General features: G+C 31.9%; 13 protein-coding genes and 1 pseudogene across 16 annotated transcripts; 7 read left to right on the top strand and 7 right to left on the bottom strand.

Annotated features, from left to right (window-relative positions):
• Positions 1-10,135: 10,135 nt before the first annotated feature.
• Positions 10,136-12,903, top strand: LOC114731381 (transcription factor bHLH130). 3 transcript variants are annotated; one of them, XM_028918537.1, is made up of 7 exons: positions 10,136-10,243; positions 10,386-10,471; positions 10,612-11,150; positions 11,420-11,778; positions 11,900-12,121; positions 12,224-12,292; positions 12,429-12,903. In XM_028918537.1, exons 3-7 carry the CDS (start codon positions 10,616-10,618, stop codon positions 12,498-12,500), a joined length of 1,257 nt encoding a protein of 418 aa, XP_028774370.1. In that variant the 5' UTR covers positions 10,136-10,243; positions 10,386-10,471; positions 10,612-10,615; the 3' UTR covers positions 12,501-12,903. The 3 variants fall into 3 exon arrangements, with proteins under 3 accessions (XP_028774370.1, XP_028774368.1, XP_028774369.1); XM_028918535.1 differs by having other exon boundaries at positions 10,137-10,243; positions 11,879-12,121; XM_028918536.1 differs by having other exon boundaries at positions 10,140-10,236; positions 11,879-12,121.
• A 741-nt stretch (positions 12,904-13,644) lies between these two features.
• On the top strand, positions 13,645-17,283 carry LOC114731356 (ras-related protein RABA4c). Of its 2 annotated transcripts, none has more exons than XM_028918499.1 (3): positions 13,645-14,233; positions 15,624-16,132; positions 17,215-17,283. In XM_028918499.1, the coding sequence occupies exons 1-2, from the start codon at positions 14,007-14,009 to the stop codon at positions 16,084-16,086; spliced, it is 690 nt and encodes a 229-aa protein (XP_028774332.1). In that variant the 5' UTR covers positions 13,645-14,006; the 3' UTR covers positions 16,087-16,132; positions 17,215-17,283. The 2 variants fall into 2 exon arrangements, with proteins under 2 accessions (XP_028774332.1, XP_028774331.1); XM_028918498.1 differs by lacking the exon at positions 17,215-17,283 and adding an exon at positions 16,360-16,774.
• LOC114731338 (thaumatin-like protein) lies at positions 17,208-18,017 on the bottom strand. Its single transcript, XM_028918480.1, has 2 exons — positions 17,969-18,017; positions 17,208-17,869 (listed from the first exon to the last, which is right to left on the bottom strand). Exons 1-2 carry the CDS (start codon positions 18,015-18,017, stop codon positions 17,208-17,210), a joined length of 711 nt encoding a protein of 236 aa, XP_028774313.1.
• A 2,289-nt stretch (positions 18,018-20,306) lies between these two features.
• LOC114731365 (uncharacterized) lies at positions 20,307-23,477 on the top strand. The gene is made up of 7 exons (XM_028918510.1): positions 20,307-20,546; positions 21,229-21,402; positions 21,486-21,578; positions 21,663-21,731; positions 22,446-22,652; positions 22,937-23,062; positions 23,172-23,477. The coding sequence occupies exons 1-7, from the start codon at positions 20,307-20,309 to the stop codon at positions 23,316-23,318; spliced, it is 1,056 nt and encodes a 351-aa protein (XP_028774343.1). The 3' UTR covers positions 23,319-23,477.
• A 114-nt stretch (positions 23,478-23,591) lies between these two features.
• On the top strand, positions 23,592-25,453 carry LOC114731367 (uncharacterized). The gene is made up of 2 exons (XM_028918511.1): positions 23,592-24,379; positions 25,249-25,453. Exons 1-2 carry the CDS (start codon positions 24,064-24,066, stop codon positions 25,263-25,265), a joined length of 333 nt encoding a protein of 110 aa, XP_028774344.1. The 5' UTR covers positions 23,592-24,063; the 3' UTR covers positions 25,266-25,453.
• Positions 25,454-27,040: 1,587 nt separating this feature from the next.
• LOC114731380 (FT-interacting protein 1-like) lies at positions 27,041-29,636 on the top strand. The gene has a single exon (XM_028918534.1). The coding sequence runs from the start codon at positions 27,177-27,179 to the stop codon at positions 29,634-29,636; it is 2,460 nt and encodes an 819-aa protein (XP_028774367.1). The 5' UTR covers positions 27,041-27,176.
• Positions 29,637-31,957: 2,321 nt separating this feature from the next.
• On the bottom strand, positions 31,958-33,679 carry LOC114731376 (60S ribosomal protein L6). The gene is made up of 4 exons (XM_028918530.1): positions 33,397-33,679; positions 32,951-33,057; positions 32,422-32,603; positions 31,958-32,329 (listed from the first exon to the last, which is right to left on the bottom strand). The coding sequence occupies exons 1-4, from the start codon at positions 33,645-33,647 to the stop codon at positions 32,174-32,176; spliced, it is 696 nt and encodes a 231-aa protein (XP_028774363.1). The 5' UTR covers positions 33,648-33,679; the 3' UTR covers positions 31,958-32,173.
• A 2,771-nt stretch (positions 33,680-36,450) lies between these two features.
• On the top strand, positions 36,451-40,042 carry LOC114731370 (30S ribosomal protein 2, chloroplastic). The gene is made up of 4 exons (XM_028918515.1): positions 36,451-36,877; positions 38,249-38,350; positions 38,453-38,752; positions 39,575-40,042. Exons 1-4 carry the CDS (start codon positions 36,551-36,553, stop codon positions 39,611-39,613), a joined length of 768 nt encoding a protein of 255 aa, XP_028774348.1. The 5' UTR covers positions 36,451-36,550; the 3' UTR covers positions 39,614-40,042.
• A 2,647-nt stretch (positions 40,043-42,689) lies between these two features.
• On the top strand, positions 42,690-49,314 carry LOC114731379 (sister chromatid cohesion 1 protein 3). The gene is made up of 14 exons (XM_028918533.1): positions 42,690-42,814; positions 44,332-44,587; positions 44,664-44,710; positions 44,805-44,854; positions 44,950-45,014; positions 45,113-45,582; positions 45,670-45,781; positions 45,905-46,041; positions 46,129-46,640; positions 47,139-47,175; positions 47,262-47,307; positions 47,871-48,006; positions 48,605-48,754; positions 49,160-49,314. Exons 1-13 carry the CDS (start codon positions 42,691-42,693, stop codon positions 48,701-48,703), a joined length of 2,091 nt encoding a protein of 696 aa, XP_028774366.1. The 5' UTR covers position 42,690; the 3' UTR covers positions 48,704-48,754; positions 49,160-49,314.
• A 16,912-nt stretch (positions 49,315-66,226) lies between these two features.
• Positions 66,227-68,916, bottom strand: LOC114731377 (uncharacterized protein At4g28440). The gene is made up of 2 exons (XM_028918531.1): positions 68,568-68,916; positions 66,227-66,603 (listed from the first exon to the last, which is right to left on the bottom strand). Exons 1-2 carry the CDS (start codon positions 68,824-68,826, stop codon positions 66,407-66,409), a joined length of 456 nt encoding a protein of 151 aa, XP_028774364.1. The 5' UTR covers positions 68,827-68,916; the 3' UTR covers positions 66,227-66,406.
• Positions 68,917-72,913: 3,997 nt separating this feature from the next.
• Positions 72,914-76,159, bottom strand: LOC114731364 (O-fucosyltransferase 20). The gene is made up of 6 exons (XM_028918509.1): positions 75,314-76,159; positions 74,989-75,154; positions 74,612-74,701; positions 74,230-74,513; positions 73,881-74,139; positions 72,914-73,528 (listed from the first exon to the last, which is right to left on the bottom strand). Exons 1-6 carry the CDS (start codon positions 75,970-75,972, stop codon positions 73,298-73,300), a joined length of 1,689 nt encoding a protein of 562 aa, XP_028774342.1. The 5' UTR covers positions 75,973-76,159; the 3' UTR covers positions 72,914-73,297.
• Positions 76,160-96,623: 20,464 nt separating this feature from the next.
• LOC114731339 (beta-glucosidase 12-like) lies at positions 96,624-100,853 on the bottom strand. Its single transcript, XM_028918481.1, has 12 exons — positions 100,725-100,853; positions 100,553-100,619; positions 100,245-100,303; positions 100,051-100,126; positions 99,760-99,925; positions 99,069-99,321; positions 98,251-98,366; positions 97,949-98,163; positions 97,773-97,804; positions 97,573-97,675; positions 97,347-97,443; positions 96,624-96,819 (listed from the first exon to the last, which is right to left on the bottom strand). Exons 1-12 carry the CDS (start codon positions 100,851-100,853, stop codon positions 96,624-96,626), a joined length of 1,509 nt encoding a protein of 502 aa, XP_028774314.1.
• Positions 100,854-109,079: 8,226 nt separating this feature from the next.
• LOC114731340 (beta-glucosidase 13-like) lies at positions 109,080-113,249 on the bottom strand (annotated as a pseudogene).
• A 4,482-nt stretch (positions 113,250-117,731) lies between these two features.
• Positions 117,732-120,239, bottom strand: LOC114731341 (beta-glucosidase 24-like). Its single transcript, XM_028918483.1, has 10 exons — positions 120,164-120,239; positions 119,996-120,073; positions 119,825-119,912; positions 119,363-119,618; positions 119,152-119,267; positions 118,823-119,037; positions 118,689-118,720; positions 118,223-118,325; positions 118,036-118,132; positions 117,732-117,927 (listed from the first exon to the last, which is right to left on the bottom strand). Exons 1-10 carry the CDS (start codon positions 120,222-120,224, stop codon positions 117,732-117,734), a joined length of 1,242 nt encoding a protein of 413 aa, XP_028774316.1. The 5' UTR covers positions 120,225-120,239.
• Between the last annotated feature and the right edge of the window lie 6,817 nt (positions 120,240-127,056).

Below are 127,056 nucleotides of genomic sequence, written 5' to 3' on the forward strand. Positions count from 1 at the left end.
TTTAAATCATTTTCTAACATGTTTTTATGTTTCTTTTTTTGGGGTAAACAACTTTTTTTTTAAAATTCTCTATTTTTAGAACCATTTCATTTTTCATGGATATTTTTTATTAAAATTCTCTTAATTAATTTAAAGCATAATTTAGGGATAATTTATGTGTATTAATTATTATCGAGAATTTAGAAGATCCTTTATAAATAAAAATACTAAAAGCTTTTAAAAAACTGTCTTATAAAAAGGAACAACAGGAGTATTAAAATTAATATTTTCATGTACAACTGATGATTATTATCAGTCCATTCGGATTAGTGATAAAAAAAATTGATTTTACACCCTACGAAATAAATAAATATAAAACTAGGTCCTTTGCGTTCGTTTGTGCGTGTTCCTTTCTGGCTTTCTCTCATCTTTCTTTCGTTTTTTCTGATGCATGCATGCATGTATGCAATTTTTTGTGGGCGCAGCGCATGCAATTGTCTTTGTTTTAAATATTCCAATTTTGAAAAGGTTCTACTTGTGTATCTGCTCTAATTGGCTTGAAAACAATTTTTTCATCGTGTCCAACTAACAAATTTAAAACAACGATGATTTGCATTCTACATAATTAAAAAATAGTTCAATTTCATCATTTTTTTATAGCTTATATTACTTTCTTTTCATTTAAAGCTTAATATTCATATGTTGATCCCACTATCTCTTTTGTACTTACTCCTCTCTCGCTATTTATAATGTAGAGAAAGAATTTTTTAGTTTTATTTACAAATCACTATCATTATTTTTTGTATAAATATATAATTTTATTTTCACCTATTATTAATTTATTATGTAAACTGTTGTATATTAAAACTGTAAATTTAGAAAATTATTAAAAGTGGTAAGAGTGTTAAAAATGACTTTACATGATTTGAGGTGAGAGTGTTAGCGCAAGCAAATTTGATTTGATAACAAAAAAAAAAAAGGGATAAAATTAAGTTAATGAAGCACTCATAAATTTACTAATTTAATATTTTTGGTGGTAAAGTATGGCATCTAGTTGCGTGTCTTATTTATCTTCTAATATCCCCAACATCAATTGTTTTTAACTGCGTATAAGAAGAGTTACATTATTCATGATATAAATTTTAGGCTACATTGTTAAAAAAAAAATGAATTTAGAAAGTTTACAAATACTCCTTTGGTCCTTAATATAAGACCTATTTAACTAATTTTATTAAATTAAGGAAGTTAGGTAAGTTAGTTAATTATAAGAAATATGATATGTTTTCCTAAACATCATATAATCTTTCTTAATATCCTCCCTCTTTCACTTACTTAATTATGGTTGAGGAAGTATCCATATGGGTAATTTAAAAAAATTGATAAATATGAGAAATAAATCTTATATTTAGGATCAAAATCAATTTAATAATTAGGTCTATATTAAGGACGAAGAAGTAGTAACTTCTAAATGTTTAAAGACTTAATAATACATCCTTAAATTTTTCAAGTCTATACAAATAATCTTAAACTATCAATTTGTCCCTTAAATTTTATATTTTGTATGAATATAACTTATTATACTTTAAATTATATGCAGATAAATCTCTTGAATTTTAAGTTATTTGCACATAAATAATGAATAAAAGTAAAAACATCCGAATTATCTGCATAAATGTAAAACAAAACGTCTATCGTGAAGTTTCAAAAGATGAAAATCTATTTACCTATGACATAAAGTTTCAAAACCTTATCATATGTAAGTGTGGTTGATTATATAAATTGCACAGCGGGCCACAGGCCACTGTGCTCTATGCTCCGGTAACTAGTTTAAATTTACGTTATATATTGATGTTGATGTTATTTTGATATTTATTTTGCATGCACAATTATATACTATCTTCTGTTCTTAACATAAAATTTTATTTGATTTTTATTTTAATTCTAATTACTACCTTCGATCTTTATGATGAGAGTAGTTGATTAATTTGAAGAAATTAAGGAAATAAGTTAAGTGAGTTATTTTTAATAAATAGGTGTTGTCTTTCCTAAAATATCCTCATTAATCAAATGTATTGGTTAGAACTACCATTATTAGGAGGACTATTTGGAAAAAAATATAAATATGAGAGACAAAATGGATTGGGTCTTATATTTAGAACCAAAATAGAAGTTAAACAAGGTCTTATATTATTAAGGACCCAAGGTAGTCTAAAACTCTAATCTAATTTATCTCTCATATTTATTTATTTCTTATTTAGATAATCTTTCTAACAATGGTAGTTCAGTCAATAAATTGATTAGAAATGATATTTTAGAAAAAAAAACAATAACTATTTATTATGAAAAATAACTTAACATATTTACTCAATCTATTCAAATTAGTCAACTACTTATTATATTTAAACATGAGGTAATAACCGTAGTATATTTTTATGTTATACTCCTCCGGTCTAATTATAAGACCCAATTGACTTATTGAGGAGATTAAGGAAGTAAGTTAAGGTTATTATAATAAATAAGTGTTGTTATTCCTAAAAATCCTTTGCTAATTAAGTATAGATTGGCTACTAAAACTATATATTAGAAGGATATCTTGGAAAAAAGTACATAAATATAAGAGAGAAAATGGATTGGGTCTTATAATTAGGACCAAATAAAAGTCAAATTGGGTCTTATAATAAGGACAAGAGGAGTATGTTGATATTGATGATATTTTGATTTTTTTTTTTTTTGCATGCATAGTTATATATTTACACACACACATACACGTAGAGAGAGAGACTTGGAAGAAAATCATAAAGAGAATGATTGGTGGGTTGGGTTGGAGTGTGGTGTCATATTAGCCACGAAAAAAAGGTTGCAATCCTATCCACAAAATCTATAAACTAATATCTAAAGAGAAGAACTTTGGCCACAAAAAATATCTAAAGAGAAGAACACAGATAGAGCCCACCCAATGGCAATCTATTCTCACCCACTTGTTCGCCGGCTGTTTTTTATTAATTTTTAAATATATTTCAAAATGCTCGCAGTCTCTCACTGTCACTTTGCAAGCTTATAAAATAAACAATAAAATAACGAAAAAGTATAAAAAAGCACAAGGGCATAACTGCCTATTTCTTGGAATGAATAAAATAAAGTGGGACGTGTTTGTTTATTATATATTTAATAATCTGAAAAAAAAAAAACCTGTGGGTTGGGTTGGTTCTTCAAAAACCGAAAACCAAAACGCCAGAAAAAACCGAAAACAAAAACCTCTTACTCCTTGTGGGTTTTGTTTTGCCGCCGTTTTGTGTTGCCTTTGTTTTCCGCTTTTGTTTCATATAATTTCTCACATGTCATCCGTCACCTTCTTCTCGGTTCTTCATTTCCTTGTCATAAATTTAATTTATTGCCAATCTACACGGCAGCTTTTGTTATTGCGAAAATCACACCCACCTATCCCACTTTTCTTAGAATCTAAATTTCAATACTATCATGCCCGACATTTTAAAATCCAATCTAAGTTGATTGGTCAACCGACGAACTAGTTCCATTCGCAATCTAGTCAAGAGTTTTGGATGATATTGGATTTTATATATTTTTCCTCTAACTAAGAATTAAGAAAAAAATAATACTTTATTAAATTTGTGCCTAATAACTCTATTTGTTGAATTATGTGTTGTATATTGAATGAATATGTGAATTACTGATTTTTTTTATTATCTAAATAAGTTCATTCACTGATCTGGTTACCAGCACTTTGCTATTGAGTTTTTGGAAAATTAGTATAATATATCCGTTAAAGTCTTAAAGATAGATAATTTAACAACATCGTTGATATTTTTTGAGGATTTTCGAACGTTAACATTTTAAGACCTGTTTAAAATGACTTGTAAATAATTTTTTAGTTATAATTTAAAAGTACGAGATAAGTATATAAAAAAATTTATCTTAACTTATACTACCTCCGTCTTTAATATAAGACTCTGTTTGATTTTATTTTAATCCTAAATAATATAAGACTCCAATCCATTTTGCCTCTCATATTTACTTTCAATTTTTTCAAGATAGTCCTTCTAATAATTATAGTTCTAGTCAATATACTTGATTAGTAAGGATATTTAGGAAAGATAACACTTATTTAGGATAAATAACTAACTCAACTTATTTTCTTAACTCTTCAAATTAGTTAGCTGGTTTTATGATTAGGACCAGAAGCAGTATAAAACATGTTTATAAGTAACTAATTTTAGATTATGTTTTGTTTGGTGGGGAGGGTTGAGTTGACATGGAGGCAGATGAGGGAGAAGGGAAAGAAGGAAGAGATGAGAATGAAGGAAGCAAGTGGGAGGGGGGAGACTACAATGACAGTTGTAATCATGAGACAGATCATTGATTCAGGTCATGCGCGTCATTTTGACTGCGCTTTATATCGGCATCAAATTTGACTCCTTCCTATATAAAATTACATTAAATTTCCTATATTTATTAATACAAGTATTTAATTACAAACTTGTATGGAAAAAAAAATATATGACTGTGTATAATTGAAAAACTTGACATAATAAATATAGGAAATTTGATTCAAATTTTTCTTCAATTATAAATTTATACAGAAGAGGGTCAACCGGTCAATTTCTATACTATTGAAGATTTTTTTAAAAATTTTATCTATGAGACACTTCTACTATATTCTTATTAGAATTTGAAAATTTTTTCAAATTTCGTTAACTCTATTGTAAAATTTAATAATTTTTAAATTTTACTCCTAATTAATATATTAATATATACATAAATGTATATATACTATCTTAAAAAATAATAATGTACTACACAACAATAAATTAGGAGTAAAATTATGTAATTTTATTATATGCCTTATATTAAAACGGAAAAATATTTTTTTTTCTGCGGCTAACATATATGATTGGAGGAGTATTATTTTTTTGAAGTAATTGATTTTCTTGTCCTGCTTTCACCTACACCATTTATGAATGTTTCTTCCCATTTCTGATATCCATGGGTCAACTCTGTCGTCCGCCTGTTTCCGCTAAGGAACACAAAGCAGCAAAGACTTTCCTTAGATTTGATGTTTATTCAGGACGTGTGGGGTAATTCTAAAATTACTTTTAAAAGTATATTTTTATAAAATGAGATAAATTTTTTAACATATTTATTTTTTATATCGTTAAAATATTTTTAAAATCATGATTTTATTTTATTTAAATATCTTCTTATACAATTGAACACATGAAAGTTTTAAAAAAATATTTTTACTCAAATTGACATGAAAGTTTTTTTTTTACATATTTATTTTAAAATTATGCTATGATTTTTATTCAAGCACTCTATAAGTATAATTTGTGAAATCTCACACCCACTTTAAATAATTTTAATCCCTCAGAGACTTCTAAATCTTTTTTGAAGATCTTGCTACATGTTGGTTCTTCAAGCATCAATTTTCCCTGTAGATTTTTCAGGTAAATTCCTTAAATTTAAACCAATTGAATTTCTCTAATATGGTTTAGTCTCAACCAAGTTGAGAGAACTTTAAACACTCACCAATTTTGGTGAAAATTAATCTTAAATACAAAGTAATTAAAATATCCTGAATTAAAACCAAAAAAAAAGAGAAAGAAAGAAGATCAAGTGCCTGCTTTATAATTTATCACTAAGGAGTTTTGTTTGACTTTTTTTTCAATTTTAATTTGGACTTTTATAATTTTTCGGTATTCAAAGAGTTTCTTTTTCGCATTATCAAAATTCAACAGTAATGAATGAATCCAGCCCACGGTTGCATTGTCTTGTTCTTAAGGGGAAAACGTCGACATAAAATAAATAAATAAATTTAATTAAATAAAAATGTCAAAATTGTTTGACATTACCAAACTCCACGAGAACCTCGTGGTTCCTTTCTTAATTCATTTCTCCTTCAAAACCTTAACAGTTTCGTTAGCGGTTCGGTATTACCTTTATTTACTGTTCATGTTTCTATTTCCTTATGTTTTTTTTTCTTCCGTTGTCTGAATTTGCTCGAGATATTCTTTTTAATATTTTAGCTTTAATTTTTATCCTGTTATAGAGCATGATTTGAAATAAGTATAACTTTGCTAATTGAAATTCAAAAAAAAATAGTTTTTTAACATTTAAAATTGTACATAATTTTTGTTTGCTATTAAAATTAAAATTGCTAGTTTTGTCTTCTTTTTTTAATAAAAACTTCATATTTTCATTTTTTTAAAAATGAATGGACATATTTAGAAAAAAATTGACATTTTCATCATGAGGGGTTGATTCAAAGCACTTATGGCTATTGTGGGTATATAATTGGAGGGTGAGGCTTGAAGACTTGGTGATTGAGACACAGATATTTTGTCTTCTTATCCATATTCCATTGAATCATTTATTAATATCCTAACTATATTTTAGACTTTTTCTTCCATCACTGGCTTTCTTTATCTCAACTTAGATTTGTGCCTTTATATGCATAATTTTTTTAAAAATATATAAATATTCCTTTTCATGACGTGAGTAGAGAATTAGTTCTTTTTTTTTTAAAAAAAAAAACAAATGTTGACAAGGAAATGGAAGGATTTGCCTTGAATCTTTTCTCATTTTCATTCAAAAGATGTAAAATCTGACCTCCATATTGTCCTTGTCTAGGTTCTGTGCTTATATGAATGATTAATGATTAACAAATGATGGTAAGCACGTCCTATTCATTTTTTTCAAAATGTGACCTAGACTTTTAAAATTTAATCTGAACATTTTGGATTTATTTTAATTTTAAAGAGTAACTGTATTTATGTTTGTTTTATAGTGTTTGTGATTCAAATTAAACAGAAAAAATAATATTTAAATATTTTAAATTGTTTTATCTTTTTGAAATAAAAATATCAAAAATAAAAAAACCTAAGTATGATTTACATGATTCGTATTTTATAGATATGTTATTAACTCATTTTAGATATGAGTATGAAATCAATCTTTGATTTTATACACAATAAAATATATGTATTACAAATACAAAAATTATTAACACATACACCCGCAGATCTTGTTAATGTCAATTTTTTAATAACACACATTTACAATAAATACAAATTAATTAATTTTTAATATATTTAAATTAATTATTTCATTCTTATATTAAAAATTAAAGAGAGCATGTACAAAAGTTAAAACAATAAATAAAAGTACTTGGAAAGACTCTCTCTCCCCTCTAAATTTGTGTAGATCTTTCTTATTTTCACACGAAGTTAAGAATTTTGACTCGGTTTTTATTATGGGCCTGTTTGGATGCTCTGAAACCGTGGTTCAGAAGCACTTTTTAAACGAGGTAATTCTCACATATTTAATTCGTAACGTTAAAAGCAATCTGAACCATGCGTTGGTTTTTTATAAACATCTGTCTAGATTCTATTTTCATGTCCATATTAGAAATGTTCAACGATTGCCCATATAGTTCTCGACTTCTCGTACTTTTAAATAATCTAGATTTTTATACTTCATTTAGAAAATTCGCATTTATTATTAATAAAAAAGTAAGAATATGTTAATGTTATAACGTACCTGATTTAAAATTAAATAGAGATCAAGAATTAAATAAATTATTTAACATGTGTGATCAGATCTCTGTAAAAATCTGTGTGTTATATTAGATTACATATCAATTTATATGTTTTTGGACAAAAAATGTTTGTAAAAAAAATAAATATAAAAAAATAAGTGAATTAAGATATATATATATTTATGATTAAAACCAATTCCTTAATTAGATCTTACATTTTTTAAAACAAATTAACTCTTACATTTAGGATGAGAATAAGAAGAGTAATATTAAAACTTTTAAATTATCCAAAATAAAAATAACAACATTAAAAAAATCACATTTGTTATACATGCATGATTCAAATTAAACAGTGAAAAAACATTATTCACTCATTTTATAAATGAGTACAGAATCATTTTCTTTTTATTTATGCTCAACAAAAAACAACAGCCACATATTAGCAAATAGATATTATATGTATTGTGTGTATATATAGAAGAGAAGGAGATCTTTTTTGCTTTTAGAAAGGTATTTAAAAGGATCAAAATGATGACTAGGATTGTTTCCCAATCCTATCCTTGCTTGAATGTTAGTATATTTCTATATTTTATTCTCAAGTAATTAGTATTATATATTGCATGGAGTTTGATTAATATGTTATCATAAATAATAGATTTTGTTAAAATTTTATGATTTTTATTTTTTCATGAGACAAAATTAGTATCTACTTTACACAAACTAAAAGATGGTTAAAATTAGTCAATGTCTATAAATTTATCCCTTTTTTTCACTTTTCTTAATTAAGGGTCCTCACTATCTCATCTCCAACCTTCCATCCACAAAACACCTTTCATTTATTTTTTATAATAATTTTAGAGTCATTTTAGGAGAAAATATTATTTATTCCTTCAAAATTTTAAAAATATTTTATGCATAAGAGCAACGGAACTTTTAAAATGTTGTCATTTAAAAAAAAAAGAATTGATAGAATATTGTATATAACTCTCATGGCGAGAAAAAAGGCAATTATTTAAATGATTTATACGGTTATAAAAATGTTAATAAAATTACAATATGTTTATATATACAAATGTATTGTCAATGCATCAAAATTTTATCCTGAGAACAAACTCGGCTTTTATTTCCTTTAATTGATTTATTTTTTACATATTCGCTTCCTAATTTAACTTGGAAAGATTTTTTTAATAATTTTTTTAAAGTTGCTTTCTTTGGTAAGCATTGCATCAATGCATCTTGACAAAAAAGTATGATGTATATAAAAGGAAAAAAGCTAGATAAGATTATTCATGAATCTTAAAAATAAAATAATATTGTCCCTTCCGGTAACCAAAGAACACATTTCCGTACAAGTTATTTTAAATCATGTTTGAGGTATAAACAACGGCTGGCAAAAAATGTACATAAAATAATGGTTAAAATATTTATTTTTCTAAAAAATAAAATATATTGGAAGGAAATAATAATAACACAAAAGTTAAAATACAAAATCCTCCTAAACTGTGAGTTAGTGGCATATAACTTTCCTAACCTGTCTTTAAAGTTAATTGTTAAATTAATATTTTATTATATGATGAGTCATTTAAAAAATAAAAATTAAATCATTAGTTATAGTTCATGTATAATGAAAAGTTCGTATAAAACCATAATATAATGTTAATATATCATGACTCACCTCCATTTTTATGTTATACAATTATGCATTCTAAAAAAATATAACTGTGCATTGAATTAATTTTTATACCCATTTTATTTTTAACAATATTTATAGTTTAAATAATTATATTTATGTGTATGGATTGGAATTATAAAATAAACTATGCCTTAAATATTTGTACTTCCTAACTCCACAATCAACCGTTAAACCTTCATCCATAAACAAGGGTCGCTTTGTCTGTAAGCTAAGCATCCCTAATCTCATCTCAATTTTGTGTGCTTTTGTGACGTAAAATAAAATAAATAAATAAAAAGTGAATTCATATCATGATTGTCCCTAAAAGTAATTTGCAAGAAATAAATAAATAATAAGAAACTTCTATTTATTAGATTTTCAAAGAAATTATGCTCATGTTTTGCAGGGGAAATTTTTAATTATGCTCACATCTAACAAGTATTTTCATGATCAAAAATAAGATTTACTTGAAATTGGCCACTCACAATACATGAAAGGATTTTATGATATAAATGAAAAATTGTAATATTTACATCATTATTTGTTGTTTTTATAGCCAAAATTTTTTTGACAAAAAGACAAAAACCCAAAAAAAAAAAAACAAAGATATGCCCACCTTAAACCATTTGGAGTAAATTGATTTCAGATTAAACTTGCAAGATTTGAACTACTTTTCATATCTCATAGTTTATGAACAGTTATTAATTTCCCCTGTAAATTATGACTGTACATTAACCTCATTATGAGTGGGAAACCAGATATGGTTGGCTTGTTTGGTCAACGAGAAAAGCAAGAACAGAAAAGTTAGGAGGGACCACATTATCTCACCAAGGCATAATCGTTATAATTAGCAAATACGAGGGTGATTACCCGACAAGACACTCCATAAATATGCCCCCTATGCAAGTCGCAGCAAGCTAACAAGCCGCCTCCTCCTTCTTCTCTCTATCTGTCTGCATTTTGAGCTCAGATCCGGACTCAAATCGTTCAAGATCACAACTTTGGAGTTTTAAGTGCTGTTAAATTCTGAATTGTAAGAAGTATGCCCCTTTTCTTGTATACACTTTTTCTGGGACAAAAAAAGTTCTGTCTGGCCCTGAAATCTATATACTCTGAACTCTGCTTTTAGCAGCAGGGTCTTAGAAAGATTCTGAGCTGAACTTGTTCCTGTCGATCTTTCAGGTATTAGGTTTTCAAGATTGAAGATAAAATTGACATTCTTTCCGCAAGTCTGAGGACAGCTTTCTGGGGATTTTATAATTTCCGAGGTGATTTTTCCTGTCTGAGCTTTCCTGCTGTATCTGTCTGACCCAAAATTTCTCCAAGAATTTTTGGTGGCACTTCTATACTTATCTATGTAAGAAAGAAATATGACATACCCTTCTGTTTTTTGACGGTGAATTTTCAGGAATATGAGTGTTATGTATAGTCCCAGTGTTCTGAATTACTCAGACGGGGAGCTTAGGAGAAACCCAGAAATGGATTCAATTCCCCACTTGAATTCTGGATTAATGAGGTACAGTTCTGCTCCAAGCTCATTTCTGGCAAGCCTTGTTCAGAATAGCCACGGCTGTGTGAATGAGGGAGCCTCTAGAAGCGTAGATCATCATGATCATCATCACAATCCATCTTCAAGTTCAGAAATGGAAGCGATGTTGGCCAAGTTGGTTTCTTCATCATCAAACAATGAATGGATGAAGCAGGAAGAAGCAGGGGACTCTGTTTCTGAGAGACCCAGTGGGTATAATTCTAATTATGGTCCTCAGATGATTTACCAATCTCAGACTCAGCAAGCTGTTCAGGGCTTGCCAAACGGGTCTGTAGGTTCTTCTGGGAATGATTTTGATGGCTCATTCAATTCCACTGAGTCCAAAATAAGGTCAAATAATCTCCTTAGGCAGAAAAGCTCCCCTGCTGGACTGTTCAACAATTTCTCAGTTGAAAATGGTATGTTCGCCTTTGTGTTTCTCTCTTTTTATTTTGATGGCTATTTATCTTGTATTTCTAATTGAGGAAACACTTTCAAATGAGTTATTCCAAGAGAGTTGACTTCTCATACAACTCAGATAAAATTAAAAAGAATATGGAAATATAAAACTCAAAAAGATTTGACAAGAATCCTTGAAATGAGCGTATTTTCCCCTTCAATTCAGAAAATTACTAAATTATTAGGTGAGAGCTCAAGAATAATTGTTTTATCTCTAAAAAAATTGCAGGTTTTGCGACATGGAGAGATGTGGGAAGCTTTAGTGCCTGTGATCATGTCTCAAATGGCCAAGCTTCTACATCAGTTAGTGGCTTAAATGATAATACTCTAGCCTTCTCATCTAAACCATCTTCTTGTTCAAAACACTTGCCTGATATAGCAGAAGATGGAAATGAAACCCTAGAAGAAGCAACTTGTGTGGATGGCAGAAGAAATCTGACAAATGACAGAAATGGCAATAACACTGAATGTTACATTCCCAGTTTTACAAGTGACTTCTGGGATGGTCCTTCATTCAATGACACCAAAACAGCCAGTGACAATGATGAACTCATGTTTTCTACTACTTCAAATGGTTTTGAAACTCAGGTACATATAAACCTGCAAGTTTCTTAATTCAGTTTTGTCTGTAATCTTGTTGAATGGATTTGAGTCTTAGTATACGTATATTCTGCTGTTTTGTTCTCAGAATGGTGATTTTGGATATCAGAATGTTGGTTTGACTCATCATTTGAGTCTGCCTAGTTCTTCTACAAAGTCAAAGATGGATGCCGTTGAGAAGTTTCTTCAAGTTCAGGGATCTGTTCCTTGTAAGATTCGAGCTAAAAGAGGTTTCGCCACCCACCCACGGAGCATTGCAGAGAGGGTAAGAAGAACACGAATCAGTGAAAGAATAAAGAAATTGCAAGATCTCTTCCCAAAATCTGAAAAGGTAATCCATGATGCTCTGTCATTACAACATTTCATATTCACTAAGGTTTCTTTGAACTTCAGTAAAACCCTTTTTGTTTTGGTCTTTTTCCTCCCATGACAGCAAACAAGCACAGCAGATATGTTGGATTTAGCAGTTGATTATATTAAAGATTTGCAGAAACAAGTTAAGGTACTAAATGAGTTTAAGGAAGTTTTTTTTCTTTCTTTGTCCTTTTTCACCAGAATTTCTGGACCAAATGAACAGGATTATCCCTCAATGAAGTGTCTATTGTCTCACCAAAGTGTTCTTTCTCCTTCTCTTGCAGATGCTCACAGATACTAAAGCAAAGTGCAAGTGTTCAAGTAACCAGATGCAGAACTCAGTTCCTTGTAGCTAGCTGAAGGAATGAGGGAATACATTCTTCTTTTTCAATTAGATCAAATCTCTCAAAAGCTAGGGGGAAAACAAAAGAAGAATCAAGAGACATGATAATTGTCTCACTATTGATATGTCTCTGATATCTTGTATTAGATAAGATGCTTTGAATGGTACCTAAGCAATGTACATCCTTTTTGAGTCATGATATCTATGGTTCTTCTCTCATGCCCAAATCAAATTTGTACTTAGAAGTGAGAAAAGGTTATAGAAATTATAAACTGTAATTATATGAAATTATGCTGAGACTTGCTCTGCAAATCATTTAGGCCTAGTTTGGATTGCTTTTCATTTTGCTTGTTTGTAAATTAATTCTCATGAGAAAAATGAATAAAATGCAAATGTCGCCCGTTTTATGCTATCCACCTCATGTTCTCTCAATGCGTACCTGTATGAAATCATACCAGCTTTTGTTGAATAAATTGATCCTTAATTATGGGGCTATCATTAATTTAAATAATATAAAAACATTAAAAAAAACTTGTATAACTCTTTCTTTTTGGGTCCAATAAATCATTTGCCAACATTTTATCTTTTATATATAAATATAAACATATTTTTGGCCTCCCGGTTTTATTAAAACTTTGATTTTAATTTAATTTAATGTCAAATGCAAAATTAAACAATACTGTGCTTATATTTTTTTTGAGCTGAATACTGTGCTCTTATACTTTAAAGTGATGTTTTTCCAACATATTTTGCCCGCAATTTATTATCTCATATATATTCATAAGGTTAGTTTATCTATATTTACGTTCTTAAATTTGCTTTTAAAAAGATATTTTTATTTAGGGAGTGTTTAGGATAGAAACCAAACCATAGTTTCAGAAGTGCTTTTACGGTTTATGAAGTAAATATGTGGAGGAGTTTACTCATTTTACAAAAAAAGTTTCTGAAAACATGGTTTGGAGGTTGCCAAACACCCTTTAATTCAATTCTTGGCACAAATAATAACAAAGTTAAAACTAAAAATAAATAAATAAATAAATTCAAGTATGTGATATAGAGCGGATTTGACTTCCTTTTCTGCAGCGTGTCAGCGTGTGTCCTCTTTCTCTTTCGACACTTCACAAAGCTTTCAACTTTCTAATGATCAAAGCTCGAAATACAGGTGGTGAGTCTTTCTTTGGCAGCTTCGTCGTTGTCCCGCTTCGCCAACCTAACGGTTCAAAAGAAGGAAGCCAACGACATTAAGCAAACATGCCAAACACCTTCTCCGATAACGTGTCGCTTCAGCTTTCCTTTTCCCTTTCTTCCATGCTAAAACTCCCTCCTTTATTCTCAATGCGTCTCTTTTCACGCGCCATAAATTCTCAAGCTACACGACACCCACCGTCTGTTCATCCGCAGCCAAATTGTGAAAAGCACCCTTCTTTTGCTGAAGTCACTCAAATTGGCCTGAATCTAAAGAGGGTTTCGCATTGTTGGGCTGATTTGACCGAAGGGGTTGTGGAGAATCCTGGCGGAGATGGATCACTGGCTGAGCGATTTAGAGGAGGGGATCGACTACATGTTCAAGATTGTGATGATCGGCGACTCCGGCGTGGGAAAATCCCAGCTCTTGAATCGTTATGCCAGGAATGAGTTCAATGCCAAATCGAAGGCGACGATCGGAGTTGAATTTCAGACGAAGACGGTGCTCATGGATCACAAGGTTGTCAGGGCCCAGATTTGGGATACTGCTGGTCAAGAAAGGTCTATTTGAGTCCTCTTCTCTCTGTGATACTGTTATTGTTCCATGCTAACAATTTGATCTGATTATTGGGAGTGTTTAACTTCAATATCCGAAAATTGTGCCAATGCATAACATACTCTGAGTGACTTGTGTGAAGAAAGTGCAGTGTTGTGAGTTTTTCCTTAGATTAGATTTAGATTAAGTTCTTTAAGAATTTGAGTAATCATATGGCGTATGGACTATATTTGTTTAGAAGATCTAATTATAGACATTTTTACCTGTCATGTTTTATTGGGTTGGCTAAGGGCAGATGCTTCAAAATTGCACTTGAGTTTTGTTCTTTGTTATTGCTGGAGACTATCTTATGCCTGAGAGGCTAAAATTAAGTGTGCATAACAATCTAGGAGTCACAATTTTTTAATTTGGTTAATCAAAGTTTCTTGCTGCGTATTGTAATGAGCTAAGGACATCATGTTATATATCTTTGATTTAGCACTATTTTGTAGACTCGATTCCATTGGAAATGAAATGTAGATTATATCTGATATGTGTTTTGTTGTACATGATTTCACTTATGTTGTTCAATATAACGTGCTCACCTGACGATAATTATTAAAAGAAGTTCGTAAAATGTAGTTTTGCTGATTTGTTGTCTGTTTATCAATAAAATCAAGTTATTTGTAAGATTTGCTTGTTATAAGCAATTAGATCAAATTTTTTTATAGGTATGTTAATTATTTAAAAAATGTTTTTCTCCCCCTAAAATGTTTTCTTGCATAGTTTCGACCTAAGTTGTTCACGAGAATAATTTGATATTTTTAGATCATATTTGAGTGAACTTTAATATCCTTTTTCTATTCGAAATGTCTTATTATTTAATTAGCACTAGATTAATGGGATCACATTTGAGGAGATATAGGAAATATGCATGATCATAAGTAATGTATTTGATTTGCATGCGCTCTCATGCCTTGCTTCAATTTTATTATCCATGTCAATAAAGTTTTTCAAAATCACATATGTATTAAATTTCGTTTATCCCTTTTAGAGCCAAATCGACAGCAGAAAATGATGAAATATAATGTGCCTAGTCAACGAGAAAGTGATGCCTTTTAAAATCACAAGTGTATTAACTTTGTTTATCTTTTTGAACATTTTTTTTTTCAAATATGGAAGCAGAAACCAAATGAACTAGGATGTGCTTGCTGGTCTAGTTTACTTAAATAAAGTGATATTGGTAAACCACACGTGCCTAATTTATGGTTTCCCATTTTCAATCTACATTATTGTATCGTTAGAAGCTGTAGACCAAGTTGAATGGCCTGTTTGGGCTGAGTTGATTTTCCTTGTATTTTCAGACACATTCTTGCTACTGTGAATTTTCTGAGTCAATTTTGGCATTTGTCACAGGTACCAGGCAATTACTACTGCATATTACAGAGGTGCAATGGGTGCGTTGCTGGTATATGACATAACCAGGCAAGAAACCTTTGATCATGTTGAAACATGGTTGGAGGAGCTACAAATGCATGCGGATAAGAATATTACTGTTATGCTTGTTGGCAATAAGAGTGACCTGGGTTTGATGCGAGTGGTACCTCTCGAGGGAGCCAAAGAGCTTGCTCAGAAACGTGATCTCTTCTTCATGGAGACGTCAGCACTTGACTCCACCAATGTAGAGCCAGCTTTCCTTGGTCTTCTTTCTCAGATCTATTTAACTGTCTGTAAGAAGTCTCTTGTGGCTAATGGAGCAGAATCGAAACTGGAGAAAGTAAATCTTGAAGGAACAGAAATTTATGTCCCTTCAGATGACCTAGAAGATCAAAAGGGCCCAGAAACTAAAAGGAGGTCCCGTTGCTGCAATTTTTCTTAGAACTCTCTTTCAACTGGAGCTGCAAGGACTGTTACCTATATCTCATGTGAGGGCTTTCCTCCTTCTCCCTTGCTATTTTTGTTACTTTTACGATTTTTTTTAAATTTTTTTTTGGTGTTTGCTGTTTCTTTGATAGAGATATGACATGTAGGAGAACATTTTTCCAACGAGTAATTTGATAGCAAACACATAACACACTATCTACTTGCCTGTAATATTTTTTGATGAACTACATTGCCTTTAATATTATATGGCCCCTTTTTTCGCTTTCAGGAGATTGTTGATGGACTTATCTTGGTTTGGTTGGCTGGCATGCAGCAGAACTCAACTTCTGATGGTTTGATGAAATTGAGTAGTCTATTCACCGTATCCGTTGGCGAGCTTTTTGCCATGATTATTGCTTAGAGCAGCATCCTGAGCATGGACATAGGACATCATTCTTTTGTTTTTTTAAAAATAATATCTTATAGCATAATGGAAATAGAATTACCTTATTGCACAATTTTGATTAAGATATGCATAATAGCTTATTACATAATGGGAAAAAAATGCATAATACTTTTTCGGTATTGGTTTGTCTGTTTCTTATAAATTTCTTGTCTAGTATTTCAGGCAGAAAGGTAAACATGTTGTGTGTGTGTGTGTGAGAATTCAAGAACACGTTCCAGTGTATGTTTTTATTTAGCTATGGTATTTATTTGTTCATTCAAGATTTAATAGTTATAACAAGAAAATTCTTCAAGGAAACCCGCTCTAAAAAATAGTTGAGATTGTATAAACTAATCATTAATATTCATGCAAGCATATCAATATACTCTTCAATGGAATCCATCTTTATGTCTTTATATATATCTATAATTAATAATACCTATATTTTTATTTGTACATGATCGAGCATTTTGTCAGAACATCTACACTTCAAACCTATTCTGTGCAATTAATATACATAAAGAAATAATAGGTATACACACAAAGCGCACACAAAATATGATGTCTTGACATGGGGTTCAGGTGAGAACCTTTGTTCTATCACAGTAATGTCATTACTCATGTGAGGTAATCTCGAGTTCAACCCTCTATTTGATGTGTTCTCACTTGATCAAGTTTTGTATCATCCCTTCTTAACAGAACATAATCAAGTAATTTGCTCCTTGGCAAGTGAAAGTGCTGGATGCATCATCATAAGCATAACTATAAGCTAGAGGACAGGATGCCTTAAAGGCCTTCGAATAACTTGTTGGCTTGCATTTGCTAGGGCTATTGAAGTCTCCAGAACAGCAATACTCTGGCTTGTTAAAGGCCAAGCATGCACTCTTGCACCCAACAACTCTACCTTTGTTCTTCAACTCCAATCCTCTTGGGCATCTTTTGTTCAAATTTGCAAGGCATTTTATAGCCTTACACGTCCCAGATCCCCCAAAAGGAAAAATTGACACTGGCATGTTATAACCATCAACTAGGCTAAGATCATAGAAGTCCATAGGACTGTCTAGAGTGAATTCTGCAAGTGTGGCTGGTGGCGTGCCTCCGGCTCCATTGCATTTGAGCTTGCCTCCGCAGTCTCCAGTAATGCACATTCCATTGCCGGAGGTGTCAAAGGAGCAGTAGCGCCGGCCCCAGAACCTGCCGGACCACCCTTTTGGGGCAATGATGTCTATGGTTTCGTTAGGTTTTAACTGGAACCCACCTTCCATCAGTTGAGGCTTTCCTGCAGCTGTTAGGATTGCAGGCCATATTGTCTCCCTACATTTATTTTGCAGAGTGAAAACTCCTGCTTCTGATCCTGCAGAAAAAGAACCCATCAAGAAAATAAATTGTCATTATCATAAAAAAGTTCAAGAATAATCTATTAGAGCACGTCTGAACGGGACATTATTAGTACCTAAGAAGGAGAAGAGGAAGGCAAGAATGGGAATGTGTATGAGTGCCATAAGAATTTGAATGGGTGTTTGGCTTTGTGAAACATGGAGTTTGGGATGATTTTTTTTGGTGGCCAATTGGAATGTGTTATATACTTGTGCAAGAATTAGAGCATGCTTTAATATTAGGGAAAGTTCCAACTATGAAATTCACAAGCAACAAACAAACAAACCCTTAACTGACTGGCAAGTAGAGGAAAACAAGGCTGATGTTGGTTTTATGTTTTGACAATTGGCAATGTTGCAGATACAAATTAAACAGATGACTAAATTCTGTTTCAGTTGTTAAACCGACCGTATTTTTCTGATCCAGGACCAGAACCAAACAGGGGGACCAAGTAATAAATTGTCATAAGCAGATTTTATTTAGTTAAAAGGAGTATTTTAGAAAAATTAATAATATTTTTTAACAAAAACAACTGAATAAACTTTTTAATGTCTATAAATTAGTTATTTAACTTTTATATTAAAGTAAAAATAAATAAATAAAAAAATTTTATCATAAAGCCGCCGCTCTCATATGAGGTGAGGTTTTTGTTTTGGGCCATAAGGTGTATCTTAATAAGACAACGCTGGTCCAATTTGATGAAACTACGTTGCTTTGAAAATAAGTTTCCAAGATAACCAACGGGGTTAAATGTAATTAACTGGACTAATATTCAAATCTCATTAAAAAAAAAACTCATATTTAATATCCGACAATATCTCAAAAATTATTCCTTCCAATAAGAGCTAGCAATTAAAGAAAGAAAATTTCAAAACTAGTGTGTCAAGAGAGTAAATATATCTGACACCTTTTATGACTTGTGTTATTATTACAATTATTCAACAATTATTATTTTTGAAACGCATTAAATCTTATTTTATTTTTAATTATGAAAAATATTTTTCTCTATTAATAGTAGAGCCTAATTTTACTCGAAACTAAAATCACATTCTTTCCAGCTAAGCTACAGACGTAGGATAAAGTAATACTTGAATACTTTACCCCGTAATTATTATAATTCACGTGTTCATTATATTTAATCACTTAACAGATACTCCTCCGATCTTTATTATAAGACCCAATTTGACTTTTTATTTGGTCCTAATTATAAGACCCAATCCATTTTGTCTCTTATATTTATGCATTTTTTTTCAAGATAATCCTTCTAATAATGATAGTTTTAGCCAATATACTTAATTAGCAAAGATATTTTAGGAATGACAACACTTATTTATTATAAATAACCAACTTAACTTACTTTCTTAATCTTCTCAAATAAGTCAATTGGGTCTTATAATTAGGACCGGAAGTAAAAACTTTTACTAATTACGTCAAATGGATTTATTTGACGAAGTTATCAATTCCGTGACCGCATGCACTTCCAAAATTGGACACGCAAAGTGGGAAAAAATAATTTTAGACTCTTTCATTCTCGAGAAAATTATACTTAAGAACCAAAGTGAAAAATTATTTATAGACAGAGGCATCAAATTTCTAAAATTCTTTTGCAAGATCAAAATATTGATTAAAATGTCCTTTAACTTTATATAAAGTTTTAATTTAATTTTTTAATTTTAACAGATATATTTTTAGTATTTTAAATTTAAAATCTTAACAAAAAATGATAATATTAAGATCTTAAATATTACTAAAATATTTCTAATATATATTAAGTTTAATTTTTAAAATAATTATGATTGTTATAAAAACTATAATTTAAAACTAATAATTTTAAGATTAAAGGATTAAAAATATAATTTTTAAAATTAAGAGATTAAATTGAAATCTTGTATAAAATTAAAAAAAATCAAAGATATAGTTTAGCCAAAAGATATACAATAATTGAAATATTTTTTAAACAAATAATTTATCTAATTTAGCAGTCATATATGGTGAATTTAATACTCGTAGAAAATTTATCAATGAGACTAAAAAATTTAGCCTCGCATGATAAATTTAAATTCTCTACGAGCATTTACCAAATAAGACGAATTGTTTGTTTTATGAGCATTTCTACAATTTGTTTTCACTTTTTATTCAAGGATTGGCTGATATAACATTTTAAGAAATTAACATTATATATATAAATAACTTCATATTTTGGTCCTTAACTATAATTTTCTCTTAAATTTGGCAGAAATCATGTTGTCATTATTGGGGCCCCGGTGGTTTTCCGCAAAAGCCCATTGGTTTGTGATAACATGGTGGGGATCCGGAATGTCATTTAGTTATTGAAAAAAGATCGAATCCCCAATCTCCCGCCATCATCACAATCCTTAAAAGAGCAGATATTTCCGCCTTTCTCTTCCGTGAAGATGGAGTTGCCTGTGGTGGATCTCTCCCCCTACTTGGCCGTCTCCGGCGACCTCAGTTCCGACCTAGTTGCGCTTTGCTCTGAGGTGAGTCGGAGTCTCACGGAGACCGGAGCTCTGCTCATCAAGGATCCCAGATGCTCCGTCCAAGACAACGATCGCTTTATCGATATGATGGAGAAGTACTTCGAGAGCCCTCAGGAGTTCAAGCGCCGCCAGGAGAGGCCTCATTTGCATTACCAGGTAAGGATGGTCCTAATGGTATGGATGTTTGGTTGCCCAGAAAGTTTCGGTCTTGCAAAGTTTCCTGTTTTAGCATTGATGGGGTGGCTGAATACATTCAATTTTCTTCAAGTTGACTTCTTTGCGCCTTTAAAGTCCACAATTTTGATAATTCTGCCGTATTGTTTGCTCTAAATTAAATGATAGGATCAGGATTCAGCATCGACTTGTAAGCTTTTCATATTGCTTTTGCTTGATTTGTGAGAATGTAGTCTTGCATGATATGGGCTTGGTTTATTTTTAAAAAGTGTAAGTCTTTGAGTGAATCGTTAAAACTCCTTTAAGCCGAGATCGTTTTGCATTTGGGCATCCCTCCATGTTACTTGTTCATTCAGTTATGCTGATTCTGACAAATAAAACAATACTTTTCTCTAGACGAACGAAACCCAATACTAGTAGGCTACTTTACTTCGTTAGTTTGCGTTGTTAGTACTTATTTTAATCACTATAAAGTATACAGAGATCATCAGTGGCTTACAGTCAGTCTAGTTCAAACACAGATGATAAATCGATTTCATATATTATACGTGGAGAAAGTCAAGACTGGAAATATCGATTATGAAAAGAGAAGTTTTGTGTAATTTGGTGGTATTCATGGCCAAAGGACTTTGTAAGAATTGTTAATAAAAAAATGGTCGTATAGGTTGGGGTTACACCAGAAAGAGTGGAAGTTCCAAGAAGCTTGGTTGATGAAGAAATGCAAGAGAAACTAAAAACAATGCCAAAAGAGCACCAACCTCATACTCCTGTTGGACCTGATCTCAAGTGGCGATATTTTTGGAGAATTGGTCCTCGACCTTCAAACACTCGTTTTCAGGTCTCTCATCTCTTTCCTCTCTTTGGCCATCCAATATTATCTAGTTTGCATAAATCATTCCTAATATTATCTTAATTGTTCAGGAACTCAATTCAGAGCCAGTTATACCTGATAGTTTTCCTGAATGGAAAGAAAACATGGATTCCTGGGGATACAAGATGATTTCAGCAATAGAAGTGAGTGTTTGTGTGGTTTTTCACCTTTTTCCTTCGTTTTTATTTTATGTATATGATTTCAGTGGCAGTGCATATCTTATTTAGGTGGTTGCTGAAATGGCAGCTGTTGGCTTTGGGCTACCAAAGGATGCATTCACTTCTCTCATGAAGCAGGTGTCCACTTTTGTCAATTAAACTGGAACCTCATCCATCTATATCCCTTTCCCAGTAGTAGCTGTTAGGTGGTTAATTATTTTGTCAGTAAACGTTAACAAATGCTATTGTTAATAAGAAGCTAAAAACAGTGCCAAAAATAAAAGTTGTGCAGGTACAAGTGTTCTTTGTTAGGTATGCAACAGCTTTTACAATGTGTTGATTACAAACTTGATATTCATTGCCTTTTGATCAATGTCACTCGTGCATTTGCAATTGATTCTTTTCTGTATGTGATAGTAAAGGTTCTCAGTTTGTGTGGTGTAGGAGTTATCAAGTAACGGAATCATGATCATAGTGTCATACTTTATTTTGATAAATCGGGCTTACTGTTGATCATGCAAATTTAACATTCTAAAATAAACTGAAAGGGGTGACTCTTTTGGGTAGAATCCTGTTTTGAAAATATAGCTACATAATGGGCATAACCTCAGTCATTTAGCAATGCGATTTACCTGGGGATGAACATGCATATTCATTTCAGTATGTACCAAGTGAGAATGGCCTGTGTGACCTTCTCATGTATTGCTATTATTTACTTGGTCATCTGTGGCACTTTGTAGTATTAATTTCCATAAAATAAGTTACAGCTTCAATCATGTTTTTGTTGTTTCCATCTTTCCTTTGGTAATTATCTTTGGTTTGAGGTTTCTATCCATCTTGTCTTATTACCAGGGCCCACATCTGTTGGCTCCAACAGGGAGTGACCTTAAAAAATATGGCCAGGAGGGCACTGTTTTTGCTGGATATCACTACGACCTGAACTTCCTAACAATCCATGGTAGAAGTAGATTTCCTGGTTTAAACATCTGGTTAAGAAATGGACAGAAAGTTGAAGTGAAGGTTCCAGTTGGGTGTCTTCTTATTCAGGCAGGGAAGCAGGTATTGAAACGCCTGAATTTTCCAACATTTCATCTAAAAAGAATCACTTCTGATGCATAGGAGCTCATTATTTTCTTCATCTTATGCTATCTGTTTCATTTAGGTAACAGGTAGTGTTAATTGTTAAAAATAGAGTCCTGGAATCTTAAGCTGATATCTAAATATGCTGTGATTTCATTCTCATGGCCCGGGATAATTTGACAGCTCTCCTAGATAAGTGTAATCTATTATTGACATCATTCATATGATCTTGTGTTTTACAATAAAATTTATTCTGAATGCAGATAGAGTGGTTAACTGCAGGGCACTGTGTAGCTGGCATGCACGAGGTTGTTGCCACAAAAAGAACACTCGAAGCGATTAAACTAGCACAAGAGCAAAAGCGTAGCCAGTGGAGAGTATCTTCAACGGTGAGTGAGGGGGGAAAAAAGAAATTCATCTTTTATCATGTAAGGCTGAATGAACTTGACTTTTCGCAAGTTTTTGTATTAACTTGTGACTTCTGCCTCTTATATGTAGCTGTTTTCACACATAGCTTCAGATGCAGTTCTGAAGCCGTTGGGACATTTTGCAGAGTCACCACTTGCAAGCCAATATCCTCCTACCTGTGCCGGAGAATATGTTGAACAAGAGCTTGCAGTAATCAATCTCAAAGGAAAGAAGTGAGGGCCTTTGTGACCAAAAATTGTAATAAGAAGTTACATAAATTATGCGTCCAGAAAGTGAGAAATTGTAGCTTTATTTTTCAGTCTCAAGAAAAAAGGAACAATGAAATTTTCAGTTGAGCTCTAATTAATTTCAATGAATTGGATGCGTATTTTCTCATATGCGTGTTCAGGGTTCTTTATTTCCTTACAGATGTCACAATACGTATGTGTATTTTTTCCCTTAATTTTTTTATTTTCTTCTAGGTCGAGTCATCTTGGAATAGAAAGAAATCTGTAACGAAAGAAGTATTTCTGTACATATTGCAAACAGTAGACAATATAATTTCTTTGTGTTGGGGAAAAAGAAGTATCATGTAAAGCAGCTTTACTTGGACATGAATTTTCTGTTTTTAACTACTAAATGCACAATTTGAATTTATAAAAATAGAGAGAAAATAAAAATTAAGCCTCATAGACTTTCACGCTCTTATGTCATTCTCTTTTAAGTTCATAAAGGATCACAATCCACTTCACATTTGGTAGGATTCATGTAAGTTGAATCTTCTAACTGTCTGTTATCCAGAACCAATTCTATTGTTGATGGTTTCACTTGTGAAGACCAGACTGAAACCACAGTTAAAGTCTAAAGGCATGATTAGCATGATACTATGTTAGGACAGGCATGCTGAATGACATGAGTCCCATATTGCATATAAATGCAAAACCTTGTTCAGTGGTTTTGAGTAGTAACAAGCAGATCAAAGATGAAGGTGTTCAGGTCAGGGATTCAGGTTCTGCCATTGTTACTGGTTTTCTTGATCATAATGGCAGGTTTGGTTGCAGGAGGGCAAGGCACTCCTTGCACAAGAACCTTCTTCTCTGCACTGGTGCAGCTCATACCTTGTAGGGCAGCAGTTGTTCCTTTTAGTCCCATTCCACCAGGTGAAGCATGCTGCAATGCCATTAGAGCTCTGGGACAGCCATGTTTATGCTTACTTGCCAATGGCCCTCCAATATCTGGTATAGACCGCGACATAGCTTTGCAGCTCCCGGCGAAGTGCGCTGCTAACTTTGAACCATGTGATCTCTCTCTCTCTCTCTCTCTCTCTCTCACACACACACACACACACACACACATTTCATTACACACACATATTCCCAGTACCAAAAAATCATTCTACTGTTATAAGGAATTATTTTCTTGTGACAAAATATAATAACGAAGATGTATTTCTACAATGTTATAAGTTAGGGCATTATTCAATCTGAATAACCTAGATTGTGTAGTTTTTGAAATGTTTCCAGAGATAGAGTAAGAAGGAGGAACAAGTGTCATGCATACTACATTATACTCACTTTAGAAGCACTTCCCCATTTTAATTTAAGAGTTAACCTCTGTTTTTCCAGACATCACGGTCAGATGTGCCCTTTTCCATTGCCTGAAACTAGATGTTTTTCTAAAGCAACTTTAAGGCCTTAGCATTTCTCACTCTCACTATGATTTTGAGGAATTTTTGTACCTAAGTTAACAAAGAAGATATGATATTAGAGTAAATTATTTAGTCATTGAAACATTATTCTTCTTTCATTTAATTTTCTAAAGTTTCTCGATTTAATCCTCTAAATTTTTCTTTCAATAAAAATGGTCTAAGATGACATTTTTGCCCCAAAAATAGGTGTTACTTGGGAAAACTCTGCGAGTAGAAGGGAGGGTCAAAATAAACAGCATTATGGTGGGGAAAGATTGTCGTTGGAAATTAATTGGGAGGAAAAATTTTTGAAAAGTTAAACTGAGATTTTATCTTCAAAAGACGAAATAAAAGTGGAAGCTTTGGATACCTCTTTTAGTATCAAATTTAACTATATTGAAGGAAAATGTTGAAAAGACACGTAGATAGAGGATGATGAATTGATGGTATATTAATGCCAAATATGTGTTGCTTGTGCAGGTGAAGTCATGAAGTGAAGTTGGAGCTTGAAAGAGTTAGAATGTTCCAGCTTATTAAAATAAATATTTTTATATATTAGGATTAATCTACGCCATATCCTTCTAAGTTCTTACAATAAAGTGTAATGTGGGTTATAATCTTTCTTGTCCTTCTTATTATTTTCCAGGTCGTGAATTATAGAAATGTTCCTTTTTGCGGCTGAAAATTCATTCCCCACTTATATGTTCTTCCACACAGCATCAATATATATTAATTCAGTTCGCTAATCATTTTCACCTATAATATTTTCTGGAAAAATAAGGCATAAAATAAAAGCTCTTAATTTCAAAAATAGTGACAAATTTAATCAAAAGGAACAACAAATATAAAATTATGCAGTTCAGACTAAAATCTAATCAATTCAGTGAGAATGAGTGAAATGTCCATTCTCTTTGGTTAAACACCATTTCCAAACGCTCACTTGTCATACAAATTCGGTAGAAGAGCTAAATGCAAAAAGTAACAGACTTTTTCTTTTCTTTTATATATAGAAAGACCTATAATTAAAAACAAACAGTGAAAAAAAGAAGTTTCAATTTTCTCAAAACCCAGAACTTGGCCAAGGAAAAAAAAATACTGAGAATCACGTGAATCTGTAAAACCTTGTTGTGTAGTAAAATTTATGTATATTTAGTTCTTTTCTCTAAAGCACATGATTATGTTAAAAAATTATGATATATAATGCTAAAAAGGAGGACATTGAAACATAAGGAAAGCATTTTAGGGCAAAGATCACACAAACCCTTGAGGTGTCCTTAACTTTCTTGCGGCTTCTACTCTGCCTTTCAAGCTCTGTCTGCTCACTTTTTCTGCACTTTAACTTTGCTGCACTAAGAAGAAAGAAATCATCCTATAAATGCACATGCAATACCTCAGCATTTGCTTTAATTCAATTAAATCCTCGTATCTATTCAGAAAAAGAGATTCTGATTTGGTTACATAGAAAATGAAATATGTATTTTTTATAATCATCATCTGATATATCTTAGTTATTGCTTTTTAACTAGTGGCACAATTGTTATTTTCATTTCTTTTCTTCGTATCAATCTCATTTTATTATTCTTTGCTCCAAATGGTTCATTAGGCCTTTAACTTTACTGTTATGACGTTAACAAAAGTTGAGAATCATTATGCTTTGCTTTCTCATTTTGTTCAAATCTAAAGGTACATTTTGTTTATACAAAGAAACTTCTAACCATAAAAATCTGACACGGATTCTGACAAATACAACCGAGTTTGCAATGTCTTCTTGTGTTTAATGAGATAATTACCACAAACTTTTTAGGCAAACAGAATGGCCAATCGTTACGTAAGATCAATCTGAAGTTTCCCCACATTCATAACTTCGTTTTCCACCTTGAGATCATTGAAGAGGTAAAAGTTCAGCTCGCATCAAATTATTCTTTGCTTAACCAAAATCTTAATATTAAGCAGGCACTTCTAGTGTTGAAGAAGCTCACAGAGAGAATCATAATGTGTTGTTTCTTTTATCTCTTGCCTTCTTAAGTAGATCTTCCTTACTTGGGAATCAAATTTCTGGTTACTTGTAGGTAGCCACCTTAGCAGCAAGTTCTTGATCACATGAAGCTGGTAGTGGAGGTTATAGGTACTCACGATCTTATGCTTAGACATGGTGAAATATCAACAAGTTCATTTATAGAAGTAAAACCAGGCCAATCCTAAGGAATCTCAACCCCATTTGAAATCAAAACCTATCATTCCATTTCAATCCAACCAAACCTTTACCAGTGCCCCACTATTCGAGTCACAGAGAATACATACCTTACTAGCGGAACATTAACAGCTATTAGCAAAGCAGAAGAGGCAGGAAGAGGAAAAAGAAACCTGTCCTAGAGATATCCCAACAACTACACAATCATCAAGTCATCATGCAACCTCGGATTTCAATCATGAAACGACCACCTCGTAATCAAACAACAATGCACCAAGTTCATCGTCATCCTAATCTTCACCCTCAAGCCAATATTCCTGGCCGTGAAGATGAAGATTACAATCTGAAGGACACCAACCCACAACTGGGAGAGCGGTGGCCTAATGGAGGAAGAGGGTGGATGAGTGGTGTTGGAGGTGGGGAGAGGCACGCAAGCACATATGACCTCGTTGAGCAGATGTTCTATCTCTATGTCCGAGTCGTGAAGGGCAAAGATCTTCCTACAGGAGCTATCACTGGAAGCTGTGATCCTTATGTGGAAGTGAAGCTTGGGAACTATAAAGGAAGAACAAGGCACTTCGAGAAAAAGATGAACCCAGAATGGAACCAAGTCTTTGCTTTCTCTAAAGACCGGATACAATCATCTATTCTAGAGGTCTTTGTGAAAGATAAAGACATGATTGGCAGAGATGATTATCTAGGAAGGGTGGCTTTTGACCTCAATGAAGTCCCAACTAGAGTTCCACCAGACAGTCCACTAGCTCCTCAATGGTATAGGCTCGAGGATCGGCGAGGCGAAGGCAAGGTAAGGGGTGAAATCATGCTTGCTGTATGGATGGGAACTCAAGCTGATGAAGCATTTCCAGAAGCTTGGCATTCTGATGCAGCTTTTGTGTCTGGAGAAGGTGTTTTCAATATTAGATCAAAGGTTTATGTGTCACCAAAACTATGGTATCTGAGGGTCAATGTCGTCGAAGCTCAAGACGTGATACCCAGTGACAGAAATCGCCTGCCAGAGGTGTTTGTCAAAGCTCAGGTGGGAAGCCAAGTGCTAAAAACAAAGATATGCCTAACTAGAACAACCAATCCACTTTGGAATGAAGATTTGATTTTTGTGGTAGCTGAACCATTTGAGGAGCAACTAATAATCACTGTGGAGGATCGTGTTCATCCTTCGAGAGATGAGGTGCTTGGGAAGATGAACTTGCCATTGACCATCTTTGAGAAGCGGCTAGACCACAGACCAGTTCATTCTCGCTGGTTCAATCTGGAGAAGTTTGGTTTTGGATCACTAGAAGGTGATAGGAGGATGGAGCTGAAGTTTGCAAGTAGGATTCACTTAAGAGTTTGTCTTGAAGGTGGATACCACGTGCTTGATGAATCAACTATGTACATTAGTGATCAAAGACCAACATCAAGACAGCTATGGAAGCAGCCCATTGGGATACTTGAAGTGGGAATTTTAGGGGCACAAGGGCTTCTCCCGATGAAGATGAAGGATGGTCGAGGAAGCACAGATGCATACTGTGTTGCAAAATATGGCCAGAAATGGGTCAGAACCAGAACCATCCTTGACACTTTTAGTCCCAAATGGAATGAACAATACACTTGGGAGGTCTATGATCCTTGCACTGTGCTCACACTTGGGGTTTTTGACAATTGCCATTTAGGTGGCACCATTGAAAAAGGCGGACGAGATTCACGAATTGGGAAAGTCAGAATTCGGCTTTCAACTCTGGAGGCTCGTAGAATCTACACTCATGCGTACCCTCTTCTTGTTCTGCACCCACATGGAGTCAAGAAGATGGGAGAGCTTCAACTAGCAGTAAGGTTCACTACCCTCTCACTGGCCAACATGATTCACATCTATGGCCATCCCTTGCTTCCCAAAATGCATTACTTACACCCTTTCACAGTGAACCAAATAGAGAATTTAAGATACCAAGCCATGAACATAGTTGCCATGAGACTTGGCCGAGCTGAACCATCTCTGAGAAAAGAGGTGGTAGAGTACATGCTGGATGTTGATTCTCACATGTGGAGTATGAGAAGAAGCAAAGCTAATTTCTTCCGCATAATGTCTCTCTTTTCTGGTATGCTCTCAATGGGAAGATGGTTTACTGATGTTTGCCACTGGAAGAACCCCATCACAACAATCCTAGTTCACATCCTTTTTCTGATACTGATATGGAACCCAGAGTTGATCCTCCCAACTCTCTTTCTCTACATGTTCTTGATCGGTCTCTGGAACTACAGGTTCAGGCCAAGACACCCACCTCACATGGACACAAAGATCTCCTGGGCAGAATCTGTAAATCCAGATGAACTTGATGAAGAGTTCGACACTTTTCCAACTTCCAGGTCACTTGATGTGGTGAGAATGAGGTATGATAGGCTTAGAAGTGTTGCCGGGAGGATTCAAACAGTGGTTGGAGACATAGCTACACAAGGTGAGAGGTTTCAATCTCTGTTAAGTTGGAGGGATCCAAGAGCGACTAGTCTCTTTGTGGTGTTCAGCTTTGGTGCAGCATTAGTTCTGTATGCTACTCCTTTCAGAGCGGTGGCTTTGGTCACTGGTTTGCATTGCTTGCGCCATCCAAGGTTTAGGAGTAAGATGCCTTCTGTGCCAAGCAATTTCTTCAAGAGGCTCCCTGCTAGAACTGATACTTTAATCTAACTCAAATGTACTTTGTTTTATTTCCTTTGTACTATAAATGATTACCAAGACAGAGTAGTGAGTTCTGTAATTAAAGTGAACTATTGCCAAGATAATATGAGCAAATAGCTGATATCTCAGTCATAGTTTACCCCATTATGTGTATTTGTTGCACTCTATGGTTCTTTTTTTTTTTTTTTATGAGAATCTTTTTATTGGCGTAGTGTAGGTAGTTGTTGGGCATTTGCTAGTAAATCTCAGAATTTAGTTATTTTTGGATACTTAAAAATTTGAAAACAAAAGGTAGCCCAAGCTTTTTTCCTTGGCACTTCCAAGGTTTGGGCCTAGAAATCCTTTTATATTTAAAAAAGCAATCCTATTTTTAAATTTAAAGCTTAACCTTTAAAAACAGACTTATACTTTCACGATTGCGGAGATTTTGAGAATTATTCATGGACTTCATCTATGTTGAAAAAGAAGATATCTTAATATCACACTTTTCACTGATTCCATAGAGGCTATCAACCTGATTGCTAGAGAATGTAATATCAATCATCCTTTTAGAGATGCCATCAAGAATGCCAGACTTTTGATCAACAGGAATTGGGATGTGATAATTAGTTATACTTTGAGACAGAATATTGTTATTGCAAATTACTTAGCTAAAATTGCACATAACATGGTTATTTTTGTATTTTTGATCAACCTCCACCATTAAATTCGGAGGTGGAGATTGATGGAGAAAACTGAATGCTTGCTTTTTGTTACTTTTGTTATTGTTTAGTTGATTTACAGTAATTATTCCAGGGGTAAAAAAAAAAACACAGACTTGTACCGGTAGGCTAACAGGCCCGACCCGTATTTCCAACTAAACTCTAATTCCAATTTCTTTTGATGTTTAAGGGGGGAAAAACACTGTAGAGAAAGGCAGGGACACAAGATTTAGCTTGACAAGTGAATTTGATGTGTTGTTTCGACTTTGATTCCGTTCCAACGAGAAAGAAGCAATCTAGGAAAGGCTTTAGCAAACATCTCAAATAAACTCGCAATTAAGGATGAAGCAATGCGAACCAAAGCAAAAGTGGGATTTCAAGAGCAGAGCAGAGCAAAGCGAACAAAATTTTCAAGTTTTTCAGAATGAAGCCATTGTTCAGTTACAACACAAAACCACCTTCCTTCGGATTCGGGACTTTACTATGTTTAATTGAAGGGACCATTAGGGAGAAGGACCTAAAAAAATTAATATTTATTAGGAAGGATCTTAAAAACTATAATTATTTACATTGAATAAACATTAAAACAAAAATATAATACTACTAGATTACCCTTAATTAACTAAATTCTTACATATTTTTATTTACACTTCCATTGAATATTTTTTTTTATAACTCCTTATAAAAAATTTCACTTACTAATTTTTTTTTTATTTACCCTTAGTTACACTTCTATAATCTTTCTCTCATAATTATTTGCAACAAAAATTTATTGAAATCAAATTAAAATTATTTATTGTTAATCCAAAATATTTTATATACCTATACACATGATAAAATGAAATTATTCATCTACATAAATCATACTAACAATAGTTAATTTTTATTTTTCTTTGGGTTTCAATTGAAATTCCCTTTTTTTCCAAAATTGTTTTACTGTGTATACATATTTTATAAACATATGTAAATTTAAATAAACATATTTTAATGTAAAATACTATAAATTGATTTTTTGAGCTGAAATATAAATTGATGTTTAGAGTATTTCAATTATTATTTTTGTTTAAAGTATGATGCTTGGATGCTTTGATAATTAAATTGCCTAATTTATTTGCATAAAATATATATTTAGGTATATAAGATATTTTGGATTAATAATAAATAATTTTGATTTTATTTCAATAAATTTTGTTGCAAATAATTAAAAGAAAAAGATTATAAAGAATTTTGGTAAAAATTAAGGAGATTATGAAAAAAAAAAAAAACAATTTTCAGAAGAAAAATTTGCATTTTGCAAATCCAACTGGAATAATATTTTAACTCATTGTATCAATGCAAAGAATGCTTATTTACTTCTCTAATTACCATAAATATATCAGAGAGAATTTTCACTCCACCTAAACTGATTTATCATTTCCCATCTCATTGCTATACAGTGATTTGTGATTATAATCCAAATGGGAGAAAAAATAGCAAACCAAACACGCACTCATCTTTTTGATGAAAAATAATCACATCGCTTCTTTTATGCGACGGCTAGCGAACTTCGTTTAGAACAGGGTCTTGTCTTAAATTGCCAAAAAACAAAAATGGAAAACAGCTCATTTAGAACGATGACCAAAAATGGATCAAAATAAGCTCTCTTTTAGACGTCTCAGAAAACCCAAAATTGTTATGATATCCATACTAATCAGACGTATAGAATTGAAGAAAACAAATCCTTCGACTACTATAAAAAGAATCAAATTTTTCAGTCGTCCCACATCGAAGAATGGCCGAAGAGTAAAGCAAATCGGACCTAGCTCAACAAAAACAGAACAACAAAAATTAAGTCTAAGACTCCGATTAGAAGACAAGCTCATGAGGCTTCATGCCTGCCTTCAGAGAAAACCTTGCACCCAAATAAGCCTTCAAGTCTGGAACGCTCTCTATGGCTTTTATCAATGCTGCATCCACTACTTTCTGGTCATCTTTTTTCTCCTGTGGGATCACATTTTTCTCCTACAATGGTAAAGAGAAATAGATATAAGAACACAGACAATTGAAATCACAGAGAGTAAAATTGTACAGAGAGAGCAAGATTGTCAACAGACCTCCTTCTCTGCCTCAAAGAACTCTCCCTCTCCTTTTTTCTTCTTCTTCTCGGCTTGCTTGGTGAAGTATTTGTCATCAAACTTTTCCACATCAACACCAGAGATATCTACCTTGGTGGACGTCCCAATTACATAAGACTGGCTTACACGCCTCAAAGGAACTCCATTTATCTTGAATGGACCTGACATGTCAAGGAAGAGACACGAGAAAACAAATTAGTTGACTTTGAGGGCAGGGCAAACATAAAATAGAAAAACGAACAATTAGCTAGAAGTAATTACAAATAGAACTGCTACTTTGCACCGGGAAAAAAAAAGGAAATAGAACTGCTGCACACTATATATATTCAAAAACGTGCCAAGAAGGCAGCGTTGAGTCTGAGATTGACACATGTACAGCTTAAGGAAATAATATATCACAATTAAAACGAGAAGACATAATAGACAAAAATAGAACCAAATTGTGATAAGAACATGTGAAGTATCATCCACCAACAAAATCATTAAACTGAAGGAAAACATTACTTACCGGTAACAAGAAGCAGTCCAGAAGGAAGTTGCTTCAGAAACACTACTCTCTTTCCCATGAATCTCCCAGCAAGAAGTATCAATACTGTCCCGGGAGTAATGCTGGCCCTAAAGACAGAAACGGCAAATATAAAATCATTTCACCGGAAATGTTTATTAAAAAAACGCGCAATTTACAGTCTGCTATAAAGAAGGACCGTCCCTAGCCACAACTGACTTCAGATCCAAAATTAAATTCAAATTGAGATTGCCCAACTACGCTCTACACCATCGAATCAAAAAAGAAAACTCATAAATTAAAAGCGCTCCAGCATAGATAACAAATCGACTTTACCAAATCAGATCAAACAACAAAACGAAACCCACAAACAATACCAGTTTAGCCTCCATACAAAAAACAGCAATGCACTTCGAAAGAAAAATTAAGAGTTGAAGAGCAATAGGCACCTAAGTTTAGTAGGTTTCGGTTTGTGCTTATTGACAAGGGGCTTCTTCACATCGTCGGCAGGGTAAAATTTAGGAGGCTTCTCCGCAGGAGCTTCGGGCTTGGGTTTGGGATCGTGACGAGGAAAAACGCCGCCGTGCTTAGCCTTGATGGCCCACAGACCTCTCTTGTGGTACATTTTCGACCTCGAAAACTTTCCAACCCCCCTTATCAATTCAGGATTTCTGGTGACCCTGGCAGTTTTCGGCGCCATTGTTTTCTTCTTCCTAGTGCTGCTAAGCCCTAATCTTTCAGCGCAAGGAGGAAAAGGAAGCTGGTTATTATTTATAATGTCAGTAAATTTATCGGACCCGCTTAATGCCAATGTGCCCTGTGAAATATTACTTATTGTAATTTAATTTTAGTCACTGTCGATTTTTTTTATTTGGCCTGTAATCAGTTTTTTTTGGGATTCGAACTCATAACTTTATAAATTATGAGTCGATTCATTACTAACTAAACCAATTCTTATTGGTGTGTGTGATCAGTATTGAATCGTGTATGTATGGCTCATTTATCAAACTTTGCATAACCAACCATACTTGACAGCCAAAAAATAAAAAAGGAACATGTAAAGTAAAAAACCGTACTTATATTATTAGTTCAAAAAATGTACAGTTTATTATAAGTTGCATTATTTACATTCACTCAAACTCATTTAAAGAAATTGGTAAAAAAAAAAAGGCCCCTTTGAAACATCAGCAATTTTTGATTTAGTAAATTTGTAAATTAATCATATATTTCCACACCGGGTAAATAAATGATTTATCAGAATTTTTCTAATCAATCTGCCTCTGGATCAATTCATAAGAGAGGGCAAGTTACTTTGATTTTTTATGTTTTCGCAAAACTTCTTTTAACTTCTATTTGATTAACATTAAACTTGGCCCAACCTTAGCTCAGTTGGTATTGCCATACATAGTCCTCTGATTGAGGAGGTTGGCGGATCGAATTTCTTAATTTCATGTAAGTCAGGGAGTGTTTGAAATCAGCAACAAATATTTTGAGAAAGTGTTTTTATATAAATTGAGATAAAATTTCTCTCATATACTCACTTCATATATCATAAAATTACTTTTGAACCATAATTTGATTTTAACCCAAATATTCCAAAAAGTGTACATGTGTTGTGTTTGAGTGTATGATAGCATGTAGTTATGATGCTAAACAATCACTTCTTAGTATGGGTGTTCATGAGGCCCAGATACATGTTATGCTCATCCAAATCTGCAGAAAAAATATTCAGCTTGGCCTAATAAAAAGAGGCCTAAACAAAAATGGGTATTTTTAGGTCGGGTTTATCACGGGTAGGGCAAAGCAGCAGGCAAGGTATACTCTCCTGCCTGAAAAAATATATAATTATATATATTATAATATTATTTTTCAATCACTATTCCTTTTTTATTTTGCCCGGAAAAATTGTTCTTTTTTGTTGCTTACACTCTTTCATAATATCAAATTTTTGTTTATTTATTTGTCTATGACTGCAATGAATTGATATCTCATGACTACAATGAATTGATATCTCTTTTTTTTTTCAAATAATTATGAGAGTGTATTATTCGACCATTACTCATCAATTTAACCAAATTGATTGAACCTTGAGACCGGGCAATTGGGGTTACAAATCTCAAATTGTGGGTAAGGATAATCACAATTGAATTTTTGTTATTTTCTCACAAAAGCGTTAGGAGTTAATAGCAAAGATAGTTTTAATTCACAATTTTAATAATTTATTTTCATATTTTATATTCATACACATAAGGTAATTTTTAAGTATATATTTTTAAATGCAATGTAATCTATATATCATAGTTTATTTGGCCAATATAAGTAGATTTATCGTAAACACACCGATAACCTCAATATATAGGCAACAAACATTTAAACCGTGCCAATTTTAGCTTACATTATTTTTTATATTTTAAGATTGAAAATGTAGGCTTATTTTGAAATATTTTAAATTATGAAATTATAAAATACACTTGAAATTCACAATAATACTTATAAAATATAATTAGATTTTCTCTTACAAAAAAAAAATAATTAGATTTTTTTACATATAATATGAGTAGAATGTTACTACTTGGATAGAAAAGCTCATCCTGCCTTGCTCGGCCAACCCTTGCCCTGCCCAAAGTGGTTAGACAGTGGGCACGGATGCACGGTTATGTCCTGCCCAATCCTGCTTATGAACACCTCTTTTTTTTTTTGTGTGTATCTTTGAGCAATAAAAATTTTAATAGGGAGACTTTTTATTTTTTAGTGATTTTGAAAATTAAAATACCGTAAGTACAACAAAGAAAATTAGAAAAGAAAACTAGAACTTGTTTATTGTCTAACACCATATTCAACTTATACATTTATAATTTTCTAAAAGAAAAGACTTGGATTTAGTTTATTCAATTCAAATTTCTTAGATTTAAAACAAATCTAACCTGTGGACAAAAAAAAAGAGCGCAATTGACTAAAATGGCCTCAAAATAAAAATACAAAAGAACCAAAAACATCAAAATAATCAAACCAAACAGAGCAAATTCCATGGCAAAAAAAAAAGAGCAAATTCAATTTGGTTCAATTTGTTTGTGGATTTTTAGTCGGATTATGCACATAATCTTTTTTTTTTTTGCCAACAATTTTGCATATAAAAAATGTTTAGATAGAAACTAAATCATAATTTTAAAAGTAATTTTATAGTATACAAAATAAATAACCAAGTGTATGAGGGAAGTTTGACTCAATTTGATAATTTGCATGAAAAAACATTTTTTGACATATACCAAACACCTCCATAATCTAATAGCTTGTTTAGTGACATGTCTATTGTGTGTGAATATATTTATCAACATAGAAGTTATATAAATCACATAATAGTTTACTTCTTTTTTATAAATAATATGGCTGATTTAAAAATCTAAATCTAATAAGAATTTTTAAAACGTGTCTAGTTGAGAAATTTAAAAAAAAAAAAATGTCGCCAAATTTTGTTATCTCCCTGCCAACTCCAGGGTACTTTCCACGAAGAAGATAACGAGATAAATCCACCTCCAGTTCTCTTCTGTTGCTTCAAAAGCCTCTCGCTTCTTCGTCATCCCTTTCCACTCTTCAATCAAAGCAATGGCTTTATCCTCTTCCCTTTTCTCACCACCCCATCTTCTTTCCAATCACACTACAAAATCCATTTCAACTTCTTCAAGATTCTCTAGTCACCTTCTGAAATCGGTCTATTCACAAACCTTTGTCAAATCGACGCCTTCTCTGGTAGTTACAACTCATAGACACTTTCGGACACCCTTTGCTGTTGCAGAAGAAACCGTGGTCACTTCACCGGACCCGAAATCCGATGCCGCAAGGAAGCTCTATATTGGGAACATTCCACGCAATATTGATAACAATGAGCTTACCCGGATAGTTGAAGAGCATGGTTCTGTTGAGAGGGCAGAGGTAGTTGAATTTTTAACTTCTTTGTCTTTGCATATCCAATTTTGCCGCTGAATTGTGATTTGGAGTTTGGTTTAATGAGGAGAATGCATATGGGTTTTGGGCTGTTTAAATGGGTTTGGAAAACGGTGGTCTTTAAAAGGAATTTTGGGTGAATTGAAGACTGAAGTAGATATGATCTGTATGTGGTGTGTCTCTACTTGTGTAGAAGTTGAGGCACCTATTAAAATGAAATGAAATAGAATGTAAAATAGAACTGTACAAGTTATTTCGTTGATAAAAATGACATTTGTTCCTCTTTCCTTGGTTATTTTCACGTTATTAGTCCGAAGATTTTTCAGAAGTCTGATTGCGTGAGCTGCTGGGCATACATCTGACTTCCTAATTTGACAACAGTGGTTTTTAAAACATGAGGCGTGTTCACTGTTTAATGTACAGATTGTTGTTGAGAATTGGTATCTTATCATGATATTAACAAACATGCTGGACTTGCAGTGATATTAGGATTTGGAAAAAGTGCCACAGGGTACAATCTCACAAGCATCATGAGAAAACAGCTAGAAAATGGTTTCTTCCCGTTAGCTGTCTGTTGCCTTCTTCATCTTGTAAACTGCATCTTTCTAGATCCTTATGGAATCAGTCACGCCTTGGAGCACCTTTTATAAATCATACCAGAAACTGTTTAAGAATTGCAGGATAAAAAAGGGCATTTGACTTCTAAGCAGGGTGATCTTTCACCCATGACCAATAACATACAGCTCTACACTGGTATTATGATACTACTAGTCTGTGAGGCATCATTAATAACATTGTACTTTCCAAGGGGCAATCCAGAGTGTAAACTGGAATGACATAGAAACAAATATAGAATGAAATAAATGACTTTGTAGATGAGAAATATCCTTTGTATCCTTCGATGAAAATTGTTGTGTAAATGACAACGACTTTTGATTAATGGTAATATGAGTACGGTAGACCTTACATATTTCCTTCTTTTTTTTTGGTCCAATAGAAAGGATTTGTCTTTTCCGTGGTGCAATCAAACGAGGCCTCGTTTTTTTGGTCAGAAGTGTGATTGGAATATGACTGTAAACCTAAATGCAACAACTTACTGCTTTCTCTACAGTTTTTCCCCTTGGTAATGGTTGAAATTTTCCTCCTTTATTAACAAACTTGTGTGAGGCTTCATGTGCGATAATGTAAGGCTGAATCATTACTCTTACAAGTGCAGATATAAATATGAGTGCTATGAATATGGGGCTTTTTATTTATAACGTGCCAATGGATGAATTATTTGTATCCTTGCAAAATGTATAGAATCTGCATTTATAACATGCCATTAACCTTTTATTTTTATGGTACTCTGATCAATAGGTTATGTATGACAAATACTCTGGAAGGAGTCGTCGCTTTGCATTTGTTACAATGAAGACGGTTGAGGATGCAAATGCAGTAATTGAGAAGCTAAATGGCACTGTAATTGACCTTCATATTGATGGCACTTATAAAATTAGATCAAACGATTCCGAACAGTCATTTTACGATTGAGTACTCACATACTTCATGTTTTGGTGGTAGGAAATCGGAGGACGTGAAATCAAAGTAAATATAACAGAAAAACCTTTGCAAACAGTTGATCTATCTATTCTCCAGGCAGAGGAATCTGAATTTGTCGACAGTCCCCACAAAGTATATGTAGGAAATCTTGCAAAAACAGTAACAACAGATTTACTGAAGGACTTCTTTTCTTCGAATGGAAATGTTCTTAGTGCCAAGGTTTCACGTGTTCCTGGGACCTCAAAATCCAGTGGTTTTGGTTTTGTCTCATTTTCTTCAGCTGAGGATGTTGAAGCTGCTATCTCATCTTTCAACAATTCTGTAAGTTGTTCATTTGCAAGTTTGGAAGTCCATATGTGCCGAAAAAGTGAAACCATAGATTATATACACAGAATGGAGTCCTCCTCCTTTTCTTGCTTCCTGTGATGGAAAATGTTTACAAATTTACTATGATAGTTTTTAACCAGATATGGGTGGAAGAAAATATCACACCTGGTCTATAAATTTCATCGAACTTGATTTTATATGTAGTTCATAAATTTATCTGAACTATGAATTTGGACACACCTATTTCCAGGCGTGTTAGCATATCATTACATGCTTCTGGTATCAGTAGGGGCACACATTTGTCCATGTGAGATAAAACAAAACTTGTGTTTTTGGGTTGGACAGACGTTGAACACTGCTTCATTCTGCGTGTTCTGACTCTTTTCCTCACATTGTTCAACGGGAAAATTACACCTGAGGACCCAAATGTAAAATAATTAGATTAAAGACTTTAAAAATCTTAACTATTTTCATAAATTAGGTTTTAAGGAAATCGCTACTAATAGTGTGTTTAGGTAACAGTTTCTGAAGCAATATTTGTGAAGCAGCAACACCTCTTTTAATGATTCTGCAAAGACACCTTAAGTTTTTGGGAAGTTGTTATTAAAATGTTATTTACGACTGTGACTTTTTTAAAATATTTTACACTTGGTAGTGAGTCTCTTAAAAACCTGATAATAGACTAGATTTTTGGAAATAATTTGGCTGCTGACTCTGATAAGGATGATGGGAACTTCTGAGTAGTTAGTTGGCTTTCTGAGTTACCTGTTGACTCTGATGAGGACACTAACATGTCTGAAATCCTGTTGACTGCAGCTCTTAGAAGGGCAGCGAATTCGAGTGAACAAGGCATAAACATTCAAAAGCGGTAACCTGGAAGCTTGCTTGACTTCATATCCTCTAGTTGGAACCAGTAAAGGCTTTGTATGAAATAGAAGCCATCATACATCAGTCCCATTTCTTGTCTAGCTTAAACCCCATCTTTTCAGGTGTCAAGTTCCTCCAAAAAGGGAAAAAAGGGAGAGTTGAATGCTTCTGTCGGAAGAAATTCTGTAGTTCAGGTTTTGGGGAGCTCACTAATTGCTTGTAATTGTGTTGCTTCTTTTCATCCGTACTGTGTAATATGGCAGGTCCTGTTGAGTTATGAATGTATTTAGTTCCTCTATTTGACTTGAACAAATATTGTAATTGGCTTGAACTTGACCCCTTGACTGACGTGCAAGTTTTGGAATCTGTATTTTGTGTGAGCTTCTGAGATGGAGTTTTATGCAATATTTGATGTGATTTTTACTTGTATTGCTGAAATGGGATGAGACTCACAGCAGGTCGAAGTTTGATGCTTTAATTGACAATATTTTTTTAATACAAAATGAAATCTCAGTTCAGATCTTGCAATGGAGAAGCATAACAGTGATACAAAAGAAACAAGATATGGGATCATGGGATCAAGAAAACTTAAAAAAGATATGGAATTAAAAATAATTGAAGAAGAAAGCTTCATTGTTCCAGAGCCGATTGAAGAAAGGGGAGCAGAAGAGATGAAGAGTGCAAATGGTAAAAGCCAAATCCATATGTGTGAATGAGCAACCGTTTATTTTCACAAACTGAAAAATGTGGCAAAAATAGTTTTTTTTTTTTCATTTTGAATAAAAACATCTAATAAAACGCTCTATACAAAAAGTAGTCCTAACCGTCTGGTATTTAAATTGGCCAGAAAAAATGTTTGGTATTTACTGTGATGTTTCATATTTAATTTATCTATTAATTTTATAATTGAAAATAAAATATTCAGCAAGAATAAAACATTCCAAAATTATATGCATGGGCGACGGTTTTAAAACCGGAGATTTTGGAATTATTTGTTTACAGAGTTTTATTAATTGTAATTATTTCTTCAGAGATCACTTCACAATATTTTAGGACTTAGCATGGAATTGCCGGAGCGCCTTTAGGACTCAATATTTAATATTTATTGTGTATATAATTGTGTCTTATACCAATCAATCAATCATCAAACAATCAATCATTATATTCTTAAAAACTTATAATACCCAATTCATTTGAAAATGGGTAAGATATAACATTATTGAATCCGAATATATTCAATTAATGATATTTGAATAACATATTAATTCAAATTTGAATATACTGAATTAAATAAGAAACATTATAAATAAATGAAATTCAATTAGAGGTTTAAATAAAGAAATTAATAATTAAATTTAAATTTGAATAATACCTTAATTAGAATTTGAATATATTGCGTTAAATATAGAGTATCATAATTAAATAGTATGTTAATTGGAGCTTTAAATGAAGAATAAATAAATAATTTTAAAATTTCATCGATTCTTTAAAAAAATCATACTCCTATTAAAAATAGATCTTGAGCTATAATAGATAATGTAATTTATTATAATTTTAAATCTAATCAATATGCTAATCCGTGTATCGCACGGGGAGAAATTTCTAGTTTTTACTATATTAAAAATAAATAAATAATTTTAGATTTTCATGGATTCTTCCTAAATTTTCGCATTTCTAATTCAAATTCTATTTGAATGAATAAAAAAATCATACTCCTATAAAAAGTAGATCTTGAGCTATAATAGATAATGTAATTTATCATAATTTTAAATCTAATCAAATATGCTAATCTGTGTATCGCACGGGGAGAAATTTCTAGTTTTTACTATATTTTGTTTTCCACAAAATTATATATGATTATATCATTTGATTTTCATTTTCTTTTTGTCACTAAATATAAGTCTTAACGCAAATTTCAAGCATAATTAATTGTCTTTTGAAAAAATACCCCTTATAGAAAATATAAATTTCCTGTCCACCCTTAAATTTTTACAAGTAGGTACATTATTTTCCATGTCCTTAAATGGGACTAAATATAAAAGAAAAAAATTAACCTTTACATAATGCATAGATTTTTTTTGGGTCAAACATAATACATAGATTTTAATACTTCATTAGTTCGTGTGCTTTTCAATATTAAAACTTATATTTAAAGGTGGAGGAAGTACATATCAATAACTATAAACAGAAAAGAAAGAGGAGATGTCACTTGGTATGAGAAACACTCCCGGAGTTTCCTTCTATTCATATTTGGCATCACATTAAATTAAGAAATAATTTTCTAAAAATAAAAAAAAATAATATTGTACTCCTATGATTTATAAATACTAAATATTAATCTTGCTCTTAATATTAGTAAAAATAAAAATAAAATAAATACGATAAATTTCGTCTTTTGGGCAATATGAATTTCAAACCGGGCCTCGCTCTAACTTCCTCTCATCCACATAATCCAGCCCAAACATTAATTTCAGAACCATAAATTCCAGCGAAAAAATGGCAGTTTTGTAAATTTCGGAGCAAACGAGGTGGTACTTTAATGATTAATGAATACGTGCGGGACGTGACCAGGCCATATCTGGCTTCCTCAGTACTCTATTGGCGCCATTTTCTAATTTCCCGCGCCAAAAATGAAAAATCTCATTTTTATGAACCTTCAACATCTTAGGACTAACAAAGCCCTCACGCTCTAGCTCGTCTACTCTCTCCGGTCACCTCTCTTCCTGGCACCACCGCACAAATTTCATCAAAGGTGAGATTTTTCTGATTTTTTATTTTCCTGTGTTGCTAGGTACGATTTTTTCTGTTGTGATTTTTTTCTTTGCTGCTATGTTTTATCGGTCGCTCTCCAACTAGCTTGTCCCGTTTGTTCTTCTATTTGTGGGTTTTCCTTTTTTTAATGCTAAACAGCAAAAGAAAACTGCAGTTATAACGAAATTGCTGGAAGGAATATAAATGTGCAAATTTTTAACTTTTAGGGGGCCTAACAGGGAAGTTGTCAATAATTGTGAATCCTCCGTTCAAGGTTCTTTCTGCATCTGTTTCTCGGTGTCTCAGAGAGAAGCATGTTTTATTCGCATACGTTTCTTGCACGAAAGGGGCCATTGGCCACAGTGTGGATTGCTGCGCATTTGCAGCACAGGCTTCGGAAGTCTCATTACACTTCAACTGATATACCCTCCACTGTCAGTAAGTGAAATCATCTTCCTTTTTCTGAAAAGCATGTTTCTTTTGTGAATTTTCTGGCATACAGGTTAAAATTATATTCCATTATGGATAAAGTTTCCATCTTTCATTTGGGTTTTGGAAGTGCGGTTTTTGCTTTAGTTTATCTTCCAATTTGGCTATTTTCCCCATCCTTCTTGATTGGAGATGCGACTCTTGATAATCTTCGTCAATTCGTTCTTTTATGAATAAAACTTTCCGAGTTCTATTTGAATTTCGGCTGGAGGGTTTCTATCTGAATTACTCTTTCAATTTAGTTTGTTTTCTTCTCTCCTGATGATGAGTTTTGGGCATTTCTTGATAATTTACTACTTTTTGCTGGGATAACGTGAGGTAATGGGTTATAATTTGCTTCCTTTCGTAGTCATTTGGATTTTTAGTCATTGTGTGAATGATGCTGTGGGCATATGGATGATGTTTGGAGGCAAGGGGAGGGACTTTAAGATCATCCAAAATACCCCTGTTCTTGTTTGGAAGCTCTTTTTATTTTTTTTTAACAAAACTGAGGTGAATTCCCCTTCCTTTCAAATCCTTCCAGCCAAACGCACCTAAGACAATGTGAAAAGAATGTTGTGTCGCCCTGCCCTGATGCTACGCCAACTATTATTTTGTCATCTCTTTGTTCAACACTTAATTTGATTGAAATAGGTTTTCCCTTTATTGTTCTATTTTCATCTTAGGTTTCTTAACAGAGTCATTCTCCCATGGTCGTAGACGTAGTACCCACTTTGTAGATATTTCTTGTTTTTTCTGTTCTTGATTGAAGCTCAAAAGAAATTGTAGTACAAATAAAAGCACGGAAATCATCAACACACTAAGGTCCTTAGGCAATGCGACCACCTGAAAATACTAAGTTTGACTTCCAATTATAAGCAAGTAGAAAGTTCTGCCTTGTATTGCTGGGGAAAACATGGTTTTTTTGAAAATGCAAGCATAATGTCACATAGCTCCTGATCCAATAGCTAAATAGAACACCTCTATGAGGCTTTGACTTCTTTACACCTTATTTCCCCATATCTATCTAACAGTAATTGCTCTAACTTCGCGGGCCATATCTTTGCCATGCTATCACTTTGTGCTCTTCAAGCTTGTTCTGTTGTTCTAATTAACAAGTTTGTATGTTGATATTGCTTGTGTTTCTTTTATCCATGGGACAGTAAAACGCGAGTTTGATACCGATGAAGCTGAAAGTGATTTTTTAACCTAATCACTGGACTGTTTTTTCGGTTCCTAATCCATTTTTCATTTAGAGGTACTTAAAAAAATATATTTAATAAGAATTGTTAATTTTGTTTGTACTTGTACATCATGTGTGATATCAATGATATATAATTTAGTGAATATTAAAATTGTGACACTGGCTTTCACGAGTCTCGTGTTTCTTGGATTGAAATAATATGTACTTTTTGATTCAGAATCTATGTCATGGTCCTGGTCCTGAATTTGACTGAATATTCCTTTTTCTTGTATGTCTCTTTTAGGACGTATTATGGAACCTGAAGTTCCCATCGCCTTGAGAATGTCAGGCCATCTTCTTTTAGGCGTTGTTCGGATATATTCAAAGAAAGTTGATTATCTTTTTCAAGACTGTAATGCTGTTTTGACTGGTCTCAGCAAGGCATTTGCTTCTATTCAACTTACTTTACCAGAGGATGCAAGGAAGGCACCATTTCATTCAATCACACTGCCAGAGACATTTGATCTTGATGCTGTGATCTTGGATGGAGTAGATGACGAGTATGGTTTTGTTCAGTTTCTTCCAATTTATTTGTACTTCTAAAATCATTACATGACTCATGGATTTCTGTCCCAGGGTGGAGGATATCCACATGAGGAGTCGAGAAGATATCACTCTAACAGGTCACAGAAATGGATGGATATTTTATTCATCTTTATTTTAATAGTGGTACGCTTAAGTATTGATCTCTTGTCTATAATGCTATTTACTGTGCAGATCAAATTCCTGGTAGTATGGATTATTACATAGCAATCACTTTTGATGAGGTTCGCCCTTATTATTTCCTTAATTGTTTGTTATTTTGGATTATGAGATTTTGCGTTGCAACTCTATTTCATCTCCTGAATTTTCCTTATTTTAGGATATAATGGACTCTTCACACACGGAAGTGTTGCCAGATTCAGGGGCCAGACCAATGGAGGAGGAGTAAGTATTTGTGACTTTTGTAAGTTCTATTGCATTTTGATACTTCTTCAGGTATCAGCCAATGGAATAACCTGTTATTCATTCATTTATGTCTGCAGCATTGTCCCACAATCTCCATTGACAAACGTTGGTGATGTTCAAGTTTGTGATCCAATAAACCAAAGAGAATCACCTGCTGCTCAGCATGCTGATAGTGACCTCCCTCATAATATTCAAGATCCTGAATCTGCTGGAGATTTGGGTTCTCAAGATGCTGGTCCAAGAAATCAGACCGATGTGATCAATTCGAGTCCTGCAGCCGACAGTCCTCAAGTTCTACCGGAAATTGAAGTTCTTCGTGATGCCAATAATGATTTAAATTTAGAAAATCCTCCTCCAGTAGTTCCAGATCCCGGGGATAATACTGAACCCAGTAGGATTTTTGACCAAACTATGAATGACAAGGATCATATTTCTCCAATGGTTGATGATTTGGATGTTGGAGGCTTATCTGTACCATCTCAGCAACATTCTCGTTTGCCAACTCCAGATACTTCTCAAGGGGCACCCGAGATACAAGTTTCTCTGGGTGGGTGTAGACCTCTCTTAGCTGCATTTACCTATGGATCAGAAAATCATAACGCTGATATTTTTATTCTTCTTTATACCATTTCAGGCCATGCTTCGCCTAACTTGGTGCTTCGATCAAGTCCACCAGTCCAGCAGCCACAGAATAGAGGAAGAAAGAGAAAACAGTTCTTTGATACGTCAACAGTTTTGACTAATAAGTACGCTGTAAAATTTTGCTTTATTGAATCTCTACTTTTTCTTTCATTTGCCTATTTAACTAATTTAGTTATAAGTTTGTGTCATTTATAATCTTAGTTGCTCATAGTGTTGAGGATTTGTAGATTTATGAAGAAGGCTCTTGATAATACGGGTGATTTACTACGGAAGAGACGTTTTATGCCTTCCTCTGCTTTGGATACATGGAAACTGAACAACAGCCGAAGAAAGGAACAAATTTTTGATCACCCCTTGGTATCAGGTAAGCAGATGTCAACCTTTTTACTGGAGATCCTGTTGCCTTCTAGTTTTATGAACTTTTTTTCCAAAAACTGTGTCCATTCTACAGGGCTATGCAAGGATCTCTCAGATATTTGTCAGAGGGATTATATAAGTGCAAAATCCCACCTGGTTATATCTGAGGAAGATCGTATGGATGATGAGATTGCTAGAACTCCTTCAACTAGCCATTCTGCCGAAGAGCCTAGAGCTGCCACACCACCTGCTACAACAGGTGCTCAAAATATGGAAATTGAACGGCTTCGTAGTATCGCTGCTACTCCGCCTCCTGTTATACCTACTCATGATGTAGAAACTGAAGTCATTAATATTGAAGGTGGTCATGGTAGTCCTCTCAGACAGGGTGACATGACTCCTGTCTCAGCTCAAAAATTAAGGTCTGTATCAGTTTCTCCATTGAGGACAAATGATGTGGCTGGGACAGTTCAAACACCTGATTTAGCATCATCCCCTAGAGATCATGGATCCCAGATGGAAACTCCTATGACTTTTCTGGACGAAGGAACATTTCAGAACTTTGGTCTGTCAGATGCTGGTCATTCAATGATGTCTGCTGAAGAAGTAAGTTATTAACTTCTTTTGTGTTTTCTTTTTCAGGAAATCCTGTAAATCATGCAGGATATTTTACTCAATTAACCATACCACATTTTGCTTCAAAACCATAGTTCATACTGTTAACATTAGTAAAGTATTTTGGTTGTTGTTCTAGCTTGAGGAATTTGAGAGAATAGGTTGGTTCTAGTAACTGAGATCCAGAAATTTTTTTGCTAGAAGTGAAGTGGATAAACCCAAATGTATTTCTAACTTGGGATGGGTAGGATATTGATCTTGAGTGCTTTCTATATTAATGTGCAATGAACTTCACATTTTAAGGATCTTGGTCATGTAGTGAAGGTGCAGACAATACCGTTACATTTTCTTCCTCCTTTGATTTGCATATACATAATAAGCAGCAAACTCGCTTCTGGTCACCTTACTCATATTGTAGGTACTCCTAAATATGTTGACTTAAAGAATTATATATGATAGACTCTAATTAGTTGACCTTGTTCATTTTAGGAGCTTAATTTTCTGGAAGCAGACAATACGCCATCCAGTAAGTTCCTTTTGTAAATCTGAAATGCGCATGCTCAGACAATACTAGATGACCAGTTTCATTTAGTTTGCTCATTCTATTTGCAGGTTCACAAGGTAGCGAAGGTGTAAACTCATTGTCTGTGAGAACTAGGTATTCATTCTAATAGCATCTAGTTTTGGAAACTTAGACGGCAAATCTCTGGAAGGCTTATATTGCCAAATAAATAGCCAGAATATCTGGAAAAAATTATTTTGACTGGCAACCGTTTTTAGTTCACATATAATGAATGCACCCATATTTTTTTTTCCAAGATGCATGCTACTTTGATCTGTTTTCTCGTTTCAATTACAATCTTGTAGCCTTTTTGCATGTTAAGTGACCTGTTGATTTCTTGGTGTTTTTAAGAGATTATTACTTAATCACCTATGAGTCACTTGCTCACATATGCCATGACAATTGCACCATAGAATATGGTGACCATTCTTTCTCTTCTGGGGTTTGAATAGATTATTAATCTGAGACATAATATGATGCGTGTAACTGGAATTTTGGGGGGGGGGGGGGGAGTACGTATCTACAAACAAATCCAAGTGGAGCAAAATAGCTCAGAAGTTATCTGCACAGCATTTAATTTTCTTAATGACTTGGTCCTTTTCGAAGTTCATACTCAATGATTTATGGATTGCTAATTTGTCAATGTTCTTTGATTGCAGGGCTGTAGCTCGTTATTTGAAAAATCTTTCTCCAATTAGCCCAATTGCAGAGGACCCCACGGAAGATCTCAGCTTGAACAAGATCTTAGAAGGGAAGACAAGAAGGATCTCTGCTCGAATGTTCTTTGAAACATTGGTGAGTTCTGAAACACGCCCATCTATTTGAATCATACCCCTCAATTTTGCCACAAGATGTGAAGGGATAATGCTGGTGCATCTTGTCTTATTAGCATGAAAATCTAAAATGTGAATGTGAGAGTAGTCTTCGTAAAAATTGAGTGAGTGAGAGAGAAAGAAAATCAAAAAATAACTTCCCTATGTGTTCCTGTATTCGTAGAGGGTATTTTTGAATGTCTTAGAGTGCTTGAAGACTGTTTCATTCTACTCGCATGTTTCATTATCCTGAGGCATGGGGAAGGTGGAGGTTTCCAAAAATTTGGGTAACTTGATTACATAAAGCATGCAGATGATGAGTTTGTACTTGTGATTGGTGTCATAATAGCTTTGAATTCTGAAGCGGCTCTCATTTCATAAATTAGCTAGACAAAGAGGTGTACTCACATTCTTTAGGGGTTTACAATTTGTTCTTTTGTCCTTTGGTTCAAGTTTAACAAATTTTCTTTCAGTACTCTTGTGAGCTATTGTAATCTTCTCATGCTAATGTGTACGTTGTTTTCTAACTTATGGAAACTTACATTTGTATGGTTATGTGGAAATTGTTTGTTGCATCACAGGTTTTAAAGAGTTATGACCTTGTTGACGTACACCAAGAAGAACCCTATGGTGATGTTAGCTTGAAGTTGACCACTGCACTTTCGAAGGCTGAAATTTGAAGTCGTGTTTTAAGCTATTTGTATTTTTGGGAGGCCCTGATGTATATATGGGTAAGAGTTCTATACTCTGCAGTACAGGCCATGTAATTCCTCTGAGATGTAAAAAAAGAAAACTAGGGGGGAAAATGTTTTGTTCCTCCCAAGATCTCACACTTTCTGGTGATAATAGTTGAAGCTTTAATGGGAGGGGTCTTAAGAACTTGAGGACTTGAAACTTAATTTAGTATGAAGAAATGGAATTGAATGGAATTAGAAGGGGAAAAGGAGATGGGTGAGAGATGAAATGACTTTTCATTTTTCCCTTCCCATATCCCACACCTCTTTCAAAGATACCAAGTGAACCTTAAGCCATAGTTTGAAAATTCTATATAAAACCTTTGCTGTGTCCTGATCTAATTGTTAGAAAACATAGTTGTTTACTCTAATTCTGAAACATTTGCTTTGAATGGCTTGCAGTTGGATTCTAATTCATACGAGGAAAGGAGCTGCATTGGAATTAGTAACAGTCAGAAGGCAGATTTTGGTTTAAATTAATGTTATCTGTATCTATGTAGGTGGCCAAAAGGGGGAAAGTTTTGCGTATAACTTATGCTTCTTTTGAACTGTTAGAATTTTGAAGTTATCTCAAGCTGATTTTACTGTTGCACTTTCAGCTGGTGCTTTCTACTGCCTCACAAGCATGCCATCTTTAAAATTATTGACAGGGGCATGCACTTTGATATAAAGAAAACCAAATGTGTTCCCTTTTTTATCCTATTTTTAAGAAAAATTTAAATGTCAAATTTGGATAATAAGGAACAATGACAATTAGGGACCTTGGACACAAATTCTCATTTTTATTTCTTAAAATTAGCGAATGAGAACTAATGCAAACTTCAATTCTGTTTTGGCTTCCATTTGCACGTATGTGAATGTGGAAAGGCCACTAAGTTCATGATATTTTCATGTAAATTCCGCTCCATTCGAGTCTTTTTATTTAACTTTTTTTCGAAAAAATTATTGATGTTGCTAATATTATAGATTTGTTTTTTTATATTGTGGATTATATTACAAATATTTAGTTGTCAGGTTAAAATATTCATTCGGTCTTTTAACTTTATTGTTGTAACAATTATTATTGTTTTAAAAATTAAGTTTAATATGTTAATATTTAAGAATATTTTATTAGTATTTAAAATCTCAATATTATTATTTTTTTAATTTTTTATGATTAAAAAATTAAAATATATTTTTTAAAATTAAGGAATCAAAATAGAACCTTATTTAAAGTATCTAAGTTTATAGAGATGTTTGGTTTGTTTAGTTTCAGACAATAATTTATTTATCTGAGCTTTTAAAAATTATGTATTAATATTTTAAATTTATATATATTTGACAAGGGAATACTTTTATACCCATATAACTTGTGATAGAGATTTTATCATTTGCAATAAAGATTTGAGTTTTAACATTTTCTTTTATTTGACCCACGAGGGTGAGATTAAGATTTGCCAAAAAGGTCATTTTTACCTAAAAAATATTAACACAATGATTTCTGAATTAAAAGAATATTTTTAATAGAATTAATCAATTGGAGGGAGCAACTAATTTTGATGCTCATTGCTGTGTGAGACTTACACCATTCATATATAGTTTTAATTTTTGTTTCCCTAGCACATGTATAGTTTTAATAGTTTAAATTTAAAACTTTCAATTAATAATTTATTAATTAAACAATTATTTTTTATTAAAAAGATCAACAATTAAGATATTATTTTTATTTTGAATTCTGTAATCATCAAAAGAAGACACTATAACATTTGTATAAAGTAACTCTTAAATTTAGTAGTATTGATTGTTACATTAAAAATAATTTACTACCAAAAAAGTTCTAAAAAGCATTCTCTTCACCAACTCAACTGATAGAAGCTCTGGTCCAAAAAAAAGTGGTTAAGAATTCGATTTCTAATATTTATTAATAGAACGCAAATTAATTTGACTGATTTGTTTTCTTGGACAGCAAATCACCTTTGTGACAAAAAGTCTTGCATAGCGTTTGAAATGTGAAGGCGGATATCCAATAATCATCTTAGAATCCCATCTTGGCTAAATATAAATTATTCAAATTTAATATTTTAAAAAATATTTCTAAAAAAGAATTACGGTGTAAGTTTTTTTGTTTTTAAAACTTTCACTCAAAACTCGAAAGTTTTTGTAATTATAAATTTGGTTCAAAAGCCTAAAATCTTAACAATTTTATCTTTTACTGTTAAACTAATAGTGTTGATCATTAAAATAATAATACTGTTCATTAAGGCGACAACATTTTTAACAATATAGAAAAAAATGGTTACAATTTTAAACTTTTAGAACAAATTTATATCAAAACAAACTTTCAAATATTCAACGCTCTTGAATGAAAACTTTTCAATATATTAGCATCTTAACCCTTTTTAAAATAATAAATATGAATAATCAGTTTTTTGATCAAACAATGGAGATAAGATTCTGAAAAGAAAATGAGAGGGAAGGATTTTGAGAGCTTCCTGTTCTGAATATCTAAATTAATTAATGCACTTAAAATTGTGGTTCCCGTTCGTGTTCCGTGCTTGCTCGTTAAGCAATGCTGTCCATGCCCTAGCTTCGCTCCCTCCTTGTTTATTCAAAGAGAATTGCACTAGGTCTCGCAAAAAATAAAATACTGCAAAAAAGTTTATGAAAATCTCATAATTGTTTTAGATCCCAAAAGAATTTGGCTGCAATAATAAAAAGTTAAAAAGACCTTGCTGTCCTTAGTATAGACAAAAGTACTGGAGAAAAAAAAAAGAGTTGTCAATATAGGTTGAGATAGTTGTTAATATAGGCCACAATAGTTGTCAATATTGCCGTTTCACTTATCAGATTATTAGTTGATATAAGGTGATTTCAAATTACATAATGACAAGTAATATTAATATATCTTATGAATTAATACTTTTTGATAATAATGTGATATAACATCATTATTAAAAGTCAATTATCAATCATATAAAATTATGAAATCACTTGTCATTAGTTAACTTTTTGTATTATAAGTGATGATTGATTTTTAATAACGATATTATATCACATTATTATCATAAAAAAGTATTAGTCCACAGGATATGTCAATATTAATTGTCATTATGTAACTTGAAATCATGTTTTTTCAAACTTATATCAACAGATAAATTGGTAAGCGAAGCAGTAATATTGATAACTATTGCAGTCTTTCGGTGCTTGTTTTGTATCATGGGCAACAAAGTATTTTCAGTTTTTACATTATGACAGTCAAATCCCATTAGGAATCCAAAGCAATTATCGGGTTTTTAGAAACTTTTTTGTAGTATTTTATCTTCTGTGAATTTGCCCTTTATCTTATCCCTATGCCTGTATATATACACATATTTTTACGAGCAAGTAGTCCAACATCTTCACTTCTCAACTCTCTGAAATACTGAAAGCCATTGATTCCTCTTTCTTCTTTCTTTTAGATTATTGTCCCCGAGAAAATTAAAGGGAAAATCACGTTGATGGGTTCAAGGTTTCTGAATTGCTTTGCTGCTGCTGCTGCTGCTTCTTCTTCATCTGCTCGAGTCGCTGATCATACAGAAGCTGAAGGAAAAGCTACGAACATGAAATGACAGTCTTCTCAGAAATCGAAAGGAGCTCCAATTGTGGTTTCTTATTTCCCACGCAACTCTTATCCTTCTCGATTGCAGGAGCTCTTCTATTCCTCTATAGATAAATATATATATATATATCTATATATATAATGTTATAGCCGAGCTTCATAATCACGCGCGGCATTCCAAGCAAGCAATTGGGTTTGTCCTTAGCGTTTCTGAAGGACATGAAATCTAGAAGGACATGAAATCACAATCTTCAAAGAAATCGAAGGGACCTCCCATTTCGGTTTCTTATTTATTTATTTATTTTTGCTGATTGTAGTTCCCTTTTATAATTGCTGCTTTCAATTCCTTTATTGTTTCTCTGAACCCTGTGCTGTTTTTTTCCTATTTATTGAAATAAAGTTGATTTATTTACTGTATTTGTTCAGTGATTAGATATGACATATACGTCCGCACATACGTACATACATCCATAGTTTTCTGCTAAAGAAAATTTTCAACAACCATATATGTATAGACATGTCCAGGAATATATTTATCCAATTTTTCTTGAAGCAGTTGTTTAATAACTGTACATATTAAAAATTCTATTAAAGAGTAGCTTTATCTAGTACAGGTGATTAGTAAAGGTATATTAGTGAAGACAATGCTTATTTATTATGAATAACTAACTTAATAAATTTTCTTAATCTATTTAAAGTAATTAACTAACTCTTATATTAAGAACTAGAGATAATATCTTGGTTTTAAGTCGATCCTGAACTTCAATTCGATGCAACTTTATCCTCACAGAAGATGAACTAGTTTGTGCTAAGCAAATCGCAAAATTTGTCGCACACGAATTCTATAGAACAGCAAGAAAAATGAAATGCCACACGGTTTATAATTAATTAACATCGAGTTTAATTTTTAATTATTCCTCCGTGCTCTCCAAGCAGACATGATATATGACTGCCTAATCATATCGATCAAGTAAATATGCGTGTGCATATGTGTGTGTGGGGTTTTGTTTACACATGAAGGATCTTTTCGTTTCTTTTTTTCTCTTTGCATCAAAATAGACCACAGGTATCTGTCATACGGGATGAGGAAAAACTGAAGCTTGAAGTCGCAACTGGCTTCGTTTCTAATTTTGTTCTCTGTGCATCAGAATCTTCTCCTTTGCCTTCTTTGGAGAAACAAGTGAAGAGAGATCGGAATCCTAGCCAAAAGGGGCTTCATTCTTACTACCTCCGATCCTTAATATAAGACCCTATTTGATTTTTATTTTGGTCCTAAATATAAGACCCCAATCTACTTTATCTCTCATATTTACTCAATTTTTTCCAAAACAATCCTTCTAATAATTATAGTTCTAGTTAATACACTTGATTAGTAAGGATATTTTAGGAAAGACAACACCTATTTAGGATAAATAACTAACTCAACTTATTTCCTTAATCTTTTCAAATTAGTTAACTGGCTCTTATAATTAGGATCGAAGGTAGTATGATTTTTCCAGCCAATTCTTATCCTCTCGGTTTGTAATTAAGAGGGGGGCTAGAGTGAGAGTTTGATTTTCAATATTTGGGTTTGCCCCTATGAGCAGAGCTTTTTCTGTTTGTTTATTATTTTCTGAATTTAAACAAAAAACATTATTCAACATATATTTTCTCGCTTTGAAACTTCAAGATTCATTGTATGACCTGATCACCACATCAAACTGACAAGCCAGTTATTTGTCGTGTGGCTATTCCTGTTTTCCACTTTTCATGATGGTTGGTCAAAAGCAATACAAGACTATTGATTTTGTTTTTGTTTTTTTTCTTTGGTCGAAGCTGATAAACTATATGCTAACTCTATTCTTTAATATAATAGCCACTTAATTGAATTTGAATAGATTAAAAAAATAGTTAAATTTGTTCTTTACAATAAATATGAGATGATTTTCCTAAAATATTTTCTTAATAATCATAACTATCTTTGGATGAAAATCCCCTTAATACATATAATAAATAAGAATGCTATAAAGAATGAATTATAAATTCAAAAGACAAAATATTCTGAAATCTTATGCTTAAAATTAAGAAGTTCTTATATTATGAATTAGAGTTCATATGTGTATATGTATGTCTATATGTATATATATTGAAGAGTAAAATATCCCGACCACCCTTCTATTTTATCTTAATTACAGAAACATTCTCTCTATTTTGAAAACATATATAAACCTCTCTTAAAATGAAAATGTATGTTACACAAACTGTCTTCCCATATTTAAGATTTTATTTTCATCCGGTCAAACTGTTAAGCTTTGCCTTTGAGTTGTTTAATTAATATTTGTAAATTTCTCTCCATATCACGAACCTACTTACCACCTTCAAGGAAAGAACCGTTTGATTATTAATATATATATATATAGTGTGTTTGTGTGTGTGTTTCTCCATTTCACTATGAAGAAAAAGGTGGGGGTCCACAAGCTAAGGACGTGATATTTTGATGGTGCTTTCAATAATTTGCTTAAGCTGTAAGTATAACACTGTCCACTTTGAAAATTCAAAGTCAATTTCTATAGGTCCTAGAGAAGATTAGAGGGAAATTAAATAAAGTTCTATAGGCTAATGGGTTTAGGGTTTTTGAATTGGCTTCTTGTTCTTGTTATTTTGTTCTTCTCCAAAATCATCATCTTTAGTGTGTGCAGTGTGACTGTGTAATACTACCTTCGATCCTTAATATAAGACCCTATTTGACTTTTATTTTGGTCCTAAATATAAGACCTCAATCCGTTTTGTCTTTTATATTTATACATTTTTTTCTAAAGTAACCCTTCTAATAATGATAGTTGTAGTTAATACACTTGATTAGTAAGGATATTTTAAGAAAGACAACATCTATAATTTAGGACAAATAACTAACTCAACTTACTTCTTTAATCTCTTCAAATTAGTCAACTGGCTCTTATAATTAGGAGAGGAGGTAGTATAAATTTATATATGAACTGGTAAACATTCTAATAAATATTATGCTGTTTATTATGAGTATGAATAGTACGTATAACTTAATTTAGACTCCACATGTATAATAGTTTCAGAACATCCAAGATCGATCAACACGGAAGGAGCAAGAAATTCAAGTGAACTGCTTTTTATGGCAACCAGAATGATCGAATTATTCTATTAAGCAAAAAAAAAAACAGATAATTATTATATTGAATAACGATAGTAAGAATATAATAGAATGAAGATTGCACACCCCATGGACGGTTTAATAATTAACAAATTACGTGTAATAATTAAAATTCCACTCGTTTCATGGAGCTATCAAAAGGGGCCTAAAAAAATCTCAAAAATAAGGCGGGGAAATCACATGCATATATATACATATATTGGTCAAATGAAATGATAATCGGAGGAAGAATTAAAAGAGAGGTCAAGCAGGCGGCCGCTGGTCCCCAAAAAAAAAAAGAAAAGAAAAGAAAAGGCAGCCGCAAAGATTTGCCGCTTGTGGACCCCATACACACACACATATAGGTATATATCTTATATGTCTCCTTCGTCTCCAAGCAAACTCACTCACTTGGCAACTTCCCCGCTTAGTGTCTGTGTCTAACTCTATACACACACACACACGTACTCTTCCGGTTTTAAATATAAAATCTTTATACATATATAAAATCTTATATTTAGGACCGAAAGAGTATATATACACTATATATCTGGTCTTTAATATAAAAGTTAGTTAGAAATTGAATTTAGTTCTAAATATAATATCTGAATTCACTTTGTTTTTCATCTTAAACAGAATAGCTTAGAAAGATCAACTCCTATCTGTGACAAATAATAAACATAACTAATTTTTTTAATATTTTCAAATTATTTATTTAGTTTTTATATTAAGGACGAGAGGTAGTATATACATATAATTCTACACACTGTCGAATCACCATTAATCAATTATTAGCCATTCATTAATTACTTACAAGCTAGCTGCCACTTTTTCAATTCTAAACAAACCCAGATCGCTTGTGCTTTTGCTCTAGTTTGAGCTGATAAAATCTCAGAACTGTCGAGGTTATTGAGGTTGGATTGTGTGAGAGTATGGGTTTATTTTCAGGCTTGTTGTCATCTTGTTTCTATGTTCCCTCGAGGGTCTCTGATGATTCTACTGCACAATCTGGATTAAAATTGCCCTCTTCGTCTTCTTCTAAGATACCTTCCTATCCTAAATATAAAACTTATTTTGTAATATAATTTATATTATAAAATAGATCCTATATTTAAAATCTAAAAAATATAAATTCAGAGAAACAAGTGAAGACCAAGTCAAAGCCAAAAGGAGCTCCCATCATAGTTTGTCATTCCCTTTTTTTTTTTTTAATCTCAAGATCACCTCAATATAAGCACAGCTTCTTCCTGTCTTGTTGGGTGTTACTTTGTGAAAAAAAATAATTAAAATTACTTGTAAAATCTCAAAATTACCTTCAATAAAAATCATTAGTTAAGGGAGTTTAGTTGGTTAGCTGTCAAATTTTATAGTTAGTTAGTTAGTTAGGGATGCTATGTAAAAATAATTGATGACAATTTAAACAAAATATATTGTATTGTAAAAAAAAATCCTAAGGAATTGCTTCTGAAATTTGATACAATATACTTGGTCAAACGAGTGGTTTATCAAGGGGTAAGTTTCATGTTTAATTATTTGGTTGTTTTTGTGGTTAAAAGCATACTAAGAATTTAGTTTCGAAATCTCATGCATTCCTCAGCTATCAATATTTCTGCTGAACAATCTTTCAAATTAACGAGATATATATATATATATATATTTATATAACACCATGGAATAAATTTGATGGCATCAAATACCATAATTAGCCAAAAGTACCGAATAACAAAAAGTTTCAACATAAATTTGGATTAATCATTAGGATCGATCATATACTAAATAATTCTCATATAAAAATATGAAATAAATGATAAAAATATCTTTATTTTTTGAAATTTAATATCCATAGACACACACATTTATGCAATTATCTTTAAATAAAAAAATATAATAAACTTTAATTTGGTTTTAATAAGTATTTTGGCGATATATGTGATAACAATTCCATAATAAACAAATAGAGAGAAGACCATCAGATTCTATCTTCTAGACTTCTACCTCCTTCCTCCCTAAGCAAACTCCACACTCTCACTTGGCAACTTCCTCTGCATTGCTTCATTAAAATGACCTTCCTGTCCCTTGTACGTGTATATTACTTTATATTATATCATTTTCATTTGCATGTCACTTAATTTCCAGTTTAATTACTACCTCCGATCCTTAATATAAGACCCTGTTTTACTTTTTATTTGGTCCTAATTATAAGACCCCAATCCATTTTTTCTATCATATTTATGCATTTTTTTTCAAGATAGTCCTTCTAATAATGATAGTTTTAACCAATACACTTAATTAGCAAGGATATTTTAGGAATGACAACACTTATTTATTACAAATAACTAACTTAACTTACTTCCTTAATCTCCTCAAATAAGTCAACTGGATCTTATAATTAGGACCGGAGGTAGTATTTAATCAATCTTACGGGTTCCTCTAGCCCACGAATTAATAAATCATCAACTTTGGTTTGTAAAAAAAAATTAAAATAATAAAAATGACTTGGATGAAATCAATATATTTATATATATATATATGCGCGCGCGCGCGCTCTTATATATAATATGGATTATTGGTGACCTCTCCAAGTTGGAAATAATTTCAAAAATTACCTTTTTCCATTCCGTTTTATAAAATCCTATATTAATAACTTATATGAGATTAAAAGAAGGGAAAATTTCAGAAAAGGTCCCTCGAATATATGAAATCTCAGATTGAGTCCTGGAATTTCCAAAATGACAGAAAGGGTCAATGACCCAATCTGTCATTTGACAAATCAAGAGAAATTGACAATTTTGCCTTCATTTGTATTCATTCACTACAATGATTTAAGAAATCACTATAAGGGTTTAAGCATTACTTAGATTCATGTAGCGAATAACTACTCGTTTTTTCATATTCAGGTGTCTTGTTATTAACTACAACTAATTTTGTAATCACTAAAATAATGTAAGTATTTTCTAGATTCGTGTAGAAAATAACTATTCACTTTTTGATAGTCAGCCACCTTAAAAGAATTAGTCAAATATAAAAAATAATAATAACTTTCCAAATTAACTCTTTGACTTATGTCACAGATGCAGTGTATCATCCATAACTCACCTGAGATGGTCAAAAGTGGCTCCAACGATCTCGAATTGACTTTTCTATGTGGGCCCCATATCCCCCTACTTGCTTCCCACGCAATTACATCCTCGAACGAACCTACTCCGTACCTTCCTTCTCCATCTCCACTCCTACTCTCTCTCTCTCTCTATCTATATATGTGTGTGTGTGTGTACAGAATCTGACATATAGGCCATCTTCGTAATTGCTCGGAGCATTAATTCCAAGCATAAGCCATCGGAGTGGAAAAGGAAAAGGAAGGAATCAAAAGCTTCGATCTTAATTAAAGATGGGTTTGTCTTTAGGGTTTCTGAATTGCTTTGCTTCTTCTTCTTCATCATCATCTGCTCGTGTAGCTGATCAAGCAGAGCCCCAAGGAAAGCCTAACAAGAACATGAAATCAGAATCTTCTCAGAAATCGAAACCGAGGGCAGCTCCGATTGTGGTTTCTCATTTCCCGCACAACTCCTATGTTTCCCGATTGTAGCCAAACACTGCTCATGCTCCTCTTCATTCTTTCTTTCGTCCCCCTCCACTGAATTATATATATCTAATTATCTATATATATATAGATATAATAGCAATTAAGTTTATTTATTTATTTATTTGGTTATGACTTGTGACTTGTGAGATATCTTTGTAAAACTTGTGAGACTGCAAGGGTTGGTGCTCTTGAACAAATTCTAAGCCTGCGTTTCTCCGTACGGCATGAGAATGAAAGTTAAAACATTAAATTTGCTCTACAATTTTTTTTCCCAAGTTTATCCCATTTAGATGGAGATAGAGAAACACGAAGGTCAATAAACTTATAAACACTAAATTTTAATTAATAAAAAATAAAAAATTGAAAATTTGCAATTAATGAGTTAGTTGATAGATTGTGTTTAATATTAAAATTTAGACTGGTTGAGGTAGTAAGCAGCCTTAATTTTATAAGAGAATGCAAATTCAAACGTTAAAAATCACATTTGTTAGGAAAGACAAAACTTTTAGAAAAATCCTAAAAATGTAATGGTTGAATTTCAAAATTCCAATCAGTGTTGATTACTACACTCATAAGAAAATAACTATATGTAAAAAAAAAAAACAAATAACATTAAGAGAGGGGCCAGAGTGAGAGTCTGGTTTTCAATATTTGGTTTGCCCCTGTGAGCAGAGCTTTCTCTGTTTGTTTATTATTTTCTGAATTTAAACAAAAAACATTATTCAACATATAGTTTCTCCCTTTGAAACTTCAAGATACATTGTATGACCTGATCACCTCATCAAACTGACAAGCCAGTTATTTGTCGTGTGGCTATTCCTGTTTTCCACTTTTCACGATGGTTGGTCAAAAGCAATCCAAGACTATTGATTTTCTTTTTGTTTTTTTTCTTTGGTCGAAGCTGATAAACTATATGCTAACTCTATTCTTTAATATAATAGCCACTTAATTAAATTTGAATAGATTAAAAAAATAGTTAAATTTATTTTATAATAAATATGAAATGATTTTCTTAAAATATTTTCTTAATAAGCATAACTATCTTTGGATGAAAATCCCCTTAATATATATAATAAATAAGAATGCTTTAAAAAATGAATTATAAATTTAAAAGATAAACTATTTTGAAATCTTATACTTAAAATTAAAAAGTTCTTATATTACGAATTAGAGTTCGTGTGTGTATGTGTATGTCTATATGTATATATATTGAAGAGTAAAATACTTCGACCACCCTTCTATTTTATTTTAATTACAAAAATATTCTCTCTATTTTGAAAATATATATAAACCTCTCTTAAACTGAAAATGTATGTTACACAAATTGTCTTCCCGTATTTAAGATTTTATTTTCATCCGGTCAAACCGTTAAGCTTTGCCTTTGAGTTGTTTAATTCATATACGCGCAAAAACACACACGGAGCTCTTTAATTAATATTTATAAATTTCTCTCCATATCACAAACCTACTTACCACCTTCAAGGAAAGAACCGTTTGATTATTAATATATATATATATATATATATTAATAATCAAACGGTTATTGTGTTTGTGTGTGTGTTTCTCCATTCCACTATGAAGAAAAAGGTGGTGGTCCGCAAGCTAAGGACGTGATATTGTGATGGTGCTTTCAATAATTTGCTTAAGCTGTAAGTATAACACTGTCCACTTTGAAAATTCAAAGTTAATTTCTGTAGGTCCTAGAGAAGATTAGAGGGAAATTAAATAAAGTTCTATAGGCCAATGGGTTTAGGGTTTATGAATTGGGTTCTTGTTCTTGTTATTTTGTTCTTCTCCAAAATCTTCATCTTTTGTGCGTGTAATGTGACTGGGTAATATAAATTTATATATGAACTGATAAACATTCTGATAAATATTATGCTGTTTATTATGAGTATGAATAATGTAACTTAATTTAGACTCCACATGTATAATAGTCTCAGAACGCGCAAGATCGATCAACATGGAAGGAGCAAGAAATTCAAGTGAACTGCTTTTTACGGCAACCAGAATGATCGAATTATTATATTAAGCAAAAAAAACATATAATTATTAAATTAAATAATGATAGTAAGAACATACTGCCTCCGGTTCTTAATATAAGACCTCGTTTGACTTTTATTTTGGTCCTGAATATAAGACCCCAATCCATTTTGTCTCTAATATTTATGTATTTTTTCCCAAAGTAATCCTTCTAATAATAGTAGTTCTAGCTAACACATTTGATTAACAAGGATATTTTAGGAAAGATAACACATATTTATTACAAATAACTAACTTAACTTATTTTCTTAATCTTCTCAAATTAGTCAATTAACTCTTATAATTATGACCGGAGGTGGTAATAGAATAAAAATTGCACACCCCATGGACGGTTTAATAATTAACAAATTACATGTAATAATTAAAATTCCACCCGTTTCATGGAGCTATCAAAAGGGGCCTAAAAAATCTAAAAATAAAGCAAGGAAATCACATGTATATATATACATAAAGAGGTCAAATGAAACGATAACTGGAGGAAGAATTAAAAGGGAGGTCAAGCAGGCGGCCGCTGGTCCAAAAAAAAAAAAAGGCAGCCGCAAATATATGAAGCGTGTGGACCCCATATATATATGTGTGTATATATATACACACACATTTGTGTGTGTGTATCTTATATGTCTCCTTCGTCTCCAAACAAACTCGCTCACTTGGCAACTTCCTCCACTCAGTGTCTGTGTCTAACTCTCTCTCTCTACACACACCCGTACTATATCTAGTTTTTAATATAAAAATTAATTAAAAATTAAATTTGATTTTAAACATAATATCTCAATTCACTTCGTCTCTTGTCTTAAACGGAATAGCTTAGAAAGATCAACATATTGTTGTGACAAATAACAAATATAACTAATTTTCTTAATATTTTTAAATTAGTTATTTAACTCTTATATTTAGGACCAAAGATAGTATACACACGTAATGCTACACACTCTCGAATCACCATTGATCAATTATTAGCCATTCATTCATTACTTACTAGCTAGCTGCCAGCATTTTAAACAAACCCAGATCGCTTGTGTTTTTGCTCTAGTTTGAGCTGACAAAAGCTTAGAATTGTCGAGGTTATTGAGGTTGGATTGTGTGAGAGTATGGGTTTGTTTTCAGGCTTTAATTGTCGTCTTGTTTCTATGTTCCCTCAAGGGTCTCTGATGATTCTGCTGCACAATCTGGACCGAAATCGCCTTCTTTGTCTTCTTCTAATATATTCTTCCGGTTTTAAATATAAAACCTATTTTATAATGTAAATTAAATTATAAATAAGTCTAATATTTAGGATTAGAAAAGTATAAATTCAAAGAAACAAGTGAAGAACAAGTCAAAGCCAAAAGAAACTCCCATAATAGTTTCTCATTCCACTTTTTTTTTTTGGGTAAAATCTCAAGATCACCTCAATATAGGCACAGCTTCTTCCTGTCTTGTTGCTATGTAAAAAATAATGATTAAAATTACTTATTTCTTGTAAAATCTCAAAATTACCCTCAATAAAAATCATTAGTTAAGGGAGTTTAGTTGGTTAGTTATGAAATTTTATAGTTAGTTAGTTAGTTAGGGATGGTATGTAAAAATAATTGATTTAGTTAGTTAGGGATGGTATGTAAAAATAATTGATAATAATTTAAACATAATATATTGTATTACAAAAAAATCTTAAGGAATTGCTTCTGAAATTTGACACAATATACTTGGTCAAACGCGGGGTAAGTTTCATGTTTAATTATTTGGTGGTTTTTGTGGTTAAAGAACTACTAAGAATTTAGTTTCGAAATCTCATGCGTTGCTCATCTATCAATATTTCTGTTGAACAACCTTTCAAATTAACGATATATATATTTATATATACCACTATGGAATAAATTTGATAGTATCAAATACCAAAATTAGCCAAAAGTACCGAATACCAAAAAGTTTCAAGATAAATTTGGACAGGCCATTAGCATCGATCATATACTAAATAATTCTCATATAAAAATATGAAATAAATGATAAAAATATCTTTATTTTTTGAGATTTAATATGTATAGAGACATACATTTATGCAATTATCTTTAAAAACGAAAATATTGTGTCTGTGTGTGTGTGTGTTAGAATTTTCTTTTGGCCAAAGTGTCTGTTAGAATTGAAATCAAATGAATATTATAAGTATTTTGGTGATATATGTGAAAACAATTCCATAATAAACAAATAGAGAGAAGACCATCAGATTCTATCTTCTACCTCCTTCCTCCCTAAGCAAACTCCACACTCGCACTTGGCAACTTCTTCTTCATTGCTTAAATAAAATGACCTTCCTGTCCCTTGTACGTGTATATTACTTTATATTATGTCGTTTTCATTTGCATGTCACTTAATTTCCAGTTTCATTATTAATCAATCTTACGTGTTCCTCTAGCCCACGAATTAATAAATCATCAAATTTGGTTTATTAAAAAAATTAAAATAATAAAAATGACTTGGATGAAATCAATATATTTATATATATATATGCTCTTATATATAATATGGATTCTTGGTGACCTCTCCAAGTTGGAAATAATTTTAAAAATTACTTTTTCCCACTCCGTTTTATAAAATCCTATATTAATAACTTATATGACATTAAAAGAATTAGTCAAATATAAAAAATAATAATAACTTTCCAAATTAACTCTTTGATTTACGTCACAGATTCAGTGTATCATCCATAACTCATCTGAGATGGTCAAAAGTGGCTCCAACGACCTCGAATTGACTTTTCTCTGTGGGCCCCATATCCCCCTCCTTGCTTCCCAAGCAATTACATCCACAAACGAACCTACTCAGTACCTTCCTCCTCCATCTCTACTGCTACTCTCTCTCTCTCTCTATATATATATAGAATCTGACATACAGGCCATCTTCATAATTGCTCGGAGCATTAATTCCAAGCATAAGCCATCAGAGCGGAAAAGGAAAAGGAAGGAATCAAAAGCTTCGATCTTAATTAAAGATGGGTTTGTCTTTAGGGTTTCTGAATTGCTTTGGCGCTTCTTCTTCTTCGTCATCATCTGCTCGTGTGGCTGATCAAGCAGAGCCCCAAGGAAAAGCTAATAAGAACATGAAATCAGAATCTTCTCAGAAATCGAAACCGAGGGCAGCTCCGATTGTGGTTTCTCATTTCCCGCACAACTCTTATGTTTCCCGATTGTAGCCAAACTCTGCCCATGCTCCTCTTCATTCTTTCTTTCGTCTCCCCCTCCCAAAACTGAATTTTATATTATTTTGAGTCTTAATTATAAAATCTCGTTATAGTCTATAAACGAGATAATTAGGACTGGTATATATACATATATATTATCAAGTTTATTTATTTATTTAGTTGGTTATGACTTATGAGATACTTTTCTGATTCTTAATATATGACTCAATTATTGAATTAGTTTTTGTTCTAAATATAAGAATCATTTTTCATATTTATCAATTTTCTCTAAATTATCTCTATAGATACTCCCTCAACCCTAATCAAGTAGAAGAGAAAGAGGGTATTAAGAAAGATGATTATGATGTTTTAAGAAAAATGTGTCAAATTTCTTATAATTAACTAACTTACCTAACTTTCTTAATTTAATCAAATTAGTTAAATAGATCTTCTATTAAGGACATGAGGAATATATTTGTAAAACTTGTTAGAGTGCAAAGGCTGGGGCTCTTGAATAAATTCTAAACCTACGTTTTCTCCGTACGGCATAAGAAATGGAAGTTAAAATATTAAATTTGTCCTAAATTGAGTTTTTTTTTTAACGTTTACCCCGATTTAAACATGGAGATGGAAAAACACGAAGTTTAATAAACTTATTAATTTTAATTAATAACAAAGAGAAAAGTAAAAGTGGCGATTAATGAGTTAATTGATAACTTATATTTAATATTAAAATTTAAACTGGTTGATTATCTCTGGGGACGAAAATCTTTTACACTCTAAAACCCTCGAGAGGAAAATCTTGACCAAATGAAAAATTTTGCTTTTAGAAGATGCCAATACCAGAGAGAGTACCACTGCGGTCGTTAAATAGATGACTACCTTCGCTTGGATTGTGATTAGCAGAACACAGTCAACACACACTTCAGTCCGTATGCCCAGGTGCACGGCCAAACATGCCATATGGAAGTAAGACACTTCCCTGACGTAAGAGGCATTTGGGAAGCACAAGAAATGCTACTGAAAAGTACTTTTTCACAAATTAAAATAAATTTTTTTATATATTTATTTTGTATGCCGTAAAAATATTTTTAAAACCATAATTTTGATTCCATCCAGTAATCTTCAAGTGCAAAGAATAATTGGATCCAATGGAAGAGGGAAATTCCCCCCCCCCCCCAAAACGCTTCAACAACATTTTGCTATACACATTTGCATTCTTCTTATTGAAAATTACCATTGACCAAGATCCTTTAGACTTTTTTCTTTTTGACGGAAAAAGAATGAACTTCTGACTCTTGGGTTGAATTTTGACCCAAAAACAAGTGCTGGGTTGAAGAACATTTCATGTCCCACACCCACCGTTCGTTGGGGCCTTCCATTATTAAGCTGCTGCTCGAGTCCTTTACCCTTTCACCTTATACTGAATCAACTGAATCAGAAGCCGAAAGGCGTAAAATTCGCGCAGATTCGTGCAGAGCCAACATAACAGGATTTCAACATATACATGTTACTTGTGTTGATCTTTCAAAACTATCTTCTTTAATCACATATTTTAATCATATATGTTAAACCTATCTATTAGTAGAGACTTCTTACAATTAATAAAAAACTTATATTTAAAACCAAATCTAATTCTCCAACTAGTTCTCATGTTAAAAACAAATGGTATACAATCCACATCAAATTAAACTCTCACAACATTTACAAATTACAAGGCATGAACCCATCAGTGCAGTTGCTGATGATCCGTTTACTATTATTATATACCCAAAAGCATTCTTTGACAATCTCCGTCCAACATCTCATAAAAGTTCTTGTATCATATGCCACCCACCAATTAAAACCAAACAGGAATTAGTAAATATTTGATCAAGAGACACAACTAGGAATTACAATTCCCCCAAATGATGTATTAAGAGATAAATATGTACTTCTGCAAGTGAAGCACAACGATCATCACCTTGCACCCAAAGTTAATCTATTTGCAATCTTAAATATTATGACTTGCATTGACCACAGCAATTGCAAAACTAAGAAGAACCAGACAAGACTGTACCAAATGAAAACTGCAATGCAGCCAGTCCCAATGGTCAAGTAGTAAATGTTAAAACCTCTGGTAACCTCAAAACATTCAGTACCAGAAGCTACACTCGCTCTTCAACAACATTAACCAATTCATATTCAACTAAAGAAAGATTGTTATCCTCTTTAACATCAAAACTGGCAGGTTCTATAGGTTCAATCCGCCCCCATTTATCCACTGCTAGCCTCATAGATCCCTTGAACATGTCAATCTTTGCATTACGCAGAATTAAAGTTGCACCCGGGTTCATAAGATCCACTGTAGAAGAGAACATAAACCATGTCACCGACCATTTATGTGATATCCTCTTAAAGGCACGATGACAAAAAATCAAGGCAAAAACTTTAGAACATCTGTACCTGAGAAGGAACGTTATTGGCATAATAAACAGACAAGTATCTCCATGAATGAGGCTAACCACACATCTACTGCATAACTTAAATCACGGCACAAATCTAGAGTAGGTAAAAAAGGACAACTAGAACAGTCCAAGGCAAGCCACTTTCCGTTACCAACTTGATGGCACAAGCACCGAGGGCAACTGACTGGGAAGAGGAGTCAAATAATATTTTCTTAAAAGGACAAAACTTGGGGTACATATAGTTCCTTCACTACTTCCTTTAAGATTCTCTAACACGTTTTTCTCACTCAAAAAACTGATGACAAGTTGACAACAATCCAAAAACTTTGCGTTGGTTTGCTCATCACTAAAATCTCATGACACACCAATTGAAATGCCAGAAATGTTATATTTCAGCTGGGTTGAGTAGTCAGTCCAACATAAACCAATTGTAAAAAACCCATTTCAACCTTGTTATTATCATTCTGTTCAAATTAGAACATCCAAAAAGCATACAAAGGAGCAAAGAAATCTACAATCTTGACTCATATAGTGGGAAAAAAGGGTCGCTATGCCTCAGCGCTGCCAGTAGTAACTGAGCATGATTGCCTATGCCAAACTCAATGCAAAACCTTTTAGACAAAGTATATTTAATAAATTGAACATATAAAAATGAAAATCTCTGAGCTGACCAATGAAATTACATGCACAAGCAGATTACATAAGATTTAAAATATATATCCATAAAAATGCCTATTTTGATACAATAAAACAGCGATCTTATATCTTTATACAATAGAAAACATGAAGCGCATCTTAAACTCACATTTTGATTATTGTATCTTCACCCTTTAAGTAATTATATAGCAATTCGTAATTATTGATTGCTTCATTAACATAATCCAGGGCTAATCGATGATCTTTAAATAAAATCAATACCATAATTTTTTGCAATCCAATAATTATAGTGAAATGAGCTTAAGTATTAGGCTAATGTGAGAATATTAATGGTATCACACACAACCATATCAAACGAGGCAAATATGCGCCCCAATAATTCAGATTACTCTCATACCAATTAGGAATGTTAATGAAATGCACAATTAATACTGCCGTAAATGATTTACGGATAGGCCTCACTAAATATATTGCCAACTTCAGCACCGGCCTACAGCTCGTATATAGTCACTCCTACATTTCCCAAAACAAAAACTCATCTAACACTTTAATCCATTTACAATTTTTTTCCTAAAATACCCTCAATTCATTTTTTTTTTTATAACCAAAACCATATAGCAAAACTACCTATCATGGGAGGTGCCTAAGCGGTAGTGGTAGAATGTTTACTTACTTACATTTAACAGAGACACTCCTCACATTCTCACGACTAAACTCCAACTCAATAAGGTGGGGCCCAAGACAATTAAACATTTTTCCTTGGGACCAAAACCAAATGGGAAAACTGCCTCAATTCATTTAAATACCAATTTTTTTTAAAAGACTGAAAAAAAAAACAAGTGAAACGTATTTTGTAAGAAAATAAAATAAAATAAATTGGACGAGAGGGTATGGTGATTTTCGTTTCATTGGCGAGGTTTGAGTGTCGCTGTATCTGTCCATTTGTCTGCAAACATGCACTGAAACACACACACAAGCGGATGAAAAGCCACAAAGACTTTAAAAATTATCAAGATTTGAAAAACTAATTCGCATACCGGAATAATGCCAACAAAGCAATCGCATAAAACGAAGAATATATCAAATAAGACGTAGAGTATCTCCGTCAAACAGGTTGACGAATTCAAAATCTTCTCCGAGCAAGCACATCGACGGAAAGGAAAAAAATTGCAACCGGGAATGAAAAAAACTATTCTTATCGTACCCTGTTCGTTACGGGCCGTGAAAATAATGGTTCCGGTTTCATCACCCACGAGACACTCGGCGATGCGGGTCGGACGAGAAGGCCGAGCAAGAAGCATAGACGACCGACCGACCCGATTGTTCATCGACTTCACGGGCTTAGAGCTGACCACCTTCACCGTTAGCGTGTGGCCACTGGTACCTGGCTTTAATTGGTCCACCTTGATAAACACCGGCTTTCTCTTCGCCGCCGCAGTCCCCGTCGTCGCCGGTGTTTCCATGATCGGAAGTTTAAATTCCCTGATTCAAGCACAACGTTTTTGAGTTTTCTATTTTGCAGGATGCAAAGGAAGACTTGTGTGTGTGAAGGAAATGAAGGAAATGAGAATTAATCGATCATAGCAAGTGTTAAACCCTAACCCTAGTTTCACATTTGGGAATTTCATTTTGGGCCGGATTGCTGATAGTAGGGATTATCGATATCGTTACTCCACGGTTTTAACGGAAGTCATGGGCTTTGCAGGCCGGCCCATTACTTAACAGCTCCAATGAGATATTAACAAACTAGGACTTAGGTTTACACAAAAAAAAAAAAACACAGAGACTTAAAAAATAAATGACGTCAAGAGGGGAAAAGAAGAAGAAGAAGAAGAAGAAGAAGAAGCAGCAGCAGCCTCTATGAACCCTTCCTTGTCATGATTTTAGATAATTGAATCTAATAGAAAGAGTTAGTCTCTCAAAATATAGAAAATTAACGTTCAAATTCATACTAGAAAAGGTGTTCACATTGATTGTTTTACTTTTATGTATTCCTCTTTTTAGGTACAATATAATTTGGTTATTTTGTCAGAAAAAATGAAAAAAAAAATTTGTATCAAAAAGTGAAAAATTAATTTTTTGATTATGAACGGTCTTTATTAATTAATTATTTGTAATTAAAAATATCTGTTTTTTATTACGTTTAAAAATAAAATTGTCACGCTCACTTTTCCATGAATAAGATTTTATTTATTCTAAAAATTATGTCTGGCTAGCGGTAGGTGAGAAGTGAGAGCTCAATAGAGATAATTTTGTTTAGGATAATCTGATAATAATTTACCAACTAACTTACAACCTTACAAACCTGTACACCTTTTCTTTTCAATAGAAGTCAGTTTTGAAGGTATAATGTCCTTTTCTATAAGACTTTTTCAGTTCTAAGAAAAATTAGAATATTATTTTTTAAAGATACCCCTAATAAATAGTGAATTGGAAAATTATCATTTATAGTGTAAACAATCGAACGTCGAACTCCATTATATGCATTTGCCATAATGTTTTATTGGATTTCATATGAATGACATGACTTATAATTAATTGTGCTGTAAAAGAATTTAATAATGTACTCCCTCATGTTTTGATATACTACTTCCGATCCTAATTGTAAGAGCTAGTTGATTAATTTGAGAAGATTAAAAAAATAAGTTAAGTTAGTTATTTGTAATAAATAGGTGTTGTCTTTCTAAAAATATCCTTACTAATCAAGTGTATTGATTAGAACTATCATTATTAGAAGGACTACCATGAAAAAAATGTACAAATATAATAGACAATATGGATTGGAGTATTATATTTAGGACCAAAATAAAAGTTAAACAATCTTATATATTAAGGACTAGAGGTAGAATTTAGTTGGGAGTTGGATTTATCATAAATATAAAATCTTAATTAATTGTTTCTCACACATCCATTATTTTTTTTCAAATTAGTTTACCTACGAATTATAAACTGATACATAATCTACTATTATACTAGGGCATTTTAGAAAGATCAAGTTATATATGTTATAATTAACTAATTTATCTCACTTTTTAATCTATCTAAATTAGTAGTTGTTATATTAAATATATGAGGGAGTGACACATAAGTGGCATATAGTAGGCCACGTCATGTTATATCCTATTCAATAGCATAAATCTATTGTTGTTTGGGAACCAAGTTATATGTAAGAATTTATCTAAGAATTTTTTTTTTTTGTAGGGGGTTATTTTGGAGTCATGTGATGTGATTCACTTAATTTTGTTTTTGTTTTGCCGCCTAAGAATGCCAACACAATTGAACACCCAATGTGGGGCAGTTTGGGGAATTGGGAACAGTTTTTGAAACTTAGATATTAAGATTTATTAATTTTTATTTATTTACCGAATAATATTATTTAAATAAATGAAGGAAGTGATAAAACAAATGGAGGAATATGGATCACAATCTTTAGTGTGTTACAAATCACATGGCAACAGCAATAATGGAGTTTAGGAGTAGCACGTAATAGTAAGTGGAGAGGGGCAAACGTGCTTATCACTAAGTACCAAATACAAAGTTGCCATATTTCTCTAATCCCACTCACATGCTTCCTTCTCTTTCACAAATGAAACTTTCACTCAGTTTTGCATTACCTTATCTTCTCTTTGCTCTAATCCTTTATATATCCAAAGCATCTAATCTTCAACCTTATTTAGCAAGTATGAAATACTATATATTCCATTCAATCTAATTCTAATCACCGTTGATAACTATTCCCACATATTCTAGTTAAAAATAACTAAAAAAAGGTTTTGAGAATACGAGTTATTATATCATTTGGTCTATATAATTTTGATTCAATTATAACTCGGTATTTAAATATAACTTGATATGGCTCAATTTCTATAATTTTGATATAATTAAATCTCAATTTCTATACTTAACTCATTATAACTAAATGTTTGTATTTTTAAATCTTTAAAACTTAACTTCTTAAGTTTCATGAAATATATAATTTTATTTTATGAAATATGATAACTAATATTTTCAATCATTAAATTATAAGGATTGAATTGTAATCGAATCAAAACACAAGGAAGTTAGGGCCAAGTTACAAAAAATTCAAAACTATACAAGGTAAAAAAGATTAATTTTCATTTGTACCAATTAACATTCTTATTTATTCTCTCTTGTCTTCTCAATTAATGCCACTAAAAAGAATAGCTGTTATATTCTTTTTCCTTGTAACTGGCATGACTTGCTTATATATTTGATTTAAGTAGAAACTGTCTTGTACGTGACAAAACTTAAAAAGATGCCCAATTGTTCAAAGTAAAATAACTTCTCATCATATTTTTATTATATTATTCGAATACAGAATTATCACTATGTAGTTCTACATATGAAAAATCAATTTAAATACAACATTGTAATTTTGTATAGAAACAATCAGCCCGGGGATCTCTCCGTAGACCTGGTTCACTCGTAAAAACTGTCACATCAGGATATTGGTCACTACTGTCGTTTATCATTTTCAAAAGTCCATAAATAATTCCATTCATCACATAAATCTTCTGGGCCAGGAGGGCCCGACAACAAAGAAATCACACGCTTCATAGTACTCAGATGCTTACCCTCCCGAGCAGGGTAGGCATAAGCCTATAAGCTTCAGGGACCACCTAGACATCAAAGGATCATATACTGATTGGTCCCAAGTTACCATACCAGCTCACTGTCTCAGTTCATCGGATTCAAATTTCTGTTTGAAAATTTGATTAGCATACCGATACTTTCTATATATTAAATCCTGCATAGTACTGATACTTTTTGTGTATAAATTATAAAACCTTATCAGGTCTTCTGATCAATAATATTTTCAAACAGTAACTTCTTACGGATTTTTTTTTCTTTTTACTGTGATCTTGTGTGTTCTGATCGATGTTGTTGTTGCAGACCAGACCAGCGGGCACAGGCTGTGTAAATATAAAGCATATCAACCAGAACCATTTATACATGGGACCTCTAACTCATACCTGTTTATGGGTTGTGCTGGAAGGCAAACATTTTTGACAAGACATGTCAAAAAACATGGCATGTCCTGCCCCTTCTGGTTTTTTTGTCACCATGTCCAAAAGGTCTTTACGATGACAATTTTTCATTCAAAATATTAACATTGCAATTATGTAGTTCTTTCGGGAATAGTTCATAATACAATGATCAGATGGCAGATTGTTTACTGCTCATTCCAAGTTTATATCTGCTTTCTTGTTTTAAAGATCCAAACTTTTGACCTTATTAGTTTGGTTTTCCCAAACCCACATTTTATCCGAAACAATCATGATCATACTTGTTTACCATAATCTTTGAATTAAACCCATGTTGTGCAACCTCGAATCCAAATGTCTTGTGAAAACATAAGATTCAAGTCAGTTTGCGAACATCACAGATAGGGAGAAAAGCAGAGAATGGAAATTAGGACAAAGATAGTTTGTAGATGCCTTCTTAGATTATTAGCATCTACCAAAGCAGAGCAATTTTTGCTTAGATTCAACTGATTTTAATCATTCTATCAGAGCGGAAACAATTCAGTTCATGATAAACTCAGCTTTAATTTATACAAATATATGCATACATCTGTAATATGGTTCAAAGAATTACACAAAGCAAGGGAACATGGTATCCTATACAATCTCTCGTGTGTATAAAAGAATTAAAAAAATGACCTTTTCTGCTGTGCATTATTGTGTACTCTATCATTGACTTATGGGATCCCCTTTGCATAAAGTATGTCTAAGCAATAATTCATATTTGTACACCTGAAGAAAGTGGCATGCTTCACAAGAAAACTCTGGTTGAACTCAGCCCGATCGATCAACATCTAGGTGCCGATCAAAATTGTAGGAGCTGCAGAAATTAGCCTTCACTTGCTTCTTCACGGGGCAGTTTTTCCATACTAGTAAGCTTGGTGTTAAATTACAAGTGAGATCGAGCTCGTGAGGCTTGGCACATGCATTCAGGGACCGGATACTTGGTGACATCCCTCCCAGGCCTCCGGAGCTCCGGCTGCCCTAAGGACTCATGATGAAGCTCTTTGATGATCCTGTTAAACTCTGCTTCCGGCAGGGAAGAGTTCAGAAAATGGGGCGGCATCTGTCGCTTGTTTGGGGTGATAAATTTCTTGTGCCCAGCATACGCCCGGTGACCCTGCAATCACAATGACATTCACTATTAGATTTTTTGTGAATTAGGTATACATTAAGTTTGTCTTTCTATCAAAATAGCGTAAACCAGTTTAATAGGACTTCCTTGATGCTACATATATCTTTTATTCATCTTTTAATCACTCTATGTGGGACTTAATATATTCTAGTACTCAAAAATAAAGAATCTGAATTTTCAAACTAATACTGCTAAATTGCTTGGGAGAATTTGATAAACATTCAGATCATATCCAACATTACAGAGGAAAACTCATTTTCACAGAATATGATGACATGAATTTCTCGAGTAACGAGGCCTTGCTTGGATTTCAGTAGGGAGTAAATGATAAGTATACCTGAAGCATATGGCCCATGTTTCCTCCATGAGATGGCATGAAGACATCACTCTTCTCAGAAACTATGTAATCTATGGCAGCCATCAGAGATGCTTTTCTGGAAAACGGTTCAAGTTCTCCCGGCAAGGAGAGATCATGCTTACTGTAAAAGTGTGGAAACTCTTGGATTAATGGAAGCAAAGCTTCTTTTCCACCCAATGGTTGCCCTCCAGCCCAGTAGATTCTTGCATTCTTAGGAGCTCCTAGACCTTTAAGTAGCCTAACAACAAAACCAGAACAGAAATCAGAAGATCATTTCGTTTTAATTCAAATTAATTTCACACTTAACACAGACTTCTCATGTTTTTACCTGGTTACTTCCACAGCATTCAAGGGGCATAGGCCAGCCAGCTTCCTTTCTTGGGAAGTCATGTTTGATTTTGCAGTCAAAAGCTCCGGCCGGTTTATCCTCTCTTTCTGCACCATCTCATCAAACTCAGGGCTTAGACCGGGAGAGCAGCCGGTTCTTACCCACACATCCTTCTCCATTCGAAGATGAAGGGCCAGGTAGGGTCCTTTGCTTCTCATCCTCTCGGCAATCTTGTCACCGAGTTCCTGAACCGGCTTCGCAAACCTTAAGGCATGAAAAGCAACCTGCAAAAATATGTAATGTTATTAGAGTCTATCTCCTAGCAATTTTCATGGAAATGAAGTTTCTATCTTCTTCTTCTATCCCTTCACTCACACAATACCTTGCATCGAAGCTTCTGAAGATCAGAAGGAAGATCCTTCGACAGCCTCGAATCCAAGCCACGTAAGAGCAAAACACCTTCTCTGGTAAGCTGCAAAGGACAACAGAATCATATGAATTCTTCTTCTTCGTCAATACAATTAAAACATTTACTAACTAGCTGCTCTTTTTTTTTAACAGACAAGATGATAAAGCGATTTCTCATCATACAAGGAAACTCCAAGTATGTGAATGGAAGTGTCATATCAATAAGGCTATTATACAAATAGTAAAGCACTATGGCAACACTTTAAGAGAAGCTAAAGTAAAGAGTAAAGCTATGAGCATAACTTAGCGTGTGCCTAAAAGAACATAAAAAGAGAAGCAACAAATTCTTACTCTTTTGTGGTACCGAGCACGTATCCAACTGGGAGTAACATGAAGCGGAGGGCTTCCTTCAACTGGTTTGGTCGTTAAGTGAGTAGAAGGCAATGCAGAAACCACTCGAACATCATTTGCAAGAACTCTCTTGAAGTGTTCCAAATCAAATATATCAGCAAATTCACTGCAAATACGGAAGTATTACACCATAAGTTCTTATTAACAATAGCGGAGAAATAACACAAATTCATCAGAGATGGAAACAAGGAAATTTATATATAATAGAAAGTTCAAAACTTTCTCTTCTGGGGAGTTGCAGAAACGATGGTTTTTCTTTTTTTACCTTTCGTCGCCCCATATGAGGTTGACTTGCAAAATGGGGACAACCAAGGTAGCTCCGAGGATCCTAGCAATAACAACAGCATCCACAATTTGATTCCTCTGTTGATTCATACCACCAGAGACCACAACCATGAGGTACTTCCTCCTGTTGTTCACAATCCCTTGGGTCTGTTTCCTATAATCCCTGCTGAAATCCAAGCAAGGCCTGTAACCCAATCCGTCTGGTTGCTTCCAGAACTCGCTCTTCTCAACTTGTCCATCATCAGTTTCCTCTCTCACCTCCACATTGGACGCCAAAGGCAGCGACAACCTCGTATTATCCAGAACCTCATCTTTCTGAACATTTTGACGGGCAGCTTCTGAATGACCGTTGGAGATTATTGGGAGATTCAGCTGAGGCATAGGACATGGGTAGGGAGAAAATGGAACATCGAAGTCGAATCCAAACTTGAGCATCCCAAAGAAACCAACGAAGAACAGGGTGAGAAACCAGAGCCGTGAGCTTCTAAAGGTGAAGAAAGAGAAGAACTTGGATTTTCTGGAAGATTTCTTGGGAGATTCAAGCAGAGATTGAAGGGAAGAAGAAGATATTGAGCTGATAATCTGAGAAGGGACAGAGATGTAGGAGAGCTTGCGAGCCTTCTGATGCCACTTGGCCATTGAAGAAGAAGAAGAGAGAAGGCTGTGATGTTATTGTTTCAGAAGAGAGATGGAGGAAATGGTGAGGGGTTTGATTATATATCAAAAATCAAAGAATGTGTAAATAAGTAAATGTAAAAATGGTGGTTCGGTGTTGGGTGCTATAGAGAGAGAAAGCGACCAGAGAGAGTGGGGCGGCGGGAACGCGAAGTCAGATGAATTGTCTACGCGTAATCAAAAAGGAGGAGCTGTGCTGTGGCTTAGAATTCAGACGACTCGCTTACCTTAATTTAAAGAATAAAGATCATCCCTTGTTTTCTAACTCCCATTTGTTTATTCCTTTTTTTAATTACACCTTCCTTTTTCATCACCAAAAAACTATCATGTTCTAGTATGTCACTCTGAAGCATATAAAATTTATTTAATACGTCCTGATTACAGTACAAAAATCAATATATGCAATTCGTTAAATAAATTGTTATATATTTATATTTCAAACATTTTTCTTATTAAATTAAAGGGCTTCCTTGTCATTTTCTGAGTAAGTTTGTTAATATTTTAAAAATAAAATTAAAATAATAAAAAAATTCAGTTTATTTTTATTTCATGAAAAGCCTCTGTTTTGAGAATAAAAAATGATCTATGTTATTTGGGTAAAATTCCCAAAAAATAAATATTAATTTCAAGTATCATACTTTTTTAAAATTATAGAAAATCATTATTAATTTACTCAATATTTTTTACGTACATAATTAGTATAACTCATTTGAATTATATTGAATCATAAGACTGGATGAATAATGTCAAAAACCATCAGTTATTTTTATTGAATGGCCACTTTATCCATCTTTGTTACTAGTATGATTTTTTATTTAGATTAAACGAATGGAATAAAAATTTGAATTTCAACGATCATATAATTATAAAATCGAAATAATAAATACTACCTTCGATTTTTAATATAAGAACTAAATAAGTAATTTGAGTAGATTAAAAAAATTAATTAAATTAAATCTTTTATAATAAATAGATGTTGTTTTTTCTAAAATGCCCTTATTAATCAAGTGTCATTTTATTAAACATTTAATATGTGCAATGACTATAAGGACTACCATAAAAAAATAGATAAATATGATATATGGATTGGGGTTTGGAGTCTTATATTTAAGACTAAATTGAAAGTCAAATAAATTCCTATATTAAGGACTAGAGATAGTATAATCAGATGAAAATGCATATGGAATTTTTTTGGGTGATCTGTTATCTTAATTATTGTATTAGGATTTAGCAGATCATATTAATTTTTTTAAAAACTAATGAAATGGTTGTTTGTTTTGTCACGCAATATAATTACCCACCATAATCTCTCACCACATTGAAGGTCATAAATATAACTATGAAAATTTAAGGTGAAATTTTCTACCTACTATTGTTAGTTGGTTATATTTATATGTGCTGTTACTGTAAACAAAGATGGCATCTTACCTTTAGTGGGAGCTAAATCAATTTATCGGTAACTAACTTTTGTAAATATGAACTCCCAATAATCAATCCACTTTTTTTGTGAGTATTTTCTTCAACTCATACTCAATCTAATTCATTAATAAACAAGTTACTCTTTTATCAATAAGTTGTTAATTGAGATAGTAAATGGTTTCACTTCGTAAAGAGGAGAACACGAGTATCGGGAAACATACTTGTTTGGAAGGCTTTAACATTGATATTTTTGACCTGATAGAGATTAGTTTTAAATCCAGAGTGATTTGAGAATACTTTGAGTTATAAAAAAAATAAGTCACTCTTTTTTTTATTAAAATTTAGAGGGACAAATACTAAAATTAAGAATATTTTTTATTTAGGGGAATTTTCATGTCATTAAATCACAGAGCCAGTTTTTTTTGGTAACTTCCCATATCATTATTATAAGACTGGATTTCAAATTTAAAACTGAAAATCAAATTAAATGAAGTGGGGCTGATTATTTAAATAGGGATAGAAATTATAGCATGATTGTTATTTAAAAAATAAAGTATAATATGATTATCCTTTCATTGTGAAGTAAGAAATCTGTTGCTTTTAAAGAAAACTAAAAATTTGCGGATCACATTATCTTCATAGTAAAGGCAAAGGCCCGGCATAAAATGATGAGCATATATTTTCTTTTCTTCTTTCTTTTTCGGAAATGATATTTTATTTGCAATTCGTAATAATTGAGGTTTTTTTTTTGGGGGGGGGGGGGGGGACTTTGAAGTTTGAGAACTTTAGGAAAAGGTTTTGGAAGACTACACGGGTTTTGGATTACCAACCAAGTTAGGAGTAGTTTCACAGTTTTTTCTTCTTCTATTTTATACGCTTAAAGTTTTACTTTTAATACTTTTTATAAAAACAATGATAAAATAATGCTTTAATAAGCCATGATGTACGGACGTACGGGCGTATGCGAACAGAACGAAAACAGATAGTGAATGGTAAAAGCTATATCATTTTAATTTGATCCGTACATGGAGTATTTATTATAATTAAAAATTAATGAGATATTAAAATTTGATCTCATCTTAGTTTTTGTACTTAAAATTTGAATAAAATAGTTTTAGTATTTGAAACCTTTAAACATTTGTCTCAGGGACTAAGAACGGTGTTCTCTAGAAGTGAAAAAAAATATTTAGATAAATTAAAGTAAGGTCAAATTTTAACACCAAAATCAATGATTTTAAACTTAAAAAATCAAAATCAAAACAAAATCAAATTTTAGAAACTAATAATAATATTAATCCTATTAGCTATCAATCTCAATTTGACTTGAAATTTGCTCTTGAATGGGGAAAAATTCTTCAAAAACCTAATTTTTTTCTGTTTATAAGAAGCAGGGATGGGCTGAGCGTTTGAAACGCTTATAAAATATTTTCAACAAGTATTTTTATGTAAATTGAGATAAAAAAATTATATTTATTTTGTAAGTTATAAAATTATTTTTAAAATCATAATTTAGTTTTTATCTAAATACAGTCTTATTTTGAGAGTGCCATTTATATTTTATTTTGTAATAAAATTTTATTTATTTATTGAAATGATGAATTATTTACCTGGAGCACGTACGTACACAGCCTTAGTCGAAACTTCCCCTTTTTTAAATGATGGCCAGTGCAGTGAGTTCAAATTCAAAGTGAGACAGACCGGTGGTACACGGAGCCCCAGCCCTATGCTAGGAGGAAGGCTTCACCGTAATCTCGTATTTCGTGTACCATACGATTTGTCGTTTTGTGGTAAAAGCCAGCTAATTTTAAAATCATGCCGGTACTGTATTATTCAACACATTTTGAATTCACAATATTAAAATCTGAGAAGGATGAATCATTTAAATCAAATTGTAATTGTGACTAAATAAAGGATGAATTGTTCCAAATTTTTTATTTTAAAAAAGCACAGGAAAGAGAGCCCACGGTGCCGCCATTTGGATGCGTATACTTTTGTTTTGTGCATCTGATAGTTCTCTCTCCCTCTCTAGGGCTCACATCGCCAGCTGGAGCCTCTTCATTCCTTAGCTGGCGCTCCCCATTTCCCACGTCATTCCCTTCTCTTTTCGCTCGCATCAATTTTTATAAATTACTTTTAATATATTTTATACAGATTAAAAAAATTTTAAATTTTATTCTCTCTCGTTTAAAATTTAATAATTTTTTAATTTTATTCCTATTTAACATACATTATAACTCATATAAATAAAATCAATACAATAATAAACGAAGGGTAAAATTGTATATATATACAAATAATTTCTCTTAATATCTTATAAATAAAACTAAAAAAATATCTTCTCTCTCTGTCCTGTCAATAAGATAAGAGGAGTATCATCCTTCCGGTGTACAACCCCTAGTTTAGTCTCTTTCATCGTGACGATACATAAGATAAATATATAATAAGAATTTTATCTCAAATTATATAAACTTATTTATAATAAATAAACACTTTCAAAGAGTTTGACCTCTCAGTAATTTATAGAAAAGTAAAGGTCTTACTCAAATGAGATATATATTATCTTGAATCACATTATTTCCATTTTAATTACACATTTTTATATATTGCACAGATTTACAGTCATAATCATATGGTTTGCAATAGATTTTAGTGTGTTAACATTTACTCGGTCATTAATAAAATAAAATCGAATGATAAAAATGTTTGGTTTTGTTCAATATTTTACTAATATTTGTCTAATAAAATGTTAAGGGCTCAGCATTGTGATGCCATAAATTTTAGGGCTTTAGGCGAATTAGCATCTGAGGGCTTACTAAAGTTGGTATATACCTTTAAATTTAAAGAGTGCTCATAGATATGCTTAGAAATTACCCACTAACAAAATGTTCATATTAATAACAGAATTTTGAATTCACGATCTTGTAGATTATAAACTAAATGGACAAACTTTTATTGGCATTCTAAGAGTTTATTTGATAAGGAATATATGTTTGTTAATAATAGCAAGTAATATATATCATTTATGTTCCTTCAGTCATGACACCATTGCTTCCAATAAGATAATACTTGTGCCTATCAAAAATTTGGTGGAAAGAAATTACTCATTAGTTAGTTAATTTTGATTCAAATATCAAATCTTGATTCGTTTCATCTTTCACATTTATTATTTTTGTCAAACTAATATATCTAACATTTTAACTTATAAGCTATTACTATCTCTGATCTTCAATATAATACTTTATTTGACTTTTATTTTGATTTTAAATATAAAACCCCAATCTATGTTGCGTCTCATATATATATTTTCAAGATAGTTCTTCTAATAATAGTAGTTTTAGTCAATAAACTTAATTAGTAAAGAAATTTTATGAAAGATAACACCTATTTATTATAAATAACTAACTTAACTTATTTTCTTCATCTATTCAAATTAGTCAATTAACTCTTATATTTAGAGTCAAAGATAATACTCCTCCAATCCTAAATATAGGGGTCTTATATTTAGGACCGAAGGAGTATATAAATAAAGAGTAAGTCAAATGGGTTAAAATTAAGTAATTTATTCTGCTTTTAATCTAGGGAAAATGACAGAAAAAGGATGGTTGAAATTTGAAATGACAAAATGGGTATACAAATAACTGAAATGACCAAATGGGTATGGGGTATCAATCTGGAATTTTGTCAATTCGGTAGAAAGACTAAAATACCCTCAACCTCTCTGAAAATATGAACTGCAAAGAAAACAATAATATACCAGAAGAGAGAGAGGCTGAGAAGACGAAGTTAGAGCAAGGGTGGAATCTGGAAAGAGGGAAAAGTTAAGCAATTTTTCCGTTAAAACGCTAGTATCACCCGATTTCTTTGTTGCTGCATGCTCGAATGTGGATGGGTCTGTGAGTGTAGAGGATTTGGATGAATAATTTGACCAAGACGAGAGAGTGACGCGTCGGAAATGGAAAAATGGTGACAAACAGTAAGCATGAGGTGGTCAGTGTTGTTAAATTCATTACTGAAATTGTAAAATCCTATATTTAAGTTGTCAATGGAGTAAGTGGGTGTGTGTATTTTTTGGGTGTTTCGAGAGATAAATGAAATTGATTATTGGGTAACTAAAATATTAATTTATGCTTCTTTGTTGCAGGTTAGCAGGCTCTGATGACATCTGACATTGGGTCTAACATTGAGGAGTAATTTTTTTGATGTAAATAGAATAACTTTTGAACCCTTAATTTTTTGGGAGAATAGTTGATAGAGAGGTTATCCTTTTTGTAAATGATGTTAAATGGGTAGGATATGTTTGTAATCTGAATGACAAGGAAAAATTAGGTGGTGGTTTAATTTTAATGTTAACTTGTCATTTGAATACAAGTTATGTAACTTCTGTCATAGGCGTACTGGTTTTTGGTAAATATTATCACTTCAGTAGTCAATTCCATTATACATGTAGTAAAGTCTGAATGTTAATATAAACATATCATGATGTTCTTCAGGTGTACTTGTATGCTATTTTGTCAACACATTTTTACCATTTGCTTAATTCCTCTAGGGAGATGGCGGAAGTTGCCAATGGGCATGACCGGAGTGGTTAATTTGATTACAAATGTTGTTATTCACATTACAAATGTTGTTATTATCATTATCGGGGTAGTGAATGGCTATGGCATGTCATCTTACAAGCATGTGTGTGTGTTCATTGCTGCTGGGGCTATTAATGCTTGAGGTTGCAGGATTCAAGTTTTGGAAATTTAGAAGCTGATATAATAGTGTTCAGAGACTGTTTAATGAATCTGAATTATATATTAGCATGTTCTGAAAGTGAAAATAATTTACAGATTATATATTATTGCTAGTTGAAATGTTTTGAAGGTTAAAAGCTGATTCAATACTTGTAAAATATTTGTATATATATGAGTATATGGGTTATTGCTTGTGAATTGATGCTTGTGAAATTAAAGTATCGAGGCATAAAACTGATTTTCCTTTCTTTTTTTTTTAAAAAAAACTGTTGGTTTGAGGATTGAAGAGCTAGAGATTAAAAACTGATTTGGACATAATGATTTATGTCTCTAAGTGCTGAATTATGATTGTGCTGTTTGAATCAGATTGTTTTACAACCTGTGAGCTCAAAGTAGGAGCTGAAAAATCAGTTTCAAGTTACTGAATTATGCATTCGTGTGGTGGCTAGTGAATCATGACCTTAATTCAAGACATGACAAAGCATTGAGCTTGTTTTCATCAAATGAAGCCACCACACTGACCAAAAGACAACATCTGTGGTAGTAGTAAAGATTACGTAAATTAAACATATAGTATTTGTGAAAGTAGTGTTCAGATATTGTCAAAATACTTGACTTATGGTTGTAGGTTGTAAGTTATGATATTTGTTGGCTTAATTTAAATCTTTTTTGGAATAATTTCACTAAACAAATAATGATAATTACAGCATGCATAATGAAAGTTGTAACTTCTGTCATGGCATTTGCAACTCAATTATTTGTATCCCAAATTACATCTATTTGGACCCAAATTTCACTACACACATAATGGGATTAACAACATTCGTAATGCAAGTGACCACTTCCGTATTACCATTTGCAACTCGTTTATTTTAAACCAAAATAACATGTATTTGGAGCCAATTTCACTACTCCGATAATGATAATGACAATATTTATAATATGAATTACAATTTTTGTAATGAGAGTTATCATCTCGCTATTGTTATTTGCAACTCGTTTATTTCAAACCCAAGTAATATATATTTGGAGCTAATTTCACACTCCTGATAATGATAATGACAAAATTTGTAATGTGAATTACAACTTTCGTAATGAGAGTTACAATTTCGCTATTACCATTTGCAACTGGTTAATGTGAAATGAATTTAACATGTATTTGGAGCCAATTTTACTACCCTAATAATGATAATGATAATATTTGTAACGTGAATTACAACTTTTGCAATAAGAGTTACTATCTCGCTATTGTCATTTGTTAACTCATTTCTTTCAAACCCAAATAACATCTATTTTCAGCCAATTTTACTACCCCGATAATGATAATAACAACATTTGTAATGTGAATAACAACATTTGTAATCAAATTAACCACTCCGGTCATGCCCATTGGCAACTTCCGCCATCTCCCTTAAGGAATTAAGCAAATGGTAAAAATGTGTTGACAAAATAGCATACAAGTACACCTGAAGAACATCATGATATGTTTATATTAACATTCAGACTTTACTACATGTATAATGGAATTGACTACTGAAGTGATAATATTTACCAAAAACCAGTACGCCTATGACAGAAGTTACATAACTTGTATTCAAATGACAAGTTAACATTAAGATTAAACCACCACCTAATGTTTCCTTGTCATTCAGATTACAAACATATCCTACCCAGTTAACATCATTTACAAAAAGGATAACCTCTCTATCAACTATTCTCCCAAAAAATTAAGGATTCAAAAGTTATTCTATTTACACCAAAAAAATTACTCCTCAATGTTAGACCCAATGTCAGATGTCATCAGAGCCTGCTAACCTGCAACAAAGAAGCATAAATCAATATTTTAGTTACCCAATAATCAATTTCATTTATCTTTCGAAACACCCAAAAAATACACACACCCACTTACTCCATTGACAACTTAAATATAGGATTTTACAATTTCAGTAATGAATTTAACAACACTGACCACCTCATGCTTACTGTTTGTCACCATTTTTCCATTTCCGACGCGTCACTCTCTCGTCCTGGTGAAATTCTTCATCCAAACCCTCTACACTCACAAACCCATCCCCATTTGAGCATGCAGCAACAAAGAAATCGGGTGATACTAGCGTTTTAACAGAAAAATTGCTTACCTTTTCCCTCTTTCCAGATTTCCACCCTTGTTCTAGTTTCGTCTTCTCAGCCTCTCTCTCTTCTGGTATATTATTGTTTTCTTTGCAGTTCATATCTTCAGAGAGGTTGAGGGTATTTTAGTCTTTCTACCGAATTGACAAAATTCCAGATTGATACTCCATACCTATTTGGTCATTTCAGTTATTTGTATACCCATTTTGTCATTTCAAATTTCAACCGTCCTTTTTCTGTCATTTTCCCTTTAATCTACTATACTTTATTTTTTTATTCCAAGATACTCCTCAGATTCTATTTATAGAGAATAGAGATAGAATATTTTTTGATCATATTTATAAGATATTAAAAAAAATTTTATGAACATATAATTTTATTTTTTATTTATTATTGTGTTGATTTTGTTAAATTTTAAACAAAAATTAATGGGATTTAATTTTTTTTAATCCGCGTGAAAGTATTAAACTCGCCTGTACCCTGAGTCTTATCCACAGTTTCATTTGCCTGAACTTTGAAGCGCTTGTGGGTCCCACATACCTGGTACTTTCTCCCAGGTAGACCATCTCCACCGGACCTCTCTGGAGCCATCAAGGGGCAAACCCGAATGCCATTTTACCTCAGGTCCTCTTTCATCTTTGAATTTTCAAAATACCTTTTCTTTTAAACTCCAGAATTTTCTATATAAATCTATATCATTAGAACAATTCAGTAAATTATTTTTTAAAAAATTTAAAAATATCTTTCAATCATTATTTTAAAATAGATATAAAATAATGAAATGAATTTTAAAAATTTAAATAAATATTAAAGTTTGACCCATAAATAAGATTGAAGAAATAAAAATAAAAATAATAATTTATTTGGACATGCTTGTAATTCTCCAATGTAATACTCCTCCGGTCTTTAATATAAGATTCATTTAACTAATTTGATTGGATTAAGGAAGTTAGGTAAGTTAGTTAAGTATAAGAAAAGTGACACATTTTTCCTAAAACACCATAATCATCTTTCTTAACACCCCCTCTCCCTCTTCTATTTGATCATGGTTGAGGGAGTATTCATAGGGGTAATTTAAAGAAAATTGATAAATATGAGAAATGGGCCTTATATTTAGGACCAAAACCAACTCAAAAATTAGGTCCTATATTAAGGATCGGAGGAGTATACTAGTACTTTATAAAGCATGAAAATATGAATGCAGATGTGAGAGTGAGAGAGAGAGAGAGAGAGAGAGAGAGAGAGAGAGAAGGAAATCCGTAAGGCGTTTCTTGTGGGAGAAGAGAATGACGGAGGGAATGGCTTTGAGTGAGCAATGATAAGTGGATGATTTATGTATTTATAATATAATAATATAATTAAAGCACCAAACAAAGTCAAACAAAAACCAATCAAACAATGACATTGTAACATTCCCACTTCTTTCCCCCATCTTAGTCATTCATCCAAACATTCCACAGTCCAAAGTATCATAATTCCAAAAGAATGACTCATTCTTCGATGAATTTAAAAAAAAAAAAAGCACACTTAGTCTTAGAGTGATCATCATATTAATCAAAATATATTACTCCTTTATTTGTTGTTATAATTTGATTGAATTTTAATTTTAATTCCTACAATTTTAAATCATTGATTTTGATCACTATAATTTCATGACGAAGGCTTGCATGACTTTAAGTATATTGACTAAAAACCAAAACTTGGTAAAAATACGTGAAACTTTCATTTAACTTTGACAAAATCTTCATGAAACTACAAAGATTAAAACCAACAATCTGAACCATAGGAATTAAAACTAAAATTCAATCAAATCATAAGTACTGGCAAGTAATATTAATCCATAAGAATCAAATTAATTAGAATTATTTTTTTATAAAATATCAAATAAATTAGTTATTTCTGGTAAGATATCAAATTACTCTCAGTAAAGATTATTATTTAAAGGAGTGTGAATTTGATAATTAGTTAATTAAAAAATGTTATAATTAGTTAGATAGAAATATTAGATCAAAAAATTAACACTTTAGATAAAACATGTTATATTATGAAATATAACTAGAAGTTCTTATAATAAGAATAGAGTCTTGGGGAGTACAACATATACTGCTACCTCCGGTTTTATTTATAAGATCTTGTTTGTAGATTACAAATAGATCTTATAAATAGGACTAGAAGTAGTATATTTTTATCCAAAAAAAATCTCCTCATATAGAATGGAGTGAGTTTTGTTCTAAGCTATTATCTTTATGTGACTGACTTGTACTGAACAAGTGGCCAAAAAAGAAATCATATATAGTGAACTTGTCAATTTTGTCAACCAATTATGTAATCTTGTTTAATTATGCGAACTAACATCTCCGTCTGTAATATTTATTTATTTTATTTCAACTATTTTATAGATATCAAATTCGAATATCTTAAATTAAATTCAATACTAAGAGGCACAATTATTGAGCTATTAAAATTTAAGGATTATTGTTAGTTAAGACAGATTAGATTGTATGTTTGTCTGCCAACATAAATGCGAACGTGATTCAGAAGACTTAGTAATTACATTTCTTATTTTTGGGACCTATTTGTTTTCCCTCATTTTTAAAAATAATAATTTACTGTAAAAATGTTTTTACATAATATATTACCAAAAAATCACATTATTTACAAAATTATAAATAATAGTATGTGTCTTATGTACGCTAGTGGGAGTGCTGGAGGAGCTGGAATTCTATGATGAGATTGTGATTGTATGATACCCTCTCATTTACGCTACACACAGAGCTACAGCTGTGAAGATTGGTTCTGGCCAATGTGAGCCGTTGGATTTACCATAGGTGGGGTCCGCCCACTTTAAAGAAGTTTGGTTTCTGACCAAATCAAACCCAAAAAACAGTTGTACGAAACTTCAAAATTCATTTGTCCAACCCCATGGATGCTTCCATTTCCAATGTCAAATATGAAAGTGTTCCATGGTTGCTCCTGTCACTATTAATTGCTATTATTGCTTTAAATAATATTTTAAAAATAAAATTATACCTTGGAACTTCATGAATAATACTCAAAGAACACAATTCCTCCACGTAATATAGGGTTGTTATAATCTTTTATCCTCAAATTTACTCCCATTTTGTTTTTGTCTCCCTAGATGCTTATTAAATTATAAGAACTAATATTTTAAATGAACACATTTGAAAGATTAAAGCATACTACTTCCGGTCCTAATTATAAGAGCCAGTTGACTAATTTGAGGAAATTAAGAAAAGAAGTTAAGTTAGTTATTTGTAATAAATAGGTGTTGTCTTTCCTAAAATATCTTTACTAATCAAGTATGTTAGTTAAAACTATAATTATTAAAATGACTATTTTGGAAAAAATTGAGTAAATACGAGAGACAAAATAGATTAGGGTCTTATATTTTAGATCAGCATAAAAGTCAAACGGAGTCTCATATTAAGAACCGGAGGTAGTATAATTTAAAACTTAACAAACCAAAATCCAAATAAGGACAAATTTGAGAGACTAAAACTTGTACTAACCCTAATATATAAATAATTGAAATAATTTTAAATTGTTAATGACCTAATAATCCGACCACGTGAATGGGAAGTCTGTGTTTCGATTTCATTGATAACCCAGGGTCTTTGAGGCATGTCCTTTCAACTAAAAAAATATTCTTATAAACAAAAAGTTTTCTTAATCTTACTTTGAAAAAAAATACTTGTTTGAAGACCGAAGGAGTAGTTTCCGTCATGATCGAAGAAATTAAAAGCACAGAATTTAATTAGTTGCAAAGTTAAAACAGATGCTGAAACTTTTTTTTTTTTCCCGGGGTTAAAGGGAAGAGTATTAAAATCAAGTTGAGACAGTTTATCATAAAAAAAGTTTTTTTTAACTGAAAATCAAATTGAGATAAATAAACATAAAAAAAGCTTATATAACAGTCCCTGTGCTCTAGTCCCAATAAGAATTAAGAGAACAGTTTATTTTGATTCTAAATATATAATTTAAATTTATTTTATCTCTTAAATTTATATTTTTTTTATAAATTATCTCTATTGGCTACACATATTAAGAACAATTTTTATTAAGGAAGTATATAATACAAATAATTAAAAATTGTATTGTAAGAAAATCAATACCCTATTTTAGTAATAATTAAATCAATTAATTTTTTAATATCTACAAATTAACTATTTAATTTCAACATTTAATAACAATGATTTTGCAAATAAAGTCCGTCTTAACTACTAACAAGTTATTAGTTGAGATGATAGCAACTTCATCCTTGTAAAGAGGAGAATATAAGTTTGAATCCCAAAAAACTCACTTGTTGGGAGAGCTATTCCTTAACCGCACCAGGCCTAAAAGGTATTAGTTTTAAGTCCAATGTAACTTGGGAATACTATTGTTTCATCTAAAAAAAAGTTTGCCTTAACTCTAGTAAAATTCCCAAGAACTAACTCATCATAATTTTTTTTTTTCACATTAAAAAAATTACAAAAGTGTAATCAACCCCTTTAGTCTTTCTTGTAAGACACTAATTCATCACTGCTTGATCTAATACATGACACCTATTTTCACATGCACATAATTTAATTAGAGAGATGGCATACTAATAATTAAAACTAAAAAATATTGTTGGCATTTAATCGTTAGAACAATATGTAATAAAAGAAAATAATCATTAAAATGTGAAAGTGAGTTTACCTAACAGCCGACACATTAATATTTAACTATTTATAAATTATGTAATTTTGTTGACTTGTTTAATTAAGCCTCTAATCCGTGTAAGCATTTTTATATATAAGCAGTTTTATTTGGGTGATGCAAGCATCCTGAACCCGTGATGCTTCTCACACCTTTTATTGTCAATTATTAATCATGAATCATTATAATTAATTAATTAAATGTGTAAGCATCAACGTAGAAGGGGGGGCAAGACTTGAATATGAATTAGTTGATTTAAACGCATGGCAGTTTACCTGTTAAGATCATGCCATTAATTAATTAAGTTAATCTCTTACTCCCTAGCTCATTATTTATACAATAGAGCTCACGTTTCACGCAGCATCAGGTTCAAAATGTAATATGCTTTGATTAGTTTTTTTTTTTTGGGTCTATTTCTCTTTGATTACGTCCCTAGTTCTAATTAAAGCGATTTAAATTAACGTTTAAGGTGCTCCTTATGAATATTCCCTATGCACATATGACATTATAAAGCATGATTCATAAACATTATTGAATGGAGCAAAAATGCTATGTATGTCGAGTATAGCTAACATTTGTTAGTTTTAAATATATGTAATTTTTTTTTTTGGTGAATGTTATGTATATGTAATAGACACGATATTTTTGTTTTATCTAAAAACATTCATATGTATCGTTGCATCCAATAAAATTTTGTAGTGTCAGGTGCATATGGGAGAATATTTCATAAATATTTTTGCATCTTAATTCTTAAATTAAAAATTCAGCATTCTGATTTCATATTTTTTAGTCTTAACATTTCAAGGAACGTTTTTAAAGTTTATAATTGAATAATTATCTTTATTTTTACGTTTTGCATGCTTCAATATAATACAGACACTTACCAGCTATATTAGTTTATTCGAATGACTAAGTGCTAGGAATTAAAAAAGAACTCGGAAGAAAAGATGCCAATTTACTAGTAAATAAAAATATTCATACTAACAAAAAAAAAATTATAGTAAAGACCATCACGACCTTGTATATTTGTCTATATCATCACAAGAATCATCTTACATAATTAAACAAACATAGTAATTTAATCTTTTAAGGATATGATTTAAGATTAGTTGGTACATAACATCATTTGGATTAGGTTTCATCCATCTCTTTGCCTCTTTTCTCATAATTCATAATTTCCATCTTTGGTGTGGTCTTATTCTAATTAAAATTTTCATTTATTTTTCCCCCCCGTTGTTTTCTTCTTTCCTTTCGGTTGGTATACCTTCTTTGACACATTCAAATTATTGAACTATCTTATAGAGATCACGATCAAATTAATCAAACAAGCCATATGATATGTAGTGTTTAAAATAAATGACTTAGAAATTAACAACCACGAATTTTATATAAACATACAATTATTGAACAACTTTGGTCCAAAATTAATTCAGAAAATCAATAACTGATTGTCACATCTTAACAAAACAGATTGAAACGTTTGAGATAGACCCCAAGAAGATGATGAATATTTAGGGTTTGGATATATTAATTATGTGGTTTTGCATTAGTTAGGTGGTCGATCGATCTTGTAATCTTCTCGTAACCACTATACCTTGACAACTCCCATATAGATATATTAATTAGGCCAAGGTGGTTGTACTACTTTGATTAGTTGTCCAAGCCATAGCTTATATATATATATATATATATATATATATATATATATATAACTTTATGCATTTGGATTCTAATTCTAGCAAGCATGACAAAGCTTTATATATATATATATATATATATATTGAAAAGGGAGGAAAAGGTGTAAATAATTTAATTATATATATATGTAGTTATATTTTGCTCTCCAGCGAATTACAACATTCTATATTCTTGTTTGATATATATATATATATATATATATATATATATATAAAAGAAGGTTGCATGAATACACCATTAGGGTTCATATAGACATGGGACCAGATGACTTTAGGAATATGCTATAAAATAAAGATGAATAATGAAATGAGAGTATAATTATAATCCTAAGATAATTGTTTTAGTTAGCGAGGGAGGCATGTGACATGACATATAATTAATTTGACTATCTTCTTTTTTCCCCATAAGGATCAATTTGCAAGTACAATTTTTGCTTTCCTTTTTATAGTATATACTTTTGGTCTTGGTAAAATAATGTGGCATGCCAATATTGGCACATAAATTAATTGAAATCCACAAAAATTAATCTTTACTTAATTATCACAGCAATAATAATCACAATAACGATAATGATAATAACAATAATAAATAGTACTGACTCATAATGATATATTAATAATAATAAGATAAAAATATACCTTTTGTTAATTAGTCTTATAACTTCATTATTATCTTTAAAATTAAACTTAATATACCAACACTTAAGACTGTTTTGTCAACATTTAAAAGTATAATATTTGAATTTTGTGCCAGTTAAACTAACTGTGTTACGGTTTAATGATTGCAAAAATACTTAATAAAGCTAAGAGATGAAAATAAAATCGAATATAGAGTTAATGGTTCAACCGTTCAGATTGTGCACTTTTGACTAATAATAATAGAACAACTAGCTACCAATTATTGTTAATTAATAATCTTTATTGTAATTCTTCGTTAGGTAACAATAGTCAATAGAGCATATAGGTTTATAATATATATGGGAGAAACATTAACTATATATTTTAAGTGAGAGAAATAACAATACGAAATTATGAATAGTAGAAGGCAATGAGGTTGTTAGTTAATCAAATTCACGAGTAATATATAATGTGGCAATAATTAATAGGCATCATAGACTAATGAATATGTAAGTAATTAAGCGGATTATTAATTAAAATAAATGAGTTGTCTTATATATTTATTATATTGAAATAATTGTGATAATAATGAGGGATAGAGAATTAGGTGTGGGTGAGTAAATAATTTCATGACGCATTGGCTTAGGTAGGTACGTAGGGTTGGAAGCTGATCGAAGAATCTTCCAATATTTGTTGAATTCAAATAAATAATCATTTGAAATTATTATAATTAAAGACATTCAAATATGAGTGAAAGATGCTGTATTTACAATGAAATTAATTGTTATTTCAATTATTAATATTTTTATTCATTTAGAAATTCCACATGACGATGATCATATCTAATTTTTTAATATTTACTGGGTCGCTTGTGACATAATTTTGATGGAAAAGAAGTGTAATTAATTAATTAAATTACTTAATCCCAAAGATATCATAACACTGGGAATTTGACTTTGAGTGCAGCTGAAGAAAATAATGTATGTCCACCATCATTCATGAATTTTGTGCACATGAACACAAAAATATACTACTATAAAAAAAACTAAATATCACAAGATTATAATAACAATTCCAAATCTCATAATAATTTTTAGTCTTGAAAAGTAAATATAATGTTGGGAAAAGCATGTGAGTAGGTACATATTAATGAGTCAATGAGCCCCATGCAATGAGTCAATGACAAGAACGGGTCCAAGAAATTACAATAGGTATATACTGCTCGTTATTACTACCTCCGATCCTTAATATAAGACCCTGTTTGACTTTTTGTTTGGTCCTAATTATAAGACCCCAATCTATTTTGTCTCTCATATTTATGCATTCTTTTCCAAGATAGTCCTTCTAATAATCATAGTTGTAGCCAATACACTTAATTAGCAAGGATATTTTAGGAATGACAACATTTATTTATTACAAATAACTAACTTAACTTATTTCCTTAATCTCCTCAAATAAGTCAACTGGGTCTTATAATTAGGATCGGAGGTAGTATAAACTTTTTAATTTTTAGTTATTAAATTGCTGGTGTGAAATTTGCAGTAATTTTTTTATAATATTCAATGAGAAAAAAAAAACCTCTTGAATTTCAAAATTTTAAATAAGTCTTATTTACTACATTTTAATAGCAATTAATTATACTTGAAACGCAAACGACAATATATTTTTTATAGTAATTTCTGATTTAAGATTTTGAAATTTAAGAGGTATTTTTAAGGATTTTTTTAACACAAGAACATAAATAAAAAAAAAGTAAACTGTAAAAAAGTCACTTCATCACATGCATGGCAAGCAAGTTGGAATATAAATGTTGAATGAAAACAAAGAGCTCTGAGCTATTCAGAGAGGACTGGTTTGAAGACTGAAACTGGGTCCAAAATTCTGGAAAACCAGGCATGTGATTTGAGAATGGAGATTATTTGACCGTTATGTCCTTTAAAAATAAGAAATATTGGTAGTATTGTGTAGTTTATATATGCCCAGAGATCTGTATCTTCTTAATTTGTGATTCCGTAGAATTCATAAACAAGATTAAATAAATAATTAATCTTGTTTTAGCTTTGGACTGAGTCATACACATATGAATCCAATTAATGACATATTTATTTTTTATTGCAAAAAAGAAAAAAAATAACACTCTGATGAATGGACATTAGGATGACATAACGCCACGGGGAAACTGACAAAAAATTGGTTACATTAAACTCTCATTTAATTTCTTATCCAAGACTCACTCAATGGGTTTGTGTCCACTTAGGCCTGCACAAGCCCTCCATAACCTTCCTCAGGCCCCTCAACATTAAAGACTCTTCTGAACAGTATTAAAATCACGTGAGAATATATCTATATTACTTCCGGCGCTAATTACAAGATATCATTTGTAATCTATAAATGAAATTCTATAATTAAGACTGGAGGTAGTATTACTGAGCCATCAAGGTTATTGGATTTAGTAGAAGAGATTAGTCCTTTACAATATGACGAACCAAAATCCGGCTATTAGGAGAGCTGGTCACATTCGGTACCCGATAACATTTCAAACAAGATTATTTCGGATAGAAGGATACTTGTACCTAGAGAAAAAATTATATTATTGAAAATACAGATTAAATTTCCCCTGAAATTTAAACTTGCACTCTTTGGTTTGGGATATACCAATCATGAGTGGGCTTTTATCATAAAATAGTGATTAAAAAAGAAGAAGGGGAAGTTGATGTGTCTGAAAAGTGTGTATTATTGGGATGAGAGGATAAGCTGAAGGAGTGTGTCAGGTGTTTGTCACAAACTAATAGCTTCTTCCCCAATGTTCCATGTCTGATCCCCATGTGAGTTTCAACCATCGAAGCCCACCTTTTGCAGGTAACAACGTGTGTGACTGTAAGTGTGTATAATATCCACACACACACGCACACATGTATATATAAGAGAGAGCTTGTTGATTCTCCCTGGTCAAACAAAAATTCTTTGTACTTTGACGGGATTAATAAAACATGTATATGTGCAAATTCATTTCCCCCATCTATCACCAGTATTAGAGTTTAATTTTGTGTAGGATGCTACTTCTGATTCAGAATATAACATTTAATTTATATTCCTCTGGTCCTAAATATAAGACCCTTATATTAGTGTGTATAAGGGTCTTATATTTATATATTAATATGTATAAGGGTCTTATATTTAGTATCGGAGGAGTAATTTCAAACCACTTAAAATAAGTGTTTTTATACTTGATAAGGCAAGACTCTTCAGATGTATTCATTTTGTATTACATAAAATCACTTCTCTATTAATGATATTGCTAATGTTATTTAATCTATAATATTAGATGATAATAGAAGAGAAGGGTGAAACAAATAAAGAGAAAAAGAAAAGTGGGAATTGCATTAATTGATTGAAGAGAAGATAGCAATGAGAGCACAACATGTGAGTTTATGTCCCCCTCCTCCATGTGCCTTCATTTCTTCTTTACACACCCATCCCTTCTTGTTCTTCTCCCCCCAGAAAAGACCTATATTTTCTCACTTCCTTCTCTCTCCCCATATTCACCAAGCAATTCCATTTATTCACATATAAATTAATATATAATGTGAAAGCATTTTTTTTTACGAGATTTTAATTTAGTCCTTTAATTTTAAAAAATATATTTAAAATTTTTTTAACTCTAACATTGTTAATAAAAATTAATGATATTGAGATTATAAATATTGATAAAACATTCTCTAATGTCAATGTACTTAGTTTAATTTTCAAAAGAATTATGATTATAAAAAAAAAAATCATTTGAGACAAATAATTTTAGAATTAAAAGACTAAAAATATATTTTTTAAAAATCAAGAGACTAAATTAAAGCCTTGTATAAAGTTAAAAGATCAAAGTTATAATTTTACCTATATACTCCCTCCGTTCCTTATTATAAGAGACATTTGGTGCTTATGGCATGTTCCTATATATAAGAGACACTTAAAAGTTGTCTCTACTTTTTTGTGTTGATTTCCTATTTTACCCATATTTATTGTCTCCAATTCACACACTCTCTCCCTCTCACTTCTCTTTCTTTCAATAATTTAATTGTTCTCTCTCATACTCTCTCTCCTTATTAATGAGGGTATTTTTGAAAAAAAAAATTATATTTTTTACACATTGATTGTTCTTAACTACTTTTAACTGCTTTTTTAATCAACATAATTCGGTTATTCGTTTCTTATAATAAGAAACGGAGGGAGTAATATATATGCAATCTCAATACAATTGTTTGCAGGTTGCGGCCTATGCCAATGCAATTATAGGATTCAGCCCGCCTTCCTTTTCTGCTGCATTCTTTCATATCACTTCTCTTCAATCTATAAAAAATTTATCTTCAACATTACACTAATATTTTATTTTATATAGTAATAAAATAAGTTTTTATCATATTTATTTTAACCAAAATATATTAAATATTAAATTAAACTAAATTTTAGATACCTCCAATTAAGGAAATAAATATGATAATATTCGAAGTTGGATGGATGGTATTGAATACTAGGTAAGTGTAAAAAAGAAAAGAAAAATTAATTATTACCATATATGTATATATATTTTTATCTTTTACGTTTTTCACGTAAAAAAGTTTTAAGTTTCGCTTCTGAACATGTTCACCATAAATGGCTCGAAAGGGCATTAGTTGACCAATGAGTTCCCTTTTGGGCCTACTCCCGAGCCCAAGTTCATGCACCATTACATTGGTGATCCAACATTCCAACCAATAAAACCACGCAGCATTTCAATATCCATATCATGGAAAAATATCAACATTATTCAATATATGTATTATAAAAGCCAATAAGAGTTGATCCAATTGATAAGGAGTCAATTCACAACTCACAAGGTCATAAATTTGAATCCTGTTGCCGATGTAAGGATCTAATTGGTGGGCGATCTATAAATACTTCTGTAAGTACTCTTTAAGTCTAGAGGTATGTTATAGTTCTAATAAGCTCTTGAGACCCAACTTATATAAATTCTTTTTTTGTGTAAAAATAATATATGTATTATAAGAGCTGGGTGTATTCACTGGTAAAAAATTTGTGCACTTTTTCCCTTTTTTTTTTTTTTTAAATACAAGAAGGAGAGGCACCTCTCGCAAAACACTACCCATTATCGTTGGGCCAACCATCAAAAATTTTAAAAAAGAAAAAACTCCTCAAATGGTTATATTATACTACAATATTTGCTTTTTTTGCAACAATACTACGTTAATTTGCATCTCATGTAGATATATTATTATATTACATTATTGCGTGTGTGTATGTATAATAATTATGTAATATTAATTTATTGTTTGTCCCGTCCTTCTTCATGGTTCTGGAGGAATTTTTTGAACCAATGAGCAGATTTCTTTGGGGTCCTCTTAAGGGATTTATCCTCAAAATCAACATAAACCATTCCAAATCGAACACTGTATCCATCCGCCCATTCAAAGTTGTCTAATAATGCCCATTCAAAATATCCCTTTACGTTCACTCCATCCCTGCATTTTATATAAATTTTAATAAATTAATTAGTTATAATAAATATGGCATGATCATAAATTGGGTAAATTAGTTTGAAAAATGATAAATATAAGAGACAAAGTAAATTTAAATCTTATATTTATAATTAAATCCAATTCCTCAACTAACTCCTGTATTTGAGATTGGAGGAAGTAATAAACAAATTAATATGAATATTGGGTTATGTGTAGATAACCTTTTGTCATGAATTTTAAAATGTTCCATAAAGTCACTAAATTATCTATTTTTTCACTAAAATAATATAACTCAAAATTTGAGATTTTTTTTTTGCACGAAATTTTTTTTAAGAGGGTGCATGCATGTGCTCTGTTAGTGAGATATAACAGGATAATTGGTGGCAGAAAATTGACAGTTTAGGGGGGTTCCTTGTAAAAATTTAAAGATCAAAGGGATATTCAGGGAATTTTGTATAACTTAGGATAATTAATTTCATCAGCATAGTTTCATAATTATTATATATATTGTATAAAATAAATTTACTTACTTGATGGCTTTCTGGACTTGAGCAAGATGGCCCTTGATATAATCTATTCTTAGTTTGTCATTCAGGTCCATCTTGCCGGTGTTAGCTTCATCGACTCCTGCAAATTAAATTTGATTCATTCCTCATGAAATTAGTGAAGAAAAGCCAACTAAATATATTATGAGAGCTATGTATTTTAAATTTTTTGTAATGTCTTAATCTCATCAGTGAATTAAAATTAAATTACCATTTTCCGTTACATAAATCACAGGATTGTTGAACTTTTTCTTGGTATAAACCAGAAGCTCATGAAGTCCTTCAGGATATATGTATAGCCAACTTGAAGCTGCCTGCAAAATTTATATGCACACTTTATCAAATAAATACTTAATTATTAACAATTAATTAATATATGAAACCCTAGCTAGCTAGCTTGTATTTAATTACCACTGGACCGATGGGGACTCCATTTTTCTCGCCTAATGATTCAACCAGAAAAAGACGTTAAATAAATGAATTTGATGGTGAATATATATATAATTGTTTTTTCAGTGATTAAAAATATATATATATATATATATATATATAGAGAGAGAGAGAGAGAGGAGGGTTTCCTTAATTACTTGTGACAGAAACACAAGCATCAGAGAAAGCAGTGTGATTAACGTTGGAGCAAGGAGCATCGGCAGCATAACTGGAGCTGTAATAGTTCACTCCTAGGAAGTCATATGAACCTTTCACCATTTTTGATTCCTTCTCTGAGAATTTTGGCAATCTCTTCCCAACTCTCTTCACCATTTCTTCCGGGTATGATCCTGACTTTAGAGGCTCCAAGTACCTTCCAATTTAAGAAGATTATTGAATTATATTATTAGCTTAAAAGAAGATTAATTAATGAGAATTAAGGATAAATTAAACTTATTACCAGCCATAGGTGAAATCGATGGCCCTTGATGCCGCATCTTTGTCTTTCTGAGAATCAGATATTGGGACTTGCCATCCAGCGTTCAGTACTATGCCAATCTTCCCTTTTTGTGAACTCTTCATGCATCAATGGATAATAAAACATAGAAAGCTAATTAACAAATTATGCTGCCCATAAGTTTATGTGAATGGTGTAATGATTAACTTTTGTTCTGATGAACTTCACGTAATACACATAAAACCCTTTTTTTGACATGCTTCACGTGTTTTGATGTTTTATATGTATAAAAACTCTGTTATACTGATCATGGCCGTATATAAATAAATTCTCAAGTAAAATGAATACATTTTCGCGACTGCATGCATCTGGGGTAGCAACACAGAATAGTGATTTTCACATCTGATCTGTTAAATTGGAATAGACGCAGACAGGAAAAAAAAGAAAAAAGAAGTCGTCTTTAAATTAGCACTACCTCTTATTCGTATTATAAGAACGAGTCGATTAATTTAACCAAATTAAGAAAGTTTGTTGAGTTAATTATTTGTAATAATTAGATGTTATCATCTTTAAACTACTCTTGCTAATAATGTATTAACTAAAACTGCCATTTGATTGGATTTTTAATACGTGCAATTACTATAAAGACTATTTTGAAAAAAATGAATAAATATGAGAGACAAAGTGAATTGAATTCTTATATTTAGGATCAAATTAAAAGTCAAAATAACTCTTATATTAAGGACCGAAGGTAGTATTTTGCACTAGTGAAAGGAATTAATATATCCTATTTATTACTTAGTACAGTAGTAAGTAACAACCTGGTACTTGTTTTTGTAGAGGGAGGCTGCGGCGGCGTGAGCGAGAATGAGATTGTGAGAGACGATGTAGGGTTCAGTGCTTGAGTTGCCTGCAGTGCATTTCTTGAGCCAGCTTGAGCATCTTCCTGGGGCAAACAGGCCATGCTCATAGCCTTGTGTGCTATAGGTGAGTGGCTCATTTATAGTTGCCCACATCTTCACTCTGTCCCCAAACTCTTTGAAGCACACTTCTGCATAGTCCTTAAAATCATTCCTGCATATTATTTCACAAACACATCAAAATCCATCTAATAACTCGTCTCTTTGCTTGTATTAGGTCTTATTTTAAAGGGTTTTAATTTGTCTCCCTCAAACTCAATCTAATTACTGATTAATTATTAGTTTTATTAGGTTCTTATCATGAGTACTTCCTCCGTTTCACAATATAAGTCACTTAACTATTATGTAGTTAATGTTTATCTGTTAATTTTGTCCGTGTAAGTAATGCTTCAACTTGATTCCTTGTGCTTTTCATCCTTCACGACCTCACTTAGCGTGATGGGTAAAATTGGAATAAAATTTTAATCTGAGACATATTTAACGAGTTAACTATCATCATTTGTTGATTTTGATGAATTAGTTAAAGTGATTAATATTATAGACTGAAGGGAATATATTAGTGATGAAAGCAAGATTCAACGAAAATGCTTACACGACGTTGGAGCTCAGAAATCCGCCATATTCATCTTCAAGGGATTGAGGAAGATCCCAATGGAATAGAGTTGCAAGGGGTTCCAAACCCTTTGCCTTAATTTCATTGATAAGATTATTGTAATATGCGATGCCTTCTTTGTTCACTCCTCCCTTGAGGTTTCCCCCTGAGATGACAAAACTTCTCTGTTAATTAGTTTTGTTTATCTAAATTTTTGATATTATATGGCAATAAATTTAAAATGATTATTATATACTATATATTTAATTAATTTCTCATCATCATCATCACCAGGTAGTATCCTGTTCCAGGAGACAGAGAATCTATATGCGTTAAACCCTATGTCCTTCATTAATTCCACATCCTCCTGCAAAAAGTGTTAATTTTCTCAAATTTCCATAATATATAATTCAAAAAAATAAATAATTATATATATATGTGTGTGTGTGTGTGTGTGTGTGTGTGCAGCAAAATTAGTTAAGTACCTTGTAATGGTGGTATGAATCGGCAGCAACATCTCCAGTGCTAGAGTTACTTATCTTATCTGATATGATAGATGTACGTAAACATTATGTCAATAATCTCAAAATTAAATCATTAAGTCGTTCATAATGAAGTTTGTGGGATTTTGATTTAAATGTTAGGAACGTGAACGTGATTGATCTCAAAAAACTAATAAGAAAGACATTTGGTTATGAACAAAAAAACACGTTATGTTTCAAAGCTAATTAATCATTATAGTAAAACAAATAAGAATATTGTGTAAGAGGCAATGTGATATTGGAATAATTACTTTTCTGTCGAACGAAGGTGTCCCATATGCTAGGGGTTCTACCTCCTTCCTTTGCTGCGCCCTCTACCTTAATTCTCACAAGAAATTAATATCAATAATCACGTACACCAGATTAACTAATATTAATCAAACAGTTAGAAATGTAATTAATGGAATAATCAATTAATGAAACCTGGTAAGCAGAAGTAGCAGCTCCAAATAAGAAATCCTCAGGAAAATCACTACGTTTAAGAGAAGTCTTTTTTGAATCGACCCCCACAAAGAGGAAGAAAACTAGCAGAAGAATGATCCCAGATTTCATGTTCATCTCTTAGCTTTCGTGCAATCTGTTTAATCTCTTAACTCTAATTATATGGTAATGATTACAAGCTTGTTCGTTGAAGGGTTCAAATTAAAGTGGTGGCAGAGAAAAACATGGGAGAACTAGGAAGCTACCCACCACCCACCACATTTCCCTTTTTCCTTTTTCTAAGTTGAGCATTTGTTTAAAGAGGGACTGATATGATTTATTTAGGCTTATTTTCATTCAACTAAAATTATTCTTATTTTTCAAAATAAGAAACTTAAAATTACCAACGTTTCATTTTATTCCATGCTACTTTTAAAATAAAATTAGCACTCCATGCATTTCAAAAAATTTGATAGTTGTAATGCTACTTGTCCTTAATATAAGAGCTGAATGAAAATTTAATTTGATCCTAAATAAAAGATTCAAATCTATTTTTTTCAATATTTATCTATTTCTCCCCCAAATAATCCTGCAGAGGTGTAGTTCCAATGCACATTAACAATGGCATTTTAGAAAAAAGAAAACTCATTTATTATAATTAACCAACTTAACTAATTTATTTAATTTTGATAAATTAGTTATTGAATTCTATATTAAATATATGAGATAGTATTTATCTATCAAAGACATAATCCATCATGCCATGAAAGGTGTCCCATGATGTAGATTCTCATTCAAATGTGCGATTAGATCCAAAAAAGAAATTTCTCTTTCATGATACATTTCAAAACTTTCAAACATCACCCCACAATCAATCACCTTCTAATGATTTATTTCTTTGTTTATCTCAAGACAAAAAACCATAGCTTATTCACAAACATTAAAGGGATTTTGCCTGAGAAATACTTATGGAAGCTTTACTTTCTTTTCGGTGAAATTCCATCTCTAGGTTTTCTCATCTTATCAGTTGTACAGTGGGAGATCCCACCATGCCTGCCAAGTACGTTAAGTATAGATGGATTTTAATATGCATGATTTTCAACACGTCTTGAAGCAGCGCTGTCATCAAAATTACAAATTTAGCAGTGGAGGAAATGTGTATCCATCAAAACTTCTTTTTGTTTTTGAAATACATCACAAGCATCCATCTGCTGAATGACTCAGTTTTCATCTTTCTAACCAACAATATATTATTGAACATATATACACTATAAAGAAGACATGAGTTTAGGCGTCTGGTACTTTACTAAGGAAGATATTTGTCAGTATACTTTTATGTGTCGTTGCTAACTCCCTATTTGGATGGGGAGAAAAAAAGAAGAAAGAAAACTAGGAAAGAAAATAGGGAGAGAAGTGTGTTTTCTCCTGTTTGGATGGGGGAGGAAAAATGAGAGGAAAGAAAAGTTGGAAAGAAAATAAGGTGTGGGACCCACCATATTTTTCTTCCAACTTTTCTCTCCACATATGGAGAGAAAATGGGAAGAAAACTTATTTTTTTGTACTTGCCCCTTTTCCTTTGTGTGTTCCTTTTTTTTTTTTTTAATTCTGAAAATTTGCACACGTACCTAGCCGTGCCTCCCATCCTAAACTCCACTCAAAATCATTCTTCTTAATACAAACGCAAGGGCTAGGTCCAAAACACCATCGTAGCTCCATCATTGCTTCGACTATCAGGTGAATATTTCCTTTTATCCCTACTCCATCTTTTCCCTTTTATTTTCTACTCTTTTTCCTTTCAACCATTCTAATTCATGGACCGTGTCCCTCATGATTTCACGTTTGAGATAGGAGAGAAAATAATTCCTTTGTACTACTGCTACTAAAATTTCATGGTTTTCCTGCAATTCTGCTTGAGTTGATAGAATTGGGAGATAATTTTAGTTCCCTGATGTTGACTTGATGCTTTTGCTTTCTCTCTCTTCAAGATTGATTCTTATCCATGTTTATTATTGTGGGAATGTTTTTGCTATGGTTCTATTTTGGATTTGGAATGACATTGGTTTCGAAGATATTGGATCATGTTTAATTTATATACTTCTTTTAATTATATTTCATTTTAAAAATTATCCACTTTGTAACCTTCAAAAATAATATTTTTCTCTAAAATTATTTGGTTTAAAATACAAAATTATGAAATTATATGTTTATCAAATTATTTGATTATAAATTTTTTGATCATGTTAACGTTAATATCATTTTGCTATTCTAATATTGATTTTGATTTTAAATATGATATATTCTTCTATATAAGGATATTTTGGTCATTCATGTTTTTGCTTATTTTCTTTTTTCTCTATTTTCTTTCGTCTATCTAAACAAAAAAGGTGATAATATTTTCTTTCCAGTTTTCTCTTTTCTCTACTTTCTCTCCTCCCGTTTTCTTTCCTTCCAATTTTTCTCTCTATCCAAACGGAGCATAATGATTTTAAAGTTTTCTGTATTTTAAAACAATACTTTCTTGGTTAAAAGTGGGAAGAGTTTCTTGATCTTTCTTTCCATCAGTTCTTACAAGTGATATAATAAATCATATCATATTATAAGAGTTGAGTTATGATTGGGCTATCAGCTCTTATAAGGCGTGCTTCGTTCCCCTCTCCAACTGATGTAAGACTCCACAATCCACCCCCTTAGGGCCCAATATCCTCATTGGCATACCGACCCAAACTTAGCTCTGATACCAAATTGTAATGTCTTCAAGTACCAAAGTATAGTTGTAGCCACCCCAAGGTATTGCTTGTAGATATTGTCTGCTCTGATATAGCCGTAGTCACCTCATGGTTTTGTTATGAAATCTCACATTGGGTCGGTGTGGTAGCAAGGACGCTGGGCCCTAAGTGGGTGGATTATGGAGTCCCACGTGTCGCTCCCAGGTATTGTTCGCTTTGGTGAAGCTGTAGCCACCTCACGATTTTGTTTCCTTGGGTGCAGTTGTAAGCACTAGAAAAACGCGTCTGCAAGAGAAAGATATCCGCACCTTTATAAGACGTGCTTCTTTCCCCTCTCTAGCTGATGTGGGACTTCACAATCCACCCCTCTCAGGGCCCAGTGTTCTCCCTGGTACATCAACCCGAACCTAGCTCTGATACCAAATGTATATACGTACCCTTGTAGGGTGTGTTTCATTCCCCTCTCCAGCCAATGTGGGACTTCACACCTGTAATATCCCAAATTTTATGAATTTGAGTAAACCATGTTGAAGGATAAATTTTCAGAGAAATTATTGAGATTAAGACCTTTCAAATATGGTTTGAATAATTATAAAGTTAATTTTAGGAATTTAGGACCTATTTTCTTGGAAAAATAGTTAGAGGATAATTTTTAAGCTGAGATTTTTAGGATAATTATTTTATGGACTAAAGAAGCTAATGGAAGAAGAAAATCCATATAAAATATCCAGGTTTGATTTATGGAATTATTTGACTATCTTGAAAAAAAAAATAGAGAAGGATCAAATTAAAAGAAAATGAAGACCAAAGGGCATGATGGTCATTTCACGTCCCTTATCCTTTTTAATCTGTCAAAACACGTTCTCCCTTCTCATTCTCCTCTATTGCCGACTTGACTAAGAAGGAGAACGAACATATAGAGCTTGAAGGGGCGAGAGGAAGACGAATCATCATGAACTACTGGAGAAAGAATCAGAGGTGTTTTTCTTGCATGTAAGTGTGCTTTTCTAATTAAGGTGAGTCCCTTAGGCCTTCCTCTATCCTTGTTTTCTTTGATTGGGACTTTATGGGAGCGGAAGAAATAAATAAAAATCCTACCCTAGGGAGAGAAATTCAAGAATCACATGAAAGCTTTGATCGAAGCATAAATTTGGAGTTGTGCGAGAGTATTCCTGCACTTTTATGCTGCTGTTTGTGTTCATTTTTTCTGGTACCTGATTGCCGAAACAGGGGATGGGTGATTCAGGGGGGTTAGCTTCGGACTTTTCTTTCCTTGGGTATAAGGCTGAATATTGATGGAATTGAAGACAAGTTTTATAACCCACATATATAGGAAATTGCTCTTGGGCTGATTCTAATCTAATGACATTCTCGAAGACATCTTCAGACCCAACATTCCAAATGTTTTATGTTGATACGTGGCCTCCATACTTGAAAGGAAAATGAAAAAGAGATAGTATGATTATGAAGATAAAATAGTGCTACATAATATTTTGGGGTGAAGGCTGTATGGTTTAATGGAAGAGGGAGTTATTATTTTGTTTGGGTTAAAAACCGCTGGATAGGAAAGGGGCAAATTGAGTTTGAATATTTGAATGCTACATGGATTGGAAAGTGATTATTCTTTAAATATGTAATTTTAATAAGAGGAGGAATTGTTGAATTTGAGAACTAAAATCTGATTCGAAGTTTATTGGGTTGTCTTCTCAAATGCTGAATATTATTCTAGTTAGTGGACCAACCTTATTGTGAACAATGATTAAATTTTATTACAGTAAAATGAGCATTTTAGAGGGGCAAAAGATATCCATATATTACGAAATGGAGGAATGATGTTAATATTGGGATGTTGCAGCTGAAATTAAATCACTTGGCAATGATTTGATTATGTATAAATGGGGAAGTATTTTCGGTCAAGTGGGTTTAAGAGGAAATGTAATCTTAAACTAGGGGACATTAAAGTAGGAGATAGAATGATATTGATAAAGCTGGAATTTTATAAAAGTATGAAAGAAATACTATTGCTATTATAAATTTTAAGGACCTTGAATATTCAAGGTTGTTGATTTATTTTTGAAGCCTAAGAATAAATGATCTATATATATATAAATATTAATTTGCCCTTCCGTATATAATTTATAGGATTTGATATTTGTTCAAGTCCATTAAAAAGGGAGCCAAGGAAGAAGCAAGGGGAAGTTAGTACGGAAGAAAAAGCAAAAGCTAGTAACTCTTTTCCTTTGATGTGATTGTGCATCGATTGCTATATGCTTGGATGTGCCTTTATACTGATTGTATATGAGAACATGTAAGTTGCCTTTGCATAATAATATTTGTCATGACAATATGCATTGGTTTCCATTTATTTTGGAATGTGGGAGCGATAGATAGCGATTAGCTATATGGGTGTATGGTGTATATGCATCATTGATTATATTTGGATGCAAGGTGTTGTTCTCTTTGGCCTGTGTAGCATGTTGTTTGTGATCTTGTATGATTACGTAAGGGAAATTTGTTACTACTAGGATTCTTTAAAATCTCACCCCTTCTTCCATGTAATACAGTAAGAGCAAGTACTCCTAAGGGCAATGGAGTAGTGATCGGTGGAGTTTAAAAGTGCAGAAAGCTGGCGATCTTTTGTATATATATATTTTTCTTAAAATGCATCTTATTTTGAAGTGAAGATATATTGTATATCTATTTTGGTATGTAAATATTCCTCCATAAGGAGGTGGCTAAGGGCAGATAAACCATGGTAACTGATATGAAGGAAATGATCAATATTTTGATATATAGTTATTATTTTGTCTAAAATTATGTGTATATGTATATGTAACTCGTTGTATGAGTCTATGGCCAGAATATTGAATGTTAGATCCTACTGGCCATAATTGATTTGATATAAGATTCAAAAAGGTTGGATAGAAAAAGAATGTGTTCGATGGTTGAATATGAACCATGGGTTTTTTACGGTTTTTACCGTTTTTGTAAAAGGGTTAAAGTGGGTACTCGAACCACTAGATAGGTTACTTGAAAGTGAACTTTGAAAGGTTTAAAACTTTTCAGAAAATCTTATTCCTTGAACAGGATCAGACTTTGTATTTGGAAACCCAAAAAAAAAAAATGTCTTTCCAAGGATTGGAACCTGGCTTTTAATGATTCGAGATTGAATAGAACAATTATATTGGTGTATAAAAGATAGTCTTGACAACACCATCTTTCATGAAGAGTCAACGAATTTAATTTGCGATTTAAATTCATAGGAAAAACATATTTTTGACAAGGTTATGACTTTATTATCCTTAACGATTAGAGCATTCTTCTATTTGTATGGGTATGAAGAACTTCGTAAGATTTTCTTATCAAAACAATAATAAGAATGATCTAACATATCACATACCTAGAACATCAAAGCAATTGGGAATAGGATCCACCCTACGTTTGTGGGTGTAGAGATTAAGCTGATGCATAAAAACTTCTCCTTACTTATCAGAAAAGGCTTTGCTGATAATTTCATTCCTCCAAATATTCCACACAACTAATTGGAATGGCAAGGGATTGGGAGTACTATTGTACATTTTAATCCAATCCTCCTCTATCACTCACAAATCAATTAAATGAGGGTCATCCCTCTCCCAATGCTTATTTTTATATGTAATAAGCACAGCAAGCTTATCCTCATATAGTAATACTTTCAGCTGAAGCATAGGCAAAAGTAGGCATTGTTGTCCAACAACTATTACCTTCAAAAAGATCCTTTAAATTTGTAATGCAAATTTTGCAATCCAAAATAGGCCGTGAGTATTTACTTTAGATTATATGCTCTGTTGAAGCTTTAATTTTTTATTGGCAATGAAGTCTTAGAGCATATCGATATGATTTTAGAATGATTTCATTAGATAAATTATTCTTTATAAATGTGCTTGATAATTAAATCTCCCTCTTAACATAGAAGATAAATATAGGACAAAGTTTCAACCAAAGGAAATATCAATTGAAACCCAACTAAAAGTATAGCCATTTGTTTTCAAAATCAAAACATGTCCGCACAAAATGGTGTTCCTTAAAATTCTGAATTTATATATATGCCCATGAATATTGATATCTAAAGCTTTTTCAATATCTTGATTGTGCAAAACTAATTATATTAATTATGAAAATAAGTTTAAAGTTATAACTCAAATTTTATTCTTTTCAAAATCATAAAATTTTATATAGATTATATCCACTATTTCAATGAACATAAAAATACTGCAACTTCAATCTATGCATCTACTGTTAATATAAACACTTTATATAGTCATCCCCATTGATAATGCATGATATGTAACATGAAAAATGCAAAGCTTGTGCTTCTCCTTCATGCGATATCTATGAATGATCAAGCTTAAAATATCAACGATACTTAAAATGTCTTGATTAAGTATCACATATTAATTAAAAAAATTATTTATTTTTAATGACTGAAAAAGGAAAGTAATACAACAAATAAAAGGAAACCTGTATTGACATAAGTCACATGCTAAGACGAATATGTTTTAAGTGTCAGAATACCAAAATGATATATGCTTGTGTCTATTTCACATGAAGTCATCATTTCTTTTTATTTTTCTTTTTTGAAAATTCTAGAAAAAGAACTTTGAAATTAATTTTTTTTAATTCAAGCACATAACACTTTAAAATGACAGAGAAGGAAGTACACCAAAATTAAAATTTTGAAATTAAAAAAATTGACAAAAAATCCCTTTGCAAATAACGATTTATCTGAGAATAACAAGTCGTAATTGTGAAATAACAAATCTTAACTTGATATTAATAACACATTTTTCTTCTGATACATAACATGTGAAATAATGTGAGTCAATTAAAAATGATGTTAATTCATTTGGGGAAAAAAATCCTGATTGTGAAATTGCAAGTTTTGATTTGGGATTAACAATACGCTTTTTCGGTGGGATTAACAAAGGGATATTTTTGCCATCTATTTCTCTTGAATTTCAGAATTTCAATTTGGGTTTATTTTCTTCTCTATCATTTTAAAGTATTAGGTGTCTAAATTGAAAAATAATAAATTTAGGATATTTTTTCTAAAATTTTCCCTTACCAGGACAATTTAGTACTTATATTTAAATAAAGTTTCTTCATTTTCTTATTTTGCCAGCATAGTTACATCAATTTTACGGTTTGGATCCCGGCTTGTGCATTTTTATGACTATTTGATAATTATTTGACAAGGAATTTAACATGAGGAATATATGAAAGATTACATAAAACAATTAAATTCTAGGATGTTAATTGTTAAAAATTATGTATTTTAAAAAGACTGACATTTTTTTGCCTAAGACCAACATTTTGTTTCACTCTCAAGCAGTAACATTGTAAGAAAGAGACGACATTGTAATCTCTGAAACATCCATAGGACTAACAAGCTCAGGAGTCAGGACCATAGAAATTTCTTTCTTTCGTTCTTGTTGTCCAACCAAAAGGGGAAAAAAAAAAAAGAAATTGAACAATCATGTTTGACAAACAAAAGTCAACTCAACATTGGTTTTATTTGCAGTGACTAAGGTCTGAAAAAGACTGATCAAGCAATTGAAAACTCGAGTTACTTCTCCCTTCCATCAAATTTTCTTCAGTAGAGACGACCATTCCATTGATGGAGAAAAGTTTTGAACCACAAAGCTGATCTTTTATGGTTTCTTTTCAGTCCATTCTTAAAATCCACAAAAACTAGTCCAAACCGAACAGTGTATCCATTAATCCACTCAAAATTGTCTAACAATGACCACGTAAAGTAGCCCTTCACCTTCACGCCATTCCTACAAAATCCCCAAAAAAAAAAAAAAACTTCAGAATTTGTATATGTTGAATCTTTAGATAGAGTCGCAGGCTTCACAACTAAAATTTCATTTCTGCAAACGAGCTTACGTCATGGCCTTCTGGATATACAGAAGGTGCTGACTGATATAGTCTATCCTAATCTTATCGTCAAGTGACTTTCTACCATCATTAAGTTCATCAACTCCTGCAAATGTTTGGAGAAATTTGGATTGTGAAAAAGAAAGCAAGCAATAAGATTCTGACATTTTATAGATTCTATATAGTTCAGATTCTTACCATTTTCTGTTATGTAAATGACTGGATTGTTAAATTTCTCCTTAATGTAGATATTGAATTCCTGGTGGATAGATGTAGAGCCATTGGGAAGCAGCCTGTAATTTTATTCACTTCTCAAATCCCTTATGAAATGAACATGTGATGGAGGCATAGTAAGAAGCAGATTTTTCTTTTGCATCAGTAATTTGACAGAGTTAATCCTTTAAGCTTAGCAAGTGAAAACCAACCCAGACATTGGCCGGTTTAAAACCTAAGGTTTGGGCTAAGAAAACTAATAGTCAGTGCACGTAATCTTTAGGCGCTAAGGAGATTCATTGGATCAATGTGACATTGTGACATTTTTCATTCTCTATCCATACTTGTTCCTGACAATGATTATCATTTAGTGTTTCTTTAAAAGTGTTTTCAACCTTTTATCCCTGAAATGGTTTCTTTCAAAGAGAAATTCTGATTCTTATTTCCCTCTTACAATAAAGAAAGAACTTCTCTTATTTAAAACTGATTTTGTCTCAAATAAACTCACAAAAACTTCGAATAAAAAATGTCACTTTTTTTTTTAATAAGCATAGGTAGCATCTATTTGGAGATCTATTCGAGATACTATCAAGTATTAAATGCGGGCATCTTTTTTATGGGAATTTGAACCCTAGTTTGTCATGTCATGAGTAACTAGTTTTTTTTTTTCCTGCCATATTCAAACCTCATTGGTAAAATGAAAAATGTCTTTTACTTCTTTGATGTAAAACTAGTTTTTTTCTTTTTTGATGAGATGACTTAAAATTGATTTTGTCTCAAATAAACTCACACTAACTTCAAATAAAAAATGTTCACTTTTTTAAATAAGCATAGGTAGCATCTGTTTGGAGGTCTATTCAAGATACTGTCAAGTATTAAATACGAACACATTTTTTTGTAGGAATTTGAAATTTAGTTTGCCATGTTGTGAATATCTAGTTTTTTCTGCTAAATTTAACCCTCATTGGTAAAATAAAAAATGTCTTTTACATGGTTTTTTTTTCCTTTTACTTCACAGTTAAGTCAACATGTTCCCCCTATCAACCACTTGAGCATCTAAGATGAGTGAGAAGGAAGTACCTTTGGACCAATGAGATGCTTGTTTCTTTGAGCTGGTGAAACAGAAGAAATGAAAAGTAAGCAAACGCGCTTATTCAGGCCAAAGAAAAATATAAAAAGCAAGCAAACGTAAATTTGAGCTAGAGTAAAAATTAAGAAGTAAGCAGATGGACAAGACAAACTCTGGAAAGTTGAAGAACAAGAGTATATATAAGCTCTTATAATCCAAACTATGGGAAGTTGAAGAATGAGAGTATATAGAAGGTCTTATATTTGTGTAACTTACGCGTAGCATTTATGCAGGCATCTGACAGTGAAGTTTGATTTTCTCTTTGGCAAGCAATAGAGGCTACGTAATATGTTGTGTAATAATTCAACCCTATAAAATCAAAGGATCCTTTAACCAACAAGGCTTGCCTGTTAGAAAATTTTGGCAAACGTTCGCCCACATTATTAGCCATTACTGCAGGGTATTTTCCAGAGTTCAGCGGTTCCATGAACCTAGCAAAGCATGAAAGGATCAGAGTAAGGGCCTCACTACAATAGAGCATCATCAATATCCGTACAATTTTAAAATATAAAAGGGAAAATCAATCATTCTCTCTCTGTAGTCTTCACTTAGTTACAACTCAATCCTTAAAATTTAACTTGTTTAAATAAGCCTCTCAAGTTTTAGCCACTTAATCCATTGAGGTTTCTGCACTTTTAGAAAATATCTAGTTATTCAAGGATTCAGTTTTAATTGAATCACAAAGTGTAAGTAAACAATTACAGGGAATCAATGATTGATTTTCCCCGTAGAAAACTTACAACAGATATATCATTCACCAAGACATGAATACGCTCATTCCTTAAAATTTATGGGGTGATGGGGAAATGTGGTAGGTTATAGCAAAAAACTATTAGGTATAAATTATGAAATGTTAAGAAGCTTAACGGTCAAGAATTATTTTAACTAAGGCCCATACTCACCAGTCAAACATGAAAGCTAAGGCCCGAGATGCTGCATCTTTGTCAGCATCCGATGGGGATATTGGAATAAACCAGAGTGAATTTAGAGCTACCCCAATTTGACCCTTCTGAGAAATCTATTGTATACAATGATCATTTCTGGTCAAAGTTTGTTTTAAAAAAAAAGATTAAGTGCTTTTGGATTTAGATAATACTGAAAGATGATTTTGCAGAAACCTGATACTTCTCTCTATAGATTTTGACAGCTTTAGCATGAGCAAGGATCTGGAAGTGTGAAACAATGTAGGGCTCAGTGCTAGAGTCACCGGCACTGCAGTTTAGGCCCAGAAACTTGGAGCACCTTGCAGGTGGGAATGCACCAATGGCATAACTCATATAGCTATATTGTATTGGCTCATTTAAAGTGATCCAATGCTTTACCCTGTCTCCAAATTCTCTAAAGCAAATTTCTGCATAATCTGCAAAATCCTTCCTGTTTGCAAAATCCGAAGGGAAATATTTTCAAACACTTGGAATGCAATATGAAAGAAGGGTTCAAATGTTATTGTTGTTTTTAGTTTGCTTGATACTCACACAATTTTTGGGCTTAGAAAACCACCATATTCATCTTCAAGAGCTTGAGGAAGGTCCCAATGAAACAAAGTGACAAAGGGTTGCAATCCTGTAAGTGTAATATAGGGCACAAAAAATCAAATGTAATTCGATTTATTTTGATTCCCGATATCATGATTGAAAAGTTGGTCTTCATCTAACCATTGGATAGGAGTTCATCAATGAGATCGTTGTAATATCTGATGCCTTCTGGGTTGAGTCCACCCTTTAAATTCCCATCTAAAACATAAATCTTAAGTATGAGTTGAATCCAACAATTAAAGCAAATAATTGGAGGGTAATGAAGCGTTTCTCACAGGGTAGGATTCTGGGCCAAGAGATGGAAAATCTGTAGGCATTAAACCCAATATCCTTCATTATGGCTACATCTTCCTGAAAAAGTTTTCAATTGGTGAACATTAGTAATATATAAGAAACCTTAATGGAAAATGAAGTTCAAAATCTAGCGAGAATCATTTGTCTGAGACTTGGAAAGCAACTTAAGAGAATGGGAGTACCTTGTAGCGATGATATTGATCAGTAGCAACATTCCCATTGCTGCCATCAGCTATCCTTTCTGAAAGATTGAGGCATTATTGAATTCAGATGCAGGGTGAAGAAACTCATGTGACAACTTCATTGAAGACTGTTTAAATAAAATGGTTTCATATAAATACTCCTCCAATCCTAGTCATGCCTTTTTCTTTTAAGAAAGTTTTATGTAATAATATCAAATAACTTCTTATATAAGGTTTTATGCGATAATATCAAATAAATTTTATACAATTTTTTATTTTTATTTTAGCTAAAATTTAAGTTTATATAAAATTTCAAAATAAGTTTACTTTACGAGATCAAATTCCTACAACATAAAATGCCTTCTTCACAACTCTAACCCATTTCATAATCTGATAGCTAGACATCTCTCTACAAAATTCAGATTTAAGTACAAGACAGGAATTATAAAAGTACCTGGGAATTTATGAGTGAAAGTGTCCCAAACGCTGGGGCCTTTCCCTCCTTCAGTTGCGGCACCTTCATGCTTCATACATACATACATATTAATCACATACTTCATTATTAAGAAAACCATACCCATATACTACTCTGTCCCTTGTTATAAGATCCTTTTAACTAAATTGCGCTGTTTAAAAAAAACAGTTAAAATTAGTTAAGAGCAGTTAATATGTAGCAAATGTAATTTTTTTCCTAATAAACCCTTATATATAAATGGATAAGTATGAGAGAGTAATAGTAAGATAAATAAAAAAAAAGAATATATTAAATATATTAAATTGGGAATAAAATAGGTAATACTATATTAAATATTTAGACAAACTCAAAGAGAACAATATAAAAAGGAACAAACCTATTCAAAAAATTAGATCTTATAATGAGAGACGGAGGGAGTGTGTGTGTGTGTGTTGGGGGGGGGGGGGGTGCGTATGAACAAGAATTGTGTGTTTTGTGTTGCGAAAACGAACCTGGTAAGCAGAAGAGGAAGTGCCGAAAGTAAAATCCGCAGGAAAACAATGAAGTGATGGAGACTGCCAGCAGATGAGCAGCAGCGGCAGAAGAAGATGATGACAGTACTTTGCCTTCATTCTTTGCGTTTAATTTCATAAACTGTAATTTTCATTCAGTGCAGTCGCATACACACACACACACATATATATACACTGTTTATGGCATATGGTATCCGTCGTATATTCAGTTCTAGATATATACAATCTAGCTATTTAAATAATAAAGTAACAAAGTAACTATTTTTCAACATCCGTCTTCAACTTTGTTGACATAATAACTCATTATTTTTAGGCCACACAACAATATTGCCGCCTCTCTTTTTAGACCTTTTTATTATTTATTTTTGGCTCAACTTGCATGTAAGAAGTGTTCAAGGAGGGACCTATGGGTAAATTTTTCCAATTTATTTGTCATAATTGTGAGGTGAGATTTTAGTTTTAAAAATTCTTATATCCATGAGTAATCTTTGGATATGAATTATAGTGTCATTGTTACTAATTAATATATTTAGGTGATATGCATGGAAACATTAGAAGTAGCCTGCTATTTGGACTTTTGCTACGTTATTATTGCATGCATGCTTTGTAAATTGGCACATTTTAATTGGCCCAAAAAAAAAATAATAATTGAAAATCAGAACTTTTTTTTTTTTGCCCAAAAATATCAGAACCTGTCAACAATATGAAGCAAATTATAGGGCCGGCTCACTATTTCTTTAACATGAAGACGGCCATCAACTTGATAAACTCAGTCATGACGGTGATTGATTTAAACCCCATATATAAATATATAAATATATATAATGCAACATCTATTATTGACCAAATCACGTAAAAATTAAATATTTTTTCATGTTACAAATAGCACCTGGAATACTTGTATATACGTAAGATCTTTCACCATTCCGCGGGGCTTCAGAGCTATATAGATATATGTCTTTTGGGAAAAAAAAAAAAAAGTTGATTGTGTAACAGTGAAATTATTGTTGTATAAAAAAAAAACAGTGAAATTATTGTTTGATAATATATGGTAGTCTTAAAAAGATTAATTTGTAGAATGCTACTGCCTCTGATCCCTAATATAATATCTCATTTGATTTTTATTTTAGTCTTAAATATAAAATTTCAATCCACTTTGTCTCTTATATTTATCCATTTTTTCCTAAGACAATATTTCTAACAATGATAGTTCTAGTCCAATAAATTTAATTAGTAAGGATATTTTAGGAAAGACAACACTTATTAATTACAAATAACTAACGTAACTTATTTTTTTAATCTAATCAAATTAGTTAACTAGTTCTTATATTTAAGATCAGAGATAGTATTATTTAGACAATTCCTTATATATACATGTTTATAAACAAACGGAGAGCTCATCCCAAAAGATTAACGTGGGCTTATAAACCACACCTACAAAATTTCCTAATATGCCGTGGAATAATTCAACCCCATGAAGTCGAAGGACCCTTTAACTAATAAAGCTTGCCTTGTAGAAAATTTCGGCAGACGTTCACCCCCATTGTTAACCCTTATTGCAGGGTATTTTCCACAGTTTAGTGGTTCCGTGAACCTTGAGAAGTACAAAATCATATGAACTCTAAGCAAGTTTAACTGAAATATTATTATGACTCAACTTAAAACTATCGAAGCATTTTTTATGTAGGGGAGAGACTTACCAATCACATATGAAAGCCAAGGCCCGAGATGCCGCATCTTTGTCAGCATTGGATTGGGATATTGGAATGCACCAGAAGGAATTTAGGTCCTGTTTGATACGAAACATTAAAAATGAGAGATAAGAATTGAAGTTAAGAGTTATAAACTATTTTAAAAGGATGTTTAGTAAGAGTAATTGTGTGATACTTGAGATTAGGCAGTCTTATAAATGTGGGATTGGAGAATACCATGAAGGGAAATGGTATTCTCCAATCCCATCTACATAGGATTACCTAATCTCATGTGATAAGAAATCACTTGTGCTAAATATTCTTTTAACATATGTTTGCAACCCTAACCACAATCTTTATCCCTCATTTTTAACGTTTCATATCAAACAGAATCTTAGAGTTATCCCAATTTGACCCTTATGAGAAAACTGTTGTATACAATGAGCATTCATGGGCAAATGTCCTAACAAACACATGCTTTTGTATTTCTATAGATGATGAATGATACTACTTCCGGTCCTAATTATGAAAGACAGTTGACTAATTTCAGAAGATTAAAGAAGTAAGTTGAGTTAGTTATTTGTCCTAAATAGGTATTGTTTTTTCTAAAATATCTTTGCTAATCAAATGTATGAACTAGAACTATAATTATTCGAAGGATTATCTTGAAAAAAATTGAGTAAATATGAGAGACAAAGTGGATTAGGGTCTTATATTTAGGATCAAAATAAAAATCAAATAGAGTCTTATATTAAGGACCAGAAGTAGTAATTTGCAATAAGTTGGTACTTCTCCCTATAGATTTTGACTGCTTCAGCATGAGCAAGAATCTGGAAGTGTGAAACAAAGTAGGCCTCTGTGCTAGAGTTGCCAGCACTGCAGTTTATTGTAAACTGTCATAATCAAATATTCATGCTGAAGAAAATAATAGTTAAAACTTGCACAGCTCATACTATTAATAATTACTCCCTCCGGTCTTATATTTAGCACCGGAGGAGTACATATGTTGCTTAAATTAATATCCATACAGAATATAAAATCTAAAGCAAATCACAGTAATTTATAAGCTATGAAAATATTATATTATAATCTTACTTTCTCAATGTTTATGTGGTCACTCAGAGATATCAATAAATCCAAAACACTACTCTTCCAATGTCTGAAAATCACACTCCCTTTTCTTTTTTTAAGATGTACTTAACCAAATCACACATATAAGAATTAATTAAAATCAAATTAAAGTGTTAAATGCAATTGAAAAATAACATCTTATCCTTTTCAAAATCTGGCTATTTAAAGTTTTTTTTTCACATTTTTATATGTTCGATGACTTGCTAGTGATCCTCCGAACGACGCCAGACGGTCAAAGGCAATCGGCAGCCAGCAAGGATATATAGTCATTTTACATGTGTCATAATTTACCCCATCTCTCCATAATAAATGAAATTAGGAAAACTTATTTTTGTTTAATTTGCTTGTTTGGCACCTGTGCATAAATTTCCCTTCTTTCACACTAACAATAATATGATCCATGGCCTTAAACTGCCAGTCCCTTCATTTTTATAATAAACAATTGACCAAATTAAACTATTTGAAATGTTGGTTAAAATTAATTGAAGATGATAAATATAAAAAATAGAACTTAATTGAAGATAATAAATATGTTAAAAAAATATAACTATGTTATTAAAAATACCCTTTAGAGCCTCTAGAAAATGTGTGATGAAAAAAAAAATTATGAATAATTAAATGGGGTAAAATAGAAAATCAATAAAATGATATAATTTTCATATTATTATATTAATATGTTATAATTGAATATTTTTAAACATATCTTTGTTTAAAAAAATTACTCAAATTTTTAATCAAGTTGTTAACATTTTAAGTTACTGCAATTTTGTCTAAATTTAGTAAAAATATTAAATGTATCCCTAAGAAATATTATAATTTTAAAAAAATAAATTAGAGATTTAATATAATTAGGCGTAAATTAGTAAATAACATTTATTCCAATATGCTTTTTAATTAAAAATATACTTAAAAAATCTTAATATTTTCAACGGTGTTAATGATCAAGACTAAAAGGTATATTTTCAAAATAGATAGAAAGTTTATGTACCTAGTGCAAAATAAAAGGGCGATTAGAATATTTTGCTCAATTATAATTTTTTTTATGGACAATTATAAATTTTGTTCAGGGGATATCGGGCACCACCATCGCTCATAATATTATAAATTAAACATTTTGATCATATTGATATTAAGATAAAACATAAAATCCATAGCAAGTCCATCAATACAATCCAGTAGCCCTCATTTCACTTCAGTTATGCATCAGTATTGGTGATGCTGAGAACCATTCCACTGATGGAGAAAAGTTTTGAACCACAGAGCTGATCTTTTACGGTATCGTTTCTGTCCATTCTTGAAATCTACATATATTATTCCAAAGCGGCTAGTATATCCAAAAATCCACTCAAAGTCGTCCAAAAGTGACCATGCAAAGTAGCCCTTCACTTTCACTCCATTCCTACCAAGAATACAGTAGATTTTAAGGGAAAGAAATTTTCATGTTGAGTCCTTCGTTGAGTCATAAACTTCAGAAGTAGAATAGTTCTTTTCTGCAAAAGAAACATACCTCATGGCCCTTCGAACGTACACAAGGTGGCGACTGATATAGTCTATCCTCATGGTGTCATTAAGTGACTTTCTCCCATTATCAACCTCGTTACATCCTGCAAATGTTTGGAGAAATCTGACTTGTCAAGAAGAAAGCAAACACTGATTATGGCATTCGAAATAATGTATATAGCTAAATTTCTGACCATTTTCTGTTATGTAAATGATTGGATTGTTCAGTTTCTTCTTGGTGTATTCTAACACATTTTGAATTCCTCGTGGATAGATGTATAGCCAATCTGAGCCAGCCTGCAATGTTATTCACTTCTCAATTCCTATCTCAAATTGATATTTATGGAGGTATAATGAGAAACTTAATTTCTCCTTCAAACTCAATTTAAACTCGGCAAGTGAAAACTGAACCCAATTACGAGTTTAGGCTAAAATGCTAATTTTCAGTGGATGTAATGGTCATGACCGTTTAGTTTGTTTTGCTGTTTCTTTAACTTCTGTTTTAGTTTTAGAAATAGTTTCTGCTCAAACAGTAGCAAAAATAAATTTTTGTGTCATCTAAAACAATGTTTGCCTTGAACAAATACACACAAAAATTGAAAACACAGGGTTCCTCTTCCTGTCTCCCACAGCTAAGTATCTTGATGAGAAAAGAAGTACCTTTGGACCAATGGGAACTCCATTTCTTTCAGCTGAGACATTAGAAGAAACGATAATGAGTAAGCAAAGGTACAAGAAAAATTTCACAAAAGTGAAGAAGAGACAATGTATAGACTTCATTTTCTGTAGCTTACTTGTAAAGTTGAAACAAGCGTCTGTCAGTGCAGTTTGATTTTTACTTTCGCAAGGAATATTATATGCATAATATGTTGTATAATAATTCACCCCTATGAAATCAAAGGACCCTTTAACCAACAATGATTGCCTTTTGGAGAACTTGGGCAAACGTTTACCCACATGTCTAACCATTACTCCAGGGTATTTCCCAGAGTTCAGTGGCTCCATGAACCTTGAAAAGCATGATACAATCGATGTGAGGGTCTCCTTGTCATTAGGCAACAACAACTATTTTAACTCAAAATTTCAAACTGGTAAAGTACCTTTATGTAGGAGACACACTTACCAGTCAGATGTGAAATCATTGGCTCGAGATGCTGCATCTTTGTCAGCTTTTGACAGGGATATGGGAACATACCACATCAAAGCTATTGATAGCCCAACTTGACCTTTCTGAGAAATCTGCATCTTGCAATGATCATTTACAGGAAAATTTAGTGACAATTTACAGAATACCTTAAAATTAAGGCTATAAAAAATGATAATTTTGCAGTAACCTGGTACTTCTTCCTGTAGAGTTTGACTGCTTCAGCGTGAGCAAGAATTAGGTGGTGAGTAACAAGGTAGGGTTCGGTACTAGAGTCACCGGCACTGCAGTTTAGGCCCAAGAAGCTGGAGCACCTTCCAGGTGGGAATACACCATTGGCATAACCTTCAACGCTATAAGAGGATGGCTCATTCAAAGTGATCCAATGCTTTACCCTGTCACCAAATTCTCTGAAACATAGTTCTGCGTAGTCTGTAAAATCCTTCCTGTTTGCAAAATCCAAACGGAGGTTTTTCAAACACTTGGAAAACAATATGAACAGAGGACCCAAGGAGAACATCATGGTACTAGACTTTCCCTATAGTTTCTGTTTTAAACAATAATTAGTTGATGTTTTAAAAACTAAAACTAGTTGACTTAATAATGTAGGGATCACATTGCCAGTTCAGCTAATTTTACTGTTAGTGCTTACACAATTTTGGGGCTCAGAAAACCACCATATTCGTCTTCAAGAGCTTGCGGGAGGTCCCAGTGAAACAGAGTTACAAAGGGTTGCATTCCTGAAGGTGCAAGACATAAGAACAAAGTGTGATTTGATTAGTTTCTTTTCCGGTGTCGTGAATGAAACTACTCTTCAGCTAACCGTTAGATATGAGTTCATCAATAAGATTGTTGTAATATCTGATGCCTTCTGGATTCACTCCTCCCTTTAGATTCCCATCTAAAGAAAAATATAGGTTAGACATGAGTTTAATTGATTATTGAAGTAAATAGTCGAAGGAAAATTGAAGTACGTGAAAGTGTTTCTCACAGGGTAGGATTCTGGGCCAAGAGATGGAAAATCTGTAAGCATTGAACCCAATATCCTTCATTATGGCCACATCTTCCTGATTTTTTTTTTTTTAATGGGAAAAGTATTAGAAAATATTGATAGAAAACGAAGTTCAAGATCTACGGAGAGTCATTATCTCAGACGTATAAATGAAAATTACGAGAAGTGGGTGTACCTTGTAGCGATGGTATGAATCAGTAGCAATATCCCCATTACTGTGATCAGCGATTCTTTCTGAAAAGATTCAACCACAAACTATTCAAGTGAAAGTGAAAAACAGAGGTAACAACTTCTGATCATGGAAATGGTAGTCAATTCATATATATATGGTTTATGTCTGTGCCTGGGTATTTGTGGGTGAAAATGTCCCATACGCTTGGGCCTTTCCCTCCCTCAAATGCTGCACCTTCATACTTTAAGCCAAGGCCAATCGTAAGAAACATGATGGACAGAACAAAGTGCGAAGAAATATTGTGTGCATGTGAGATTGTGGAAGATAGATTGGATTGTGATGAAAACTAGAAAACCTGGTAAGCAGAAGAGGAAGTGCCGAATTTGAAATCAGGAGGAAAACTGGAGGGATTAACACCACCTACTGAGCCTAACAGTGCATTAATGGAGATTGCCAGAAGAAGAAGAGGGAGAAGATGAGAGCACTTCCCCCACATTCTGTGCTGTTGATAATTTCTTGCAGAGAAAACTGAAAAAGAGCAGAATCAGAACATCAATGTTTATGAATCTTTGGCAAGGAAGCAACGTCAATATATTTGGAATGAAAATAATGCGACATCGAGCATTAATACTCGTAATTTTTGGATTATGATGTCACGTGTCCTAATAAAACACTAACACTTCTTTTAGTCCTTTAACTTTATATAAATTTTTACTTTGTTCCCTTAATTTAAAAGAAGTAAACTTTTGGTCCTCTAACCTTAAAAGTGTTAAAAAAATAGTGATATTGAGCTTTTGAATCCGGTAAAATATTACCAAATACTAACATATTAAATTTAATATTCAAAGCTACCATGATTGTTACAAAAAATCATCATTTAAAATTAACAATTTAAGGATTAAAAGACCAAAAGTATACTTTTTAAAGTTAAAAGATCAAACTGAAACTTTACATAAAATTAAATGACCAAATGTATACTTTATCAAGTGTAGTAATAAATGAAAAATGGAACACCTTTTTTTTGGGGTTTGAAAATGAGGTAAATGTGGCGCTCATATCTTATTTTCCAGATGCATCTAGTATCAAGATTTTATTTTCCTGATAAATCTGGTGCCATAATCTTAATTTTTGTGCCGGATGCACTAAAAAGTTAAGATCAGTGCTTTGGATGTACCATAAAAAAATCAAGATATGGAATGTACTTGACAAATAAAATCAGTATGTTAAATATACCTTTATCTTAAAAAAAAAAATTTAAGTGAATTGAGTGTTAGGAGCTGATTAGGACTAAAATATGCCTTCAGATTCAAAGTATTTATAGAGCTGATTGCAAATCGTGTACCAACGAATTCTCCACATGCTGGTAAAAATGGAAACACTTTTCTTCATGTGTTAAAGAGGTTACATTATTTTATATATTGTGTGCATATATTATGGTAACTCACGCGTCCAATCATAGCTCTCCAAAAAGTCTCAAGAAATAAGCTGGATATCGTTTGAATTTGGGAGAATTCTTAAAAAAAAAAAAACTTTTAAATTTCAAATTTTCAAACCAGTCTTGTTTACTACATTTTAACAATATAACAACAACAAGCCTTATCCCACTAGGTGGGGTCAGCTATATGAATCACACGACGCCATCGTGCTCTGTCAACAACCCAGTCCTTAGATTAACAAATTTAAAAAATAAAAATGACAACACATTTGTATTGTTATTCATGACTTGAAATTTTAAAATTTTAAAGGTATTTTTTTTGAAATTTTTTCTTTAAATTACAGGAAATTTTTTGTTAACAAGGCCCCGACTTTTTAGTATTTTGTATGCATCCTGCGCCTGGTCATATAGTATGGTTTATCATACATTTTATATTTTATATCAATAATTATTAATATTAAAAATATTGTTAGAATTAATTGGAGGCCACATGCTTAGGTAAACAGTATTAGTAAATATTGACAGAAAATATAACTAGTTATAACTTTCAATAAGAAAATATATGTACTTATAAAAAAAATAACTATTGAAAGTGTTAGGGTCTTATAATTCAAATAATATCAAATATATTGTAATATTAAGTATGGATGTCCATAACCTTCTAAGAGTTGTATTTTGACATTCCACAATTTAGGCCATATAACCTACAACATGAATAGTTTTTTTAGGAGTTTTTTATGATTAATACTGATAACCTCCAAATGTTATGTATCCTACAATTATATAGATTTATAATTTATTTATTTTTGTAACTTTTGAATTTAAAGACTTATAGCTTATAAATAGTGGACATGTACTAAGTGATTGTAAGTTTCAAATGAATCAAAGATTACTCCCTATTTCTCTTCCGATTCTCTCTTATCTTCTCCATGTCTCATCCCAAATCTCTCTTGCATTTTCCTTATTTTCATAACAAAATACTTTTATTAAGATTTTCTTAATTTCGAAGTTGTGAGTTTGATTTTTTTTTACTGAGAGTTCGAATTATTTGTGACGGATAATAAATATGTGGGTTATGACAAAAAAAAAAAAACAATTGAAAGCTGATTATAATGTATCCCTAATAAATAATGGAATTGAATGCACATTATTTAAAATTAATCAATGTATTTAAGCAATTATGAAGGGTCTTCTACTTGTTATGCTAGATTCATGAATATAACAAGAACGGAAGGAGACAATAAGATGATTGATACATGAACACTGCCTTTTCGTCCTAATTATAAGGTTGTCCTAATTAATTTGTAGAGTAAAAAAAGAGTCGATATTAGTTAGTTATTTGCGATTATTATTATGGAAACTTGTAGTATTTTTTTTAAAAATTCCTGTTATTTAATGATTAAAAATTAATGCGCAGAAATAACAATGTCACAATAACTAAAATTATTATGAGAAAGAAGAAATTAATATTAATATAAAAGAAAATGAGATATTGTATAGAGAAATAGTCCAAAATTCTCAATTGGACACTCTATTTAATATCGGAGAAAAATTTAAGAATCGTCTTCAAATGCTAAGAGTTAGATGGCCATCCATTTATTGCCACTGTCTAGTGTCTACAGTCTAAAGCCTTGAATTTGTTTTCTTGTGATCTTCTTCCTCAAAAATATCCCCAAAAATTATTGGATGCTCCCAAAACAAAAATGTCGAGATCTCACCTAAGTAGGTAAAGCTCTATCTAGCAACTTAATTTTTTTTTTTTGTGTGTGTGCATTTAACTAAAAATAGGATTGAAATACTAAATACACAAAAAAGATAGGTGGTTGGATACATCTGACAAATTAGACCGCTGGATGTCACTTTACCCATATCTATATCTATGCTCCATTCAATACAGTAGTATAAAGATAATGACCTAACATTCCGATATCAGCTTCTTTTTTCTTTTTTTCATCTTCTTCTTTCTTTTTTTTTTATAACTCATAGTATCCTCAAACTATTTTGGACTTAAGACTAATTTTTATTAAGCTTAAAGCATTAAAATTAAAATCATCCCAACAAGTGTATTTTTTTAGATTTGAACTTATATTCTCCTTTTTACAAGAGTAAGACCACTTACTATATCAACAAATAATTTGTTGATAACATTCCAATATTAGCTTTAGTTGAGAAGTTTTAGTCGTTTAAAAAGAAAACTTTGGAAATTTTGGCATTTTCTCCCAACCTTCTTAAACGTTTCCAGCAGTGCCTGAACTTAAATTTTAGACCGACCCCAAAACCTTTAAAAATAAGTATCAAATAACAATCGTGATATGCCTTAGATTCATGGAACAGTCCACCTTTGTTTGTTTAGGATGAAGGCAATGTATGCTAGATAAATTCACGAATTAATGGACCGTTTGGTCAATCTAACGACCCTGTTTGGTTGGAGAAGGGAAATTAGAGAGATGGAGTAGTTTGGTATGATGGAAATCAATCTTTTTCATAATTCCCATTCAACGATTTGTTGGCGGGAATGATTTTCTGAAAAGTACAAAAAAAAGAGATGAAGAAAAACGTAGTGCATGATGTCTTCAAGACGTGAGCAGTACATTTTTTTAGACTTAATCCGCTCCCATCTATTCCTATCTTCTAGAGTGCAAGTTGAGATGCCCGACAAATTTCTTTCAGGATATAATGAAGACCCTTGAATATGGATTGTACTTCCAAGATTCAAGTAAAGACAACAATGGCTTTTACAAAGTGATAATTTGAATCTATCTTTGCTTGCACTCAAAGACAAGGGCAATGAGTTTAATCTTTGTGTTTGTGTTGTATTATATTTAAATAAAGTGATGATGAGGGGTTTATATAGACCACGGAATAATACCTTGAAGAAATACCTTTTGCAATAATACTTTATTAAATAAAAAGTCACAATCATATGTTAGTTCATGAATAAACCAACATAATTAAATAAAAAAAATATATTTAATATGTATGATCTTTTAGTATTGTAACTTCCTACATAACTCTTTATATAAATATATTAATTTATATGAAGACACAACCCCTCATATAAATTTATTTAATTTAATAAATTTGTATAAGAATATAACTTTTTAAAAACACATCTCTTCATTTTAAAAATATTCCAACTGTATTTTGGCATACAATGATTCCATTGCGTCAAGAAAGCAGGAAGAGTTTACTGTAGAGAAAGGATCCTATCGTATAAAGGCAAAAATTACCTTTGAATTATCTTTGTTTTTTCTATTGTAATATTAGAACTAGAATTTGGAAATTTCGTTAAAAAATTTTGAAGATAAAAAGAATTGCATTATATACTAAATCCATGAAATTTTTATATATTAAACTGAAGAAAAGGAAAAGGAAAATCCTTTAAAAAGACATTTAAATAACCAAATTCTCATTTTGATTATTAAATTTATCAAATTTCTAATCAGATCACATGATCCAAAGAACTATTTAAAAATTTTATGAAATCACTCTAATATTTATTTTATTAGAAACCTAAAAAGAAGATGATTTTCTATCATTTTTGCATTGGATAAGATCTCTAAATTGGTGAACTTAGCGTCGATTATTACAAAGTTGAAAAATGAATCAAAACAACATCAATGAGTTAGTTTTTATATAAAGTCTTCCTCCCTTAGTCCTGATAATTTTATCCTAATAAAAAGTTTTTAATTTAAAATTAAAACATGTTAACAAGAAAATAGAATGTTTTAATTTTCAAGTGTGTTGTGGAGATAAAAATTGTGAACTTAGAATTAGAATATATTAACTGTAAAATTGAAATGTTAATTGTTAATGTTGTATTATGATAATTTTATTCAAAAACATATTACAATTATATTGTGGAGACATAAAGATATAAAGTTTTGAAGTACGTGAATGGTTTTGGAGACATAAATATATTAGTTTAAAATGTAAAAAATTTTCTCTTCCGTCAACAAGGGCGCTTCATAGAATTCAAACTTGTATTCTCTTCTTTATAGGAATAAGGCTATTTACTACCTTAACCAATAGCTTGTTGGTATTTTTTTAAAAGAAAATAGTGAAATAGAATTAAATTTTAAATTTAATTGTGTTGTCAAAGCATAAAATTATTATTATTATTATTATTTAATATTCATATGACAAGCAGGGCCCTCCTCCGCATTGGTTCCGTTTCACGCACTTATATGATCGCGATAAGAATAAGAAATAATATTATATTAACTTAAAAAAGTTATGTATTACATTATTCTATAATTTATTTTAGGGAAAATTACACTCAGGTCCCACAGAGCACAATTAATATTAAAAAGGTCCCTCAAAATCGCAAAATGATTCTTAAATCCCCAGGGACTTGTGTGTAATTAATTCTAATTGTGAAATTACGTAGTTACCCCTATTAATTTGAACCTATTTACAACCTCAACAGTGGTTGTTAACAACCCGAGAAGAGATGGTTAACAACCTCAACAACGCCCCCGGCATTCCACAGAGTGAGTTGTCATGAGTACTGCCGAGGTTGTCAATCACGTCTTCTCGGGTTGTTAACAGTCACTGTTGAGATTGTAAACGAATTGCTGAAATAAAATTAGAACCTATTTACAACCTCAACAGTGGCTGTTAACAACCCGAGAAGAGATAGTTAACAACCTCAACAACGCCTCTGGCATTCCACAGAGTGAGTTGTCATGAGTACTGCTGAGATTGTCAATCACGTCTTCTCGGGTTGTTAACAGCCACTGTTGAGGTTGTAAACGAATTGTTGCAATAAAATTAACAAGGGTAACTACGTAATTTCACAATTAGAATTAATTACACACAGGTCCCTGGGACTTCAGAATCATTTTGCTATTTCGAGGGATCTTTTTTATTAATTATACTCTGTGGGACCTGAGTGTAATTTTCCCTTTATTTTATGGTCATACATTCTTCAAAACCACTTTTAGCAGTTACGTGTGTGTTGATTTTGATTGATATAAATAATGATATTAAGACAGATAGTGTTTCTTAAGTGTTACCTGTCTCTGCCATATTCGGTCTCTAAAGTGCACTCTCCACTAATGTGTGATAAATTAATTAATTAAGCATTAACCAATTAACCTTAACCATCAATCTCTTTACATGTAATTCACTGGTTGGCAAAACAAGCATGTAATTAACTGATAATTATCATTTCGAATTTATAATATAAGTATTATATAGCATTTTGACCCTCTTGACCGCAAAAGAAAAATTTTAGCCCTCTTATGAATAAGGGTGTGTTAA

This window comes from Neltuma alba, unplaced genomic scaffold, assembly GCF_004799145.2.
Source record: "Neltuma alba isolate B1F8T4 unplaced genomic scaffold, ASM479914v2 tig00012824_pilon, whole genome shotgun sequence".
In the NCBI taxonomy this organism is placed as follows: Eukaryota; Viridiplantae; Streptophyta; class Magnoliopsida; order Fabales; family Fabaceae; genus Neltuma; species Neltuma alba.

Excerpts from the sequence above, each read along its gene's own strand:
- LOC114731379 (XM_028918533.1), top strand. The coding sequence starts at position 42,691 with ATGTTTTATTCGCATACGTTTCTTGCACGAAAGGGGCCATTGGCCACA. Across the intron at positions 44,588-44,663 it reads TTGGATGGAGTAGATGACGA|GGTGGAGGATATCCACATGA; the intron begins GTATGGTTTTGT and ends TTTCTGTCCCAG. Across the intron at positions 44,711-44,804 it reads AGAAGATATCACTCTAACAG|ATCAAATTCCTGGTAGTATG; the intron begins GTCACAGAAATG and ends TTTACTGTGCAG.
- LOC114731380 (XM_028918534.1), top strand. The coding sequence starts at position 27,177 with ATGCAACCTCGGATTTCAATCATGAAACGACCACCTCGTAATCAAACA.
- LOC114731341 (XM_028918483.1), bottom strand. The coding sequence starts at position 120,224 with ATGAAGGATATTGGGTTCAATGCTTACAGATTTTCCATCTCTTGGCCC. Across the intron at positions 120,074-120,163 it reads TTGGCCCAGAATCCTACCCT|ATGGGAATCTAAAGGGAGGA; the intron begins GTGAGAAACACT and ends ATTTTTCTTTAG. Across the intron at positions 117,928-118,035 it reads TACGTTCGAAGGGCCATGAG|GAATGGAGTGAAAGTGAAGG; the intron begins GTATGTTTCTTT and ends TATTCTTGGTAG.
- LOC114731381 (XM_028918535.1), top strand. The coding sequence starts at position 10,616 with ATGAGTGTTATGTATAGTCCCAGTGTTCTGAATTACTCAGACGGGGAG. Across the intron at positions 11,779-11,878 it reads CAAATGGTTTTGAAACTCAG|AATGGTGATTTTGGATATCA; the intron begins GTACATATAAAC and ends TTTTGTTCTCAG. Across the intron at positions 12,122-12,223 it reads TCTTCCCAAAATCTGAAAAG|CAAACAAGCACAGCAGATAT; the intron begins GTAATCCATGAT and ends CTCCCATGACAG.
- LOC114731364 (XM_028918509.1), bottom strand. The coding sequence starts at position 75,972 with ATGGCCAAGTGGCATCAGAAGGCTCGCAAGCTCTCCTACATCTCTGTC. Across the intron at positions 75,155-75,313 it reads CTCATATGGGGCGACGAAAG|TGAATTTGCTGATATATTTG; the intron begins GTAAAAAAAGAA and ends CCGTATTTGCAG. Across the intron at positions 74,702-74,988 it reads GTGCTCGGTACCACAAAAGA|CTTACCAGAGAAGGTGTTTT; the intron begins GTAAGAATTTGT and ends TGTCCTTTGCAG.
- LOC114731338 (XM_028918480.1), bottom strand. The coding sequence starts at position 18,017 with ATGGCACTCATACACATTCCCATTCTTGCCTTCCTCTTCTCCTTCTTA. Across the intron at positions 17,870-17,968 it reads CTTCCTCTTCTCCTTCTTAG|GATCAGAAGCAGGAGTTTTC; the intron begins GTACTAATAATG and ends CTTTTTCTGCAG.
- LOC114731356 (XM_028918499.1), top strand. The coding sequence starts at position 14,007 with ATGGATCACTGGCTGAGCGATTTAGAGGAGGGGATCGACTACATGTTC. Across the intron at positions 14,234-15,623 it reads GATACTGCTGGTCAAGAAAG|GTACCAGGCAATTACTACTG; the intron begins GTCTATTTGAGT and ends CATTTGTCACAG.
- LOC114731365 (XM_028918510.1), top strand. The coding sequence starts at position 20,307 with ATGGAGTTGCCTGTGGTGGATCTCTCCCCCTACTTGGCCGTCTCCGGC. Across the intron at positions 21,579-21,662 it reads AGATGATTTCAGCAATAGAA|GTGGTTGCTGAAATGGCAGC; the intron begins GTGAGTGTTTGT and ends TATCTTATTTAG. Across the intron at positions 22,653-22,936 it reads TTATTCAGGCAGGGAAGCAG|ATAGAGTGGTTAACTGCAGG; the intron begins GTATTGAAACGC and ends TTCTGAATGCAG.
- LOC114731339 (XM_028918481.1), bottom strand. The coding sequence starts at position 100,853 with ATGAAATCTGGGATCATTCTTCTGCTAGTTTTCTTCCTCTTTGTGGGG. Across the intron at positions 99,322-99,759 it reads TTTCTGAGCTCCAACGTCGT|GAATGATTTTAAGGACTATG; the intron begins GTAAGCATTTTC and ends AATAATATGCAG. Across the intron at positions 96,820-97,346 it reads CAAGTCCAGAAAGCCATCAA|GGATGGAGTGAACGTAAAGG; the intron begins GTAAGTAAATTT and ends TATAAAATGCAG.
- LOC114731367 (XM_028918511.1), top strand. The coding sequence starts at position 24,064 with ATGAAGGTGTTCAGGTCAGGGATTCAGGTTCTGCCATTGTTACTGGTT.
- LOC114731376 (XM_028918530.1), bottom strand. The coding sequence starts at position 33,647 with ATGGCGCCGAAAACTGCCAGGGTCACCAGAAATCCTGAATTGATAAGG. Across the intron at positions 33,058-33,396 it reads CCGAAACCTACTAAACTTAG|GGCCAGCATTACTCCCGGGA; the intron begins GTGCCTATTGCT and ends TTCTGTCTTTAG. Across the intron at positions 32,604-32,950 it reads TGGACTGCTTCTTGTTACCG|GTCCATTCAAGATAAATGGA; the intron begins GTAAGTAATGTT and ends TTGACATGTCAG.
- LOC114731377 (XM_028918531.1), bottom strand. The coding sequence starts at position 68,826 with ATGGAAACACCGGCGACGACGGGGACTGCGGCGGCGAAGAGAAAGCCG. Across the intron at positions 66,604-68,567 it reads CACGGCCCGTAACGAACAGG|TGGATCTTATGAACCCGGGT; the intron begins GTACGATAAGAA and ends TCTCTTCTACAG.
- LOC114731370 (XM_028918515.1), top strand. The coding sequence starts at position 36,551 with ATGGCTTTATCCTCTTCCCTTTTCTCACCACCCCATCTTCTTTCCAAT. Across the intron at positions 36,878-38,248 it reads GTTCTGTTGAGAGGGCAGAG|GTTATGTATGACAAATACTC; the intron begins GTAGTTGAATTT and ends TCTGATCAATAG. Across the intron at positions 38,351-38,452 it reads TTGAGAAGCTAAATGGCACT|GAAATCGGAGGACGTGAAAT; the intron begins GTAATTGACCTT and ends TTTTGGTGGTAG.